The sequence below is a fragment of the Vanellus vanellus genome (assembly GCF_965231255.1).
Source record: "Vanellus vanellus genome assembly, chromosome: 2".
NCBI lineage: Eukaryota > Metazoa > Chordata > Aves > Charadriiformes > Charadriidae > Vanellus > Vanellus vanellus.
This window is the reverse complement of record NC_138906.1, coordinates 149,829,763-149,973,941: the sequence shown is the minus strand read 5'-3', so window position 1 is coordinate 149,973,941 and position 144,179 is coordinate 149,829,763. Positions and strand designations below refer to the sequence as shown.

Here is a 144,179-nt window from a genome sequence, read left to right as displayed (position 1 = left end):
CCTGGCTATGCAAAATTTTTTGCATTTCACATTTGTTTTAGCACACTAAATAAATAAGTGAGTCTGTTTCAGGCAAGGCAACAGAGAATTAGGTCTTTGCATAACTCAGGCTTCCTAGAGAACAAATATGGAATTTTATCAAGCCTTATGTCTGTCTGACCTTGCGTTGCACTGAGGGCCTCTGTCAGAAACCCTAAAGTGGATCTAACAATTAACAGTTCATAATTACCTGCCATAAATGATGCCAAATTGCCAGCACTACTAACTGTTTCATTTTGAAACGAATGATGAAGCGATTTAAACTGTACAGCTTCTGCTCTGTTGAAGCTGCTGGCTCCTTGGGTAGGTTGAGGGATGCTTCACTCTGCAGCGAGCCACCCCCCGGCTGGTGTTGAGGGCATGGATCTCTGCTCCATCCTCACCAGCATGGCCGGTCCCTCTTTAAGAAGAGCCTAGAAGAAACGCTGAAGCACCTAATGGTCATACTTAGGATCCTCCCAGGTGCTGAGGAGGGATACCCTGTACTCTCCCGCCATGCGCATGAAGCGATGTAGGCTTGGCCCAATATTTGTTCCAAAGAACATTCATGGCCTCTAAAGGTCCACCAAGCGGCGAGGCGCAGACTGCAAGGCGGCAGCAGCGGGCAGAGAGCAGGGCTCGCCCCCTGTCCCCACCGCCCCCCCCCGCAGCCCGAGCTCGGCGGGGCGGGCAGCCAGCAGGTGTCACCCAGAGCTTGGGAATGCCACCAGGAGGCCAGGAGAGGCCGAACCTGCCCACCGGCGGAAAAAAAACGGCTTGCTTACTGATGAAAAAAAATAAAAAAAAAAAAAAACAAACCCGAATTAAGGAGCCCTTTCCTCTGGCTGCCTTCAGCAAGCCGCGGGGCGAAGGCTGCGGAGGTGCGGGCAGCGCAGTGCCGCACCGCGCCGAGGGCGGCCCCGCTCTGCCCCGCGCCGGCACAGCGCCTCGGCCAGGCCGACCCCAGCTCCACGCTGAGGATCTCACCGGGAAGCTGTAGGGTTTTGACAAGGCAGGCTGGGTGCTGTGGGTTTGGGGACCGCTTGTGAGCGCGCTTTTAACCCAAGGACAGATCCAGTCGCGCTGTAAGTGCTGAGGATGCCAGGGGGGGAACAGGCAGCGACAAGGGGCGAGGGATGCTCATGCTGCTCTGCTGAACGCTGAAACTGCGATAACCCTCCTTTTTACCCCTCCCCCAGTCAATCCATCCCTGTGTACCTCATGGCAAATGTGAGCTAATTAATTGAAAGTAACTTACTTCTCAATTAAGGTGGAAATGAATTTTTTTTCATCTCTTGAAGAGTGCCCGAGAGCTGAAAAACACGCAAAGATAGTTACCATAGAGAAGCTAACGTGTGGTAACTTGTCCTTTGATAGCTTGTTTGTATATCAAAGTCTTTATTTAAATCTCTGTCTTCCAAAAGAAAACCCTGACAAGTGTGGCCAGAAAGACTTAGCAGTTACTGTGCTTGTAGAGTAACTGTCAATCATCAGCTCTCTGCATGGTCCTGCACCGCACCGCACTCTCCCTTCTGTAAACGCCGAAAGTAAAGAACACTTCAGAACAAAATCAACACTAAGACTACTTCAAAATTAATTCCTGCAACAGGAGCAGAAAGAGCCTTTTATAACAAACAAATTTCTCATTTGGAGTATTTGATTATCAATTACTAGAGATGGCCAAACAGACAAGGTCTGTAATTGAGAAGACACAGAAAGAACACCGTTTCTGATATTTTCAAGAGAAGACATGCAGTCTGGACATCCGAAACTCAATGTTTTACCTAGGCAAACTTTCAAGGCTAGAAATGACTAACAACAAGTAACAAAAGGGATCCCTTTTGTTCCAAATTACCCACCAGCAATTACAGCATATTAGCAGTGTACCAGACAGGTGAAAATCCATCATGTTATTCCCCAAAATGCTTATTCCAAATTCAGCGAGTCAGGCCTTTTGATTCTTAATGAGTTTTGATTTGCTTTCTCTTTTTTTTTTCTGTCTTCTATACAGAAATGAAGCAAAGGCAGCAGTATAGCCACTTTAAACAAACCCCATGAAATTTACTATTAATTTGGATCTCAGCCACTCAAAATATGTAAATTTAAGCACATAAGTACGTCTGATGTTACATCTTGAGGAAAAGGTGAGGAAAACAAAAGAACAACAAAACCATTTCAGTAACAAAAATCTCAGGTTATGAAGACAAATTAAAATGTTGCTTTTCTTGAAATATTTCGATCTGACATTTTCAGACAATTTTTTGTTTGTGTTAGAACCAGGTAGGTATAATAAGATTTCCCAGCAGCTCTTCTGGAATGCTAATTAGGGGTAGAGTGCAAGCGGTGTCACATCACTTCCCTTTAGGCTTTGCAGGGTGTTGGTGAGCGGACTCTGTGTATCCTGTAACCAGGCCACAGTGAAAACTGTCCCACAACTCATGTAATTGCATTGGGAAAGTAAAAATATTTCCTTATATTTGCTGCCTTACACCAACCCATAAGCTATTGACAGTCTATGCATGTGCATTTTTACCCTTATTCTCAATTTTACAGAAACATTTTTCATCACCAAATAGTAAAAATCCAACACATACGCAATTTAGTAACTCCACTAATTTCTAAGTGTGTAATGATTTTCATTGACAGTGTCCTGATGAAAAAAAAACCTCATGGAGTTAACATAAATACCATAAAGTACAAGAAGGTTCTTGTGGAAACCTGTGCGGGCTCTTTTCATTTTAAGGTCTGTCTCAGGGTATGTGTCCTGGTTTCAGCTGGGAAAAAGTTCATTTTCTTTCTAGTGATTGCTGTGAAAGGAATTTCAATAAAACTTACTGGATTTAGTTGTTGCTAAGTGATGTTTACACTGTTCAAGGACTTTTTACAGCTTCCCATAGAAGCATAGACAGAACAATGAAATGGCCAATTAAATATTCCATGCCACAGACATCATGCTCAGTATCTAAATGGGGGTTAGCTGGGGGCGGGGCGGGGGGGAATCCATGATCACTGCTCTGGACAGTGCCAATTCACCGGGTGGCAAGAGGGACCCAGGTCATTATTATTATTATTATTATTATGGTTATTATTGTTATTTTTCCTTTTCTGTTCTTGTTTCTATTAAACTGTCTTTATCTCAACCCACAAGTGTTTTTTTCTTCCTTCCCCCTGTTTTTTTTTCATCTCTTCTCCCCACCCTTCTTGGGGAGGGTTGGGAGGGGGGGGAAGGGGTGCAGTGAGCAACCGGCTGCATGGTCCTAACTGCTGACTGGGGTTAAACTGTGATGGTGTGTTAGGATCCTTTCCCCGAGATAGCTATATAAAGTGTAAGGTAATATTGATTTCAATTTTTTTTAGTGCTCGGCTTGAAGGCTCTATAGATAGCAACATGACAAACTGGAAACAACCTGCTGCTTCTGGACAAGGTTGTGCAGTCAGTATGGCAGAGTGCAGGCGCTTGACCACGAACTGAAAATACCCACTGACCTCATGGGGAGTTGTGCATTCCAGAAGAGTCTCGGGAACAACCCTGAGACATCACACAGGCTGCAGCTGACCTCGGTGGCAGCTTAACATGCCCACCCCTCTGTTTGCCTCCTACACCTACCTCATTTGAGTATTTCTGAGCTCTAAGATGATGTGGCCTGTCACCACACTAAGCAGAGAGAAGTTGTGTGCTCACACGGGCATCAGAGGATGAAGGAGAGGTCTCAGGACTGTCCACACAACGCATCTTCCAGTGCACACCTGTAGCCCAGCACCAGTGGAGCCCAATGCCTGCCTGCACTTCCACACTCCCTTCCGATGAGCAGAAGAAGGAAAGAAACCACCTAAAGGGACAGCTGCAGCTTTGCCAGGGAAAGGTGTTAGCCCAAATACGTGCCCAGACCCCAGGAGAGAAAATTGTCCCTCCCCTCCCTCCAAGCCTCTACCCCCGGGCTGTTTCTTCCCTGGAAAATTTCACCTTGCTGCACCAGAGTGGCAGCTCTACACACAGAGGAGACAGCTGTGAGAATTAGTTTAACACATCTAAAACATTTTGTGCTCTCTCTCTCTGCTTGGAAACAGCTTGGTCAGGTTTGCTAGGACTTTCCAAATAAAGCACCCCAAGGAAATGTCATGCTGCACAGCAGGAGTTACAATACATGGGGTTGCTACTGGAAGTGTTGAGTAATCTTACAAAAAAAGTGCTACCAACACTACCTTCAAAAAATATGTGATCATCTTTGATCCAAGTTTATAGAAATACTTCAAAAATAATTGCTCCTTCATTTGCTTGACAAGCCAGGTTCAAAATTCAGTTTCCTTGGCAACAGCCGAGGACATTAATGTGCAATGTGTCTAGGAAAGAAAATAAACGGGAATGGAAAATTACTCCTGAAAGTTAGTTAAACGGATTTGCAGAGAGAATGAAAATCAAGAATGGGCCAGCAGTCATACATCAATAACCTCAAAGATCATATATTTCATCCTTCTAAGTTATGCAAGAAATAAAAGGCTAAAGCTGGTAGTTGCTGCTGTTGCTTTTATCATCCAGTGGACTTGTTTGTTGCAGTTAGCGATACCTGCCAAAAACTGTTTTGGCTGCTTCCAGGAGACAAAAGATGGTGGACACCACATGCTTTCCTCCTTAAAACTGCTGGCTGGGGCAGCATTGCACCAGCTGTGCCAGGCAGCCATCTTCAGAACGGCCTTTTGTTAAAAGAAGGTGCCTAAATCTATGTGCAGGGACAAAAAAGCCCAGACAGGCATTCGTGGGACTCTGAAGCTAACGATCAGACAACATGGTGAGGATCTTTAGGGTCCCACCATGTGCCTCAGCGTGGCCTCCTGCACTGCCCAGAGACGCATGTGTGATGGATGGAGGGAAGGCGAGTCGTGCCCCGCGGCTCCCGCCGGCCACCGCGAGCTCCGGCGCCCAACCAATAGCTCTCTCTGTGACTGCAGAGCACGTCACGGGCAAGGTCCCAACAAAGCTCGTGCCAAGCACCCCACAGCCGGATGAAAAGCTTGGCAGCACAGTTAGCACAGAGTGGCACTGTTTGCAGCGTGGCCTTTTTCAGTTTTTCTTTCTTGGTATACACAGCCCCAAATTTATTAATCTTCCCCTTTACCCGAATTCTTGTCAGAGGACTGGCATAGTTCGCCAGCTAAAATATTTCTGGAAATATCAGAAGATCAACTGATTAAGAGCTTTCAGGAATTATTCTGAACTTTCCAAGACTGAACAATCTCAGACTTTCCAAGAGTGAACCATCTCAGGAGAAAATGAGCAGAACCCAAACTAGCCCCTGTTCAAATGATAGGAGGAAGTTCTTTCTACTCAGAATCACATTTATTACTGAATAAACCACTAGACCTTCCCCTACCATCTGAACCATACCAAGAGGAAAATTTACTGCAGAGCAATGCTACGACACCTACATATCCTCTCTACACCATGAATAATTACCTGAAAAGAAAACGCTGGGAGAATGTGAGCTGTTTAAGAATCAGACACCAGCTGGGGCATCTGAGACAATTCGCGTCCATCTGCCTCAGTGCTCAGCTCCACTAGCTGAATAAAACAGACAAAAAAATATCTGAAACTGCAATGAAGTACCAGGTATTCGTTGAGACATTTCTTGTGTTTCTAGCCTGTTTGTCTCTAGATTGATTCAGGAGCTCCTCTTTATCTTTTGTAAATTAAACTTCTTTTCTAGCCTCATTTCACATTAAGAGTGATTTTAGAGTGATCTGGCATATTTACTGCCCCTTTCCGAAGGGTACTGCGACTGTACTTAATGTGAACTCGATTACGCTCAGTGTCAGCCATCCCCCTCAGCCACGGGAGTCTCTCTCTGTCCGCGGGGCATCCTCCAGTAGCCTGGGTGAGGGCTGACAACATCAATTGTCAGATTTCTGGTGAAATACCTCCTCTGCAACTGCTAGCCACTGCCAGTTGATAAAATGCAGGAAAACAGAATGAAAACTGCCACAGCAAGGAACAAGTGGCTCTGTGTATTTTCACGTTAATAGTCTATAATTGATGATGCTGGGGGGGGCAGCTCATACCTCCTATGCAATAGTCTATGGCTGTGACACTTTATTGTCGCACGCTTTTTGATTATGTTTAGTGGGGGGGAGCCAGTCGGAAGGAATGAGCGCTGCAGAAGGTGCAAGATCCTCAGTGATCATAGTTTGAAGCTTCTTTCAAGACAAGTTTCTGTTCCTGCACATGCCCTCCCTCTGTGAAAATTAGAGGAAGGAGATCAAATCTGATCCCTGAAAAGAAAGATCACAGCCCCAGTTATGGGGGAAAATTGAAGCTAATGGAAAAGAAGTCTTTAAAAGAAATGAAAAGAGCAGTTCTAAGGATCGGTCTGTGGCTGAGAAGCAATTCAGGTGATGCCAACTAGGATTTGACATTACTGTTGATGTGAAACTCCCTTGTTCTTCAGTTCTGTAGCCTTAATATGATTTCAGGACATTAGGACAAGAAAGGCTGCATTTAGTGCTCTCAATGCTGAGTTATGGGCCACAGATAGAGAAGCAACAGCAGCTTGTTCCAGCCACCAGCTACGGTCCCTGATAATGGGAAAGCAGCAACAACTACCATTAAAGTAGCACAGCTGTGTCCACCTCTGCCCAGGGCCCAATTTCACAATCACTAGATGGTCTGAAGTTATCCTCTGCCTCCAGCAAAACAAACACTGATACCTTTTCTGGAAAGGATTGGAGAAGCTTTCCACTTTTGTTTTTGACAGCCCTGGGTGATTGCTCATCGGCCAAGTTCTGCCCTTAGTTGCAAATCAATATTGACTGAGACTGTTCCACCAAACTGATCATGCTTCCTTGACCTGTGGCTTTTAAACTTTAAAGGTTGCCCTGAGTTGCTTAGAGAAGCAGTTTAGGTAAGCAGGCGCTGTATGTGGAACAGCAATACAAGAACAGCCATTTGCGGAGGAAGGTGACATGGCTTATGCTTTGCTCTTGTGGAAGTTTATTTCACAGACAGAACAGCCCCAGGAAAGTCCTCTGCCTCCCACACATCGTTATTACAATAGAAGGTTTCCTTGTACCAGGATAATGATTTTTTCAGTGATTTTCTTCATCCTACAGCTTTACACAATTATTTAAAAAACATCTTAATGTGTCTAAGATAAGAACAAGGTCTCCAATTCAACTTCTTTTCTATGGAAAGCCACTGTGGAGAAAGAGGAGAGATTTGAGGTGCTTGTAAAAACACTTGGTGTTGGTAAGCTCTGCAGCAGTGCTTTCCGCTGTCTAAAGCTCCCTAAATATGCTTTTCTGTATGTCTGTTAATGTAATCTGGCTCCTAAGTAAGCATATAAGCTTAACTGAGGACAATTTTGTACCTATCAGATTGGAAGACAAGCAGTAGAATACTTGTTTCATTAAGGCTGAGGAAGGAGACTTGTATTATTTAAGGAGCCTTCATGTGCTGCCTTCCCCGGTAAATGGTGATAAACAGCTATGGGTGGAGAGAGGGAATGATAACATGACAGCTGATATCAGCCGTGGCTTTCACAGCCTTCAGCAGCTGACTTCCAGCCACAGCCTTCACCCATTCCCCTCACAGCTTTATACAAGTTTTGATAGACTTGTGGAGAAAAAAAGAGATTTACGGAATACAGCAGTAGGAAGAAGACAAGGTCTAGTGGCAGACATTCCTTTCTTAACCTTTTGGGGACCCCCAAGAAGAATCTATCAGCTTTTAGTACATTTCTCAAGGCCTTACTGTTTTTCTGTGGTCTGCAGAGAGGTTTAAGAACCGAGGATCAGTTCCTGCTCAGCATCTATTACCAACAGGGGACCATCCATCACTGACTCTAAAATTATTTCCATTCCTTGTCATGACCTGCATCCATGTTGTGACTGATCTAAAGTGTTACCTTCAATTAGAGAAACTTGTAACGATCTTAGCATTTCCTTTGTGTTTGCTGGGGAATGGGAGGTTGGAATGGCATTTTTTCAGTCTTGGCCCTGCTATGATGTATTAGCAATACGAATAGGAAAGTTCTCCTTGAATGAGGTGGTTCTTATTTTAACCAAATGTGGCAGCAGTTCTGCCTGATTCCACACCAGTTAAAAGATCATGAAAGAGAGTCACAAGGTTTGGGTCAAGATGCCATTAAGATAGTCTTTCATCACATCACATCACATCACACATGGTGTTTCTTTTTTTAAAATGTTTTGTGCATTTGGAAGACTTCAGGAACAGTTTCTTTTTGAAGTAAAATGAAAGTAAGAAATGTGTTGATGCTTAACGTTTGCAATCTAGTTTCAAGTATTTGATCAGAAATTTTAAGCTCAAGGCTCTATTTAAACAAACCAAAAGTAAAACCCCCTCATCTTTGATGTTGACTCTGTTTATAAACTTTTTAGGCTATCAGCTTTGTTGAAGTCTGGTAAAAAAACACTCTGTGCAGCCAATGAGACAGGAAAAATACAAGAGAAATCTTAATCCACAGAATTACCGACCAGCCGAATTTCAGTGTAACAAATGTTTGAGTTCACAGAGCTCTAATAGCCCAAGTCAGGATGAAAAAGGCCAGAGATGTGTGTGGACATGAAGTTCTACTACATGTCATCATAGGAACATATTAACAGGGTATTTCGAGAATGTCTGGGAGCCTACAGAACTGCTGAGGTCTCAAAGGGTCTGACAAGGGTTGACTGAAGGTACTGCAATTCTCATCAGTTTTGTTTTGGAAGGACGAAGTCTGGTCAGTGTGGCAATGACAGTCAAGAGGAGTCTGACAAGGACTGCAGTAACTTAGTTCAGCAGCTGGCAGCGCTCACACAGTACCCATGTGTGAGACATTGGGAGACAGAGGGAGAAAATAAGTGATTTCCCTTTTTAGATGTAGCAAAAAATAAAGCCTTCTGCTTTCCTTCCAAACTGAAAACCAACAGAGGAAGCAGAAGTATTTAATTATTAAAAAAAAAAAAAAGTTTGATTTTTGTTTCATTGCAGAAGTAAAATTTACAGTATGAGGTTGTATTTAATATTCCATATAGTAAATTCTGAAATAAACCACTGAAAAATGAAATGCAATATTTTTCATTTTCAAGCTCTGAAGGGGAAATGTTTTGAATTTTTAAAAATTATTTTCAGGTTTGCAAAATCTTTGGGCTTCAGGGGGGCAGGTGAAGGGTAGGGTCCTTCTTATGTGGCAGCAAAAGATGCAGTTTTGAAAATTCCTGATGTTCTGTCAGAACTTTGTTGAAACTGAACTATTTTCAAGAAACATTTGATCTTTATATAACTTTATATTTCAATAGAGAAAGTGCTCCATAGAGAATTTTCTAGTAAACTTCAAAAAATGTCTTGTGGCATGCAAAAAGCTGCTCTCGTCGAAGCACAGTATTAGGAGTACTACCTTACAAAAGTAAAAAAGCCTATGCTTCTCCAGTTCTGCTCCCCCTCTGCCCCAGGAATCTGTTGCGACCCAAGAACTTTGTCCACCTTTCACAGAAACCTCTCCTCATTCAGTGCACAGGGCATAAAGTGTTTTGTAACAAGCCATTATATTTTATTTTTGTTATCATACACTATCCTGAGAACATGACCAATAAAAAATATTCATAGTAGCTATCTATACGGGTACTGGTCAGCTCTTATAAAACATTCAGCAACAGGAGGCACAACATTCCCATTTTTCAGATAAGAGCTCTTGATTGTAAGAGCTTTTTCTACTTTGCAACCTAAAATATGGCATTTTACATAGTTCAAATAGACCTCATTGACAACTAAGTGGAAAGTTAATAAGAGTTATCAAACACTGTTTGCTACAATTTTGATAATCCTTTTGGATGGAATGTAGAGTCCATCCATATTTAAAAAGAAGCTCCATTAGTCACTCTTTCTCCTTAACAAACATGTTTACAAAAAACACAGAGCAAGATGGTCTAAGTGGTTTCACGTGCAGAGGAACATATGTCTTCTGACAGCGTCATGCCACAAGACGATGGCTCACGGAAGATGGTTTCAGGTTTCTGAACAGATTGTTGCTGGGATGGTATTGCTGTGAAGTGAACGTGCCGATCGGGATCAGAGCGGAGTCTTTCATGTTATAGTAAACCCAGACCGGACTCTGGCAGGAATGACCTCATTAACCTCATGACTCTTGATCTCTCAATTATGTCCAACTCTCCACTCACAGAAGAATTTGGGACAAGTCTGACTCCAACAGTAATTTACTTCTTTCCATAAATGATCTATTTACGTTGGCTTGGAGGTCAGCATCTTTTTTTAAAGACAGCCACACTGAGTAGGGATTATCTACTCTTTTGAGATGCTGTAATGGTCTAATAATACAGATGTAGGACAGATAGTGTTGTAACAAGAAATTTAACCATTTGCCATCAGGAATTTCATCAGGAAATCTGAAAACAATGAGAAGTGTTGAAAGTGACACTTGAGACTTACTGCAGCCATTCAATTATATGAAGTAGTCCTGACCTAGGCTATGAAAATCCTCTTGTTCAGCAGTCAGGTGAGGTTTAGAGAAGAGCTGAGCTGTACTGGGAACATCGAGCATGGGAATGAATAGGCAGTACCAGTGTGGGAAGAGAGGGAGGTCATAGCTACATGCGTACACAGAAGTTACTCACACATTAACGGAGAACACTTTTGACTGCTTCTGTCCAGTGAAAGGGCTCTGGATCAATGTTGGTATCTTAATTCTGTCATTATTTCTTCTGCAACCCCTGGTGTCATGGTTAAAATAAAAACAGGAGCAAGGAGCCTTGCTGCCTGTTCTGTCCTGGAGTCACAGAGGAGGAAAACCTTCCAAAGCAAAATCAGGGGTGAATTCGGCGGAGAAGCGTGCGGGCTATTGCTTCAAAGCTTCACCTGCTTCTTACAAATTCTGCCCAAATGAAGCCACTGCATTTTCATAAAGAAGTACCTGAGCAACCTTGGATCAAGAGCTTCATTTTGATGAAAAACTATATTCCTCCTAGAGTTAGGCATGTATTTAAATGTACTGTGGCAAATGCTCAGGATTATTCATGACAGTAAAGACAGACAAATTAAGTTTTTGTTAGAATGGAGTGGGCAGGAGCTAACTCATGTAACTTTCAAAGGTATCTGCAAAAGTAGCTCATGATACATTGATGTTCCTCTGATTTTCAGTGTCACTAAGGTACTTTTAAAACTGTTGCCACTGTTATCCTCAAACACGTTAAAGTTAGCAGTTTCCAAATGAACTGGAAGAGCACTTTCCTAAAATTGATATAGTAAGATGTACCATGTCCTCCACAGGGAAAATCCATCCAGCACTCAAAAAAACATTGATCATATATTTAGATTTATTTGGGTGGTTATGCAATGTTTATTTACCCTTCTGTTAGCATGTGATATGTGCATTCATCACTGCCACCATTTAGCTCTGCACCTGGGCTGCCACAAACCTTTCAGGGTGGTGAATTCCATTCTGTGCCCTTCATCCTGTGGTTTGTCCACACATGTTCATATTCTCCAGCCCTAGTAACATGGGCTGTGGTTGTCTCTACTGTCTATACAGACTGTTTTGTTCAACTGAAATACAAGTTTTTCCATCCTCTGATGGGCCACCAACCTTCATTATATCAGATAATGAACACTTATCTTGCCAGTATGCTCACTGATGTTGTTGGGAGTCCCCATATAACAAGCCTTAATCAGTAGCAACAGGTATCAGAATCTGACCCTTTCAGTTTTCCCTAGATTTGAATTGCTTTCTGTACTAAAACATTCAATATACATAACAATTCAATATACATAAAGTAAGACATCCAGTGTTGTCTGTATGTATAAAAAATATAATATCTTTTAAGTTAAGAGAGCTACAGCACTTTGATCTGTCTCTAATACTGAGATTGCCTAAAAGTACTGTTTCATAGCTGGACTTTAGTCTCTGGTCTATTTTTAATAAATATAAAGGAACCATCCCACACTACAGGCAATAGCACAAACCTGGAAGGTGCACCAACTCAGTACACTTATTTACTGAAAATCAGATAAAATTAGATAAAATTATGCTCGGCCATAGAAATCAAATCTTCTCTTAGATGTTCTCCTGTATTGTTAACCTACTTTATTTACTATTAAATATTATTCCTAGTAACTGGCTCAGAATCAAAAATTCTCACTAATAATCAACAGAAGAAGGTCTTCCTCCCTTTTACCTCCTCGGCCAGTCAGTTGTTGTGGACCTCTGCTGCAGGTACCTGACTCTTCCCATGACACTCTTGAAAGACCTTCAGTGCTCAGCACCATGAACTCTGCTCCCGGTGCTGAGCGCAGGCTCTCGCCAGCAGCAGGACTCAGCCGTGGTGGCCTCTGCACGGAGCTGGTCTCACCTGCACACCACAGCACAAGCAGGACTCGAGAGCAGCACCAGCCAGGAGGAGCTGCACAAGGAGCCAGAAGACTGTACGCTTCATGAGACAGCGATGTGGGGGGAACTGACAGCAGAGATGGAGGGGTGGGAGCTGCACTAAGCGTCCATCACAGCACAAGGTCTTCCTCACGTATCTCCATTGTGAATCTCATGAGAACGTGCCTTTGAAGGCTCATAACCAGCACCTCCAAATCAATGACAATGAGAAATGTTCTTCCTACATCCAACTATTTTTATTGTACTTTTAATGTACACACAGCAGATATATTCCCTGCTAAGGATTTTTCCTAAGCTGGTTGCCAAATGTGTGGAATATTGTAGCCCTGGGGCTCGACTAAACCTTGCCCTTTTTATTATTCAACTCACAAAATAGGAGAGCCCTTTAAAAAAGAGCTTGAGAGAAGGTATCCCAGCTCAGTGCATTGCCTGGTGAGAGCCTTTGCCTGTGGATTCCACTCACTGAAATGCCTCTCATGCGATTCCCAGTGGGTTTCAAAGTGTATGAGGAGAAGTCTTTTATCTTTATTACCTCTCTCCTACCATTCAAAATTTCCCAATCACTTTCTCTTTCTTTCCTGAGTAAAGTTGGAACTTTATAAATCACTATGTGAAGAGAAATACCAAGAGAGAAATAAAGACCAATATTGATATAGTGCAGCAATTTCAGAAAAAAAAAAAATATTGGCAATCATCTGGCTAAGAACAGAGCAAAAATAGATTACTTACGTCTGACTTAAGTTGCTGATTGTTATTATATTGGAAAACCTGTTAAGCCCTCAGGGACAGATCCATTGGCCTCTGCCACAAACCTTAACAGGCTGCACAGAGAAAACAAAGGCAAATGCAGTATCCCCAAAATTACCATACCTAGTCAAATGATGTGAGTACCATAATACTCTTCAAATGTAAACACGTGCTTCTCCTTTCTCTTTATTTTAGGAAAAGAGCTAAAAAAGCTGAGGCAGCATTCTGGGGCTGTTAAATAATACTGAACTTGTTATTGCTCAGTCAAATCCCACTCCTAACCATCTCCTGAGATGCACAACGTGAGAGTAAGTCAACAGCGACTAGTGATGTAGGGAATGAGCTAGAAAGGTCCAGGCCAGTGAGAACTAGAAAGAGTTTACCTGCCCAAAAAGCAAAACATCTCAAGCCGACCAGTCACGCATTTTCAAAAAGCAAAAGCCACTCTTGAAAATTCACCACCTCAAATTTTCTGTGCTCACTTGCAAGGGAATATAACTTGGTTTAGTCAAGAAAAGGAAGTGGGGAGTCGATTTTTGCCACCGGATCTCCGTGAATACACTGATCTATATTTTAAATCACTAAATCATTCACTGATTTAATAAGCATACTTGTCTGTGTGTTTAAGCAGAGCATGAGGAAACCACACAATTAGCATACCAAGCTGATGAGAAAATTGAGTTGATATACCCGTGAAGCCCTCCCAGAACAGTTTGGTCCCATTTGGGTGCTGCTACCAGCAATTAGGTATCCTTGTATCCAAGAGGAAAATAAAGGTTGCTCCCATACTGCAAATCAAACGACGGGTGGTTTTAAATAATGCCCGTGGGGTATAGACCTCAAGATCCCACTCCTCTGCTCTCATCTCCTTCTTGCAAAGAATTTTACATCTTAATCATGTGCCACTAATTACTCTTACGCAATGTAAGAAATAAGGCAGATGTCTGAAGAGTAGTTTAAAAATGAGGCAGCCACGTAACTTAATCTAACATGTTTTTGAAGTTTTTTATCAAAACTAACCCGGAAAGAGCCTTGGGAATCTCAGCTCTAATTTCACTGGCAATCGAAGTGCAGTCGTGAGCCATGGAAATACCCATACGACGGTGTAAATACCACCTGGTCTCCCGGCAATTCCCATCACTCACTTCTCGACACCTAATGTCAACCGGGCTCACGCAAGTGACTCCACAGAGCAGCGCTCCTCTCGTAGACTGGCCACGGGACTTTCACCCAGTTAAAGGCAAGCAAAGTTAGGGGTCTGCCTCCACTAACAATAACACAGCTGCATGCTGTTAAAGCAGTTGGCGGTTAAGTGAGAACTAATAAATAACAGTGTGTCCCGCCTGTTGCAGTGGAATGCGATAGCGGGCAGAGCCGACAGCACTCGGGAGACTTCGTTTGCATTACCCAAAGGTCAAGAATCACAGCCCCAGTTCGCAGCTTCAGTATACCAGTATCACTTTTAAAATGAGATTCCCTGTGCTAGGAGAAATATCGTGATGGACCAGGCAGGAGAATTTCCGCTTTCCACCACGGATGTCTCCAAATCAGGGCTATAACGTCACTTGTTTCAAACAAGTGACAGGACCTTTAAGGTCCTTTGTGTCAGGACCTTTAAGGATATGGAATAACAACAGAGCTCAGTATGATTCTGACTGAGGCATTGAAAATATACTAATTGCTTTAGCTAATTGATAGATTAAGAAAAAAAATAATCAGTATTTGCCTATTTTCAAGGTATTTCCCTCAGTGAATATTAAAAAAAAAAAAATCACAGTAAAATACTGAAAATATACTGAAATAAGCCTGTTTCCTCAGTTCTGAGCCTGGTCCTGAATTACAACACTTCAAAGCAAACAATTAAATATTGGATTTATTTTATATGCAGAATCTATTTTTCTGTATTTTTTTTCATCCTATGTGTAGGTTTTTCTGTGTTTGGACATGATTCCTAAAACTTCCAGTCTGTTTTCAACTCCCTTCTCAAATTATGATTTCAGAAACAAGATTTTTTTTTTTTTTTTATGTTGCAAGACTACAATATAATGACAGTAAATAGCACCTTTGTTAAGTAAATTTAAATTTTCAACAATCCTTCAAATACCTATGGTCGTTTGACTATATGCATCAAAGGAACAATTGTGTACGTTTTGTACTCTGTATTGTCAGATTTTAAACAAAAGTGGTACACTGTGAAGATAGTAAAGGAGAACAACGTGATGCACACCCAGTAACACCTGGAAGTAAATGCACTTTAAACAGACCAATGATAAAGCAAACACTTGTAAAGTTATTTATTCAGTTCTGCTCTGCACTGCTTTAATTAACCAGAAGACACAGCCTCTGAAAGGAAAAAAATTTGGAAAATTGTGAAAATTCTTTTTTCCTCTCACATTTGCCACCTTGGAATCTGAGGGACATCAATAAGTAGAAACATGCAGTTACTTTTAACAGAAAAAAATGAAAGTTATAACGCATGGGAATACTGCATTATTAATACCTGGAAGATGGTGATTTGATTATACCTCTTACCTCCGGTTTTGTAACGTCTTTTGTCTATATAGAACCGTGCTTTTTTTTTTTTTTTTCCAACTGTTATTTCTTTCTTGTAGATGTTTAAAATACATATATCACCTATCACATTTCATCTAGGTGTCTGATTTCAGGTTCTCCTATTCTGGTACGGCTCCTGTCCGTCTCGTATTGCAAAGTTATGTGAAGACTTTAAATTCCTTGTATCCAATGTTCTGTTCAGGGACAGGTTTCAATAGCAGCCAATAATATCATATTCTCAAAGCCATAAAACTATTTCTTGGTAAACTGTATGCTAAGATACGTCAGCAAGTTGGAACCATAAAATTAAATTGTTCATAATAATAAATAATTTTCTTATCAGAAAAAGATAAGCATTCACTGACAAAGAGATATGATCAAGATGAACTTGACTAGCAACGTACTCGCAGGTATCTTTTAAAGGCTATCTTGTTTTCATGATCTTCAGAAATGCCCTCATAATGCAAACAGAACTGAACGCCTAATGCAAATGATTTCCTGCAAATGTTTGCTTACATTTTTAAATGAAATTGGTTCATTACCGCTTGTTCCTCGTTTCTGTTCAATCCCTACAGATATCCAGATAAAAGCGGTATTTATGCTTGAAGGTACAATGGGACTAAAAGCATCTGAGGTTACCCCCGATTTCTTTTCCTGTATAAATTTGACCAAAATGCACAGATTCCTTGCACGCATCTAACTCTGGGAGAAAGCAGTGGGAACTACCTGCAAAAGTAGGAAGACGATACCAAAGTGCTTTAAGGCTCTACATCATAATTTTAGTTCTGTTCTTCTGTAAAGTGAAGACAACTTTAGAGGAGTAAGGTATTCAAGACAGCGAAGACTTTTGTCGCTTCAGTAGCAGGGCTTGCGTAGGGACGTGAAGACACAGAGATGCACCTCTGCATCCTGCGTTGGATTTCTCTCAGCTCTAACAGCCAGGTCTCTCTACCAGACTGTGGTGAAAAATCATGCTGAACTCTCATGTTCAGCCAGTTCAGGTTCTACAGGGCTGTTTTCTGCTATTTGGCTGGTGTGCGTTTAAGTCCATCTCACTGAGAGTGACAGGAGCTCTGGGGTTACGCTCTACAATTCATTAGCTCTAGTCGCTGCTACTGGATGGTGGGTCTGCCCTCTCCCCTCACCACCCTTCCACAACTAAGAGGCTTACAACCCTGGCTCTGACCAGGGTTTTCTTGGCAGTTTGTGGGGTATATTGTCTTCACGAAACACAGCTGTCATGATAGGTCATGGATAAGCCTCGATCTCTCATATAGTTGAATTCTGAAATGACATATAATCACATGCAGACTCAAGATTCCCTGTTAATTACACAGGGATAGTTTACTCAGTACAACAGAATTTCAGCAAAAAATGCTATGGCTATATATAGGAAGCAAACACAAGAAACGGCACCAATAAATGCACAGACTGCTTTCGGTTAACGCCGAGAGAGGACCCAGTCCAAAGGCTCAGGAGCGGTCCATTTTCTGGAACTCAGACACCTGGATTGTACACGAACCTGCACGCTGAATGAGACACAGTTGCTCATTACTAATGTTAGAAGTGATATGTTTGACGTGAACTCTAAAAATAAGGAAATCCAGAACTCTAGCCCTTTGCCCAGGTTTTCTGTGGTCACTGGCAACGTATAATGGTCTGACACAACGTACTTTAACAGTGTCTTGATGAAAAGAAAATTCAGTCTTGGGGTTCCTATTGATAATGGCAGCTGGTTATACTTTACCATGAAACACAGCTTGTTCTTGTTATTCACCGCTAACTCTGAGGAGGAAGAAAGCATCTTGCATACACTTACAATTGGTTGAAAATTAAATTCCTTGTTTTAAGGCATCAGAAACATTGAATAACTTATATCAATATCTGACAAGGTAAAGAAATAGATGAAGGATACAGTTCTACTTTTAAAACTAAGCATCCTAAAAAAAAATAAGAAAAAAAAGGACAAGCTGCTCTCTCAGAGACTGTTAATATTCCACAGCATGAGAGAGAAAATAAAAGGATTTTAAAATAGTATATAACTACACAGAGAACAATCCATCCAGGGGAAAAAAAAAAACACACACAACAAAAAAAATCCCAGCTTTTAACACTGACATTGGCAACCTCTCAGGTGGTCCTTCCTAACTTTGGATTCAGGAAATCAGAGGTATTAAGTGAAATGCAGCAATCCAAAAGCAGCATCAACATTCTAGGAACATGAGCAGACTTGTCTCAAGATGTCAAAGAGATTAAATCCCAGACCTGCACGCGGCCAGGGGCAAGGAAAAGGGAGTTTACAACTTTCACCATAAGTTTCAGGCCTGCTCGTCTATTTACTTCCTCCAATAGCTATTCCTCCTATATACCTTCTGCAATAAATTGTCCCTCAACTCTGACTTCAAGCAGAGGTTTTGAACTTCTGAAAGTCTGTGACAGTCAGCCACACCGAGCCTTGCTGTGCATTAGAGCATACCTTGTGACCTTGTGAGGTATCGAAGACACAAAAGAAAATGTGGTCCAGGCTCAGCCACCCTAAAACACACCCCTGCCCTAAGGACTGGCTACGGGTTTTTAGAAGTGCCAGTAGGGAGATCAGGCACAGAAATTTAGGTGTAGCCTTGGCCTGTTCTTCCACTAAGAATAAAAATTAAACCCCATGAAGTAATAAATTCTACTCTTACTGCAGTAAAACATGTAAAGTAAGCAACCCTCGAAGTATGAATCTGACTGGATGACTCAGACGTTATTTATATTTTTCTTATGATTAACTTCTTGCTGGCAACATCTCCATACAAAATAAGACACCATTCAACACTTTCAAGGCAACATCATTGTACACCCTAAAATTAAGCATCATAAATTTAGTTATCCTCAGAATAATTACATTAAAGTTTCACTGGCACTTTGGACAAGTCTGTGATGTTATAACTGCAGCTTAAAATAGTGACCAATTTAAACTAAACATTTGTTTAACATATTGTCCTGCAACATACATTTAATAGTAGTTTAGAACTGCAATCTTGGTGTTTTTCATTAGTCTGTAGCTTTTTGTCTTCATTTATCTAAATTATGTAAGCATTAAGTCTGTGGGACTATGACCAGTACACCAAGGTCAAGTCCATTAGAAAAAAAGAGTCTCTTTATTAAGAAGTTCTTTGAAATGTGCTGTAGTTCCCAAACATTCCTCAGGAATGTAATTCTTTTTTAGTACCACGGATTTCAATACAACTACTTGCAGAGACGGCAGGCGAGTAAAAGTGCCCAAGAACCTCAGAGTAATTACAGTAATAAACCTAGCAGAGGCCTTTGTAACAAGGACAGTTACAAGCAATTTTGATTTGACAAATTACATTAGATCAATCTTAATTCTTTTTACAGCAAAGTAGCAGCCTTTGGAAGATCACAGAATCACAGAATGGTTGAGGTTGGAAGGGACCTCCAGGGGTCATCTGGTCCAACCCCCACAGATGGGCAAGAGCAGCAGATGCTATGTATCATGATATTGGTCAAGATTTTTATTTTAATCTCCTATGCAAAATTCATCAGAATAGGATAAAAGTATCTGGAAAGCCACATGAAAATAAATAGCAATAGCTCTCCACAAAACTGAATGTGCTTCTTAACTGGGTCTACTTTATACTTACCTGCTATTTTCATTTGTGATTCCAAAAGTGGAATAAACAGTATATTCACAAAATATGAATCCAGTTGCAAGAACACTGGAAAGGGGATTAAAAATCAAATTATTCCCAAGAAATTGAAAAATTTATCTGAACAAATCAGAACACAATTTAATAACAACAAAGGTGATCACATAGGAAGGAACAGCCACCTCTGTGAACGCAGATAGCCATTTAGCAGGAAAGTCATTGGAAACTTTGGGGTTTACAAGTAGAATATGAACCAGGAGCCAATGTACAACTGTTCCTTTTAATTAGTTTGGGCAAGCTTAAACCAGAACACCATTGTCATTTTGTGCATCACACTTGATGAAAGATATGCACCTGGTGCAGGAAACCCAGAAGCTGGCAAAAGTGTGATCAGGGATCACAAAAACACAAGAAAAGTCGGGAAGAAGTGAAGTCATTTAGAAGGTTGAAGAGGAATACAGCAGCCTTTGCAAAGACAGGTTGCCTCAGAAAGGGTGGGATTTGTCTGTTCCCGACATTGATAGAGGCTTAAAATGCTGTGACAGAGGCGGAGGTAAGACCTCAGAAAAGGTTTTATTTAAGCCAGTTAACCCCTAGAATAGATACATTACCTAGGCAGAGTGGGGCGTATCTGCTGCTGGTAGTCTTTAGGAACAGGTAGAACAGGAACCTGAACAGATGCAGGTAGAGCTGATCCTACCTTAGAGGACAGGTGTCCCTATTGGTCTTACACTCCGTAATTGTCCTTCTACAGTCTTTTCACTCAAGTTTCACTGGAGTCCTTCCCTGGCCTCCCCCCTTACCTCTGTATTTAGCTTCCAGCTCATTCCTAAAGCCTTGGCCACCCTTATACTCAAAACCCATAGGGAATGATATAATGAGCTGGTATCATACTCTTACTCTTCATGAGCATGATTCTCTTCTTGCACTTGCATCTTCCTTGTATATTAGGGAATACATATCACCCTGTGCGCGTGCACGTGTGTGCATGTGCACTTTTTAAACACAAGAAGCTCCCATTCCTGTTTCGCTTTAAAAAGCCACCAAAATAAATGTTTGGTAACACATGCTTCTTAATCAAGTTGCATCAGTACACGTCACGATGCCATTTCACAGTTATGATGCAGCTGGTAATAGCTGAGATTTGTACAGTATAGAGAAGTGACACATTTCTTTCTAAAATAAAAGTATGAGTAAATATCAAATAGCAGCACTAACTTACATTATGTCATCAGTTTTGAAGAGGAAATGACTCCACCGATTAATGAGGAATTCTGCGTAGAAGTCAAAGGTATGATATAGTCTTATATTATTAAACGAGAGCTAGATATGCTCTAACCTACTTCAAACAGCCCGGCCTTTAATAGAGAGAAGAGAAACAGGCAGAGTACCAAGAGTCCATATTTATCTCTGGTGTAACACCAACAAAGCCAAGAGAATTCCTTGAAGCTCAGTGTGCCTCAGAGAGCCACACGGCAAGTGCCGTGGGTCATCCTGTAAGCTACAAGGTATGATGGATGGAAAAAGCAATGCCATTTTCCGCTCCTATTTAGGAAACATTATACTAAGAAATAAGATACCACGGGACTGTATCTCAGATAATGTCTGTTTATTGTTATGTAACAATTGATGTATCAATTCGCTAAACAGTTTACAAATCCAAATATGGACACCCTCCAGGAAGTCCTCTGGAACTTGATTTTTTCCTATACTGTACATACTAAACAAAATTATACCGTAAATAATATACAAGTAAACACTGAGTTTTATATACAACTTCCTTGAAAAAGCGGTACGGAATTAAACAGGCTATGCTTCAGTTTTTCAAAATCTTAAAGCTAGGAGATCATTCATCCATCTGATCAAGTCAGACTTATTATATTAATCCTCAGACCAGAGATAGTGATTCCCTTGTTCTTAGCACTGACACCAAACACTGTAGTGTTCCCACCCCCCCGAAGGTACATTCTAAATAGATGGACATTAATAGATAATGACTGGGAACAGAGCACATAAATACCTTTTAAAAAATTAACAAACCTGGATTTCCTTGGACATATGAGCAATAAGAAGAAATCACCTAGCATCTTTCAGGAAAATGGACCCCAAAATTCCTCATTCATAGCCTGCTTCTGGCTTTACACTCCATAACGAGGGCCACTATGTACTTGTGATGACGAGGGGTCTCTACTCGGCCCAAAGTTGTCAGCAACTGACAGCACTTCACATTTAGCAGTTTCAGACACTGTGTTCAGTATCCCTAACCCAAGTTCTGCACTTCCAGAAGAACAAGACCCTTGCCAACAAGTTGAGAACAGAGCAGTCCCAGGGAAGGGGGACTAGAGGAGCTGCTAATTTCCCACTATGTCCAGTGCAGGTCTGTGTCACCCTGTTTACATCATGCATCATTCATCTGCTGTGATGAAATGCAACCCCGTGTTTTAAAAAAAGACCTCTGTAACAGTGAGGATACTCTATCTTTGTGAGAAGTGTTTCACATATTTTCCATGTGCTCAAGCTGCTCCTGCTTCTATTTAAATCTCTGTAGCTCTCTTCGTGGGACATTATTCACTTCAGGAAGTTCATTCAGAAGGTGCTGAGCATAAGAAGTGGAAAAGCCAGCATGGCAGCAGACAGCAACATGGCTCCTGACGAAAAGCCGAGCACTACTCCTGCGAAAAGGGCCGTCCACAAGATCCGAATGGCCAGCCTAGTCTTCAGCTTGGCGCGAGGTTGGCAGCAGTGGGCATCTGACCACCACGTAAAGCAAGCCCAAGAGCCCTCTGGATGGGTCCCCCCTGAAGGAGACTCATCAGCTCAGCCTGTACAAGAAAGATCCTTTGAAAAATGGCCAATTCCATCTGTCAAGAGGGACCAAGGAAAAGATGACGAAAAATCCTCAGCAAAGGAATCCGTGACAATAAGAGACGCTGAAAAAAATTCAAGGGAATCAGAGGAAGCTCTCAAAAAGTTCAACATTAAAAGCAAAGAGGTGACCAAAACAGTCGTCAGCAAAGCCTACGAACGAGGAGGCGACGTTAGCCTCCTCAGTGAAAGATACGAGAGTAACAATAGTAGCTCAGAGATGCCCAAGCTCAAAGAAGAATCGAGTGCTATTGACAAAATTCTTAGTGGCAAATTATCTCCAACCATAAGGAGAAAGTGTTCTAATGTGGTATCAGAGCTGACCAAGGGCTGGAAACAGATGGAACAAGAGGACAAAGAGGGGACTAAGGAAGAACTGCTGCTGAAGTGTCATGATGACAGCCTGGATGCAGAAGACAGTGGCTATGGGGAAGCAGATGACAAACCCGAGCAAGAAGACAGTGACCGAGAGGTGACGGTTGTGCGGATTAAACGACCTGTGCCATCTTTGTAAGTAAAACATCTTTATTACATTATCACAAATAGTCAGCAGACCCTGGGAGGGGTACAGGTTTTCATGAGGAAGATGAGGGGGAAAAACGGTAGAAAATTGTCAAAGAAAAACTATTACACTTGAAGAAAATGAAAAAAAAAATCCAGGAAACCTTTTGCATATCTCTCTGTGCTTAACTAGTTAGTCAACAACATCTGACTATAGCCTTGGGGTTTATGTGCTATATACATAACAGACACAGGAAGTTATATTTGGGAAATGTTAATTACATTTAGTTTTCACACTGGATTTACTGGTTCATCAAAATCACTACTTACTTCTTAATACTTTAGTCCATATTTCAGAATAACAATTTTTACCTCATCAAAAGCCCACAGCTATTCATTTATTGCAACAAAATGTTATGTCCAAAGCAATATACTTGACAAATAATATTTCCAAATACTTATTCGTTATTTTGCTTAGTATATATTGTAAATATTCTCAGGAGTAGTTTGCAGAGAATGTCAAAAATAGACATTGCAGGAGTTACTTTTAAGTACATCTTAACAAAAGCTGGGTTCACTGCTTCTCCTCAGAAGCTTTCTATGGATTTGGAATTCATCAAGTCAAAGAATGGAAACCTTCACAGGAGTTGGGACCCCAAACATACATTAGAAAGTGTCCAGCCTGTCTCAGCATCTGCAGGATTAATTTGAATCGTGCTATATGTTATAAATAATTTGACAAAAGTGAACATTTGAATCATCAATAGATTCTTCAAATTCAAGGTCTCTCTTTGGGTACACTATCCTAAGGGGTGGGGAGGGGGAAGTAATTCCTGATGTACAGGCTTCCGTATGCCCATACAAGGTCTGAAAAAAAAAAAAGGAAGCAGTATCTGTTACCTACCCACGGAGTTATTGCAGGTTCTGCATAAAATTTTGAATTTAGTAACAAATTCATAGCATCAGACAATGTTGAGTATTACTTCTTTCGGTAAGAGGCTCATGCTTGAAGATTACTACAGAAGAGTGGGCACATATTAAATTTGGAGCCCAGGTAGTAAACAGGCAGAGTTCAGCCATAGCGACGTAGTCCTTTGGGAAGTCTCCCAGAAGAGCAGAGGAACAGCAGAGGCTGGTAGAAATTCTCTAGTTTCCTTTCCCAGAGATCTCCAGCAGAACCACCCTTCCAGAAGATGGCTACAAACAGCTGTGCTGTGGCCAGCCTTGCCAATGGGCAGATACCAAACCAATTCATCACTTTTTTGTCGGTAAAAGATTAAAAGATCCATATGCCCAACACTGCAAAATGGGAAACTGCAGCCAGCTCTTATGGACACAACATGCTGTTTGCTCCAGTCCTCTGTTTTACAAACTTGGTAATTCCCCGGAACAAAGACAGGAGAAAGGTTCAGGTTGAGCCTGAACCGTTTTGGCGTAAAACCTCACATCTAGCTGTAAAATTGCAATGAGGCCAGGGCGCCCCGAGCTGAGGCCAAGCACACATGCTGCCCGCTGGCTTCGCTGGGCAGGGAGGAGAGCTGGAGGCAAAACCTGAACCAAGGCAGGGTTTGGTAGAGCTCGTCTGGCCGAGCCCAAAGGGACGGAAGAGGCTGGCACCAGGGCATGGGTTCCTACCAGGAGCCATCCCATGGTGGGGCCCGAGTCTCCACTGCTTCTACTCTGCATCCACAACATGAGCTGAGCACGAAACAATTCAAGACGAGAAGGCAGGGTTTTCACCCACCCAATTAGCTTGTGAGTAAAGGATGAGCAAGGCAGCGGGAATTGGATCAGGGCCAGTATGTTCATAGCGTATCCTAATCGCCATTTCGGAAATGAAAAACTGGGACTAACACTGATGAAAATGCCAAAAGATCTCGTCACCCCTCTGCAGACAGGCAGGCAGGCTGCACCATTCCCACTGCTCAGGTTTGATACCTCTCTACTAACCACTGTTTAGACTATGACTAACACAGTAATGGATTTCAACCACATGGTACTTTTTAGCTCAGCCATCCGAACACACGCAGTCATTTTAACTATTCATATTGGGGATTAGAAGGATGCTTTTGCTGTACAGCTGACCAGTCATCTCCCACAGGGAGCGAAAGGTTAATAGCCAAACTGAAAAAAGCTCTCCAGTAACCTATAGCTTGAAAGTTTGAGGCCGCTGCTTTTGGGAGAGGCCACGCGCACTGTCCTTTGACAGAAGTTAGGACCTCAAAACAAAGATTTCATACATACAGTGGGGAAAAAGGATACATTTGCGGCAGATATTATCTGTAAATAACTTCAATTAAAACAAATTCCTCACTTAAAAATGGTACACTAGAAACAAAATAGCAATCTTTCTGTTACGCTTTACATATATTTTCCCCATATGCCTAATTTTAGTGCTGCTACCTAGGAAAAAAACAGTTTGCCCTATTTACTGAGGTGCAAATGATTGAAATAACACCCTCTATGTTACAGTTCTCTCTCCACTGAAATCTGATGCAAAAGTCATTTTCTGCACTTAGACTGCTGTTATCAGACTGGATTTTTTAACTACTCATAATTTTAATTTATTTAATATCCTCAGAATACATTATTTCAGCCAGCTACATTTATGAACCTGTCAGTGTGGCTTAATCTTCTCCAAAAAGGCCATAAATGCATGGTCGTTAAAGCAAATCTCCCATTTTCCTCTCTATATTCCAGGAAAAAAAGCATCAGTACCAATTCTTTTTTTTTCCTTGCATCAGCACTTTCATTATTTCCAGCTGCAATATTTACCGGACTAAGGTTGCTTCCTTAGCAGAAGGCCCATTAATGCCTACAGGCCTAGGAAATGCTATTTTGTTCCTGCTTAGGAGCCAAAGGGGTGCAGCAGTGACATGAGACTCAGAATATTAAAAAGGGATCCATACTCTTGCCCTACAGAAAGGATTGAGGGAACATGGACATTGTCCTCCTAGAAGTTCAGAATGCATTTAGGGTGATCAAGAGAGGCCCAACATGAGCCGGCAATGCACGATCGCAGCCCAGAAGGCCAACTGTATCCTGGGCTGCATCAGAAGAAGTGTGGCCAGCAGGTCAAAGGAGGGGATTCTGCCCCTCTATTCCACTCTCATGAGACACCACCTGGAGTACTGCATCCAGCTCTGGAGTCCCCAAAAGAAGAAGGACATGGACCTGCTGGACTGTGTCCAGAGGAGAGCCACGAGGATGATCCGAGGGCTGGAGCACCTCTCCTATGAGGACAGGCTGAGAGAGTTGGGGTTGTTCAGCCTGGGGAAGAGAAGGCTCCAGGGAGACCTTATAGCAGCCTTCCGGTACCTAAAGGGAGCCTACAGGAGAGCTGGGGAAGGACTTTTTACAAGGGCATGTAGTGATAGGATGAGAGGGAATGGCTTCAAACTGGAAGAGGGTAGATTTAGATTAGATATTAGGAATAATTTTTTTTACAATGACAGTGGAGAGGCACTGGCACAGGTTGCCCAGAGAAGTTCTTGAGGTCCCATCCCTGGAGGTGTTCAAGGCCAGGTTGTACGGGGCTTTGAGCAACCTGGTCTAGTGGGATGTGTCCCTGCCTATGGCAGGGGGTTTGGAACTCCTTGATCTTCAAGGTCCCCTCCAACCTAAACCATTCTATGATTTTGATTAACAGAATTTGATTGGAGATTGTTACAGGTAAAGCACTTCTTACAGTGGGTTAATGCTCACAACCTTCATTTCAGATCCACAATCCATTGTGTACATGCTGTACAAACATGAAAAAAAGCTTCTACGTGTATACGCTTTACAACGTTAACTTTTCATTAAGCTAAACAATGGGGAATATGGCACTTTGGCCACCAGAAATGGTTAAATTAGAAGATACATTAAAAAAAAAATGATAGTATCAGTAAGGTTTTCCCAAACCTGTGTGGGGCATGATAAAAACAAAACAAGAGATAAGATGGCGTTTTTCTCAACCACTGAGAAGACGATTCAGATAAGGAAGGTGATAATAGCATTCAGCTAGAGAAGAGAATTAAATGTTTCAGTAGGAAAAGGAGAGACTACTTACTAGACTGTTAAATAAAAAGAGGTAACAAAACCTTTATACAGTTACACTATCTCACTCACTGCCTTCTTTCCCCTCAACCTGGGGAACTGCAGCTCTAGGGCTTTCTCAGGGGTCATGGCCCATGGAGAGAAGGGGGAGCAGCTGCCTGTGGCTGAGGGACAAGCTCTCTGTGATGGGATGTGCTTGTCAGCTCCACTGAGACTGTTGGTATCGCTTCTCTAAGCAATTTTGATTCACTTAGGGTTCCCCTCCCTTCACTGATACCTTCCCACATGAAAAGCTGGGGAAGCAATCCATCTGAGCTTCAGCTGGAGTTCGGGCTGCGCTGGCAAAGGGTTTCCGTGGCTTTTGGGAGATCCGTAAGTTTCAGGAGAAAAATTGCTTGCATAACCAAACCCTGTGCCCACAGTTCCTCCAGGCAATGAAGCCACACTTCAGGGCAAGAGGCAAAGCATCACAGCTTTCCCTTCCTCTGTATGACAACAGCTTATGTACAGGAGGATTCGGTTTATCATTGACGAGGGGGAATAGCTTTGAACTGGAAGAGGGCAGGTTCAGATTGAACATTAGGAAGAAGCCTTTCACTTTGAGGGTGGTAAGGCACTGGCAGAGGTTGCCCAGAGAGGCTGTTGAGGCCCCATCCCTGGAGGTGTTCAAGGCCAGGCTGGACGTGGCCTTGGGCAACCTGGTCTAGTGGGAGGTGTCCCTGCCCATGGCAGGGGGGTTGGAACTCGATGATCTTTAAGGTCCTTTCCAACCTAAACCATTCTATGATTGGGAAACAAAATGGTCTAGCTCTACCCCACTGATATATTTTAATGCTTTCCTGCCAACACCTACCTGTTAATCACTTACATGCACAAAACCACAGGTACACATACACTGCCTACTCTCAGGATGCTCTGCAGTCACATCACAGAAGAAAAGTGCAACTTGGCAACACTATGCGCTCGACTCCTCTGATGCTTTTCACCATATTGATGGGGAAAAGTATTTTGGAGTTTTTTAATACAGTTTCTCAATATAGCTAAGCCAAGCTAATGGTAACTCCTCAGCTAAAAGAGCGGTCCTGCTCTCCTACTCCTTTTTCTATCCCCGGCACTGAGCGTCTGCCGTTCTTGCTCTCACACTAGAGTGCTGCCCAGTACTGGCATCCTTCTGGTGCACAGACCTGAACTGGGGACAACTCTATCGTTCCTATTCTCTCTTTCAACAAGCTTAACAGAAAAAAAAAAATGCCCAAACGGCAGGGAAACAAAATTTTCTGCAGGTTTGAAGTCCTCTGTACTGTTTTGCTAACTGTATTTTGGCTCTCTGGTGTTACTGTTAATATTCAGCCGACGTTAACGGGGAGGTTTCAGAGCAGCCTTCTGGGGAGTAAAAATATTAGAAAACAAATTACTTTGGCACAGCCACAGCACAACATACTCCCTAGACGAGCTCTGTACAGACACAATGACAGGATGTGGACAGCACAAAGACTAGCTCAGCCTATCTATAGCTCCCCCACAGCCTGCGAGATTGGCCGCTAGAGGAATGAACATCAACAATTTGTCTGCCTGGAGTCATCCAGCAATATGATGTTGCTATGCACACACACAGGTGCACTAAATCTTCTGAAGGTCTTTCCTCATCCTTTGACCTTGACGCAAAGTCTCTTTCAGGCTTGTACCCTGCCAGTGAGACGGTGAATCTGGGACTTCAATACTTGTTCAGAACTATACTCCAAACACATCAGCGTAGGCAGAGCTACTGCACTCTATTAGATTTTTTTGTTGTTGTTTTAAACATCGACATCTACGACGGGACAGATTTTTTACAGACACGACCTCCTGTTTTTCAGTCAAGAATAGCTGAGGACCCAGTCCGTACACTTATACACTTATTGCCATCTATAACATCAGGGCAGGCAGATTTCAGGCTCTAGAAATGGGGAGCTGCACGACTGACCAAAGGTATAGAACGTGCAGTTAATCTGTAACACGCCCTTTCGCCCCTCTATAGCATTAAGTCATTCTGAGCTAAAGTTTGTCAAAATAGGCTCTAATGTAGGGTGGAGGGTGGTAATGTAGATGAGATCAAGCTCTGATCAGCAAATCTGCTTTTGAGCGCAAACTGGAACGTGGACTAAAAGCCCCAAAGAACCAATTCAGAAGTAGTGAACTCATGCCACCTGCTGGTTAGCATCTCGTCTGGAAAAACACGGTAACCAAGTTAATAGAAGAGGTTAGTAGTAATTAAATGATGAAATGCAGAGCTCAAATGCCCTTTTTGTCTCCTGCAGCGCAAGCAGGTTCAGCGAAGAAGCGAGCACCAAAGCCCAGAGGAAATACAGCCCCGTTAACAGCCTGAAGGACAGGTGGCAAGAATGGGCCGACCAGCACATCATAACGCAGAAGCTGAATCCCTTCAGTGAGGAGTTTGACCACGAGCTGGCCATGTCCACACGCCTGCACAAAGGAGATGAAGGCTACGGTCGCCCAAAGGAAGGAACCAAAACTGCCGAAAGAGCCAAGAGAGCCGAAGCCCACATCCACCGGGAGATTAGGGACATGTGCTTCATCATTGAATCAATGGCTAAGCCACGGCCCGACGGCAAGATCCAAGTCACTTTTGGGGAACTCTTCGAGAGATACGTTCGTATTTCAGATAAGGTTGTTGGGATTCTCATGAGAGCCAGGAAACACGGGCTGGTGGACTTCGAGGGAGAAATGTTATGGCAAGGAAGGGATGATAATGTCATAATTACTTTATTAAAATAAGCACGCTATAACAAGAGCAGCTTGTTTTGGAAAACCTTTCTCCACTTCTCCCTTGCTATTAGCATTTGCACATTTTGAATACAAGATTCCCCCCATTCACCCACTCAGAAAAGACACTGAGCGCTTTTCTGAATATGTATTTTATAACTACTGCATGATAGCGTAAGCATCCAAATGGATTTTTCTCGTACCAGGAGGGCTTGCAGGACACTTCAGTTAATTATGACATAAAGAGAACAATCTATATTGAATATAAGCAGCTGAATATAAAAACCCATAGCAATATAAATAGCTACAGATGTATTCCAATTTTCATTTGTTCTTACAGTCAAGATCTTCCCAACTATTTAAACTGGGATATCAGGAATACAAACCATACCAGATGAGAAGTTGAATGACAAGATAAACTCAGACCAAGTTTTTGATCTGTGAAAGTGAACTTGTGCACGTATTTCCTAATTAATTTATTTAAATGCACGTAAAAATAGTTTTATTTGAACACAGAATCAAAGATACCACATTTGTTCCCTTTACAAACAGGATATGTGAATACTACTGCAGTATTATCTTGTGGGAACTACTGACGCAACTTTCTCTTACATATCATGTACGAACTAAGAAAAAATCCTTCTTTTTATAAGTGAGCTTTTATATTGAATGTATTTATAGAATTAATTTATTAGATAGTTTTATATTTAGAGTTATGGATGTTGAAAACACTCCACAGAATATGATGCACAGAAATGTTTTGAATAGATATCCACATAGAAAATACCTCCTGTGTAATGTTGTGCAATGTATCATCTGTTTATCTATGTAAATACGGTTCTTATAGATACAGGGGAAAATAACGTGTTAACATATAAAAACCAGTCAGGTACTTGTACTGTTGTGTATAGTAAATAAGTGGCTACAATCAGCATCTTCCGTTGAATTGTACCTCTGTGAGAAAAGATACAGAAACCTCATTCATACCAAAACCCAACAAACTTTAAGGAAAATGGTGTTTCATGTTACACAGAAACACTGGGCTAATTTTACAGCATTTGCCATTTGAACCATTCTGATATCACTGAAATAATCTATTTCAGTCCAGGTGTGATGCTGAAGAGGAGTAAATGCTAATGAACTGATACTTCTAGGTCTTAAAATTGTGTTTGTGTTGTACAAATCTGAGACCTCTCTAAGGTCTATAGTGTTTACTAGATTATATAGAACATCCTTTTTCTAAACTACTACTGTAAAAACAGCTATCCTAGTAAAAATGTGTTCCATGTGAAAAGCATTTGTTTTGGAGCAAGACGCCTGGGCAAGTAACTTGCATAACGAAAAAGAAATGTTTTTTTTCCCCCGTAAGATTCTTTCAAACTGAAAGAGCAAATATCTTCTTAAAGAAGAAAAGGCGTAGGAACATCTTGTCTCTGTGATAAAACAAGTATTGCTGTCTTACTGTGAGAGTACAAGTACGCCAGTTTGAAGCTCCAATGAACACATAAATCAAATATTTTATAAGTTAGTGATACAATAACTGATTATGCCTCTTGTAATCTATGTAAATTATTAATATTTTAGGCACAGTTATATGTTGTGAATCTAAGGAAGGAAAAAAAAATTGTAAGATGGCTTCAGTAGAACTTATTTAACAACATTTTCTTGAGATCTGACTACTCACACTGCCCTGCAAAACTGACGTCTAAGTGTAATACTTACGTATCAGAAAATTTACCCGCATATTCTTATCTTACCCTTTACATCTTTATATAATGACCTTTACAGCTGTCTAAGTTGTCTTGAGTAAATTTTGTTGTCAAAGGAATACATGAACTATAAATAAAACCTTTAATTGATTATTTTTTGATTTATTTCCCCCACACACTGGAAAAGAAATACCCATGCATATTCTGCAAAGTAAATAATCACAGAATCACACAGAATCACAGAATTTTCAGAGTTGGAAGGGACCTCTAGAGATCAACTAGTCCAACTCCCCTGCTTAATCAATAAGTTGTTTCAAAATACAAGTACATCCTCCCGTTCACAGGCAGTTAAAATATTTCCCTGCGAAGGCTTCCCTGTCCAAAGCACCAGAACAAGATTTCAGAGTACACGGAAATGAACCAGTTGTTACACAAAACACCTGTACAAAGAAAGCATACGGAAGGCACAGACGCATTAAGTGAATTACCTATTTCTGCTCACGAGAACTCTCATCCTACTACAGGACAACACAACAGAAATACAGTTCACCACAGCTTTTCCAGTGTTATGTTCATGTGCGACAAAGCCCAAGAGCACCTCACCATTGGATGAGAAATCACACGTCTACTTTCACTCAGTGACCTGAGACAGGAGGAGCGATATATTTTTGTACTGAAACACTTTACAGTATACCACCAAGAAGTGATTTCAGTATTATGTATGTTTACAGCATGTAATAAGAGCCCATGCTTTTGATATGAAGTCTATACCATCTACTACTTCACCTTCAAGGAAACATCTGGAAAAGAACTAGGCATGTATTGTTGAAGCAGGAATGAAAAAAACCTTCCTGGCTTAGGTCTTGCACCAGCAAATCACAGAATCACAGAATTTTCAGAGTTGGAAGGGACCTCTAGAGATCATCTAGTCCCACTCCCCTGCTAAAGCAGGATTGCCTAGAGCACATTACTCAGGACTGCATCCAGGCGGGTCTGGAAAATCTCCAGAGAAGGGGACTCCACAACCTCCCTGGGCAGCCTGTGCCAGTGCTCTGTCACCTGAACCGTAAAGAAGTGTTTCCGTGTATTTGAACGGAACTTCCTGTGTTCTAACTTGTGCCCATTACCCCTCGTCCTGTCACTGGGAACCATTGAAAAGAGCCTGGCTCCATCCTCCTTCAACCCACCCTTTAGATACTTGTACGCCATAATAAGGTCTCCCCTCAGCCTTCTCTTCTCCAGGCTAAAGAGTCCCAGCTCTCTCAGCCTTTCCTCATAAGGGAGATGCTCTGAACCTGTAGAAACTGCAGAGTTTTTCCACTTCTTCCTACCTGTTTGACAGGAACATGGAAGTTGTAGTGCCTCTTCTACTCTGTCTTCTACCCACTGAGCACTGCTTTGAATGAAGAAATCGTTACATGAAAGGAAGGCAGCAATTGTTGCCAACAATTTTCATTCACGAGTGCCATCTCTGCCTCATTACGTGCTTCCGACAAAAAAGGCCGGGCTGACTGGATCACAACCAGATTCAGCTCTGGCATCTTACTGCTCTTGCCCCGTACGGTGCAGGGAGGCAGACTCCTGACTTGGACTCAGTAAAGTACTGGCATTCTCAGACACAATCATTAGATTCATTAGAGCAAGTTAAACATTTAATTTGGAGGCAACAATTGCTCCTGACCCAGTCTCGATGTCTGAAACGTAGGCATATCTGCACCGAAGTTAATGCTGAGATTCATAAAAGTTTCATCCACTTAAACATTTGTGAGCAACAGATTATTGACATTTGACGTTTCTGCAGGCTCCTGTATGCCCACCAGAAGTCACTGTGGACAAGCCTATACTTTAACAGTTTCATAGAACGTATATGCTAATACTGGGGGCAAGAGAGACAAGGACAGACCCAGGCTGCCGGGCAAACTTCTCACCTGAACTGTAATTCAGTGAGATGGGACATGGGGAACCTTCCCCTTTTCTCCTTTATGGAATGTAGCAGAGACAACTGAATTTCTGTAAATTTTATTCAAACACATTCAGCAATAGAACAGACCAGAGGCACTCTACTGCTTGAAACTCAGCATTTCATTTAGCTGATGTCTTCCTGCATCTCAGACCACCCAGATACGTGTGCGTTTATACCTACCATAGAATAAAAATGAGATTATAGGTTTAGAGAAAGGTAACATTAGATCAATTGACATTTGAGGGGAAAGAAAGAGAGACCAGCCTTCAAGCTGACAAGCCCTCTTCAAATCTCTCCTTGCCATTAAATCCTTAGATTGGCTGTGGAACAATGCAATCACTGCACCATAGATCTACAGCTCACTGCAGGTAACTTCCTAAGCCTCCCATTCATAGCCATCCTAATGTAATGTTAAAGACTTTACGCAACAAAAAAACTCCCACTTTTCCCATTTTTCCACTCAAAATATTTTATTTCCAATTGAATAAGAAAACCACACATGATAAGACTAATGATTTGTCTCATACTGTCCTCCATCATTTACCTTTGAGTAGGCACCACCATAGAATCATAGAATGGTTTAGGTTGGTAAGGTCCTTGAAGACCATCGAGTTCCAACCCCCCTGCCGTAGGCAGGGACACCTCTCACCAGACCAGGTTGCCCAAGACCACATCCAGCCCGGCCTTGAACACCTCCAGGGATGGGGCCTCAACAACCTCCCTGGGCAACCTCTGCCAGTGCCTCACCACCCTCAAAGTGAAAAACTTCTTCCTAATGTTTAATCTGAACATGCCCTCTTCCAGTTTAAAGCCATTCCCCCTCATCCTATCGCTACATGCCCTAGTAAAAAGTCCTTCCCCAGCTCTCCTGTAGGCCCCCTTTAGGGACTGGAAGGCCGCAGTAAGATCTCCCCGGGGCCTTCTCTTCTCGAGGCTGAACAGCCCCAACTCTTTCAGCCTTTCCTCATAGGAGAAGTGTTCCATGCAAAGCCTTTTAATGTATGAGAATTATTTACAGGTTTGTGTAAGAGAAGTATTAAATACTGATGTCATTTATGATGCATGGAAGTGTTTCATGTAGGTTAAATGTTCTATAACTTTTTTACATAAAGATGTGACAAGATTATCCATGCAAAGTAAGTGGAGAAAATAAATCTGAATTCATTAAAAAACTGAACAAGAGTACTCCCATAAATTACCCAGTCTGACTCTCCCACTATACTCCAACTGTTACATTCCTGTGAAACTAGTTCAGACCTCTGCCAAATTTAAATGTTTGACTTTAATTCAAAGTAGTGAGATGATAAAGGTCAGAAACTGCGTGATTAAAGCAGTCTTTGTAGATTTTATCTAAGGCCTGCTTTCCCATTTCTGACTTGCTTCAAAAATAAACCCCTTAAACTTTCAGCTAAAGGGTGCGCAACTCTTAGTGACTCTCATGTGAGCTCAGCTTCTTAAATACTGTATTCACCCCCCCAAATGTTTTATTTGAAACAGATTTCCTTCTGATAAGTAACATTTCCCTCATTCTCCTGTCTGTGGCTTGTGGTTGTGTTGCAAGGGTTGTGTAGTTTGCTAAGAAAGCAGAACTCCTTCCTTGACTCCTCTTCTTCTGTAGGAACCAAGAGGTACATTTCCTGTATTCTGAATGTGCCTTTCATAGTTAAGTGGCAGCATCGAACTTGTGTGAGAAGAAACAAATCTGACTTTCACACATTTGTATTTTTTCAAGTCTCACAACAGTTGCTGCTGTGGCTTGAAGCGCGCGGATGGTTCACTGGATGCATATCCCACCCCCTGGAAATCAGCTCCCTCCTCCATGGCAGTAATTCCTTCTTTGAAATGTTTCTGTACAGTCAGGCTTCAGTATTACAGCTCATTTTTAAAACAAGGGAAGGCTACTGAAATACAATTGTCTGTAGCGGAAAGTATAACGTTTGCGGTAGTGTTCAATCGTCACTGACCACAGAACAAATGTTGGCAAGTCCTCTTGCCACAGCCACTTCAGCTGCTGTGTACACATTGCACTACACCAACATCTCAACTAAAGTCAGTCCTGCCACCACAGGGCACACCGAAAATAGTTTACTGTTCAACAGCAAGTGTATTACTAGCATCGTAACTGCCACAATAGAAACTCAACAAGGATTACAAAGCTTGTCAGATAAGCAGGACAGCAGAAAGCAGAGCTTAAAGAGACCTGACATTGGTGACACTGCAGCAGGACAGCAGGACAGCAGGACAGCCAGCAGGACCGCTTCGGTCTGTGCATACAACAGTAAAAGTAAGTGTACAACATTCACCCAGCTGAACTCTCTCTCTGCCCCAGTACCCCAGTGTAGCTCTATTTCATATTGCAGTAGCACGTACTCTTAAGGGGAGAAATAGTAGAGGTTTGTTCCATTAATTGATCCCCTATTGCTGTGACAATAGTAAAACACCCTGATGATGTGTTCATTTACAATGAAACAACATAAAAGTGAGATTTAAGATTCAAGTCCTGAATGAGGAATACTGGGGAGTATCCAAACCAATATTGATATTTTTTTTAATCTGAAGCTAAGTGAGTAGTAAATGTTTTTACTCTTCTTCAAAGACTAGATTTTTATGCAGACATGCTACCTCTCATACAAAAAAAGAATCTAATGTATTATTACATAGGTGAGCAGGAGGATGCAAGCACAAGCCATATGTGAGAAATCATGTCCTTCTGCAGATTATACAAAAGTAGTAATTAACAGAAGCAGGATTTAGAGCTGATAAATAATGTGGTAAGAATTTCAGGTACCTGCGCAAAACATCAAATTAATCAATGAATAAATCAAAGTACTCTATGCCAAGACAGAGTCTTCTGGCACCAAACTCCTTCAAAAGGGAGCTCAAAGCCTTCAGCATATGTCAAACTTCAACTCGTTACAATCATGGAAGCAAACCTGTCAGATGGAAAGGAATTATACTGCAGAACAGTTATATTGAATTGAAGACAGGAGGTAAATCACGATAGTGCCTTTGATCTCATCTTTACAGTCTTTTGTTTGTCATACAGAAGTTCCCTACACTTTTGGTTAACAAAATTCATGGTCTTCCATTAATAGATATTGATTCTATTCTCCTCTAGTGGGAGGTGCCCCTGCCCATGGCAGGGGGGTTGGAACTCTATGATCTTCAAGGTCCTTTCCATTCTATGATTCCATGATTACTCTCTGTAGATCCTTTACACAGCTAGGCACATCACCAAGTGTTACCACAGTCACTTATACTTCAACTTGAATGCCTTTCTGTTCCTTAACTAATTTAGTATTTACAAAAGTGTGATTGCTACTGTACTGCTCACCATACTGTTCTTGATTTCCACTTGTTTTTCCCCATGTGCTTTTCCCAGATTGGTCCAATACTCGTTGACATTCAGCTACTGAAGATTTTCTGTGCTTTTATATTATTCTTTAAAATATATTTCTTTACAAAATTATTCACAGTAGCATTTAAAATCTAAAATAGGCTTTATTTGCAATATGAACTTAGGATAGAAAATAAGCACTTGAATTAATGGGTTTTGTCAGCAAGGATCATCTGAGATGCTTTTTTTTTTTTCCCCTCTTGAAAACGGCTGAGGACAGCATATTTCACTCTCACCACTTCCCATCGCGCTTTGAAAAACCAAAAAGCCCCAAAAGGATGAACAAATGCATCCTATATATTTAATAAAGTTATTAAATGATCACCAATAATCTGCATTTGTGCTTCTAAGTAAACTCCAACTTCTAAATAAACTCCAACTCAAGTTTATTTTTACATATATTTAGATTTATTTGCTATACATCACTATGACCTTATAGTACTTAAAATCCGTTACAGGATTTTTTTGTTGTTGTTGTTGTAATAATCAGTCTTAACTCCACAAAGACAATAATACTGCTGTGGAAGACCAAAGGGGAGAAAAGCCATTTCAATTTATTTACAGTTCCTTATTTTGTAAACATTTAGTCTACACATTGTACTAAGTTCTAATAATGATAAAGAGCTATACATAGAGACAGGAAACAACGCCCTGTATTTCTATTCATATTGAGCATTAGCATATTATAGATGAAACATCTGCCCTTTCTCATTACCATAGCAGTAAACTGTCTTCAAATAAGTTTTTAAAACTTTCCAGAGATGTAAATATTTTGAATATACAACTACATCTACTTAAGCCAACCCACTTGGCTTTTATTCCGTTTCTAGAATAATTTAAAGTGCTATAAGCAACCCGTCAATCAACACTTTTCTATAATAACAAAACTACTTTAAACATTAATTTACAAGATAATATACAATGTTCATCTGAAATAGCTGAAATTTCAGCACAAAGTCAGTCACTGTCACACTTAACAGCAATTTTTTTTTGTTTTCTTTTGTTTGTTTGTTTTGTTTTCGCAGAACATAGAATAAAAGCTTTGAAACAAACGGTTTTGTTGAGCTGTTATTGCCACAACGGCTTATCAATTTTCCTACAAAAGTGGACAAGAGCTACTGGAACTGTATTCTAGCCTGTCATTTTTTTTGAGGTCACATGACAGTAAGTTTGCATATTCCACGAGTCTACTGAGTTACAATATTGTCTACCTATAGTACATTATCTCATTTTAATCAGAGCTGGTGCTAACTGTAAATTTACAACATAGACCCACTCAAAAACATCACAACTATTTTTTTTCTTTGGACAGGAATAAGCTATATTCTTGGAGTTGATGTGCTACACGGCTACAACAGTATAACAGTATATATCTGACACTTTATGTTGAAGAAAGATGCATCTGTTTCTGTACTTTTAATGCCCTACTATAGCTACAAATTTTTCACCGAGTTTTTCTTGCTTTAGCCTTTTAATTTTGTGGAACTGTCATATTCTTACATTCCCTTGCTCTTTTGTAAGTCCTTGCCACCTGGTTCAATATGGTCAGTATTTGTCCCAAACCTGCAGATCATTAACAGCATGTGCAAAACACTCTTTAATACAATCAGCATGCAGCTACAACATATATTAACTGACTTGTTTCTAAACATGAACAATGAACAAGACAAGTGGCACTGTTGACTTTGGATATCTTCTACCTTCCCCATGTGTGCACTGGTACGTGTCAAGAAGGAATGCTCGGCTTCTCAGCAATTTGTGGCACCATATGAATTAACTCATCATTGGTCCGGACCAATTTCTAAAGTACTGCTGCCAAATGCCCACACGCAGCTTTCTTCTTATATAGGTTCCCAGAGGGCAACTTCATTCATAGACATAATTTGAATACAAAAATAATAACCTATTATATTATAATAACCTATGAAGCAGCCCCCTAGCAGGATCGCAGAAAGGTGTGTGTGGGATACCTGGGAGGCAACTGTAAAAAGGCTAAGAAAATTTTGTAGGCTGCAAGGCTCAAAGTAACTGATGTTAATTTTTAGTCCACATGGTCTATATTTTGTAAGAGTGTCTACAGCTTAGAAAAAGTAGGACAGTATATTACAAATGTGAGAGCATAAAAAAAAAAAAAAGTCTGCTATTTAAAAATAATAACTAGATGGCCACACTGAAAACTTAGAAAAAATCAGAAAGGTAAAACGGTGCGTTATATTGCTCCTAGAGATTTTTGAGCTGCACTAATTCATGTCAGGTTTGGGACAATACCCTGTAGAAATAATTAAATACTCATTCAAAAGCCCATATTTCTATGTCTTGAATAATGAAGTCTTCTTGCTTAGAAAGTGTATGATTCCCAAATGTTTTACACGAATGACTTCTTCCATGGTAGAGATCACCATCGAGCCAAAGAGCAAACTCCCCTCTGCAAGACAGACAATGCATTAAAGCAAAAGACTGAGGGAGCAAGATTTAACTTATGAATGTATTTTTCATTCAGAATTCAGGAACAAAGAGGAACTATAGAATTCTTTTTCAACACAAGTACCTCATAGCTGTTGATAAATTTGAAGTGGCAAAGTTTTTTTTTTTTTTTTTTTTTAAACTATTTATTATTAATTTGGGAGTATTCCTCTGAGATATTCTGAAATAAAAAGCTAACCAGAATTCCTCAGTTTTCAGCCCCTTCCATTTGTATTAAGAAAAAGGCATAACAGTACTTTTATATGCGAGGAGAATGCTGATAACAAATAAGGGAAACATCCCAGAAGCTTACAGCCTTGCATGGGGGGAAAAAAGGGGGGAGATAACACACAGTTTCTGAAGACACTGGCATATCTTGGGATGGTTTGTTTTCAATTCAAGTTACACATAATTTCCACATTTACATACCTTCAGAATCAGAGTATCTTGTATCCATTCTGAATATACCAAGACACACATGCAAGCAGAGCACTGAAGGCATCATAACCTTGCAGGGCTGAAGTGTGATGTCACACTATACTGAAAGCAAACCTCCTCTTCAAGTTTCCTCAACATAGGACGCTAAACATCTGACATAATAAATCTTTCTTGGCTGGTAACTGTTGAGTCCTGGGCTATCAAACTGAAGTCAATTCCAAATTCTCTTGTCAAATGTGTGCAGACATACACACTTTTACCAGACTTTAATGACAAAAGGAAATTATAACTTACCCTCCTCCACCGAAAGCAAGGGAGTCCATGTCTCCTTTAATGAAGAACATGTTGTCTCCTGTCCATTTGAAAACCTAATAAAAAAAAAAAAAAAAAAAAAAAAACAACAACAGACCAAACCAAAACAGACTAGCAAGTTAAAATAACTGAACTTTTTGTTTGGGCAGAATGGAAACCAAATATTAGTAAAGAAAAACTGTGGGTGGCTAGAGGCTGATTTAATGAAGTTAAGCAAGTTTACATAGAAAATTCAGGGAATAGATATACGCAGGCTAAAAAAACCTCTTACGTTTTATTACACTATTTAAAATAAGACCGTTTCAAAATAGGTCTTCTTTGAGTACTAAAACTTCTACACAATGAAAAATAATAAGAAAATATGCTTAGGTCACATGATATGCCCTTTAAAAGAATGTAGTTTGTGAACTTTCAGATAGACATCTGGTAGAATTTAGAAGAGTGGAGAAATTTTCTGTACAATGAAACAGTCAGGCTGAATAAGTTTTTCACTATGCAAACACTACCCATTTACTGTGTGCTTACGGATTCTGTGGAAAAACTAGTATGATGACATTTTGGGGGCCAATTCCTAGATTTTTTCAGATTATTTACTGTTAGATTTATTCAGTAAATATTTTAAGATAATGCACACAGGGGAAAAAGCAAAAGCATACGAAGTTATTACTACTTACCTCAAAATCCGGAGAAAAAGTGAACATAAATGTCTCCCCAGTGCCGTAAAACCCATCACTCACTTTAAATGGTTCAGATGCTAGTGCACCAAACACCTGTAAGCAAAAATATGCAAGGGAAAATACTTAAGAAAAACTACACAGCATGCGAGAATGTCTAATGATAGTAACTGATAAACAAAACAGGATGCAAATGTTGCCAGATTTGGAAATAACTACAGGATAAACCTTATATGGTATCACCGTTCCAAGTGCATTGAATGAGATACGGCATAGTGCTTTGTGGTACAATAAAAAACCAAAACAACACAACCCAAAACACAACAAAAAAGGTAACAGAACTCTTTCTCAATAAAAAGTGAACACGGTAAAAAAAAAAAAATATCAAAGGTATAAAAAGCGAACTCAGGAAAATTCTCAGAAACAACATACGTATTTTTAAAATAGCATATTAAAAGGTTCTGCTCCTTCATATGTAGCTCCTCTTCCACTTCAACAAGGCTATTTTCAGCAAGTTCCTAGCTGTAACTGAGTTATTTTTCACATCATTTATTCATTCCAATCCAAATAACAGGTAAGCACTGGTTACCCTGCCTTACAACAGAGACAGATTTTAACTAAGACTTTGCTGGATAGTAAAAGTATAATATTCAGGAATAAGAACATCACAACAGTAGTTAAAAAGGTCTAAGGACTGATTATTGGATATTTAAGCCTGATTAAGTTAGTATCAATTTCTCAGGAACCAGAATAACTAGGAAAAAAACCAACCCTATACAATTGTGCAAATTCAACTATACCCCATGAAGTACAACCCTCCCCAAATCAGTGTTTCTGTTGCTAGTAGGAAGATGGTTTCAACACCTGCAAGAACAGCCTAGATGTAGGTACCAAAGCACCTCACTAGCATGCTCTCATTTGTCTACACGTGAAAGAAAAAATAAAAAAAACAAAATGAAGTTTCTGTGGTTTTGTTCACAGTAAACAGTGAGTTTGGGAAGTATGGGAGTGATAGGAGTGAGACATTAAAGCTAGCGTCTTGACTTGGATTATGCTCAGATATAAAGTAGAAACTCTTTTCTTCTGCCCACCCTAAGAAACTCCTTGGCTGTAGGTAGGTTGTCCAAGTATTCCTTTCCACGTTGAGCTCTACAGTAGCTGTTAACAAACACAAAACTAGGGAAGTGTGAACTTCAGATCAGGTACTCAAGGATCAGCTACAAAGTATCTAATCAAGACTTCCCTAGCTCAATTTTGAGTTACCAGTTCAGAGCAACCACTGTTAGAAAATTCCTTATTTCTCAAGAACTTTATGTGGTCCAGAAAGTTTATTGTTCAGAAACTTCTAATTGAAACAGGAGATAGCAAGCCTGAAAGAAGCCTCATGATTAAAAAAAAAAAAAAAAAAAAAAAAAAAAGTGCTCATTATGAAGCAAAACACCAGAGCTTGGTATCTTCACTAAAAGCAGCACATACCAGTAGACAGACAAGACAGTCCATAACAATAGTCATGTAGATATCTATAGATTTATTGGGCACCTTTATTAGAGGATCTTCTAGAATTGACTACAGCAAGCAATTTAAGTGGCTTCAGGTTCCAACTTTCAACTAGACAATGTTCACCATTCAGCTTCTACACAAATAAAGCTTTAGTTTGTGTTAGTTTGTGAAAGCTGAGTATTTTGGTGTTTGTTGTTTTTTTTTTTTTGGTTTTTTTTTTTTTTTTTTTAACAGCCCTTTAAGTAAAATTGCTAATTGATTTTAAAAAGAAATCAAAATTGGCAAAGATTTTGGGAAAAAAAAAAAGAAAACAACAGCGAGGCTTAGCAGCCCTTAATGAACCATATTATGAAAAGTTACAAGGTACACTTGCTCCTTACTCAACTTACTGTCAACATCAGAAAAAGGCTGTCTTCATAACGGGCAACAAAGAACAGGTTCTCAGAGGAAGTAGCCCAGGAAATAAATTAATTCTAGTTTGAAGGAAAAGTACGTGAACTGAGAATAAGACAAAGCCAGTATCTTTCATAAACAGAGAAGCTATAAAGTGGGCAGAACAAGGAATGCCAAAAAGGACTGAGAAGGTATGCTCAGCAAATGGCAAGAAACTATCTGGTCATAATTCTGTTTTCTTCAAAAAGGCTGAATCTCATTTGGGATCTTCTCTGAACTAGATAGCTTAGAAAACGGGCAGTGATCTTGGAGCATAAAATATGAAAACACTTGGTCTCTCTTAAAACACATTCTGGAAGGACATAAATAGTATTTATCTTAGCATATTGACAGTGAACCATTTCCGGATACGCTGTCCTATAAAAAAGTACTCAGATTCCTTTTCAGTCACGGAACGCAGCTTTATAGGACTACCTCCCAGGAAGGTATAAGGTATTAAAGATAAATTAACTTCTTTCAAAGACTCAGTAGCTTCTTTAAAAAATGTATGACCCCGATTAATTACTGTCAAAGAGCATACTAGGCTACCATTGTCTTATTTTTCATGATCGTAGATCCTTGCATCGAGAGGAGAAAGACTACACTGAATTTCCACAGGTTTTGAACAGAAAGATAGTATAAAATTAATTTTCTGCTGTCAAATGCAAAGGTGCCTCATTAATAGCCTGAGACACAGAATTACTGAAAATACCGTTTTCACTACACTGAAGAAGGACTGAGCATGTAAAATTTGTTTGAGCCTTTCCTTCTGTGGCATATGTTGCTCGTTGAATACACATGCATTTCAGTCACTCTTGTGTGTAACCTGGGTAAGATCTGGCGTACACTGTGAAGGATAAGTTCAGCGACTACTTGTCCCAAAAGTCCTAGGAACACTTTCACACATATTCCTGGTCATGAGCCTGTAAGTTGAGATTTGTTACAATTTGTTTCACACACACACACAAAAGACATGTCTAAGAATTCCCTGTTTTGACTTGGCAACCATGACACTTTTTGAACATGCGAGTTGAGATACTCATATATGGAAAGTAATCTGAATACTTTCAGCAACACAACAATACTGCTGGTGGCAAGACAGCCCCATCGGAAAAAGGACATTTTCTTACTGGGCCAGATAATCAGGTACTAGGAAGTAGACATCTTACAAATTAAGCTAATAAGGGAATCGGAGAAGGAAAGTTACCAAAGTACATTTGTACTGATGGGTCTGTTGAGACATCTCAAGTCTACTGAATAGTTTTTATCTTCAACATTAAAAAGTAAATGAAGAAAAAGTTCCCTTTTGAAGAACTTCTGGAAGAGAGCGGAGATTTAGAAGGGACTTTTCTTTTTAAAGGACCCCTGAGGCAGGAATCAGAAGGAAAAAAAAAAAAACCAAGTTGTGACTTGAATTAGAAAATATACCCTTCATTTACAGTTTTCAGCCCCCCTGCATGATATGAGGCGATATGAGCCCATGCTTCCTGAAAACAAAAACACTGGTTACCAAAGTGGAACAGGTAAGTGAAGTAAATGATAAAGATTTTGCAGTGGTTCTGTCAATTCTTCATGACAGCGGCAACTTGCTTCCACGAGAGAGCACTGAAGTTTCAGAAAGGAAGAAATGAAGTCTCATGCCTGTAATGTTCAACTGGTATTAGAATACTCAAGAGAGGATGTTTGCTATTCAAACGGTGAGATGTGTTCCACTTTCTTGAATTCATACCCCAGTCAAAGGAGAGTAGAAGACAACTACAGAGACTCAAGGAACAAAAATTAATTATGCAGCAAAGATCCCACAGCCCTTGAATGCAAGAGATATATCAGCTGCAGCCACAGAATGTACCAAGAAGCACTGGCCTCAGCTGGCAGTGACATTCCAACTCAACAAGATCTTCTGGCATCAGAAAGTTTTAGAGACTATATTTCTCATGCTTTAAGTGCATTAAAAAAAAAAAAGAGTATTAATACTCAATTACTGAATTTACTTTTATAAGACTCATACACTGTGACAGTGAACTTGTATCATTAAAGTATTTCCTAGAAATGTAGTACATCACAGGATTGCTTGACAGTGAAACACAGTTTTGAAAGCCTCTACATAACTACCAAGAAGAAAATCAGCTTGATACACACAATTTTATCTCCCTGAAGTGTCAGCTATTCCTTTATACTCAAACGTTTTTCTTGGGTCCCCTACCTTGACACAAACATTTTCCTACCTGTCCATCACTGTCCTTGATAACCAACAGCACAGGTGTGTCTAATCCCAGCATAGTTCGATACAAAGTCTTCAAGCTCATGCCATGCTTTGCAGTACTGTAGACAAGAGTCCATGGATATCCAATGGTCCGTGGTGGAAGAGACTTTGTGAGCTGTTAGAAAGACAATGACAACCCTTTTATTTAATAATTTTTTTACTATTTTTAAGAATATATTACATATAAATGAAAGCAGATTATTTTCTTCTGAACTACTACAAGTGGCCTTAAAACCTAGTTTAAAACTTCAGACCAACATAAAGTTCCATGTGTATTTTCTATCCCTGGTCTCTCAAGCAAGTTTCTTTTCTTACCTCTACCAGTGACCTGCAGGAGAAGAATGATTTACCCACTGCAGAACATGTATTTGTAAGGTCTCTAAAGGTTTATCTGAACACAGTAAACCCACACAGTTATTCTTGCGTAGCAATACTACGTCTCAGTACTGGGGAACTAGATCATTCAAGTCAACAGGTAACAAGCTGAAGGGTAAAGGATGTTTGCTCTCCTGTTCCTGTGGCTTTGAATAGAGTCAGCCTTAATCCAAACCTGCAATAAACAGATTTAATGAGATGACTTTGGACTGGACAGCAAGAACTGCAGTGAAAGCCAAGCTGTTTTCAAGGAAGAGTGAAATAAGGGCAGATACACAGACTAGTACTGTCATGGGGTATCTGAAGTTACGATAAGAAAAAAAGCAACATTTTAGTGATGAACTGCATTGTGCTTATGCCCTTAGACATACACAAGACTATGGGGCCAGATGGGATCCACCCAAGCGTACTGGGGGAACTGGCAGAAATGCTCGCCAAGCTACTTTCCATCATTTATGAGCAGCCCTAGCTAACTGGGGAGGTCCCAGTTGACTGGAGGTTACCAAAGGTGATGCTCATCCACAAGAAGGGACGGAAGGAGGATCGGGGGAACTACAGGCCCTTCAGTCTGACTTCAGTGCCAGGGAAGGGTATGAAGCAGATTATCCTGAGTGCCATCATGTGGCACATGCAGGACAACCAGGTGATCAGGCCCAGTCACCACAGGTTTATGAAAGGCAGGTCCTGCTTGACTAACCTGATCTCCTTCTGTGACAAGGTGACTTGCTTAGTGGATGAGGGAAAGGCTGCGGATGTTGTTTACTTAGACTTTAGTAAAGCTTTTGATACCGTTTCCCACAGCGTTCTCCTGGAGAAATTGGCTGCTTATGACTTGGATGGATGTACTCTTCACTGGGCAAAGAACTGGTTGGATGGCTGGGCCCAAAGAGTTGCAGTGAATGGAAATAAATCCAGTTGGTGGCCAGTCACAAGCAGTGTTCCCCAGGGCTCAGTGTTGTGGACAGTTCTCTAATATCTTTATCAATGACCTGGACAAGGGGATTGAGTGCACCCTCAGTAAGTTTGTGCATGACACCTAATTAGGTGGGAGTGTTGATCAGCTTGAGGATAGAAAGGCTCTACAGAAGGATCTGGACAGGCTGGATCAACCAGCCAGGGCCAATGGTATGAAGTTCAGCAAGGTTAAGTGCCAGGTCCTGCACTTGAGTCACAATCACCCCATGCAACACTACAGGCTTGGGGAAGAGTAGCTGGAAATCTGCCCAGCAGAAAAGGACCTGGGCATGTTGGTTGACAGCCAGCTAAATATGAGCCAGCAGTGTGCCCAGGTGGCCAAGAAGGCCAATAGCATCCTGGCTTGTATCAGAACTAGTGTGGCCAGCAGGACGAGGGAAGTGATTGTTCCCATGCACTCAGCACCAGTGAGGCCGCATCTCAAATACTGTGTTCAGTTTTGGACCCCTTACTACAAGGCAGACATTGAGTTGCTGGAACATATCAAAGAAGGGCAACGAAGCTGGTGAGGGGTCTAAAAAACAAGCCTTATGAGGAGCAGCTGAGGGAACTGGGGTTGTTTAGCCTAGCAAAAAGGAGGCTCGGGAGATCTTATTGTTCTCCACAACAACCTAAAAGGAGGTTGTAGTGAGGTGGGGGTTGGTCCCTTTTCCCAAGTAACAGGTGATAGGACAAGAGGAAATGGCGTCAAGTTGCACCAGGGGAGTTTTAGATTGCATATTAGGAAGAAATTCTTCACCGAAAGGTTTGTCAAGCATTGGAACAGTCTGCCCAGGGAAGTGGTGGAATCGCCATCCCTGGAGATATTTAAATGGTGTATAGATGTGGCCCTTAAGGACATGATTTAGCAGTGGACTTGGCAGCGTTATATTTACAGTTGGACTTGATGATCTTAAGGGTCTTTTTCCAACCTAAATGATTCTACTGTATTCTTTTTAATATCACCCAAGGTCTTCCTACTGGTGTGTTTTACAGTATCATCATAGCATTTGTGTTACATTAATGTAAAATACTAAAACATGACATATCAGTTAATACCTTTTCAATTTGTTCTGGCTGTAGTAATTCACTGGGATCGCTAAGATTTGGCCGGAATGCTTCAGGCTCCAGGTCTGTTTTGATATTTGTTGCCTGTTTTGAATTGATATCTTCTCTTGTTGTTATCTACAAAAAGAACAACAAGAAAATAAGTATTTGCAATTCTACTAGCAGGGAAGATAAACTTTGCAGGTTTAAAATCATGCAGTTACCGATTTAGTTATGCAACTCCTTCAAAAGTTAAGAATCTGTTAGATTTGATCTGACAAAGATTTCCACTGCTTCCAATAGCAAGCCGGTACTCAACTATATACTAACAATAAATTACACACCTACTCAGAAGAAAGCTATGGTTTTATGCTAAAACAACAAAACAAAGAGAGTCCTCATACACACCTGAAGGACTTCAAGTGCTGTTCAGAGGTCAGCTTACAAAGTTCTTGCATTTTAGAACTAACATATCATTTATATTAAATGTAATTAAAAAAAACTAGACAAAAAAGGAATTGAAACTTCAGCATGGACATTTCAGTAGTTTTTGAATTAATACTCTTTTAGAGTACTGGTGAAAGTTTTCAGATATGTAATAGACATGGGGAAAGACTGCTGTCAAGCATTTGGAGTAAACCACCTGAATGAAGCTTAGGAATATTGCTGCTCCATAAGCTGATCTGCTGGAGTATTTATGGGAATCGAAGAAAGAATTGAGGGTGTAGGGAGGGGAAAACATCAGTAATATTTATGCTGCATAGTGAGCTTTGAGGTCCGGCAAAGATGCATTACACACAAAGATCCTGTAGTAGTTTAAAATACCTGCCCCATACATCTACTCTATTGAGTTGCTGTAGATCACTGTTTAATGGAGGTGGGAAAAGGCCACAAAACTCCTCATCAGATATAGTTCAAGACAGCTTCTTACCCCAGTCCACATTCACTGGCACTTCAAGCTAAAGTGCCACGGGTTGAGAACTAGACTAGCTGAGACCCAAACAGGTCTCCTTCTCTAAGCCTTGCTGCAGCGGTATTTAAAATTTGCTGTGGGGATAGCGAAATCTGAGGAGCAGGACAAAGCGAAGGAACTCAGTAACTTAAACCACTGCAGCAACACTTACTACAACGTTGAGAGATTTGCTTAAGAAAACAAATCTTTACAAGAATGAGTGCACCTGAATAATTCATCAGCCTGAACCAAGTTTCATAAAGTTAGACTGTCCAAATTATTTAAAGCCTGAAACCTGAGAATTTCAAGAAAATACCTGCCAAAACCACCTGCCAACTCCAGAGTAATAACCAGTGTGTTTGCCACATACTTCATACTCTAAACATACTGGACACAACTAGGGTATTTCACAATATCACCATGATAAACTTTGTCAAGCTTTTGGGAAGAGAACTCTCTTAGTTAACAAAAGAAAAGCCAAATCAAAGACACCTCTGAAATACAGACAGGAATATTTAAACAAATACAGCCACCTGAGCCAAAAAAAAAAAAAAAAAAAAAAAAAGGATATCCCTTCCCTATTCGTCAAGAACTATGAAAAAGTTACTATCACAAACTCCTGTTACTTAAAAATAGGCTTATAAAGTCAAAGTCTGAAAGTATATTCATACAATAACTTAATTACGATACTAATTCTTAAGAAAAGGTGCGCTTAAAGAAACTACCAAGCAAGCAAAAAGCTCAAGCCTTTTAATTTTTCAACGAAGAGTAACAAGCATTTCCAACATTAACTATGCACTGATTTCCATATCACAAGAAAGTATATGCATTTATCCATACAGCTTCACGTACAAAAAGATGACCTACAGAATGCATTACAGAGTGCTATCTATAAAGCATGTTGTTTCATAGTCCAACCTTTTCCATCTTAAATGCCTTTCATCCATCATATAGTACTGCTTCGACTCTGTAGAAGCTCAGCATTGTTCAAGTGTACAGCTGAAAGCTTATTCTCCTTGTTATTCTTTAATGCTCATTAAAATGCACCACACAATACATGAATAATTTGGATTCAAGTGGTGGTGGGGGATTGTTTTTTTTTTTTTTTGTTTGGTTGATTTGGGTTTGGGTTTTTTTTGGGTTGCATTTTTTTGCCTTTTAAAATTATTATTACAGTAAAGCAACTTTCTTTTAGGAAGCACACTGCTTTGTAGAAGCGGACAAAGACATGTGTCTGTTCAAAGGTATCTGTTGGACAGAACACAGTGTAGTTTCAAAACTTGCTAATTTATTTCCCGCTAAACTTAGAGAGAGCAAACTGACCTGTAGTCAGATTCCAGGGGCTTCTGAGGTTAGTAACTGCCACACAGTCTACATCACAAACTCTCAAATGGCCTCAGAGCAGAGAGTTTATAGGCTCCAGCCCAGCACATCACATCAACTCAGCCTAAACCTCGAGTTTGGGGACTCCAGGCAAAAGGTATCTGGAAAGAGCTCTTGCGCTTCCAGGATGTTAATACTAGGATTCTCTACCACCACTTGCCAGAAACAGAATTGTTTCACTCTCAAGTGGGAATGAAAATTTTTTTGCAAATTTCCAATTTTCCTATAGTGCAGCTCATTATTGATTTATGTAACCATACTACTTACAAAACACGTTAAAGCAATAAATTACTGATTATTAAATAAACAGAAATAAAAGTTAAGAAAATGTTTTCTTATGTGTGATTATATAATCGGTGAAAAAAAGCCAACATCAAAGTAAAACAACAGAACTGAAACTTATTACAGTTTCAGCAGCCAATTACTACAGGAAAACAAAATACTCACTGCTTCTAAGGAGTTCTAAGCTATGCTTTCCATCAGCAAGTTACACATGATGTACACAGCAATTAATAATTTTATAATTGTCAAAGAACTAAGAAACACCTAAAGAGAATGCAAATATCAGTTTAAGTCCGTATCAGTAAACCTTCAAAAATCCAAACCGAAGTACTGTTTTCAAAGTACTGTTTTTTGGAACACAGTTCCATTACCAGCTCCGTGTATTTGAACTTTGCTGTGTTGAACTGCCTCCATTACCTGCTAGTATAACGGGAAAAATACTTACCTACTCCACAGAAGTTGTGATGCTTCATACTTGCCAAGTACTGTAAGATTCTTGATGAAAGATTCCTATATAAAATTAAACACCCATGCAACAAGGTTTTGGATTCTTCACCTGTTTTGCATTCTTTTTAGGAAAGCTGCTATCTAACACAACACACCAGTCTAAAGTGGAAGTTAAAACACATCACTCCAAGTCAAGCAGTACTGAGAACAAATTTTCAAGTTCTGACAGAAAATTCCTGTTTGAAAAAGGTGGAAGTAATAATTCCATGATATAATTACTGATCCCATCATACCATTTCACAATTAAATACATCCAAAACAAAGGAATTTTCTGCTGGATCCTTGTAGTGCTGTAGACAAGACAAACCCACTGAGTGCGGGACTTGCCCTGATCAAAGACACTACAAAGAAAGATGTTTTAGTATCTGGAGATGGGGTTTAAACTACTGAAGAGGGCACCTGGAGACGTCTGCAGAGTGTGCGCAGTTCTTCGCTATTTAGAGCATCGATCCTGCGGTGATACTCAGCCACTGACACTACCTGAATATGGAGACAGGAAGACAATAATTCCACTGACAGTTGAAGAAAAGTAAAAAGGTAAGAAAGAAAAAAAGGTGGAGGAGAGTAATGAAGGGAAAAATGTGCACTGACAACAAACAAACATAAAGTGCTAAATGATGTTTGTTTCTGCAAGGACAATGCACATGTAGGTGATTTTAGACATATGAATAGACACAGCAAAATTACAAATTAAACACTAATGGCACTAGCAGTCAGATATAGCTCACTGCTCTAGGTTGAACATAAAACTGATATAGGAGCGCATAAAGTTACCAGTATCAGGATGCTAAATAAGAAGTCAATCTGAGTTGCATGCCTTAACCCAAACTCTTCAGCCCAAAGTCCCTCAAGGACTCTTTATACCCAGATTAATGAATACTGTGAACCTGGTTTGCTCTCCTGGATAAAGACTAGAAGCAAACCTCAGGCTTCTCAGTAGGTTCTGACTCTTCTATCTGGCAGTGAAGATACAATTAAAGACAAGGTAGCAGAACTAAAGTTTAATAACTCCCCAATAACACCCCACAATACCTTTATCCTGGACTATCTATTCACCTTGAAAGCTGCAGGACCTGCTCATCTGTCAATACATTCACTCCAAATGGCACCTCCACTTTGGCAGGAGGTGTACAGCCAGAAAAAGCCTTTAGTCAGAAAGCTCTAGAACATGCTGCTCTGGTGCAACAAGCTGGCTAAAGGACTACAACAGTCATCTTGATGTAACTACAGCAAATAATGTGATTTTGAGAACAACTCAAAATCATCATTTGTATGAAAGCATCTTAAAACAGCTGGTGGAGAGATTAAATGAATGTCCCGTGTAGTAAGAGGTTATTAAAAACTTCTAGAGCCTACCACAGTGCAAAGGAAGATAACCACAAGTCCAGGAGCTCCCCATCTACCTGCCCCTACTACAAGGAGTTTGGCCAGATACTCGCCACTGTCCTGAGTACAGAGCCCACAGTCATGCATGACTGGCTCTTGAGCAGCGATGGTTCACTCTACCCCATGCAACTGCAAGGCAAGGAAAAAGGAATACTTGTGACATCCAGTTTTATTACTGAATGATCAATAATTACTAGCACTCCATTTATTTCCACCATTTTCTACTGTTCTCAAAAAAGTATCAAGAAAATTGTTCTAAATTGTATTGGTTTGTGCATTCTCAGAGCCAAGCAGCTATACGCAAAACTTTAACAGTATTCCACTCAAGCATATAAGTGATAGTATAGTTTTATCCTTTTATTTGCTTTGACAGTTCATTGCAAACTACATCGCTCACCCCAGCACCTTATGAATGTAATCCTGAAAAGCAATAGTGTGAGGACCCTTTAGCCTTATTGCTTCTTTAAGCTCAGCTGCTATCATGTGACAGGCAGTAATTAACTTACAATCAGCCATAAATATGTGGTTACTTAAGGAGACTCTTGCAAAAAAAAAAAAAAAACAAGAAAAAAAAACCAAGAAAAAACAACCAACCAAAAACCACCTAACACCACCCCGCCCAAACAAAAACACACCACAAAAAAAAAAAAACAAACCCACCACCAAAAAACACTCCACCCCAACAAAAACTCATCATCCCAACATGATTATATGCTTGCTGTTCCACATACTGGAATGTAGGCAGTTTTATAGGCAATGCCACCTCGCCTTCGACTTGTCAAACGCATACTCTATCACCATCCTGCACCCGGGTACTGCTTATCGACCCTTTTGCTCAGTGACACACCTTTTCATATGCCATGGGGGTGCCTGCATCCTCAGAACAGTGCGCCCAAGGTATTTTGATAAATTTCTTACCTGAGAGAAACATGAATACTTATCCAGGTATGTACACAATAATAGCTCCTTGGCATCCTGAACCTGTTGCACACCGTAAAATTACATCTTTACATCGGTTTTGTGAACAAAAGCCAGCATAGTGGCAGACCATTGGTATGCAATGACAAACATCATAAATAGCATGTCACAGAAGGTGAAACCGTCCACAGGAAAATTAAGGGCAAGAAATCTACCCTCTCAAACCCAGTGCTAAGTATACATATTAAATTCTGTGAGTAAACCACAAGACAAACTGTATCAGGGTTATCCACTCATCACTGAACTAGACTTTAAATAAGTATCTTAATATACTTCAACAGTTCAGCTACAGTACCTGCCCTTCTATAACATGCTTACAGTTTAGGTCAACATGCTTTATTTTTGCTTTGCAGTGGACTAGATTATGTACTTCAGGATTCTGTAGCTCATTTAATCATGAAGTCATGTATGTCTAAGCCTACTGGCAAGTACCTTGAGGAACTTCATTGAGGAATTGATCAAGATATATCTGGAAAACAGCTACCATTTTGACCCTGAAAAGTTTGAGAGGGCTGTTTTGAAATGTCAATAGTATTGTTAGTTAGAAGTTTATTCTGTTTTATAACCTGGTTTAATTCATAGTCTGCTTATGCTCTTTCCTCTTCCATCAATATTTCTTCATTTTCCTTACTTATAGTCACATTAACCCTCCATTTTATTTCACCAAGCTAAATAAACCAGTGATTTTCTTCCCTTCTCCTCTGCCCCTACACCGTCTGTTCTCCTGATCATTCCAGGAGCTACTTTCTACCTCATTCCACTTTTAACTTTCATTCTTAAACTTGGTTAGTTTTTCACATGCCATTAGAAATACCTGGAAAGCAAGGTCTTTCATTCATGAAAAACAAACATAGTTTTGCATGCATCATATTGGACTGTGGTTGTCAGTACAGAATATTTCTGTGTAATAAAATTCTTTCTTTTTGGGGCAGGTAGCAGTGGATGTCATTTATCTGTATTTCACCAAGGCTTTTGATTCCTTCCTGTAACAACCTTGCAACCAAATCAGTTATGTATCAAATGCGTGAAGAACAAGGCTGAAGAACTGGCTGGACCACTGGGCTCAAAGCATTGGAGTTATTGATGGATAAGCAACAGGCTTCCCAGGGAGGCTGCAGAACTTCCATCCTTGGAGGCTTTCAAAGTTTGACTGAGCAAGGTCCTGAGCCAACCTGGACAAGTTCTTATATTTAAGTCCTGAAGGTACAGGACAAGGCTTTCAAATTCCAATACAGTCCATATCCTTACACAGAAATTGCCAAATGGCCCAAAATTGCAGCAATCTAAGTATTCTGCCAAGGATTAAAGCGCAGGCCTACCTGCATGAGTTTGATATGTGTTTTATTTACTGCGCTCTCTTCACTATGCCATATCAGCATCCAGTCTCCTTGACACCCAAAGCTACTTTTTGAGGATCAGGAAGTGTTCCTGAAGGACCCTATGTTCTTTTTCTAGTTATAGTCTGCTTCAAAAAGAATGCAGGAGGAGAGAAGAATAGCTAAACAAGCCTCTTAGGGTTAATCTGGGTACCGGTTGCAACAGAACAAAACAAACAATGTATATAGCCAGGAGATTAGTGTGCTTCAGGGCAAAACCAATTCCGCTTAGGGACTCAAAACAGTACCGCTGGACAATTCCAACCGAGTTTGAAATGACATGGGATATATCCTTAGAGATCTAATGCTATCTGCTCTACTCATAATAGCAACACTAATGAGAAAACATGGCATGAGTCGTATGACTCTTGTAGCGTGAATGACTTCCAGCTTGATTCTCCACACCACGTATATTTGAGTTAACCGCTCAGCAGAACATACAACAGTTTTAATATTTAATGCAGTAAGTCACATTGAAGGTTTGCATACTAATCATTCAACCTGTCAAGAGGCTTAGGATTCTCCTTTTGGAGTAACTCGTGTTTCTAAACTTCTAAACCTTGTTTTTCTGAAAGTGTATCAGAGTACCTACTCTTGCAAGCTATGCCGGCATATGCAGTGAGCAAAACAGAAATCGAAACTCCTAATATGGAACTTACTTGTCCTTCAACAATACACGTGAAAACAGTTACAATTGTTCGAATGTCCAAGGACAGTTTGCCATGCAGGCGGTGACATATCAGCCCTTTCAGCCACTGGTCATATCAATCTGCTGTACGCAGCTGTAAACAGGAGAACTGCTTACACCAACGCAGCATTCCTCTGCCAGCTTCACAAAGCCAGAAGTGACCAGCACACAGGCACCTAATGCACCTAATGCTGTTAACAGGGCAGTGAAACTGCTGCCCTCAAGTCAAGAACAGCTGAAACTGTCTCCTTAGGGAAAGGGAGGGTCTTATCAGAGCTGAACAGTGCTTCTGAAAGATAAGAATGAAAAAACGTAACGGTGTAAGTGGTTCTCTTCAACACAAGTTATCTATACCCTCGGGACTAACTGAATATGAAATAAAAAACAAGTATAAGAAAGAGAATGAAAGCTAGACAATTTCACTTTGAATCTAAATACATGTGTGTAAAATCAGTTGAATTGCAAGCTTCATGAACATTATTTCTTGAGAGTCAAAAAAAGTTTCACCTTTAAAGTTCCAGGATACTTATTTGAAAAAATAAATGCCAATGTAATTTTATCAGGGCATTTACAAAGTTAGTCCAAAATATCAGTCCATCTCTAATTCAGCAGTAAATGGGGGAGGGAGGAGAAAGGATCAAACCCTTTCTAAAGGCTGTCAATATCTTCCAATGAAAATGAAAGGTGCATTTGTGAACTGAATGCTGTTATGAATATTTTAAGAGAAAACACTAACTTGGTTCCTCCCAAAATGTTAGAACTGCTTGAGAGATAGCAATATTGAAGAAGCAGTCTTCTCCATCATAAATATAATTATTTAGAGCATCCTGATTACATTATAATAATGCATTAATACATGGGGTTTACCACATCAGATAAACAGTTATAAGGTATCATTCTGAAAAAAGCTAAGACTAATTTAATTTGATTCATTTTTAACGAGGGTGGCGGCAAAGCTAACCAGTTTCTATCTTGTGTGGTTTTCAGACAATTCAGCTTGCTGTCACTCCACTGGTGACAAGACAGGGAAAGTACAAGAGTTAGCCATTATAAACAGAGAAGAGAGACCAGAGAATCTCAGCAGTCCCCTGAATTGGCTGGTGCTACAGATCATTCGATCTTTCAATACTTTTAGAACTGGCCATCTCAGAATTGTTCTGCACACCAAGGTACTTCCCACAGCAGAGACAGAAGAGCTGAGCACACTGCATGACAGCAACATTCTCCCTGTGATCAGTATTGTCCCCACAGCTTTGCAGGACGAACCTTTAAGTATCTGCCTCAAAGTGCTCTAAACCCATAGCAACTGTACCAAGCTGTAATTAACATATACTGAAGATAAATTAAAATATCTGCAATAACCAGAATTAATAAATGAACTTGAGAAGAAAGCAATCAAAGCCTGCAGCACACAAAGTTTTATACTGAGTCTGGAAACCTTCGTAACAAGCTATTTTTTCAAGATATGAGAAGTCACTAATTAGAGAGAGATGATAATGCCAGCAAGAGATCTAAATTTAACATGGACTAACATTAAACAAAGTTTAGGATGTTTGTGCAAAGAACTAAGAATTAGATTTATGAAAAATCACTCTCTTAAAGAGGCAGATTAGCCAACATGACTCATTTTGTCCAAAGAAAAAAAATAAAGATATCTATAGCAGGATTACCAATAAACCCCACTCTTGCAGCACAGTTTAAGGCAGGTTCAGCACTAGCAAGCACAGAAACCGGAGGTTCAGTTGCTGAAACCTCAGGACCTGATGCCTGACCTCAGGCTGTTGCTCCAGGAGAAGGCAGGCCAAGCAAGGTTACGTCTCCGTTCCAATAGTGCCATGCAGAGATCCTCTCAGGTATGAGAAGTGCTACACATGCTTAGAAGTAGGTAACAGAATCACAGCCCCGTATGGAAATGTTTGTCTCTTATTTTGATCCTTAGTTGGTCCTTTTTCTGATTAACTTCAGATTGCACAGACCATTGAAAGCATACAGAGAAAATATAAGCCACTACTACTCATTTGTTTTCTTTCAACTTATAATCGTTTTCAAGTGTTCATCTGTTGCTGTACTTAGTCTGCATTTGTAGTGAAGCCTAGTATTTCATAATTATTAAAAATGTAAAGAAATAACACTTAATAATTAAATGGAAGATCTAGTCAAGATATGATGCATACCCCCCCCTCCCCCCCCGATTATTTAGGACAGCGGGTATGGCAAATATCTGTCATCAAGGAAAGGTTCCAGGCTTAGTGATCAGTGTAAGAAAGTACTGGATTGCACTCTGCTTTTTTATTTTTAAAAAGAGACTCAGATCGCCAGTTCACTCTATTGTTCTAAACCAAAACTTAGTATAGAAAGCTGACTTTAAAAAGATCTTTGTAGCAGTATTATTGGATTGGTGCAACCTTCTGACATCCACTGAGATGAAGTACTAAATTCCCATCTTTCACATGTAAGCCCTAAAAGCCGAAGAACTACAGCCATTAGCTTACCAACTACAGTTAACCAATAAACCAAGAACCTCAGAAGTTCTGCGAGTCTTAAATCATTCAAGATATTAAAAAGAACACCACTTTAATTCCCTAATATCCTAAGAATATAAAAGTCAAAGGTAAGTTTTTGGTGGTTTTTGTCCCCTTTGACTACGCTGCCTGTTGAAGCTCTGCAGAGCATTTGGAGGAGCATTCCTAAAGAAGGCAATCCACCTTTTGTTCTCTTGCATTGTCTGATGTCTTTTGTCTAAAGTGCTTTGACAGAAAGAATTGTTGCCTGCATTTTTGACATTCTAGGAACATACTGGCATCTTTTGTGTCACAGTGCAATAAAGAGACACAGTAAATACCAAACTGACTTACTAAAAAAGCGGGAAGCCAATATCACTGGCTTTTTGAAGGAGGAGCATAATGCATTGGTTAGTCACCAAGATTTTGATGTATTACCCTGAGAAAGTATCAAACCCCTATAATGCTCAGCCCAAATTTGCTCTATCACCATGAAAGTAAGAAAGGCCTTTCAGGTAAATAATTCAGGCTGACTTAGCTGCTTCAAGCAAGCATTCTTGTTTTATTATATCACTCCATTTGGTCCAGCAATTATGTGGTTTCATGTCAGATGAGTTTTCATCCAAATTTCAGAACAGCCACCACTAATGAAACATTTAGTCAAAAACCTGTACTTCATATACGCTGCCAGTCTCTCTAATATGCTTCCCACTTTGTCTTGCGTAACACAGAAGCAGTGGTACCACTGCTCCTTCCTTCTTTTCTGTAAGAGGGTTACACTTGCACATTAGCTTTATAATCATTCATTAAAGGAAAAAAAAAAAATAATTCAAGAACAGAGCATGTCTTGCTGACACAGCAACATTTTAAAAATATTCCCATCTTCAGATAATTCTATACCCTTTTTTCTGATTTGACTTGTTTTACACATTAAAATAACCTCTTCTTTACCTCTCTCACAGCAAAGAAGGTTCTCATACAGCCTACTTTAGTTCAACCTCTCCTTAAGAGCTGATTATTGCTTTTATTAGCGTAGACGGAATTTGGCTAAAATGAAGTGTTGGGCCTAAGGGAAATAACTATAACACGGGATACTACTACTTTAATTAGCTGGGAAAGAAATATCTATATATGTAAATATATAATATATATTGAAGAATACTTTCACAGTAAAGTTCAGCTGCCTTTTACACTGCTAACTAGGTACGCTCAGACTACATTTGACTGAATTTAGGAATTACATCTCCATTCTACATTCCATTGCCACAGACAAAATTACAAGCCTATTATTGCAAAAATATTTTGTTAGTTAGGAACACATGTTTACAGAACCAGTTGTTGCCATGTGACAATTTCATATACCTCGAGTAACCTGGCTACAAATAAAGATCAAAATAAAAACAAAAGTCAACAGCACCTGTGAAAGAAGTGTGCACAAGAACCCAGAGATCTGTCACTCGTAAAAAGACTGTAAAAAGCCCGTCACAGGAAGTGTCTGAATGGAAAATATCTTCTAGATCTACCAGCTGGTAAAAGCATAACAAGAATACTGTCAAGATCACTTCCTCCCTATCCCCAAGATGTTACTGTTTTGCACGTCTCACTGAGAACCATTTCCTTTACATACTACTATGTTTAAGTCTTTTTGGGGAAAACAACACTGAAAGAGCACCACAGTTACTTTCATAAAACTAATAAACTGTAGAAACAGTGGTATTGGTGTCCCCCCTTTCATTGTAAGTGTGAGAGCGGGACTACAGCATATTTGCTCCATCAACTCAGAAGTATTATCATATCTTCCTATGACTGAATGACTTCTGAGAAGGTATAATCACATGGTAACTCGGGAGATGTACACTTTTCTAATTAAATGCCAATGCAAATTACTGTTCACAGTATTTAGCTATAAATCACATTTTTGTCAAAAAAATGCATTACTCCAAAGGTGGAGAGGGGGAAGCCACCCTAAAACTGATCAACCCCTTAACGCTCAAAGTGGTTTCTCTCATCTAACGCCAATGGAATACCAGCAATTAGGTTGAGCACCTAAAAGTAATGGAAATCTGTGACTTAGCATCCTGTTTACACACTCAAAATTTAAGTTTCCAGAAACCCTCTCTGCACCGTAACATTACAAGAATGCAATAACAGAAATGAACATACTACACTGAAAATTACCAGAGCGTATTTATGATTAACTGGCTGGTGCTTTCTTCCCTTCTTCCCATACCACAGACGAGACATTTCCCTTCTAAAAATAAAACGAAACTAAAAAAAATAAAATAAATAAAAATAAAAATCATTCAAGGCTGTTTGAAAGCATTCTCTGTACCTGCTGTCAGTTCCAGGCGCGGGCAGAGCCCCAGGACAGCGACAGGATAGTTTGCTAGACGCACACATTTGACTGACACCGCCGGGAACAAATGAACCGAGTGTGCAGCAGGGGGATGTATCGCAAAATGATGACGGTACAGAAGAAGAAAGGCTTCCTGTATTCAAGTGTGGTTGCACAGCACTAGTTTGTTAAAACGGCTGAGATATTTAAAGATATAGAGCAACTTAATTTTTCTTATACAATACAATTTTTCTTATACAATACTGAAAAACGTGGAAAAAATCCCCAAGAGCTGCTTGCATCGCCCTGTTTCACTAGAATTGTTCATAAACAAGTTCTAATGGTAACAAACTTGCACTCAACATTAAAACAATAGTTTGTCTTACTTATGTTGACAACTGTACATAAACCCTGTCAGTTATTTCTCAGTCTAGAACCAGTTAAAAAAGTGGTCAGTGAAGTTTTTTTAAAAATACTTGTTTTAAAAAAAGGTTTTAAAGCATTCAGGGACTGTCAGCCTCACAGCATTTTCAGTTTGGTAAGCTAGAAGAAGAAAGTTAATCCTTTTGTCTATAAGCTAAACTTGCTGTATGGGTTAAATGCTAGTGCCAGTTGTTTTTTTTTTTTTCTTAAGGAAGGATGTTTATTTAAACAGGCATATGCAATGGTAACAACCACAGCAACCCTTTGAGAATTTCCTTGTAGTAGCACTTGGAGGCTTCCCCCCCGCCCCTTCCCTCCTCCAAAAACACCTAGTGCTCAGAGCCCTGGGTAAAAGTATTAAATAGGCCAGGGCAGCGGCAGGCAGCATCAAAACAACATTAAAACATTGTTCACTCCTGCTGTTGCGCTGTGCTCTAAAAGCCAAGGTGCCCGAGCAGAGAGTCAGTACCAGAACTCGTACTTAACTATACTGCAGGCTGTGCGCTGGAACGCCTCACCTTGCATTAGTACCTAACTCGATAGAATGCGGACGGATAAAATGTTTTTCTTTGCACTAAAACCTCTCTCAGGAGGTGGTAACTCTGAAAATCCATTTGTTCCAACTTACAAGAATTATTGAGGTGATGAGTAAGAACATTTTTACCACTGGGACACTGAACACTAAGGAAACTCAAATATACAATAATACACTAGATACACCATCCAATGGTGTAAGATTCAAAGACTACACCGTATGGCCATTTATTTGCTTTTTTTAAAAAACAGTAACTGAGCTAATACTGAGGTAATACAAGAACAAAAAGTGGACTGCCTTAAAACTGTTTTAATGAGACAATTACAGTCAATACAAAAAAAATGTAAAATACAAATTACAGCCCCCCCCCAAAAAGTCTGGCAAATCTTAAAACAATGGAGTGTATGCAGAAAAACTATTTCAAATTATCTCTGGACAAGCAACTACTAAGCCAACAAGCAAAAGCTAGCCACACAACTAACCCCTCCACAGCCTATATTAGCACTCTACCCCCCTCCGCTGCCATTCCCCCCCCCCCCAAATAAAATGAACTCCTCCCTAACACTAACCTACTACACACTGTTTCTCCAAACTGGGGGAGGAAGAAAAGAATCTGAGCCATCACACAATTTTTCATTCTGGAACATTTAATCTTAAACAATTCAAACAACGTCCTTGGAAGCTTTTAGCTTCTCTCTAAATAAAACTGGCTCCTCCCAGAGCTTCTCAAAAGATTTTAAAAACTTGCTCAAAAGAAAAGACAGCAATGAACTTCTTTGTTAGATCTGACAACTCACTTTTTCACTGAATTACAGCTGCAAAGTTTAAAAGGAATAAATGCACCATGAGACCTCCTGCCAGCCGGTTCTGCTGTTCGCCCCCAGCAGCCACAGGTGCCCCAGTCGGGAGTGGTGCTGGCAGTGGGACGTGGATCTGGAGAGACTGAGCACCATCATGAAACACTGCTGTCCCTCCCAAAAGCAGCAAAAGCTTTCTCCTGTGACTCACCTCCACCCCAGCCCTTTAACTGTCTGGTTTGGTTTTGTTCCCCCCCCAAACTGGTGGAAGATATATTTCTATTAGCCAGAGCAAGAAGCCCATACAAGAAGCTTGACCCCAGGAGCATCCCATATAAAAGATAAATAAACTAAACTGTTCTTTTATTCTTCAGTGCATTTGTAGGTTATACTACTGATCTGTTAATTTGAATCAGAACCTCATATCTTGCTGCTAATTAATCACAGAATCACGGAATTTTCAGAGTTGGAAGGGACGTCTAGAGATCATCTAGCCCAACTCCCCTGCCAAAGCAGGATTGCCCAGAGCACATTACTCAGGACTGCATCCAGGTGGGTCTGGAAAATCTCCAGAGAAGGGGACTCCACAACCTCCCTGGGCAGCCTGTGCCAGTGCTCTGTCACCTGAACCATAAAGAAGTTCTTCCGTGTATTTGAACGGAACTTCCTGTGTTACAACTTGTGCCCATTACCCCCCGTCCTGTTACTCGGAACCAGTAATATATGTCTTGCTATAAAAGTTTTTAATTAACAAGACTCTAGAGAGGAGTACCGGCTCAGACCTGACCTAAGTGTAGAACCGCAGCAAACACTTAAAAGTATCCACCTATTTGCTACCTAGACAACAGAGCAACACAACATGCTTCTAATTACACTGAATGATAGTCTTGTTATTGTTAGTTTGTAGCCAAGCTAAATATCTCTACACAATCAATGTTCAAGGCAGACGCACATAGTCCTTTCAGCAACTGTTATTCATGACGTCGTTTTTTCTAATAAATCACAGTATCACAGAATCACAGAATTATCAGAGTTGGAAGGGACCTCTAGAGATCATCTAGTCCAACTCCCCTGCTCAAGCAGGATTGCCTAGAGCACATTACTCAGGACTGCATCCAGGTGGGTCTGGAAAATCTCCAGAGAAGGGGACTCCACAACCTCCCTGGGCAGCCTGTGCCAGTGCTCTGTCACCTGAACCGTAAAGAACTGTTTCCATGTATTTGAATGGAACTTCCTGTGTTCTAACTTGTGCCCATTGCCCCTCGTCCTGTCACTGGGAACCATTGAAAAGAGCCTGGCTCCATCCTCCTTCAAGCCACCCTTTAGATACTTGTACGCCATAATAAGGTCTCCCCTCAGCCTTCTCTTCTCCAGGCTAAAGAGTCCCAGCTCTCTCAGCCTTTCCTCATAAGGCAGATGCTCCAAGCCCTTAATCATCTTAGTTGCCCTTCACTGGACTCGCTCCAGCAGTTCCCTGTCCCTCTTGAACTGGGGAGCCCAAAATTGGACACAGTATTCCAGTTGTGGCCTCACCAGTGCAGAGTAGAGGGGGAGAATGACCTCCCTCGACCTACTGGCCACACTCTTCCCTATGCAGCCCAGGATTCCATTGGCCTTTTTGGCGACAAGGGCACATTGCTGGGCCATGGATAATTTACTGTCTACCACAACCCCCAGATCCTTCTCCTCAGAACTGCCTCCCAGCAGGTCCGCCCCTAACCTATACTGGTGCCTAGCATTCTTCCTCCCCAGGTGCAGGACCTTGCACTTGGTTTTGTTGAACCTCATTAGGTTCTTCTCTGCCCAGCTCTCCAGTCTGTCCAGGTCACACTGGATGGCAGCACGGCCCTCTGGGGTGTCAGCCACCCCACCCAGTTTGGTATCATCAGCAAACTTGCTGAGGATACACTCTGTCCCCTCATCCAGGTCATTAATGAATATATTGAACAAAATTGGACCAAGTATTGCCCCCAGGGGGACACCACTGGTTACAGGCCTCCAACTAGACTCTGTGCCGCTGATCACAACCCTCTGAGTTCTGTCCCGCAGCCAACTCTCAATCCACCTCACTGTCACCTCATCTAGCCCATACTTCCTCAGCTTCCTAATGAGGATGTCATGGGAGACAGTGTCAAAAGCCTTGCTGAAGTCAAGGTAGATGACATCCACGACTCTCCCCTCATCCAGCCAACCAGTTATAACATCATAGAAAGCTATCAGATTGGTCAAGCATGATTTACCCTTGGTAAATCCATGTTGACCACTTCCAATAACTTCCTGTTCCTCAACGTGTTTGGAGATGACATCCAGAATGAGTCGCTCCATTACCCTCCCAGGGACAGAGGTGAGACTAACTGGTCTGTAGTTCCCTGGGTCCTCCTTCTTGCCTTTTTTGAAGATCGGAGTGATGTCAGCCTTCCTCCAGTCCTCAGGCACCTCTCCTGTTCTCCATGACCGTTCAAAGACGATGGAGAGTGGTCTAGCAATAACATCCGCCAGCTCTCTCAGCACTCGCGGGTGCATGCCATCAGGGCCCATGGACTTGTGAATGTCCAGCTTGTCCAAGTGGTCTCTGACACGGTCCTCCTCAACTGAACGAAAATCTTCCTCTCTCCAGACCTTCCCCTTTGCCTTCAGAGTGTGGGATTCATGAGGGACAGCTTTAGCAGTGAAGACCGAAGAAAAGAAGGCATTCAGTAACTCTGCCTTCTCTGCGTCCTCCACCACTAGGGCACCTGTCTCATTTACCAGTGGGCCCACATTTTCCCTAGTCTTCCTTTTTCTATTGATATACTCAAAGAATCTCACCTTATTGTCTTTAACTGCAGTGGCCAAGCTGAGTTCTGATTGAGCTTTGGCCCTTCTCATTTTCCCCCTACATAGCTTTGTTTTACCTTGATAGTCCTCTTGGACTATGGACTTAAAGAATAAAGTAGCAGACCAAGAAATATAGGTAAAGCTTATGAAATGGCTTATTTCCATTCTAAATCAATTATCACCTTATCAATTATTACACCTTTTGCTATACCACATTTCAAGTTACCAGCTGACAAGATCTCATAACCTATAGACAGGACAGTAACTCTCTCTAAACCTGAGCAGGAAGACTGGATGCCGGGCGTGAAAACATCTTTGCCGTTTGATTAGATAGCATTATTCTGTTATTCTCCACATAGTTAACACATTGTCCTGACACCACAGAAACAGAATAGTTGTGATGTTGAATTCTACAACCCCTATATTTAACATGCATGCTTTTTGAGCAATATTACATAAGTAAGAAGTAATTCTTTCCCCTGCTCGTTTCGTCTTAAGGGAGGGAGGTTACCCCAGAGAGACCCTGGGGGGGTGGGGGGGGATGGCAGGGGGAGCAGCATAATTACTCAGTTTATTTAGAACTTGCTGTTTATTCCACATGAATTGACCATGTAGGTGACTGGGTTTTGTGATGAAGAGTCACAAATGTGGTGCACTGAAGATAAGCATCCCCAAGCATCTCCTGAGGAGATTATGTGAGGCATATGTATAAAATAAGATTATTCTCAGAATTTAATACTGTAGTTTCAGAAAGCAGCTTTCAAAATTGAGAAAAACATAAATCACAGGAACCAGACTGTATAACTCGAGCACCTCAGTGCAATTCATAAGTCAGTTGCATTTGTGACTGACAAGAAGAAAGCTTGTTTTTATGCTGTTGTATTGGTTTGCCTGGGAACAAACAGATCAATAAGCAATGACATTCAGTAGCCTATCTACTCATTAAAATGTATTTTTAAAGAGATGAGATTTCTATTTAATTACATCTAACAGGTATGTTTCACAGATTATAATAAAAACTCCCACCACCAAAGAGCCTAAAAAACTGAAAACTACCTCAAGTAGTGTTTAAAATAGCATAGTTTCAATACACATTAGTGTAGTATGACAGAAAACAAATCTAGAATTATAAACTCTGTTACAGTTTTACAATATTTTTAAATTTAGAATAGCATTTTACAGATCTGTAAGAGATGTACATTCTGTATGTTTACTCCTTTTATTATAGTTTTAGGATATAAATTGCCAAGAACTTCAAAATTAAGATGACACCTAATTGAGATGCTCAGGCCATCTAAATTGTCATCTTTGGAAGGAATCCACTAGGTGAAAGAAAGGAAGTTTTGTATTTTGATGACATAAGGCATACAAGAGGCAGCTGGATTAAGGTCTGGTTTATCTTTAATAGGAAGCAGACATGTTCTCTTTGGTACAAAAAGCCTTTCAGACGACTAAGAAAAGAGTGCCAAGTTCAGGAGTAATGAAGTTAGAATGCAGTTAAAAATAAAAATTAAAAAAAAAAAAAAAAACAAACCAAAACCAAACAAACAACTGGTACTGGCTCCGATGCAAAACTACTACTTTGTCTTCTAGAACAACTGGATCTTTGTAAGAGTTGTTGCAGGTGAAGCTAGCATGGGATTACAGCTAACTGAGGTCTGATCCCTTCCCCCTTTACCACTACAAGAAACCCACTGAACAGTACAAAAGCCACCTCCTGTGGTATCCAGTACAACACGACTGGCACAGTTTCTTAGTTGGCTGATAATGTTTCCATAAAAAAAGGAAGTCTCATTTGAGAAGTCATCCTTTGTTTCCTTTCAACAGCCTAGGGGAAGGGGAAAAAAAAACAACCAAAAAAACCCACACAACCACAACCAAACAGTATTTTTCCATCCAAAAAGTTTTCCTCAGTATTTTCAAAGGTACTCTGAGAGTCTCAAATGCACCAGCTTTTTTAGTTGAATGATTCCTGCTTCAACTCTTAGCAGAGGGACTGCCCCAGTTCTCTCTATTAGATACATGAAATAACCATCAGTCACAATTCCACATTCATGATTTCAACTCCAGGACGGCTCCAAGTAATGAAAACATCTGAATTCTCACTTACAAGTTATAAATAGATTCCAAATAGATTAAGTAGAGAAAATAGAGCAAAGTAAGAAATATCCCATGCACGAAATTGAGAGCGTACAGTATTTGCTTAACTTAGTTGCAAAAGCAAGAATGAAAATTACCAGTCTCTGCATAGGGCATTGCATAATGTCAATGGGCACCAGAGTCTCTCTCTCCAGTCACACAACATAACTTCACAGAAGCATTTCTAAGAATTGCACATAACTGCTGAAGTTGAAGAGACTTCCACCCTCTGGTACAAGAGCAAAGCCTACTAAACATGCTAACATTTGAATGCACAGCAACACATGCATAATGACAGATCCAAGTTCTTAACAGGCAACGCACAACGTAAAACCAAAACAAAGATCTAGCTTGTATACCTGATACACTATCCATAAAGAGACGACCTTTTAAGAAACGTTTTGGAAAAATATTTTGAGGACTGCTAATGTGACGCATCTTTATACACTGTGTGCAGTGTTTCATTCAAGAAGCCTACGACTTCCAGACTTCCTCTTCTCTCTGCTGATCCAGTATCATCCAGCTTTGTCATACAGCATTATGATCATACCGCGTTTTAAAATGTAAGACACAACAAGCAGCTGTTTCACTAGCAACCAAGCACTGAGGTGTAGGGTAAAGAATGGAAGCAAATTGATAAACAAAATACAATTAAGAATACAGTAACTTAAGACAGCAGTGCATTCTGAAATCGAAACGCCCATTTTAATATAGAACTGTTGTAGGTTACAGTCCAGATCCAATAAAGAACTTAAGCACCTACATCCAATACTCCAATCCTGAAAAACCTTCAAGTGTTATCTCACCAGGACACACAACCACTGTTTGTGACCTTCATGTTTCTACAAATACACAGGAAGAGAATTGAGACACTCCAGAAGTTACAGTTAATACTGAACTGTTGAATGTCTAACTCAAATACTGTATCAGGAGGGCAGAACTTAATTTGCAAGTAATGGCTTGATCTAGTAAACATTTTTAAACCATGTCTAAAGTTCCAACTGAAATTCAGAGTACTGCTTTCCAGAAGTATTGTATCTACGTTTTTTACAGAAATTGAATATGCAAAAGCAAAGGTAATGATTATGAAATGCAAGTCCAGAACATGACCCAGTGAATCTGGGAAAAATCATTTGCAAATATCAACTCATGCTTTGTTTTGGAAGTTAACATCTAGATAGCTTTAAATCAAAATTATTTTCTGTATTTTCCAAACAATGGAAACAATAAAACAGACAAGCTTTCAACTACATTAAGACCAGCTTGCAGGTCCTAGGACAAGAAATTTCCTGTTTTCAAATATCTTGATTAGTATTTAGATTTATGTGGACCTGCAGTATGACTCAATGCTGAATAAATAGGATCAAATGACAGGGGCAAGGGGGGGCAGGGGGAGGAGGAAGAATCAACACTTCAAATAATTATTCTAGTACAGAACCATTCTTCAGTTTACTTAACAGATTTCAGGTTTAAATAGGAACTGATGTCCTTAACCTATTTTTTCACAAGTGCTCAAGACAAAATTTCTTTAACACCTTTGAAACATTTAGCTGTGGCCATACTCAGAAATTATATATATATGGGTTTTTTGCATCAATACTCTGCCTGATGAACACAGATCTGATCCATCAGCATAAATCCTCTATTTCCAATACTGCATGATGATAAAGACACTTAACAGCTGTAGTACCTTACACAGATATTGTTTTGATTGTTCTAGACTCAAATCTAGAATCTAAAGACACATCGGCAGTCTATGTCAGTAAGTCATTATTGCATAAGAAATAAAAAGTGCATTTCTACACATACAGCCAATATAATGGTGCACTCCAGTTTTCCAGCTCCCTATCAGAGAAGTTTACTAAAGAATACAGCAGACCAAGTCCTTCTATTGTTCCTGGAATGTCATGAACTTTGAGAATTAGCTTCACAGACCAACAGATGAAGCATTAAATAAGCAAATTAAGGTATTCTGATCTCTATAATCCCCCCTTCCCCCCACAAGAGACCAACTAGACCTTTAGTTAGATACAAATAGAAGGTGCAAAAATGTTACAATAAAACTCACATGGGAAAACACAAATTGTGTCATTTCTCCTTTATGCGCTAATGTTTCTTAAGCAAGTAGTCATTTCCATTGTTTCCCCTCTAATGCCCTCCTCCCTGCGCTAAATTGTTAGAGCACAGTGATTTCCTTTGTATCTAGTTATTAAAACAGTAAAAACCTTGCTTGGAAATTAGTTTCAGTTGTTCTTACTTCCCAGATATGATAAACTGATTCTCTAAAGATTTTAATGGATCATTTACATGTGCATGCCAACTTCTGTAGAAAAGTATTTGAGCTTCTCAGCATACTTTATGTGCACACAAGCTTAGTGGAAAGTTGATTTACCTAACCATCTGATATGGTTAATGACATTTTACACAAGTACTTGTTTTCCATGTCTTTTTCCTTCAATGGTCAATTTCAGAATGCCACTTGCCACTTCATATAGCATCAGCAGTAGAAACAAGGTTCTACAATCCATTTTAGGAAAACAGTAGTAGAATAACCAGATAACTGAATTTTCTGGAATTGATGAATCAGATATCACTCCCCTGCCCCCCCCTTTTTTTTTTTTATTTAAGAGTGCAGATTTTTTTCCTGAATTGAAAAAGTTAGAGTCTGCAAGAAAGGTTATAGAAAATAATGTACAGCAGGCATCACTTATTATAGTCTTTCTTCAAGCTGATCTATGACCAAGCATGGTTCATAATTATTTTTTTTTTAATATTCAATGTATATGCAATGCAATATCATTTATCCTTTACAGGGAATGTCAACAACACTTCTTTTAGAAAAGCAATCTTTTATGCAGCCATAAGAAACTATTCACAGCTGTTTTATAGAAATAGGGAATAGTTGTGTTTCTTAAAACCTCATTTCTCAACCAGGGTGTAGAGACTGTAGGAGAATTCAAGCAGTTTTTCCTTTTCACTCATTTTAAACTTCTTTAGGCATAAGACCAATCCTGTCAGCAGCGCTTGAGGACCCTGCTTTCAAATACTGTGGTACCATGCCTTTACTAGCACCAGGTGACAACTCCGTAATGCTTTCAGTCTGTAGTACTAATTGGCATCAAAATTACGTTAATGCATCGGCAGCTATCTAACAGCAAGTACCTTAACGCTGCATCATTAATGTCTACACACATTATTATATACACAACTTGAACTTGAAAAGGAAACAAAATTAGACCTTAAAGTAGGGATGGAAATTGTTTCCGAGGCACTGCACAACAGAAACAGTCAGCTTGCTGTCAAACCTTGCCATGTTTAGATGCAAGTACAGGACATGCTATGGAAAAGGCATTTGTTTATCAACACATAGGTTTCTAAACAGTATTAAGTGTTTGCGCTAACAGAAAAAGAAAGCCATTAGCACTTAAACATATACAAACTAAATAAAAAGAGAATACCGTGATAAAAATACCTTTATATCCCCAAGTCTCAGTGCAGATGATAAAAAACCCTATCCAAACAAAAAACCTCACACAACCCAGAACAGCCTGTTCCTTGGTGTATGTCCACTCACTTAAGTACAAGAAGGTAAAAGAGATATTTGAGGAAAACGGATGGGGATAACACCGCCAAGAAACAAGCAGCATGGTTTCTTTTCTTACGTAATATATAAAATAAAATTCTTGCCTATTCATGCCTAGTGGACACCAGAGACAAGTCTTTACCATGGACTGATCTTAAGTGAAAAATTATCTCTCTAACAAGAGAGAGCTTTGCCAATGGGACAGGCAGAGGCCTCTCAGGAAGGCAGATACTGAGGAACATCATCAGCAACTGGAGCTACAAGGTACTCCACACAGAGCTTGTTTTAAACTCCAAGCAACTGAATTTGGCACTAACTACAAATTAGTCACCTTTACATATGGTAACAATAGCTATTTGAAATAACCATGAACCTACTGATAAGTCAGTTATCTATTAAGTGTGTAGCATATAATACAGAAAGTCAGTTAAAGGATTCTCTGAATTTTACTTTTTTTGGACACTTCATACAGTGCAGCATTTGGTCAAACTAGCATTTAATATGACAGCAGGAGATTTGACCTCTTTGCCACTAGATCACATGAGGTTACATCTACTGGACTACTTCAGGGAAAAGGCTGATAGGAAATAGACTACCCTGTAGAAGAAGAAAGCATAAGCAGATGGTAAGTGGAGTGAGTTCAGAGTAAGAGTTAAGTCCTATTAACTGATCCATTTCATAAACTTATAAACCTACCCCTACTACTTCTTTCATATGTTACTGATCTTTGCTTTTGCTTGTTCTTTCTTCTCATAATTCCTTTTCCACTAAAGAAAAAGCACAGTATTTCCTTGAAGTCTCTTGACAAAAAGCTGCAGCTGAATGTGATCATAGAACTATCAAAGAAGCAAAAGTGCCTCAGAGCACCACACCCTGGGTTACCCATTAATCCTCTTCCCTCTTTCTCCAGTTTTACGATATAGTACAATAGCAGAGGGAACATTTTTTGGTAAAGAACACTACTCCATGAGCTTCCTCTTTCAGTAGATCAACAATACACTGTGATGCATTTGGACATCAAGAGTTTGCTCTCCATTTCCTTTCCACCCCAAGTTGTCCCATCACTGTTCTGACGAAGGCAGCCTGTTTTTCATCCCAATACCCACAAAAAGGTTTCAATGACACTGTTCACTTGCTATCTTAGATTATACCCGGGTCCAGAGCTCACAGAGAAAAAGCTCGTTGGGTTAAAGGAAGGAAGTATATTGATTGAAAATAATGACTGAAATTCAATGGGAATAATGGGTATGACAACAGCAGCTACAACTCCCTGTATGCACTGACATTTTCTGGCACGTATATTAAAAGCCACTAAAATGCAATTGTATGCAATGACAGGTTGAACCATCTGGTACTGTCAAACATTTCTGATGAAAAAGTTAAGTTTTTAACAGCTTTCAGATTTGTGCTAGAAGTCAGTCATAAGAAATCACATTACTCAATTTAAATGCACAGAAGACCACATTAGCATATTTCTTGCACTTGCATAACTTTTTTTTTAAAAAAAGTTTTCCATCTCACTAATCACACTAACGTCTAAATCCAGAAAATTATTACTTGGTAACCTTAAAAGAACCAAACTTGACATAATTTTCACATAACACATATGGAAATAGCAATACTTTGGAAATATGACTTCTACAATTATTTCCAGAGGTGACCTAAATAAAGGCTTAAGGCATGACCTCACCCTGTAGTAAATAACTTAGGCTTTAATAATGTAGGAGAAGTACTGCCTCTACTATCTTTAGAAATAACTCCCAAGAAGTTACAACATTTAATCCTGAAGAAAAAATTGTGCTATTTTCTGTGGAAATTATTCTGTAATTATATTAAGGTGCAAATTTACTGAAGAGCTCATTAGAAGAGAGACATACTGTGCATAAAACTATAATATTGATCACTTGGCCACTGGTCCCCATGTTCCAAAAGGCCAATTTTTAAAAATATCAAATACTTACAAAGGCTCTGAGCAATAGTCAACACCAAAAATATATTGCTGGTAAGAATACTTGAGAAATACATATGCTGAAAATGTGAATATTCAAAAGACATGCTTTTATGATACTAATTTCAATGTCTCAAAGCAAAAATGCTCAACACAAAAATCACTGAGCTGCACATAGTGTTTTGTAACCCCAGCCTAATACTTCAGCTATGTAAGTGAGAAGTTTGAAGTCGGAGTTCTACTATGATTCTAAGTTTTGGAGCTAAGAAGAAAACTATTACCCATAGTTAGACTATTTTTAACATTTCTTTTACATGCCACATACAACACAGGCTTAGACTTCCTTAGTTTCAACATGCTCTGTTGCGGGGCAGGGCAGGGGGAGGGGGAAGAAAAAGAAGGAAAAAAAAATTAAAAAAAATAATTCTTACAGTCAGAGATTGCAATTACTGTCCCTGAGTCTCAAGTTAAACACTGCTGATGGGATACTTCTACAATATATACGACAAGAATCATCAAACTTTTGACTGACACTCGAACGCACAAGACTACAATTGCTTTAACTGTATGTACACTACAAAGCAAAGCCATGTAGACATGTAAAGATGTGTCCATAGAAACACAGTGGACACAGATTCACATGGAAGAAATGTCTTTGTAATAAAAAATAGAGATAGTTCCAGTTACAGCATATTACTAAAATCCATGCAACAGCATCTTAATGTACGAAGAAGTTATAACTGAGAAGTTAATTACTGGATTATTGGAAAAACATGTCATTGATATATTAATTTGCCTTTTTTGTTGTTGCTTCATCCATCTTTTGAGACCTACCAATAAGTATTCAACATTCTAGATAGAGGAATAATAAATATCAGAAAACTGTCAGTTTACTTGTCTGAAAACAAGTCTGCTTCACTAAAGTTGCAACTTCTTTTCTGCTCTCGCATTCCTTTCAACTCCGAGTTTTAAGTTACAATTTGCTCCATACAGAAATGACTTGTAGCTGTGAAATGTTGTCCTGAACTGATGTTAGAGCAAAGCATTAGGATGGCACAAACTAAACAGTCATGATCATAGTAAGCAGACTAATAAAGCACATTGCTTTGTTTTTCTTACTGAAAAGTATTTAACACTATTATAACTATATTCCTATGAAAGTATTAAAAAAAAAAAAAAACACAAAAAACATCTTTGACACTGTTATTCCTTACCTCCCACTCTTTAGCAGCATCTTCAGTAGTAGATTCTTCACTAGTTTCAGGCTCTTCCTTCTTTTTTACCACTATAAATCCAGGTTCCCGAAGAGATTCCCCACTTTCTTCTGCATATATCTCTGGACTCCACTGGATAAAGAAGACATACAAGTGATCTGTCCTAGAGAAGTCAAGTAACAATACAGAAAAGAAAAATAAGGTAAATTTATGATCTTTTAGGTCCTGTCTAATAATTGCGAAGTATTTAAGCTTAAAACGAAAATACTTACTATTTCATGTTTTAATAGATATTAGAGACACATTGAAAAAAACAAATACTAGTCTGTATTTTTTTCTTTTCTTTTTAAGTATATGAAGCTGACACTGCAGGAAAAACAGGAAACAAGTTGGCAATTGACTAGCGGTGTTTTCATACACGAGTACAGTCCTTCAACCACTTCTATCCTGTTGGAAACCTCTGTTTACAATTGAAATAACTCCCAAAATAAAACACTAAGATTTTTTTATTTAAAGAGTTCCGTAAAAACATAAACAAAATTGGAATTCAAGAGTGTCTGCATGCCTGTTTTCCCCATCCCTGAAGAAGAGCTGAACATTCCCAAAATTATACAGACTGAGAGAATTACTACAGATATGAGGAAGTAGGGCTGAATGCGTGCATATATATATATAGCTAGATCATAAACTACAGACTACTCTAACTGAAATACTGCAGTAGGTACCAAGATTCAAAGTTACTTCCTTGTAAGTTATCTGCCACAAATGGCATGGTTCTCCAGTTTGGAAGAACAAAAAAAAAAAAAACCCACCCGAATTCCCAGAAGAAAGTTATTTACAGCCTTAATAGATGTCAATCTATACTCTCTGAGCATTTTCTGTAGGTGCACAGACGGAGCATTTGGAAAAATGCAATGAATCCACCAGTATCTCTTTATCATGGAAAAGACAGCTTCTGAGCTAGAGCTTTATGGCTCTGGTTACCCAGAGTGTGAATATTCCTTATGTGCCTCTTCAGAGATATTTGCTACAGTGAATGTGTATACTGGATTATCATGAAGAACAGTATTTGGATTCCTGCCCTGCCGCCCCCTTAAATTCCTGCAAAACTGAATACTAGAAGAACTGCAAGAGATACAGAGCAGCAAAGTCTCTCAAAACTACAGCTGTAATTTTTCGTGCCTCTGTCTAATAGGATGCAGCACACAGGTATGTAATAATAGTCTCTCAACAGGGTCTGTTATTCAAAGTTACCCTTCTTAAAATTAAGGTTCCTGGACAACACTGATGAAAGGAAAAAAAAAAAAAAAAAAACCACAAAGAAAAAAAAAAAAAGGACAAATCTTTCCCTGACAGTAAGAAAGAATAAAACATTTCAGATGCATAAGGTTAGATAAGTTCTATGACAAAGTCAGAACAAGAAGCTGCAGACTCCTCACGTAATGAACGAGGCATCAATTTTAAAAAGTCTTACAAGCAGGAAATTTTTTTAAAAAATAAAATCCTGATTTTAACTTTGTAGAACTTGAAACATAGGACAAACATTGCATGGATAAAGAACAGATTACTAATTCCCCATGCAGTTAGAGAGAGAAACCCTTCATAAGTGAAGTAATATCCAAGGAGATCAGAAACAAACTGTAAACTAAGAATTATTTCTTAGTGACAAATTTTGCTTTATGTTGAGGAAAAGTACTTGCTCTGCTACATTAGAAAATAAACCAAAGAGACAGTAAACATTTTAATCAGCTGACCTAGACATCACTGCCATATGTGAAACATTTATCTGTTTTCAAATGAAATACGATATGAATAGAACAAGAACATTGGAGTTGAATGTAACCACAAGAGGTCACCTGCCCCAGACAGGATTAGCTATACCAGAATCAGTGTGACAGACATTTGTCTCAAGAAACTGTATAATCTCCACCACTAAGGGCTCACGGGGGTGATGTTTAAGAGCAGGTTAGTGATGTGCTAGCATAGACTCAATTCTCCCTGTTGGAAAACTCAAATATTTTTGATGTATTTTCAGTCCATTACACATCTCCATTCACAGTGGACATGAGAAAAAAAACACAACCCTACTGCCTTTCTTATTGCAGCCAACTTTTAAGTATGGAATGATTTTATGTTTGTAATCAACCTTTTCTCCTTTAGATTAAAGAACCCACTTACTTCTAATTTTCTTTAAATGTTACACTTTCTAGGCATTAATTAGTCTTGCTGTTTTCCTCTGGACTCTCTCCAATTGATCCATATCTGTCCTCAACTGCAGTGCCCCAACTGGACATTCTATGCCATTCAGCTCAAAAGAAAAGATGGAAAAGTGACGTGATCATTGTGTGTAGGTATTTATACAAGATGATAGCTGATAGTTTTTTGTTGTTGTTTCTTTCTTTTTACCCCCCCCACTTCTGACAAGGATACCAAAACTCCCAAAAATCACATTCAACTTGAACATAACTCAGAGTTTCCTAGCAGTAGAGATCATTTAAGAATTCAAGACTTTACCAGTGAGCGAGCATGTCACATCTTTGAATCATTGCAACAAATTTAGATTTTTCCAGTAGATATGATTAAGTTGCTCCATAGAAAAATTTTATGTTCCATATACAAAGATAAGACAAAAGAACCCCAGCTAGCTCTTCTGAACTCAGAGCTTTAAGAAGTAGAGAGAATTTTTAGAAAGTTTCCAAATAATGGAAAGCATCCATAACGACAATAAAAACTCTGTTGCAGAACTCACTTCCTTCACTAGATACCACTTACTTGAATCTTTCTTTCATTATTCACTTACTACAAACACAAGCTTAAATAATACCATAAGAAACTATTGGCTGAACCTGCAAGTAACCCAACTAAATCAGTAAAACTTCAGTATTTCAGTATTAAGTACACGCCATTTATCAATATCCTCAGCTGTCGACCCTTTTTTGTGTTGCTTTACAGACACAGTCACTAAAAAATTTTGCAGGGTGCACAAAAAAATTAAAGCTGAAAGATCTATTGGAAAGTGCTGTTTTTTAGAGTCTACCTCCTTCTTACCTTTCTTGTGGAACAGCAAACCAGTACTCATGTTTTTTATCCCTCTGTGCATACTGTTGCATTGATGCACTTGCTTGCGAAACAAATGTTTTTCTCATGGGTTTTCCAACCCTGAGGCGCAAAAACTTGTGAGAGCGATGTCGTCTTTTTTCTTTTGTAAGAGAAGAACCTATTAGTAAAGAAAAAGTAAGCTATCCACAATAGCTTAACTTAATTATTAGTCAATTTTGTATTCGGCAATAAAGGTATACAGGACGTATATATACGTAAGTAATAGGACATTAGGTAACATAGGTAGTAATAATTACCTGTCCTTTTTTTGTTACATAAATTGCATAAGCAGAATTAACTTCAGAGTACAACACATTCGAATAATTCTAACATTAATTTCAGCTTCCAACCTAAGCTCACATTTTGACAGTTTCACCCATGCTTGAAAGCATTTCAGAAAGCATTCTCAATGCACATCCCTCAATACCGAATCAGACGTCCTTCCCACTGTTAAAAAGATATTCCATACACATACAAACAATACAGTGTTAAATAAGTATTTAGGCCTGATTCACATATGGCAAACCTGTTCATTAGTTACTTCTAAATTAAAAAAAGAAGAGTTCTGGCACTAGTAATAGAAGATTAAGATGAATTTTAATTTGTTAGCTATATCAAACACTTCAAAGGTATGAACACCACTTCAGGATGAAGTACGCTGGATGTTGTGGTATGGGATTTTTCCCCCAGTAGTATATTTAATTGAACTAATAGAATTCATATGATTACCCTCAAGGTCTGGATTGTCAAGTCAGCAGAAAGTAAAGGAAGAAGCCCTCTCAAAATTGTTTCTTTGCTAGATTAATTGCCCAAATCCTACAACAAGAGCTCCAGCCACAAGAATCTTATTAAAGCAAGGAAGGAAAACTTAAGTTTGAGAGTTCTTATGATCAGCTATGACAACAAAAGATTTAGCCTACCTCTGGTGTTACGGGTACATACAGGTATGTTCCTATTTTCTAGGACACTTTTCTTTACAGCTGAAGTTCTTCTTCAGTGTCTATGCAGACTACAGATACACTAAGAAAACATCGACTTCTGGATCTATAAACATCTCTACTGTATGTGTTCTCTATCAGATTATCACCACAAAGTTGAGAATAGTATTGTTCCACAAAAGAATTCTTTTTTCAGTAAATATTTAAGTGTCCGCCTCCTAATTTTCAGTTACAATGTTAGATTTATACCTGCAGTACACAGTATGGTAAACAGTCATAATGTGCATGATTTGGAAGTATTTTCCAAATCTGTAAGCTCAAAGGTAAATTGTCAGATAAAACCACCCAAAACAAATCCAAAATAAACAAAAAGACCTGTTTCATAGGACTGGCACATGAATTTTGTGGCAGTGTTAGAGAAGTAGTCTTAAAATTATCTGATATTTGGGATTTTAGTCCTTCAGTTGCAGCAGTTTAGCACTTCTCTGACATAGAACTCAGAGAAGTAGGATTCGTATCATACCTTAGAAAAGTAAAACAAGTAGGATTTAGTTCCAGCCAGCTAGGAATGAAAACAAACAATTTGAGATTTGGGGGCAGGGCTAAAAGGGCTATTTCAGATGCTCTTTTTTTTGGTGCGTTCTCCAATATATTTTTGTACAGTTGATACAGAATTCATCAGAAAAAAATATTTTAGTAATTGCTGTTGTGTGTCATGCTTTTTTCCCCTTTCAATCTTGCCCAATATCCAGCTAACTAAGCAGCAAACAGATGTGTTATCTTTAATGAGATTTCAGCTTGTTTACACACACAAAACTAGAGACCAGTATAATTTCTCAAAGTATCAACTACACGTAGCATCTATTTCAGTCCAGTGGTTAACATAAGTGTCTGTAAAAATAGAAGAGCATGAGTCCTGTGTAATTAAAAAAAAAAAAATATCCAATGGAGGCCTTTTTAGCTATTTAGACTACTCATAGCTAACAACTTGCATTGCATCATCTGTTCAACATTCTGAACAAACAGATCATCAATTCAAAACTCAGAAACATTTGACCTCTGTGAAGATCAACAAACGGTGGCTCCCAAAAGCCTAGATGCTCAAGACTCAGGAGAAAGAAAAAATTCAACTAAGTCCTTGCTCTATGCAGGAGAAAGAGACCTATCTAGGCATTTTAATGATACAAAGCTCATAGTATGACTACTTTGGAGTTTTAGTCTGATAGAGAGGATTATCAGTGTTTGCAGTGTTTCAATTTTTTCATGACCTAATAGACCTGTCATATTTAGTCTTTGGTGACCTTCAAGAGTTAAGCAATAGATCTATGCGTTTACCTTGGCTCTACTTAAACTTGCCTGTAGATAGAGCCAGGAGAAGCTTCACCAAATCTATTTAGATTGAGAAATATTAATTCCTAATTCACTGTTTTATTTGCATTCTGCTAATACAACATGCAAGAATAAGAAACATACAATAATTCCAACTGAACTTGGACTAAAGTCATTGGCATAAATCTCCAAAAAGTAACCTGTGCTTCCTTTTTTTTGGGGGGGGTTAATTATTTTTCTGTCTATTTTATCACTACAACTTTCAGTGAGGCTGGAACACCATGTGCAGAAGGTTTCTAGCCAGCACCCCTCTGTCTGACTGTATGCAGATGCTTTTTTGATTATATATGTATATACTGTCACTGTACAGATCATCCTGCATGAAAAATCTGCAGCGTCACATGATACAATCATGATACAATCTTTTAAAAAAAACAACAAAACTAAGTATCTAATGCAAGTGAATTACAAATAATATGCAATTGTAATTCAATTGTAATTTATCCTTTACTTTGAGGGTGGCAGAGCACTGGCACAGGCTGCCCAGAGAGGCTGTGGAATCTCCTCTGGAGGTATTCAAAACCCACCTGGACGCCGTCCTGTGCAACCCACTGTGGGTGACCCTGCTATGGTGTACCTCTCTATTCAGCACAATCTCAACTTTTATTTATTAATGTAAACAATTTGACCTTCAAATGCACTTCACATATAAGCTTGTGACAGGCACTATAGATATGTTTTCTCTCTAGCCCCCAAAATCTTGCACAATTAAAACTAGTTTATCTCCATTAGGAAGATGGTAAGCCACCAGAAAGTAACCTATGAATTTTTTCAAAAGCAAAATCAAATACATACAGAAACATCTTTAAGTTACTTTAAAAAGACATGACTTTTTTTTTTTTAATATTAATTGAGTAACTTCAATAGACAAGATAACTTCCAACTAGTAATCCCAGGGCCTGATCTTTGCAGAGGAGCAAAGGTACTCAAGAAATAAGCCTGGTTGTTCCCCATATTCATAGCATTAGTTTCTTACAACCTAACTCTTATCCTCAGATATGCTTTTTGTATACTCAGCCTTGTTCCAGTTGGCATGAAAGTATGGTAAGATGCAAGTGAAACAAAGTTCTGGAAGTATCAAACAGTGTTAAGCCTCCAGTGTTTGCTGTTTACACCATAAACCTTAACCACAAGGTAGACATGCTATAAATAAGATGAAATTCATTCCCTGAAATTCATTCATACACATGTGCACTGGGATCAAAATTTAAGTGACAGCTAGCTGATTGCTGAGGAACATTTTTAATTTTGAGTTCATTGGTCGCTACCAACACATCATGGATCTAATTTTACAGGCTCACTTAAATCTTCCCTACAAAGATACTGTGTTTTGATGCGATCATAAATATAATTTCAGTGAAAAAAAAATGACAGTAACAAAAGTATCCATGTTTTCAGTTTCCTCACCAATTTTTCCCCAGTTGGTTTATATAAGGTGCAACTTAAGCATATCTTCAAACCAATGAGAAACATAAGCAATATATGGGGAGATTGGTTCTACAGAATAAAAACCAGTAAAAATTCTGATAAGCTGGAAGGAGATACATTGTAAATCTGAAGGTTGGCACATACATGCTGACTCACCTTCTGATTGCCCATCTCCTGCAGTCACAATTTTCTGACTGACTTCTGTCTGCGCATCCTGTTGCATGTTTTCTCTTTGTTGTTTCGTTTGTTGCATAGTGTGGGTCTTCCAGAGTTTGCGGAGTTCCTCAACTTCTGTCTCCGAGTCTCGCGTTCGCTCTCTCACTACTTTTCCTTTGCTAGTTGTCTCTTTCTTTTGAGATTCTATGGTATCTTCACAAGATGGACGTTCCTCTCCTGCCTTACTCTCTCCTTCTAGTTCTTTTCCTAGTGAGGAATCTTGATTGCCACCCACTTCTGCCTCTTTGTCATGCTCTTGACTACCATGGGATCCTTGCAAAGACTGCTGGAGGACATCTGCAATATTTTCACTAGGTTTTTGTCCCCCCTTTATAGACATTTCAGCACTTTCTGAACCTAAGCTGTGGGTACCAAAGTGTTTAACATTTACAACCATATCGGCACTGTGTTTTAAGTCACTGGCAGCTTCATTTGAGTCTGAAATGACTGTTAAACATTCAGCACTAGTCTGGTTTATTGTTTGGACAGATTCTGATGATGCTCCAGAAGATTTGTCTTGTCGAAGCTCATCTGAGGAAACAAGTTCCTCACGTATTGGAGAGAGTTCTGATTCTGTGAAGACATCTTCTGAAAGAGACTCCTCTGTGCTCCTCGGGGCAGTACTAGCACTGTCATTTCCTGTATCCTGAATCCTGGAATCCGTTTCATTTGTATTGCTCTTTGCAGCTTTCTTGGAATGGCAAAGTTCCCTTACAGACAGTGGTTCTACATCTCTGTTGAGCAAATAAGAATGTTATTATAGCAGGTGCCTTTTCCGTCAAGCTCTTTTCTTTAGTAAGCTTTGTTTAATGCTGAAAAAAAATGAAGGGTTCTTTTTAAAAAAGAAGCAAACTAAAAACACTTAATCCAGAGCATCAGTAATAAGAAACAACCATAAAATATGTTCTTATAACAGTAAGCTTACAGCAGACGTTTTGCCAGCATGACATAGATAGGACTTCCCAACTTCAGAACATGACTTTCACAAGTACAAGCTCTCCTATGAAACCAACAAGATTATCTCAGATGCTTAAAGGGTAAAAATAAAATAAAAAACAGGGGAAAACAAAAAGCTACACACAACCACAATCGCTAAAGGTAGAAATCCTCCAAAATTATTTCAGCTTTGCCTAGCAGAGAGGCCAGTCCAGTTGTACAGACCTATACCACCCTATTATAAAGTTGACACCTAGCTCACTGGTAAGAAATGAACAGCAGAAATCCTCTGGTCTAACCTTAACTATCTAAGCTAGTCAATGCAGAGCAATAGGAACCATCAAGTTAAGTCTTACCATTCTGCCCACAGGAAATACACAACAGTGATTAGTGTCTTCACCAGTTAGGCAAAATAAAAATGAAACTACTTGGTACAACTGAACAATTAAACAACAGACATCAAATGTTCATAAATAGTGTAAGAAAAAAAAAAAAAAAAAAAAAAAAAAAAGGAAGCACAGCAGAAGAACTTATTTTCCCCAAAGGAATTAATCTTATACAAAAAAAGAGGACTACAAGGGGACTATGAACATACTCAACTATATCTACCTGACTCAAGCTTTTCCAGTGTTGTCAAAAAAACTGAGCAGTACAGAACCTTCATAAAAAGATTTCTCATGTTTAGACATACTTCTGACTGGAGTTCTCAATACTAACTCCCTCGCTACCACAAGCGCATTACATCTTCCATTACTTAGTATCAAACGCTTCTAAGAAGCTCGCAACTTAATTTCCCATCTTGAGGAAGGATAAATCCACTCCACTTTTCTACAAAACCTTTTATTCAGTTAGGTCATATTACCGACATTACTGAGACACTGCTAAAATTCAGGATGTTTGCAAAGTATATGCACCCTCTTATCCAAATGTTATCAAGAACCTGATGTTAAGCTTGTGCCGATGTAGTAATTTTGCTTACCAAGCATGTGGATTAGAGTTTAAGATTTATCACTTACTAGACTGGGCCGTTTCCTTAATTTTTCATGATTATGCTGGTAATAGGTGCTTTTTGACAAGTGCAACCTAAGGTTCATGAAATCCATAGAAAATCTGTTTGTTTTCAGACACATTTTTTCCAGTTTCAGCATAGACTGTGGCTTCTATGTAGAAATGATACAACGTGAAATTGCAGTTTTAAGAAAGAAAGAATCCATCAGTTTTGTCATCAATTCCCATTATGTCAATAATCTTATTTTCAGTATTCAGATTATTTTTCCAAGCTTAAAAAGGCATGACAGTTGGCAAAATTGGGAGACGAAGAGGTTTAATAGTAACAGTGGAATATTTAGAAAAAAACAAATAGTGAGAAAACATGATTTAAGTCTCAAATACATTCAGACACACAGGTCTTGTCAGATCTAGCTCTAGCTGTTGGGATTTCTGGTTACAGACTTAAGAAATCTGAATTTTATTTTCCCCAAAATTTACAAACATACCTCAAATTTTGATGAGGTTAAGGTACAAAAGTGCTGGGACTGAAGCAACACTATAAGCTAGTGTTCCATGTAGCAGTTGACAAAAAAGATAATTCAATTTGGACATACAGGGCTCTGAACACAGTGTGACCTTCTAGTATTACATATTTTCATTCCATATGGATTTTTATTATGAAAAAAACAGAAAATTTATGTGCTACAAGAACACAAAAATCAACAGGGCATTGAAGGTAAATTTGTAAGTCAACATTAGGAAACTAAACATGCTAGGAAAAAGACTTGGCTTGCAACAGCAATACTATGATTCAAACAGGTAGAATAAAAAGAGTCATCTGATTTTCATCATCTCATTACTTGCACTATACATCAGTTGAGGTAGGAACCATGAGCAACTTTTAAAAACTCAAGAAAGCAATCACGCTGAAGTCGTCATCATTCTACATCAAAAGCCCCAGAACTACTACTATAGTAATATATAAATAAATTGCTCTTTCAACAAACACATGACTTCAGGCAGCAAACAAGACCATGCCATGATAACAGTTTACTACCAGGTCTCTGCTGAAACTGAGCTTAAAAATGGTAGAAGACAGTTATTTCTTCTGGGCATCCAGATATTTAAGATTATCAAGAAAGATGTGCTTAGCATATTACCTGCAAGAACTGTAAAAGGCCATTTTTCAAAGTTACTGAGTATCTTTATACCTTAGTTAAAATGGTTGCCTTTTTTTAAAAAAAAAAAAAAAAAAAATTACACGTCAGGCAAACAGCTTTACTCTCTCATACAGACAACTCTACCTTGGTTAAAGGAATCTACTTCCCTGCAGTTAGATGGTCAAGGTAGTCGGCAAATGTTTGTGCTTTATGGGCTCTGATAGGTAAAGGTGGCATGATTATTTTTCTTTTTTTAATATCCTTTTTGGCTTTAATGACAGAATTTATCCTCTTTCTGAGGACAGTATAAAAATCAGGCAGGCACACTGAACCAAAGTTTTTTCACAATGCTGCTTAAACTCAGTATTAAATGACTACCATGCTGAACACCAGGAATTAAAGCTCACAGATCCAAATTCACTCTCTTCACCCCAAACAAGGTTGCACCCAAAGGCGAATATGCAGTTCCTCCCCTAGCCATAAAAAGGGATAAAATACACTCCTAATGTGATAAAAATATGCACAAATCTCAGAAAATTAGTCTTATAACAATTAATCAGAGCAATAAGAGTTTGAGAAGCAAGTGGAAAGTGGTAAACAATAAAGATTTGCACCTAAAAGTTGGACTTTTCTATTCTTACAGCAGTTTTTAAATTACCAAAGAATCAAATGTATCTGTTACTGTTCTCACAGCAGGGAAGGGGCAGAGGAAGCGGTGTGGTACCTATTGCTACACACAGATTTTTAAAAGAGACTATTGGAGGAAATTAGAATCCATGTATATAGAAGAGGATTTATTCTATACAGTATACAGAATGTGAGAACTTAAGGTAAAGCTAGTTTTCTCAAGGGTTTTTCCAAGTCAATCTTTGATGGTCTTCTTAAAAAGGAAAACGAAAGAAAATGTGGTTTTGCTAGTTTTGTATGGTCAGCACTATGGTTAGTGTTCATATTTACTCAAAGCTTTATAAATATTATTCTATCTTACATGGTTAATGAATCCTTAATTTTGCTGTCCACAATTTCCTTATACAGAGCAGCTGACATCACTTCTTCCATTGGACACATGATGCCATACTCTTCACAGCCGTTCTCTTGGACCAGAGGATCCATTTTATGAGGATCAAACATTATATTATTTGGCGTCACTAGCAGCACACCATTGACCGTACCCTAAAATGAGAGGGAAAAGAAGTGGTAAATTTTGTCCTTCATATTTCAGCTTACTTTCTGTTTGTGTTTTTTTTTTTTTTTGTAGGAAAAAGGGTTTTCCTTTTTTTTTTTTTTTTTAAGCATAACTTCATACAGTTTCTTCTGTTTTGCAGCCATCTAGAAGTATAACTGTTTTCTGGGGAAGCAAATTAATGTCACTTACTTTCCCAAAACAGTTTTGTTCCTCACAACTACTTAATAGCTGGGTAAAGTGGGATGAAAAAAAAAAAAAAAAAAAGAAAAAAGATAAACCCTTGAACCCTAGAGGATAGGCTAGGCAGCCCCTCTGAGGCAAGGATACATCCTTCCCTGATAACCATGGGACTTATTGCTAGTCTTACAAGAAACTTCAAGCATTGTCTAAAAATCTCCCTCTTAACTCCTCTCACTTTCTACTACTTAATTACGAACAAAAAAAGAAAGATCTTAAAAAACTGTCATTTATCTTCATTTTATTTACACAAAAGTAACTGCAATAAGTGATACAAGTCATTCTAACTTAAAGGACCCATTGACTGATTGGACAAATACATTTATAGATTTAAACTAGGTTGAAAATATTAAAGATTCCTAAAGATGCAGTCACATCAAGATGCAGCTTTGGATAGATTTAATCACTACGATACTGCTGCAGTACATGAAAACAAATAGATTTTAAACTTCTAGTATTACAAAATTTGAAGAAAGTTGATACTCATGGGATGAGCTGTCGGGTTCTTACACAATGCAGGTATCAAGCTAATTTACAACACATTGAACTGTCTTTTTTTTTTTTTTTTTCCTCCTCTTTCTTAAGTGCTAGCAAAACATGAAAACACCAACACCAGTTGCCGAGTAAGGAAATTTGTTAAACTGTTAGAATGGCAGAATTTGAGCTAAAACTATGAATCAGAGGAAATCTAGCTTTAAGCAGGATGATAGTGAACCTTCACTTACAGATCCTGAATCCCAAGGACTTTACAAATTTAGAAAGGCATTCAAAGCTTTTGTGCAAGAATCACTAAAGAGTTGCTTCATACGTTGCTGAAGTTTATGAGGAATTGAGTAAATATCCAACTCTGATAAAATGTTCACAGTGATTACAAACACTGTTTACTGGGAGGGATAGTTTGTTTTCAACGTTGTTTTAAGAAGACAGAGCAGCACAGCATGAAATACAACTACAATCCTTCCCAATTCCAGAAATTTGTTCCCAGCACTGTGATAGTTGATGAATTTCACAGCAGAAAAACAAAAGGTGCCATATAGTGAGCAGAAAATTGCAAGTTACAAAAAACAAACCAAAGATACTATTAAAGTCTATAGCAATGACTAATGGCATCACTATTACAGAAAAAATGAAAACAGTCTCAAAAACAGCTCAAGCATCTGTACTTAAAGCCTCTTAGTTGTTCAGTGCCTAGTGAGGATTTGTATGTGCCTTTTAGAGTACAAAGCATATGCTAAAGACTTTAAAGTCAGCAGAACATATTTACAGAATTCCAAGGTGTTTTAGACACTGAAATAGAACTGTCACTGGCATTTGAAGTTGAACAAGGCCAAGTGCAAGGTCCTGCACATGGGTCAGGGGAATCCCAAGCACAAATACAGGCTGGGTGGAGAATGGCTTGAGAGCAGCCCTGAGAAGGGCCTGGGGGTGCTGATTAATGAGAAGCTTAACGTGAGACAGCAATGTGCACTTGCAGCCCAGAAGGCCAACAGTATCCTGGGCTGCATCAAAAGAAGTGTGGCCAGCAGGTCAAGGGAGGTGATTCTCCCTCTCTACTCCACTCTCCTGAGACCCCACCTGGAGTACTGCATCCAGCTCTGGAGTCCCCAACATAAGAAGGGCACGGACCTGATGGAGCAAGTCCAGAGGAGGGCCAAAGATGACCAAAGGGCTGGAGCACCTCTCTCTCCTACGAAGACAGGCTGAGCGAGTTTGGGGTTTTTCAGCCTAGAGAAGAGAAGGCTCTGGAAGACCTTACAGCAGCCTTCCAGTACCTAAAGGGGGCCTACAGGAGAGCTGGGGAGGGGCTCTTTATCAGGGAGTGTAGTGATAGGACAAGGAGTAACAGTTTTAAACCGAAAGAGGGTAGATTTAGATTAGATATTAGGAAGAAATTCTTTACTGTGAGGGTGGTGAGACACTGGAACAGGTTGTCCAGGCAAGGTGTGGATGCCCCATGCTGGGAACTAGATGATCTTTAAGGTCCCTTCTAACCCAAACCATTCTATAATTCTATGATTTCTTTCCCAGTACTGTATTGTGGAAATAGACTTTCAAAGTACAAAAAGAAACTCCAAGAGGATGACTGTCAAGAGAAGTCTACATTTGGTTATATCCACTGTAGTCTAGAGAACAAATTTAACATGACTGCAGAAGTCAGCAAGTCTGCTCAGAAGAGTAATTGCTTCTCTTTAAACTACTTTTGTAAATTCAGCACATAATGCAAAAACCAGCATAATTTCTGAATCTGTGCTCTTCCCTTAATGACCACACATGAAAGTGGAATTTTATTAATATTCTCCAGATCTGACCCAGAAAAGTCAAGGCTGTAGCCTTGATGGCAGTTGGACTAGAAGATCATTGCAGGTCCCTTCCAAATGAAATATTCTATTCTATTCTTTCACTACCCACATGTTGCACGTGGATCTTCAAAACAGTCAGGCTGGGGTGGGGGTGGGGGGGGAAGGTAAGGTTGCATGACAGCTTTAGCCAAATGATTTAAAAGTTCGACACCAACTTCTAGAATTATGTATTACTCAGTAGAAGCAATCAGTAATCAAGTTCATTGGAGAACGCATTTCCAGACTAAGGTTTTTGTCTTCACTTCTTCACTATTTCATGAACCTTCCTTGATAAATTAAGTACACAGGAAGTGCTAAAGCTTTTGAGGCAATGAGATGACATTTTTTCTATCAAGGGGTGAGCTGTCACAACTGACCTATCAGCCACGTCAACAAGGTCCCTGGTTTTATTAAACAAACAAAATCCAATGCTTTATCTGTACTCTTGAAAGCAAGTTAAAGGACTTCTTCAGTTGGCAGTCCAGGTCAAAAATTGAGTAAAGAATATTTTATTGCAAAATAATTTTAGAAGTTTCATAAGTCAACTTTACATTGCTTATCTGAACATTAGAGAGTCCAACATTAGAATAACATGTATGAAGAACGAGTTGCACATCTTCTCATTTCAGTTATCTTGCTTCAGCCTCAATTTAACAGTTGAGAAAATACCAACTTATCTCTCCCAAATCCCATAGACCAGGCTTGTCAATATCTTAAAGAAATGCTATCATATCAAGGACAAAAGTCTGTTTCCAGGGCAAATCTGAATGTGTTTAAAGAAATTGCATAGTACTTTGTGGCATTTAAACTCAGACACTAAGAAACAGTAGATATAATCTTTCTGCAGGCAAACGTTCAGCCAAAGAAGTGTGCAAGACAACTGACTACATAAGGAAAACAAGTTTAAGAGACCTTCTGTTGTAAATGGAAGCTTCCTAGAACAGTGTGACAACCACCTGTCTGACAACAGAAAAAACAGAAAAACCCCAAACCTGTACAACAGGCAGTTGTCCTTGACACATACAGAAGCCTACCTCTGCAGCCTCAATCAAAAACGGAGCTAGAAACCACTTATCTTTGTCTTAGAAGAAACCGTCAACACCAATAGGTAAACACTCAGCATAAAAAATAATCTGAAAGTGTAATTCCATTTAAAATTTATTACACTGATAGAGAATTAAACCTTTGGAACTATCAGGCCTTTATGTGTATTTGATTAAGAAGCTGATCAAACACTTCATTTGCAATGACTATAAGCAGTTGAAAGATTTTACAGCTATCTTGAAAACACTGGCTTTACAGCTCCTCAACAGAAACGACCTATTTCATTGTTATCTATTTAGAAGATGACAGGAGGCAGACCAATGCAACATTTCTGGCTCAGAAGTTATTTGATATTGTCCACAGTTACTATATGAACACTTCAGGGTACTTCTCTAGAGAAGAATTGCCGCTCCAAATTTACAGGCTAGAAATTAGATTCTTAATAATACACTAAACATTATTCATATTTCTGTCATGTTTTATTATTATTAACCAAGGATCACTGAATGTTAACCCAGGTAGCTAGGTAAAGCTCAGGTAACAGCCAGATAAAGAAATATTTTGTTTGATCACAAGTTTTAATTATTCTTTTTCAGACATGCCTGTGTTTCTGCCACTTCCTCTAACAATTTCTGTGACTCCTTTATAAGACAAATAGCTTCTGTCTTTACTATCTTCTAACTTGTTTGCAAGAGAAAAGCTCCCTTAAAAACCTGTGGAACACCTATTACTTAACAGATGGAATTTCTAGCACAGACAGAAACCAAGTATTATTGATTCTATGAGGAAAACAAAAACAGGATAACATCAGAACAAAACATGTAAGTGGGAGCACATGTACCATCTAGCCAACCACTGGTCAAGAATTGCTCATTACATTATGCTGGTCTTCCCTGAAAGATGGAAACTGAAGCAGTTCTAGGCTTTGAGAGCTAACACCACAGTTCTCAATAAGTAAAGACAAAAATTACATATCCTCTTTAAAGGGGAGTACCTGAAACTTCATTCCCTTGTTGGTTTACCATTATAGATCAGACAGATTTCTATGTTAGCATTCCTACAATACATATATTTCAGCACTATTGTTGGAGTAAACCAGCGATGAACCCTTCAGCATTTTAGTATCCTACGCTTATTTTAGATTCTGAACAGACTTTGCTGGTTACTCATACACATTTATGTACTATGGCTGCAGATCTCACAGTTGTCCTACAAAATACCTAGAAACAGGTAACACTGATGCCAGGAAAAAACCCTACTGCATGTTGTTCTGTAGTGACTTACTTCTGATAACCTCACCTCCCCTGCTATCTTACAAGCCATGAAGACAACTGAGAGCCTAAGTCTAACATTTTCAGTGTCAATATATTCTTCAGAGTAAAGAATAGCATGGGGGCTTCTTAAGTAAATCCCTTCCTATGCCCCCACCTACTCATAGCAACACAGGGATACGAGCCCAGCTTCTCCTTTGTGGCCACGCTCTGTCATGCTGTGTCTTCAGCACAGATCCTTTTGATGGCAAACAAGTATTTCTTGAACATTTTAGAAACAGCTCTTTCACTTGATTTTATACAAATTCCATTTTCAAAATATTTTCACAAGATTGTTTGTACCAATAAAGTGGCTAGAAAGAGACAGATCAGCAAAACAGAGCACAGGCATAAGCAAAAAGATTGGGCAATGGCATGCATACTACAAACTCCTACATGACTCCAGTACACTCCCAGCATTTGCTCTAATATCGTACTTCTCTAGTCCTGGGGGCGGGGGGGCAGGAATCAGCTCAGTTGCTGATAGAGGACCATGGGAAACAGTTTTTAGGACATCCTCCACCAAATAACCAATGACTGGTTTCTCTTGGACCATACTTCTAACTAGTTGTTGAGGAAAAAAGTATCAAACTCTGACAACGAAACTGAAGTAGAAATTAGACTGCATACAGCTACCAAGTAGTTCAACATGATACTGTTACAGGGAGTTGCGGCTCTTAAACAAAACTCCCCCAAATTCCACTTGTAGAAGTCAAATTTCCTATAAGATGCATTCTAAAGACACAAAGAGAATTTCTATTCAGGTAAAGTTCAGATTTAACAGCCTCAAGGAGAAATGCTGAGACACTTTATTACTGAAAATCCTGCAGGCACTAGGTTATTAAAAATAGATCCCTTCAGTCTTAAAGCTGGTCCAGAAAATATTAATCCAGGTAAGTAAAACCAAGCATACTGAAAGTAGATTAAACTGCACCTGCATGCAGATTTTCAATTCTGAATCAATTTTAACTTCTTTCCATTAAAGTTCCTTAAACCTCAGGAAGTGGGAGATCTACAATACCTGATACAGAAATCCGACAATCATTATAAAGGGAGGATTAGAGCCAAATTTTATTACACTGGTGACCCCAAATATTAAGATTAGGCAGTTCAATAAAACACACTTTTACAAAGGTCTGAAAAGACTTCTGACAAGCAAGTTTCAAACAGAAGTTACCTCTAAATAATTCCATTACGTTCTTGAACACACAAGGTAGAACAAAACCCGTAATTCACAATTTATGAAGCTTTTATCATAAAGATAATAATTTAGTTTTATTCTGTTTCTTGTAGAAGTTTGAACCTCGTCAGTGTCCTCCTTTTCACTTCATGAACAATGCATTTGTATTTTCTGTGCCCATATTTCCAGGTTGGTGTTTTTTCTTTTTAAGCCTTAGTATTATTAATTTTCCTTTACCTACTACTTTTCAAAACAAGCAAGCATAAGAAATAACGAAGAATTTCAAAGCTCCTCTATTAATTTTGGTTTCAGTCAAGCAGACTGGTTAAGATAGCTTTTTCTGCCTCCGACAAACAGTGCAAAGAATGAAAAACCAGAGCAGCTTACCCTTCTACAAAAGAAGCAGCATGGCTGCAAGAAAGGGCATGCCTACAAATGCAAGGAACAGTGAGTAAAGGCGTGACTCTGCAGCACCTGGTTACACTGATTTGTTGTCTGACCAGGATGTGGCATATTCACACCACCCTGTTTCTAACTGTGGCCAACACCCTGACTCTAACAGTATCCATAACCAGATAACAGAGAGCAAATATTAAGGCAGTCTTGCCTTAATGCAAGCTCTTTCACATACGTGAAATTAAACACATTGAAAAATAGGCTTTCACTAGATTTTAGTTTACGAGCATCAGTCACAGTGATGACTGAGACTTCACATCTGAACCCCTATAAACAGTTACCTATGACCTTCAAAATCCCTTCCAGAGTGGGAAGCAGAAGATGAGTCTTTTAAGCTTTCTCCAGAAAACCTTTGAAGATTTATCAACCTGCATCATCAAAAAATGCAAGGAGAGGACAAGATGACGTGCCAGAGGACATTCCTACCCCATGTGACACAAAGGCTAAATTACATGCTAAACTTATGAAATCTGGCACTCAAATCTGAGCAAGTTAGCATTCATTTCTCTCCCCACCCACCTCTCCAAGTATGGACTGATACTGCAGTGGATTATACAACTCCTTAGAAACAGAATTATCCTTGAAGCTCTCAGAAAATAGGCTGTAAAAATCCAAGTCAAAGACAGATGCTGTGAATGCTCCCCATAATATTCTGATGAGGAATTACAGCATGTAAATAATATGCTATAAGTTTTAACACTAGACTATATTTTTCTAGCACAGCCAATTTCTAACAGAGGCTCAGAGTTCTCAATTCCTCTACAACAGAGCACTTAAAACTGAGAAGTAATGAGTTGTCCAGGATCAACCTAAAAAAAGTCACCCAGGGACAGAATGCCAAGGAGTGAAGCAAATTAACTGCAAAGTAGAGCAAAATAACTAACAAAGCTTTTCCAGCACTCGTCTCATCAACTTCTAACACTTCACTTTTGCCAATATATGTGTACTGTCAAAAGGCTTCAAGTCTAGACATACATAGATCCGCAATCCTTTCCATCAGCAAGAAAAAAAAAAAAAAAAAAGATAATTAAATGCAGTTTTAGGAGATTTTTATGAATATGTTTATCATTAGTGTAATTTATCTACAAATCTATTGCTGAGCAACACAGAATCAGCAGTATTTCACAGAATGGTCAGGGTTGGAAGGGCCCTCAGGAGATCATCTAGTCCAACTCCCCTGCCAGAGCAGGGTCACCTACAGCAGGTTGCACAGGACGGTGTCCAGGCAGGTTTTGAATGTCTCCAGAGAGGGAGACTCCACAACCTCTCTGGGCAGCCTGTGCCAGTACTCTGCCACCCTCAAAGTAAAGAAGTTACTCCTCATGTTAAGATGGACCTTCCTATATTCAAGTTTGTGCCCATTATCTCTTGTCCTATCACTGGGCACCACTGAAATATATTTGTGTATGTATACAAATATATATATTTTTGTATATATATCCAAACTTTAGACAGAGAAAGTACTATAAGTACTTTGAGTTTCTTTATATTCATTCAGCTTCAGTGAAGGGAAGATTTTTCATGATTAAAGCGTCTACTCGTTTTTCTGTGGGGTGGTAGAGCAATACATTTTAGGTTTTTTTTCCTAAAGTATTGTGAGGTAAAGTCTTTTGACATCATCTCAGTCCTTAAAAATCTGTGCAAGACTTGTACACCTATGACCTGAATGGAAGTTAAGTGCCACTAACCTGAAGGCATTTGTGTGGTGACACTACTGAGAGAACTGCAATTAGTGCTTCAAAGAAGAAAAAAAAAATCAAAAAAAAAAAATAATCAAGATTTCTACCATACTATACCAAATAAAGAACTGTTTGTTTACAGAATCAGAGATCAATTCTGTTCACACCGTTCTGCTTTAGGAAAACGAAAATGAAGCTACCCAACTACATGTTCCCTCATAGTTTAAGGCATGTTCTTCTTCACTGTAAGTAAAGAGAACTACTTATGAGAGATAATCACAGAAGGAACACACCTCATGGCCTCAACACAAGGGAATCACTTAACAGTATGGCTACAGGGAAGTTTGTCACAGGTCCTGCATTTGGGTCACTTGCTGGAAAGCCACCCAGCAGAAAAGGACCTAGAGGTGTTGGTGGACAGCTGGTTGAATATGTGGCAGCAGTGTGCCCAGCTGGCCAAAGAAGGCCAACAGCATACTGGCTTGTATCAGGAATACTGTGGTGAGCAGGAACAGGGAAGCCCCGTACTTGGTACTGGTGAGGCCGCACCTCAAATACTATGTTCAGTTTTGGGCCCCTCACTACAAGAAAGACATTGAAGTGCTGGAGCATGCCTAAAGAAGGGCAACAAACCTAGTGAGGAGTCTAGAAAACAAGTCTTATGAGGAGCGGCTGAAGGAACCGGGGTTGTTTAGCCTATCAAAAAGGAGGCTGAGGGGAGACCTTATTGGTCTCTACAACTACGTGAAAGGATGTTGTAGAGAGGTGGGAGTTGGTCTCTTCTCCCAAGTAATATGCGATAGGACAGGAGGAAACAGCCTCAAGTTGCACCAGGGGACATTTAGATTGGATATTAGGAAAAATTTCTTCACTGAAAGGGTTGTCAAGCATTGGAACAGGATGCCCAGGGAAGTGGTTGAATCACCATCCCTGGAGGTATTTAAAAGACAGGTAGACGTGGTGCTGAGGGACATGGTTTAGTGTAACTTGACAGTGTTAGGTTAACAGTTGGACTTGATGACCTTAAAGGTAACTTACAACCAAAATGATTTTATGATTCTGTTCTATAATTCTGTTGTACTTTATTTTTACATCCTGTACAGTAACAGTAAAACCTGAACATTTAAGTACCTTGCCATTAGTGATGTACTTGCAATTAATTTTTAGAAATTTCTCTGTAAATGCTTCTTCCTCTTCAGAGGTGGAAGATACCACTCTTGCAGGACGAACACATGCATGTGCTGGTGAAGCAGCTGACTCTTTCCGTTGGACTCCATCTGGATCCTAAAAGGGAATAAAAAAAAAAAAAAAAGAAAAAAAACACCACAAACTTAGCAACCTGCCTTTTTCAGTATTTTCTTTTGTGTAACTTTTCTTCTTTTTCTTTGACATGAAAGTAAATGTAAAAATAGGGTTCCAAATTCCCTGCAGTTTACAGGACTGCTGTGACCTGACAGTCTATTTAACTAACGAAGCACAGCTTAACCGGCCCATGATAAGAAGTGCAAGTGGGCAAAGATATTTAAAATCAACCTGGGAATAAACAACCAAATAATGATCAGAAGTCACATAAGGAAATCATTCAATATACTGTCACATGCAAAATTTGAGCAGAAGTTAGCAGAAAGGATTATTTTCCAACTTCAACAAAAGTCCTATTAAATGTCTTCTGTAATATTATACACTACCTTATGTTGGGAGGTCTGCTAGTCCAACTCTGTGTTCAAAGTAGGCCTAAGCATCAAATTGCTCATGTCTTTCCAGTTGAGTTTAAGTTTTCAAGGCTGGTGATTCCACAGCCCCTCCAAGAAACCTGCTCCAGTGTTTATTCTGAAAAATATTTTCCTGTTTTTTTTTAACCAGGACCTTCTTGTGCCTCATTTGCTTCCACTCCCTGATCATCTTAATGGCTCTCCACTGGAGTTTCTGCAGCATGTTAATCTTTGTCTTGTACTGGAGATGCCAGAAGTGGACACAATGCTGTAAACTGCAGCTTCACAAGCCTCCTAGACAGGTGAATAACCGCTTTCCCTAACCTGTTGGTATTCCCCTGTTATCTGCCACCTGGCACGTGATTAGCCTTCACCATCACAAGTGGACATTGTTCAATATGTCCACCAGTACACTAGCCTCAACCCCTCCTTGGCCCTTAGTCTTTTTCAGCAAAGCTGCTATGAAGCCAGCCAACCCTCATCCTGTACTGCCGCATGGGGCTCTTTCAGTCCCAGGCAGGTCTTAGTTGTTGTTGAACTCCATGAGATTTCTGCTACTTCATTTCTCCAGACCCTTGATCTCCCTGATGAGTAGCCCTGGTCTTTCTCTCCAGTGTATTTTCACTTTTCCTAATTTTTGCTGCCCCACTGCCCCAAGCTTGCTAACAGTGCATTCTGTCCTCTGTCCCACCATTCAGGTCACTGATGGGCAGATTATAAACAATATTAGCCCCAACAGGAACCTTCAAGGATTTGTAACAGTCCACCACCACAGAAAACAAACAACACCAAAAAACCAACAACACACACAAATGCTTTGAACCCAAAGATTCTAGCAATTTTTCCAGCCCATCTTGTAGTCCACCCCAGTACTGTAACAAGACTGCTTTAGGACAGTGGTTCTAGTCAAGGTAAGTAACACGCACTGCTCTTCCCTCATTTGCTCAGCCAGTCATCTCATTACAGAAAGCAATCACTTTGGTCAGGCATATAAATTCACTCTGGCTGTTCCCAACCATCTTGGTCTTTCACATGCCTGGATACAGCTTCCAGACAATTTCTTTCATGACCTTCCCAGGCAGGTAATAGGAAGAATTTCCTATCTTGCTGTCTCACAGTACATCTAACAAAGTAGCGAACATGGAATCATACCAGGGACAGGACAGACAGTAAAGAAATTGTTTTCAAATAAAAGCTACATGTATAGACTTTGGTCTAGTCTGTCTACTATTTTATAGTCACAGCAATCCTGGTTTTGAGCTTAACCAACATTTAAAGGCTTCCATTTCATATATAATTGCTATTTTTAGTTACTAATAAAATATTACTATTTATAAAAACTGTGAACTTCTATGTTCCCTTTAGTTTTCTGCTTTTCTGTTCAGTTCTATTCACTAGAACAGATTGCAGCTAAATGCCTTTAATCATATCCAGGAACATTATGCACAATTGTTTTCAGTTCATCATCTCTCTGGCACTACTTTAGCCCGCATCTTTCAATTTTAGTTAGAAAGCAAACAAAACCCCCAAAACTACTTATAGAACACTGAACTAAACTTTGCTGAAAAAGCTAATGAAGATATAATTAGAAAGCAAACTTCCTCGAGGTAAGTTTTCCTTCTACATACGCCTTTCTCCTAAAAATTATGTGGTCCCCTTTGTGATGGGGGGTTGCAAGAGTCCTCAGCTGATATCCAACCACTCTTGCAAGTGGTTGCAAGAGTTCTCAGCTGATATCCAACTCCATTGTGAGTAGGCCAGCTATTTCTCCTTCACACTGCCATGCGGCACAGCAGCAGGAATAACACTGGTGGCAGACTTTCAAATTTAATGATGACACCCTTGTCAGTACATATTATTTTGAAGTGGATTTTAAGTTTTATAGGCAGTAATGTTTATTGGATCTTCTCAAATGTGTGCAGGCTACTGTATGAAGAAACCCTTCACAAAACCCAGCAGCATAAGAAAGGCTGAGTTCTTACATACACACTGACACTAGCAAACTTATTGAAATACTCACCGAAATCTTAACTTAAGTGTAGCAACATAAAAAAAAAAAAAAACTTAACAGGGTTATGCAGGTCTTATATTAGCCACCTGCTGGTTTGTAGGTAGACACATGGTTGTGTTAAGCTACTCCAATGTTTGGTAAAACAGAAACAAAAGAACAGAGCATATCATAAGTTTATATTTTGCCTCAACACAGGTTCAGATGCTGGTTAGTCATCTTATTCAATTTCTAGCAGGAATTCATCAATTTCGATTACCATAGCACAGAGAGAAGACCCCTTTACATTATACAGGCAGAATAAAATATCCTCTTTACCTTGAAATGTGCTTAAATTTAGACTGCAAATCTGGAGTCAAAATAGGAGGAGACTCAATAAGACACATCAATACAGAGCATTACAGAATGTATGCGAGTATTTCTCTTGTTTATAAGGATAACAATCAGCAAAGAGAGCAAAGAAATACATGAAAAACAGGTGCTATGATGAAGAACAAAACCCTCCAGCCTTAACTGCTCAAATAGAAGTTGAGTGCTTTTTGTGTTGCTGGAGAGACTGGAAAACAAAACCACACACACACAGACACAGAGTCCGCACTGACAAGCACAAGTGATTTCTGTTCTTTGCTTTCTTTTGACAAACTGTATCTATTAATATCCCTTCCCTCCTTACATGTCCTTTGAAAGACCTGAGAAACAGGAGCTTCCATAAACACTTTACTATATATTGTCACATTGCTCTTTTGTTTGACTTTCCCCAAAGCATTTAAGAACTGCTTGTAGTGATCCATGACATGTCATGAGATGCACAAAATAGTTCTGCAACAATACAGTGTCAGTTAAATTAAATCTAACACTTAAATCTAACACTCAAATTGTTTTAACATTAAACTGCCTACACTAAACAAAACAACTGTTTGCATAAGAGGATGTTATCTTTTAAAATATTTTAATCTACTTTGTTTCTTCTACACTTTCAAGCTTTTCTCTCTGCTATGTGCATATAGTCAATAAAAAAAGTTTCAAATAAATTACAGGTATGGTCACTCCATTAAGCCTCCTTATCTACTATATGCAAACAGGCTTATAGAAAATAATCCATAAAGGGAAGAATACGGTATTTTTCTGACATGGGATCTAGTGCATCGTAGGAAGAGCTCCGATTTCTAGTAGTAAAACTAAGACATTTCCCTTGAGTAACTTCTCACAACATATGCTATACGGGTAGGCCTATGGTAGCATTTACAGTTATTCTGAGACCAATACCGAAGAATATATCCTTGCAGACTAGTCTAATGTGCTACAACAGCTTAAGTTTGCCATAAAACATAAAATAAATTATTCAGTACAAGTGACAGTAGACATGTCATGAGAACAGGTATACTAGGTCAGATCAAAGGTACAACCGCAAAACCAAATAGTATTTTTCATTAGAAGGGTCATCACAGCTTTTGTAATGCAACTTAGGAAACTACTCAGCAACAATAAAATAGCTTTAGATTTAAACTTCTCTGGACCCAGGTCATGCAAGCAAATAAATAAATGCTTAAAGTCTCAAACCTTCCTAAACTTTGAGCACACAGAATCCTGGAGTAGACATTTGACAGCTTGACTGAGCACTACCAAGAAGTGCTGTCAAAAATACTTGTTATTTGAAAGAAAAGATAGTAACAACTGGGAAAAAAATAGTAATGACATTAAGAAACATCTTAATAAGGTCATAATTGCATAAATTGCACAGAAGCTCAGGCTCCAATACTGCTTCTTCCTGGTTGGAGTTCTCCCATGGAATTCTGTTGACAGCAAACCAGCGTCCCTGGAAAGACAAAGCTAGCTCCTAGCCAAAAAACTAGGTTTGAGCTGAATTACAGAGCAGCTTTGATGCCTAAATAATTGTAGTATTTGAAGGTCTACAAAGGTAGACCTACTGAGTAGAAGTCAGATATAATCAACTCTGTATTAGCCTCTCACTGAAACAGACTTGGTTGTGTTTTTTTTTGTTGTTGTTGGGTTTTGTTGTTTTTTTTTTGGGGGGGGGGGGTGTTTTGGTTTTGTTTTTTTTTTTTTACTTTGTTTTTCTAAATGAAACCAGAGAATCCCCTCCTGCACTTCTGCAGGGAGTGGGGGGAGCCCTTACCTTTTGGCTACTTGAGCATTCTTGCCAATGTGTCATTGCTACAAAAACTATCAATAAAATTAGAGACAAATGTTTAACTAGTTCTGAAAGGTAACATGCAGAAAAGCAATAGAAACTAGTATTTAAGATTTCAGTGTGCAAAGATAGCATTTTGCTACCAATAACTTGCCTTCAAATCAGTTTTCATATAGAAAACTGTCATTTACAGATTAAAAGCTTGTATTTACTTTTAAAAAGGTACTATTTTACTTTTCAACTCCCAAGTGTTGTAGCGTACTTTCTCCCCAAAATGAAAGAATAGTTTAAGAAGAAAGCATAGCATCTGCGACATTTATCTTGTAAGGGAAAATTAATGTCAAGGACAACAGGTATACCTACATTTACTGTAGCCTTGTCAAGCTCTGCTTCGGAAGATGTAGGTGATAGGGGACTTATAGGACTTAGAGAGGGGGAGCTGTCCACACTAGAAATGTAGTCTGGGTCAGGAACATACAAAATCTATAAAGAAGATATAATGTAGTTAGAAGTTATGTTTTCCGGTTTACTTCGGATTTCCCACCAGTTCAGGTATATTTGCTACGCTTTCTCAAAATGAGCTATACAAAACCCATTCCTTCTCCCGTTAATTTTAACAGAAAATATGAGTTGAGGGAATAAATAATACCACACAAAGTGCTTCTTAATTTTAGCTTTTAAAGTTTCTTAAATGCTATCTTGAGGTAAGATTGATATTTAGTCATAGTAATTGTGGAAAAAGTTCAGTTATAAAGCATTAAAAGTATACAGAATACCAGAAACACTGAATACAGTGTTTGAGAAAGACGTGCCTGATTATTTCTCTTGCTATTACTCTACTATTTGAGCAATGAAGAAACAGGCTGTGGAACAAGTTCATAGACACGGCTCGGAACAAGTTCATAGACACGACTCTTAGCACCAAACGTACAAAACAAAACAAAAAAAACCTGGAAGTTATTCACTCCTTAAATACATTACTTTGGCCATGGTAGGCATTCAAGCTACCAAGATGAAGTTTTGCAGCAATCAGAAATAAACACAGGATTTTTTTCAACCAGAGGGCTAATACCAAATGGCCAATGGTTAATACCATAGCTGACCTATCACTTGTTTCCAGGCCTGGCTTTCAAAGAGAAGTGAAAAGCAAAGGAAAAAAGGGAAAGAAAAATATGTAAGCAACAGTGACGTATAAGGGAATGATAGTTCCTATACTGCTGGTAAAGACAGCAAGTTTTCAGAGTGGAATAGAAACATTATTCAATTTATTAAAATAGAATCGCAGGCAGTAATATGCAGTCAGGAATGTTGTTTGTAAGCTGTACCCTGAATTTGTCTTCTCAGCTAGAGTTGGTAAACAGCCTGCTATGTTTGTAAAGTAACAATGTAGCTTGTACCCTAGTCTTATTATACCATTAAATATATTTAGTTTTAAAAGTTCTCTGATCTTATTTAAGAGAGACAGGTAGCTTTATTACATGTGCCCTTTTTAGGCAGTTAATTAATAGGCACAAGGAATTCACAAGCTAGAGAAAAATGAAAAACTCTTTTACAAAGCCAATAGGAAAATCAGTAAAAGAATTACTTTAACACTTTCTCTGGTAGAGGTGAGAAACATAGGGAAAGAGGTCTTTGTTGGATAAGTAACATATATAGTGTAATAGTACCTGTCCAGGAACGACTGCTCTGGAGAAAAGCTTATTTAATTGAACCAGTTCATTGGGTGTTGTATCAAATTTCAAGGCAATACTGTTTAAAGTATCTCTTGATTCCACCTGTATCAATTGGGGAAAAAAAGAAAAAGAAAAACAAACCTGTAAGCAGTTAGTTCAAATAGTGGCTTACAAATTGTATCACATGTAGATTTACAGAGATTTTGATGAACTTTAAGTCTTCGTATCTTATGATTACCAAAAATACCCTCCAAACAACCAAACCTCCACATACCTACCACCTAAATATTAGTCTATTCAACCCCATATAAGGGCAACTGCCTCCCCACTATGTTTCCAGGTGGCCATAAGGGTCAGCTGCACACTGAGCTGTAGGCTCAGCTATTGCACCAGAACATGATTGACTGGTTTCACAGAACCCTTCGTTCTCCCTTTTCAACTCCTCAGCTCTTCACTTACAGAAAAGTTGAAGCAATCTCTATAAATGTGAACACACTCTCTTCCTATTGAAATAAGCTTCTGTTAACCTGACTTTCAAGTAAAATCCATCATTGAGATAAAAAGCAGAAATACTGAAGCAAAACAGGTCAACCAGTATGACAACAGAAGGAATATAAGCACTTTGAGTAGGTGATTCCTGAGTAAGGAAAGGATTTTTTCCAAGCTCTTATTTTCACCTCTGTCTCCCAAAATCTATTCAATATGAATCAACAGAAGAAAGCAAATGGAAAAAAAAAATATTCACAGAGAGTATTTCAGAATAAAGGATATATAGCAAGCGTTTAAGAACGGTGAAGATGATATGCCATGGGAACATACAACCAAAAGAAGTTTATTGCCTAACGGCACAGGGCTTCTTGACAATTACAGAAAAGAATGCTGTCTTTTTTAAATTCCCTTCTCTTTACCTAATTTTCAAGGAAAAAGTATGGGAGGGGGGAAGTGAAAAACAAACCCACATTTTTCTTCATTGGGTATGTTCTACAAACAACTGTTTTGAGAAAGCCAATGGATATCATTAGCTGACTGCATACCCACTCAGTATCTTCTGCTCTTCACTCACTTCCTTAACAAAAATGTGGGAGCATCATGTCTCTCATGCCTTGTCAACTGTTGCTAGACTTAAAGGTAGATATCCTTTATTTCTGCTTGAATGATTGAACCAGGGGAGAAAAAAACCAAAACAAACCTGAGGGTAGGGTGAGGGGAAGGAAGGAAAAGTCTCAGAGCATACATCTTTTAATAGCTTTTGGTACTGCTTGCTCTGAGAGTAGACCTTGACCTTACACAGTCACACAGAAGATGACAGTGTTTGGAACCAAAAGACTAAAATGGTCTTTTTTTTTTCCATAATCGCACTGCAGTGGAGGTAAGTAATAAAACATACGTTGGGCTAGCCTGCTTCCAACCATACTCCATCATGTGCCGTTCCAGTTGAATCAGTATATTCCACATAACTAGAAAGCATTATAAGTTTTGTTGTCCATAGAATGTAATGAGGCACATTCATTTTTCCCAGAAGCAGAAAACATTTTGCCAGAGTGGAAGAATACGCATCCACATGTTATAGTATTAGTTAATATTGGGTGATTAAATATTTAATATTTTAATACTTTTTATTTGCATTGCGAGACTAGCTGGCAGAGTTTGTATTAGCAGCAAAGCAAAAGTAGTATACAAAAAATTAAATAATTGCTCCTCAAAACAAATTCGCACTTAAATGTTCGAAATCTTAACGCTGAACAGCACACTATGCCCAAAAGAATTTAGGAAAATAAATTCTTTCTCTTTATTCACTTTTTTCAAAGTTTTGTCATGTTAGGGCACACACGTTGACAGTACAGCAATAAAAGTAGTATAACTGACAGATATAAAGCAGCAAACTGTATCCTTTAACTAGAGAAGCAGGTTGTCCTGCAAGAAAGTGTGCTACAAATATAATCTACTTCGAAGGCTGTTATAGTTCGACAGATAAAAACAGAGTGTGGTTTGGGCTACTAACTTTATTAAGGTTCACAAGGAAGAGTTAAAGAATTCCTTTCCATACAGAATTCATTATCATTTTCTAAAGGTACCTTTGTCAGCCTAGATTCATTAAAGAAAAAAAAAAAAAGATAGGTATTGCCGAAGAAATGGCAATTAGCTTTAAGATAAATTTCTAATTCTATTGTGACAATTCTTTATATAGGAAGCCATTAAGCTAAACAAAGCCAGAAACATCTCTCTACTGTATTTCAGGTATGAAAGTCTGTATCGTAGCACCTCTTAGTAATTCAGTACTGTATGATCAGTATATTTGCATGTATAAACGTGCAAAAGACGGGAATATTTTCATATGCCACTTTTAATTGGTACTAAAGCAGAAACCAAAACAGGATCCTAACTTGACCAGATATGTACTACTTGTTCCATAGATAGTAACAATGATATAAAATGATATAAAATAAAATTAATTAAAAGCATTCAAACAGAAAAGACCTTTAAGAATGCATTCACTCTTTTCAGAAATAAAACCATCTAGTGAGATCTGATGGCAACTAAAGGGTTTATCTTGCAAATCATGAGCATGAGAAACGCAAATATAAGCTTCCTTTTATTATTTGGCTGTAAAGTTTGCACAGGCAAATATACACACTATATGGGATTTCAGAGACCAGCACTGATACCTTCTTAAAACAAAGAAACTGTTAATGTAATAAAGACTTCCTGAAGTATCTCCCTAAATTCAAAGGCCGATTTACCAATTCTCGGGCTTTCTGTAATTTAAAAAAAAAAAAAAAAAAAAAAAAAAAAGAATCTGAACTTCCAAAAGCTGAAAGAATAACTTTGTGGAAAAGCATAAATTCAGAATTCAGAAGTAACAAAGAAAAAACGTGCCACCACATACCACAGCCACCCCCCAGCTTATCCAATCATTTTTTCCCCATCAATTTAATACTGAGAGGACAAAAAGTAAATCCTTCTCTCCCAGGAAACAAACTTTCTATACATTATTCACAAAGCTATTTCAATGCTATTCTGAATGTTAAGAATTTTATATAAATATTTGTATATTAAAGCACTATACTGAATCTTCATGGGACAATTTCCCCTTTTGAGAAGGGAGAGGGATGATGAACAGTCATTACATTGTTTCATGACTAACAGAACGGCAAGATTTGTTAAAATACAAGTAACCTCTGAAAAACAACCACCAGACACATGAAAACACTGTTTTATTCCCTGAAACAATCTGAAATGGACTTGATCGGGCTAGCCAGTGCTTTGAAGTGGCTCAATACAGAACATACGTTGGCTTTGCTTCCTTCAGTCTATTGACCTGAGTATAAAGATTGAAAGATACTGATTAACAGAAACGTAAAAAGAAAACAAGAATCAGTCAGGACTGCATTAAACTTCTAAACAATGCACAAACTCTGCTTTGTACAATAAATTCTGTTGAAAAAGAGCTTCTTAAAATACAAGTAGCTTTCCCATACTCAGTAGCAAGAGCTTCTAGTTATCAACTCTTATGTAGAGATAAGACACATAAGGCCTTACTACCTAGTTACTTCGACCTTATGCTGAAGGGCAACAAAGCTGGTGAAGGGACTAGAGCACAAGTCTTATGAGGAGAAGTTGAGGGAACCGGGGTTGTTTAGTCTAGAGAAAAGGAGGCTGAGGGGGACCTTATTGCTCTCTACAACTACCCAAAAGGAGGTTATGGCAAGGTGGTTGGTCTCTTCTCCCAAGTAACAGGCGAGAGGACAAGAGGAAACAGCCTCAAGTTGCACTATGGGAGGTTTAGATTGGGTATTAGGAAAAAAAATTTTCACCAAAAGGGTTATCAAGTATTGGAACAGGCTGCCCAGGGAAGTGGCAGAATCACCATCTCTGGAGGTATTTAAAAGACAGGTCCACATGGTGCCTGGGGACATGTTTTAGTGGTGGTTTTAGCAGTGCTAGGTTAACAGTTGGACTCGATGATCTTAAAGGTCCCTTCCAATCTAGATGATTCTATGTAGTCACATATGTATATGAATAAATCTAAAATTGTAAGTTAGCTACAATGTTTTTACAGATATGACTAGATGCAGAAAGAGCCACACCTTCCATGTTCCTTTTCCAATAAAATTCCAAATCAAACACTCTCTTCAAATCATTGTGTCACTATTCGAGCAGAGGTACATCCCATTACCCCTCTTCCACTTCTAGAGCAGTACTTAAACACCCATGTTTGCCAGATATGCTTCTGTGCACGAGCAGACAAAGAGCTTCTGAGTCACCACTGTCTATGGTTCAAACTGCCTTCATTTCTGTCAGTTTAGCAGCTGACAAAATTCTCTACTGATATTTTAATGAACTTTACTGTCATTGCTCCTCAACAACTGGACTTCAGGCATTCTTCCATTAAAAATTATACACTGAATACATATGAATCAGAACACAAAGATTTTTTTTTTTTTTAATTATTTCAAGACTAGTTGTCCAAGAACTAGAAAACAACAAAACAATGCTTTAATAGTATTAAAAGGAAGTAACAAAATTAAAGAGATGGGAAGACTAGAAGGAGGGGTGAGGACACAACTTTGGTATTGTATCCAAGCCTTTAGAAATATTGGATTGTGACTATATTAACTAATTGTTAATAGGTCTAATTTCTATAATATGCCACATCAGGAAAACGGAACTTGTAAATATCATAAAAGCAATTCCAAAAATAATTTAAAAATTAGTCAAAAGATACAACAGATAAAGTAGTATGCCATCATTATAATCCACATATTCTAAATTACCCAAAACTGGGAAAAAGACTATGACAGTGGCGTACACCAGAAGAGAGAACCTTTAGCACTCTCTATCCAAGCTCTCCTAGGATTGAAATTGAAATCCAGTTATTCTAGAAAGATATTAGTAGATACTCACCATTTCTCTACTCTCAAAATAAAAATGTTCAGCAAGTCATTACAACAAGAAATTCCAAGTATTGATGTGGGTTTGAAGTCTAGTGAACTTTCACCCGTTTGATGGTCTCCACAAAAATACTTGTCACCCACATCCCTTCAGCAAAGAAAGGATCAAAAATTCCACCTTGTTTTACCTTAAGAAGCTGACTTCAGAAGCCCCTGTAGTTTTGTTCTCAGTATACATATCTAACTGGTTTCTAACTACAACAAAAGAGTCCAGACGCAGTTTCCAGATCTTGGACTTACCACTACGTAACTGTGAAAAGATCACATGCAGGAAGACCAATAGTTCAACACAGAGGACTCTGTCTTAAAACTCAGTCTTAAGACTCTGGTGTACTATAGGCTTGTGCGACATTCATTAACTGATACCAGGCTCTTCTCATGATCTCGACAACATAGTCTGTGTTAGGTGCTTATCTGCTATTGCAGGAGAAAAGCACAGCCTTCAGTCCCCAGAGAGTTAAAAAGGTGGGAGTGGGGCAGGGGAAGGGAAGTCTTCCATTGGAGGCTCCAACACTGACAAACTAGATAAAAAAAGTGAGCAATAGTAGCAGATTTTTTTTAAACAAGAAATGCTTTTCCAGTATAGCCTATTGCACTTGAGAAAAGTCTGTAAATAGCCAATTGTTTCCTTTTTCTCATCAAAAGGAAGACGGGGTTAGAAGGGTTCTGTTGAAGTCATGCAACTGTTAGTATGCTGTTATCATTGGTGATCAGCAGACAACACAGTCTGCTTACACTCCTTCATTTATCTGTAGGTGGCTCTGCTAACACCTGCAGGCAGACACTGGTTATGTTTGTACAATACGTAACACAAAAGACTTCTAATGCAGTGTTAATATAATGAAATTATGTCAAATAAGCAACGTAAAAATGTTATTTTCACAACACAAAAAGGACTAAAGAAAGTTCTAGCTAGTAACAGTAATTCACCTAAACTATCTGCTCTCTTGATCCTTAGAGCCTGCTCGCAGACATCAGCTGTCTACACAAGGGGAAAGCACTTGGCTTGGAGCACCAACTGTGAATACTGAAAAAACAGATAACAATTTGTATCTAATCTGCTGAATGACATTCAGAAAAGGAGAAACTATAATATCTTAAAAAAATATCTGTTCACTGTCTAAGCAATAACAGTGAAAACAAACTAGAGTCTTCTGTATCCTTTAGAGGCAATCACTGAAAATTAACTTAGTGGCATTCTTTTAAACCTGCTAGCCTGGACTTACTTCCTTCACTTAGAAGCACATCTGTTGATATGTTCTTGCTGGTGCTACATATAAAACAGTAGTTTCAAGTTTTTAATGGTTTGGGAATTTTAGATTAAAATCTTTAACATTAACTGCTTTTTTGGTTTTAGCTTTAAAGAGGAAATAATTTTTTATTGTTTATTTGTCTCCAAAGTAATGACTTAAAAACAAAACAAAAACAAACCAAACCTGACGGAAAGTGTATTTCACCTTAAAAACCTGTAGTTTGCCCCAGTGAGATTCTATCTCACTCCAAACTTCCGGAATACAAATAAGCCCTTCCCTCCTAAAAGCATGCAGTCACTGGAAAAGCTAATACTTTAAACTATTACTAAAAAAAACACAAAGCAAAACACTCCACTAGCTTTTCAACAATACTGGGGGAGAGGCTGGTTTCAGCTTTCGTCCTTCCACTACTTCTCAAAGCAGCAATGCACGCAGACATATAAATACACGTGTGTGAGTGCATGTGCATTGTTGCTTGAGAGGTAATGGAATGAAGGCAGAAACCAGACATTATTCCATGTGAAGAGATGAACTTAAGTCATAAATAACAATAGTAAATTATCACAATAGTTACCAGACCTCTCTTATACATGTAGTGAATATAACCTTGGTTCCTAAAGGTTAGATAGTTTTTTTATAAAACATATGTGCATGACACAACCAAAAGCTCTGAAAACTTTGTGTCAATTAAGTACTTTGCAAGTGAGATGTACAGCAAAACCAGACAGAATATGGCGTTTGTGAAGCTGAAATATAGCATGTTCCATACACACAACAGGTTCCTTAAGAAGCTGTACTAAGTTTAAAGACAGAAAGCCCTATATTCTTATGAATCGTCTTTTTGACTCACAAGGAAGTGATGCATACTTCAGTACATATTAAGAAAGTTATTTTTGCAAATAAAACTCCACCTGCTAGAATGCAAAAACCTGCAGAAGTACATGACAACTTGACACAAGCATACTAATTTAAAGAAGAAAAGCTTGGTGCTTTAGCTTTGACTGGAATTTTACAAACCAAGGTAAATGCATGCACGTAGTTTCAAGAGACAAGTTATGTGATTTACTGACTGAAGAGGAACTCCATTTTTACAGAATTGTACCAGAGCATTTTTTTTCCCAATTATTTCAGACAAAATGGGGTTAATGTAATAGAAACAACAGTTACATTTACCTTACCATTCTTCAGCTGCTAGAACCTAAGAAATTTCTTTTTTGAATTTCAACTTCAAGGAAGTCTTTGGTATAGGCTAGAATAATATTGAAATTCCCAATATAAGTCACACTAATGAAGTGCTTCTCACTCCAATACACACATCCTCTGCCTCTCTCCAAATGACCATTACAGCCTTCTCAGCAGTCAAGCCAAGCCATATCAAAGCTTGGCTTAATGTAACATAAAGAGTTAAGCCTCCCCCATATCTCTTATTCTTGGAATAACAGAACACCAAGAGGTCAAGTAAAGACTTTTTATAAAGAAGTTCTCATTTTTATTTTATCATGTCCAGCTTCAAAATCATTCAAAGATAACTGTGACAGACTTTCCCTATTTTAATGTCAACCCTATAAGCATTATTTATAGGCTTAATTATATTTCCAGTATATAACACAAGACAGATACTTCTCACTTCAGTTTCCCTTAGTAACCACAAATGTGAAAAGCTGACTGCAGCACAGTTTGAGGGTCATTTCAAGAACAGAACAGGCAGAGAAAGGCTCCATTTTCAGATACTGCTGTGGAAACAGATCTGTACAGTAAAAGGCATAGATCTATGAAAATTATTAGAAGAATGCCAGAAGGTCAGTATCAAGATATGGCTCTTCCACCCCCCCCTCTCCCCCCCCCGCCAATTTCATTCTGTTATTTCTCCTGAAGTCTACAGTTTATTAATAATGCTGAAAGCAGGGAACTTGTACATGATTTTATAATTAATGTTATTTACCATGTCTAAGTAGTTACCTAAAAGTGAATCAGACTGATTAGCTTAGGATTTTTGAAGGAAAAAAACAATAAAGAAAAAAAATAAAGTAAAAAAGCATTACTTAAGTACTCCTAGCTAATTCCCGATTTAATTCCTGTCAAAATAAGCTATCAGATACACAGAATTCTAAGATTAAAGGTAATGCACATTATCGTTTTGCTAAGAAACTTTAAGTCTGTACTTGCCATGCAATGACATTCTAACAATAAAGCAGTAACTTACAGAATATTCAATAGTCCCTTTAGGCTTTTGAAAAGACATTCGTCGCCCATCTTTCTTGTCTGGGGTCTTCTTCTGGCCGGTGTCTGAAAAAAATTGAGGCAACGTGCGTGTTAAATTCATTTTGTTCTCTCAGTACTGTCACAGGCTGCTGATTACAGCCCCGTGGGCAGACATCTAATTCACCAGTTACACAGCTCGCTCCCAGTGACTCTGCCTAACAGACAACCAGCTGCTAGAATAGGAACTTCATTCCTCTGCAGTGTTTTAAGAATTTGACCAATATAAACCACTGATAACTGGGAATCAACTAACTGCATAAGTACTCACTGCTATCCAGGAAGCTATTAATGAAGGAAGACTAAATAGGAGTTTGAGCCCATCAGGCAAGCAACATTTCTGGAACCACTGTGTTTAATTGGTTTTCTATCATTCCCAGTCTGCTTTCGTCTAGAGGGGAGATGATCTACAGTTCCTGCATGTTCGATCTAATCAGAACAGGTTTTTTTGTCACTGATTGACAAGTACAGCGTATTTAAAGCTTTTTTTATAAGACAAAGAGCATTAGTGTTTAACTTCACAATTATTCTGTCTTTAGCAAACACATACAGCCTATACATAAACAATAAAGGTTCTAAATAAATAAAGTTAACTGTTCTTTTTATTGTGGCGTTAGTGTTTTGATTATTCAGTTTCGTAGACCAAATCAACGATAATCTGTACCTGAAGTATACTCTATTTTTTTAATACTAATTGGCTTGATATTTGATAAACACAATGCAACAGTGTACTTAGATGATTCAACAGAAAGTGTTTAATTCTATGTCTCTAGAAAAGTGTTTGTTTGTTTGTTTTTTAACTTATCCATTTATACATACCCATGCATTTTTTTGAGATGCGTCTGTTAAGTTAGGTCTCTGTCACAAGGCCTCCACCTTCAACAGTTAAATATTTGCTAAGGAGCCCAAAACACTTACATGAATGAAATATTTTAAGTTTTCGTGCTACAGCGGGATTAGTTATACTCCCATTTTGATACATTCAAATGTCTCTTACCATAACTAAATATATTTAGGCGAATATGTCAAACCAAATTGAATAGAAGAAACAAACCTTACAAAATACATTCTTTTTTAAATATTGTAGCATGGCTAGACTGAGAATAGAAAACAATGTACCTCTGTGTAAGCCTCACCTGAGGTACTAGAGAAACTTGCTATAAATTGACAGTAACTTCTGTGCATTGTTATTTTTAATTAGCATCGTGCCTTCAACACTGGAAAAGAGACTAGACAAACATTTACACAATTTTCATAGACTCCCTCCCAAATTTCTATGCAGATACTTGAAAAAATAGGATATGAGAGGGGGGAAAAACAACACGAGTTACACAGGGAGTTCTGCAGTGCCAAAAAATAAGAATCAAAATACAAAAAAAAAAAAAAAGAAAAAAGAAAAGAAGAAAGCCTCAGCAAGTATCTTACATTTGCTATGTAGGACAAGCTGCAGACAACAATAAATGTGATTTCTAGCAGATTCAACGTAAGTACTCTCCTGGGGTGTTCTTTATATAATAAGGAAATAAACATTGCACCAATTCTACTTTTTTTAGATAGTGAAAAAAGTCTGAGGAAGAATGTCCCCATACCTACAAGATAAAAATTGATCTATAGATGGTATTAATTATTGTAAGTTTTTATAGCTATGAACGTCTCAAGACTTTAAACCTACTTTTAAAAACTTTCTAGACATTCTGAAAGTCTATAGACACTGTAATTTTGCATCCTGCTGTATTCATTCAATACATTAAAAGGTATTTCTTCTCTTATTTACTAACTGCAGTTTTAAAAATATTACCTAAAAGAAACCATTATTTCTCATTACATTAATAGTTTTTAAAGACACTACAAATGTCTCTAGGGGAAATCAAGCCAGCTTAGTAAGGAATAAAATACACTAAAAGTTTTTGTGTAGACTAACAGTAGCCAACATTCTCCCCTTCCAGGCCAAATATTTTATTACCAAAGTTTCTACCTGACCTTGCAACCCAACAGGTGCCCCCTCGGCAAGCTACTGAAAAACTGCAACAGCTGTTTGACCATAGCTGTTCCAAATTTTTCAGCCTGTATCAAAGCTTTGTCAGCAGCTTAATCTTTTTCTTTCAACAGCAATCTGGTTCAAATACTCTTAAGCAAAAGTCAAAGGATGAAGCCAAAAAAAATGACTGATCTCATCCAGGATCTCATACATGCCTTAATAACCTATGCGTGGAGCACTCTTGTAGAACAAGCATCTTCATCTTCCCCTCGCCCCCCTCCCCCCCCCCCGCTATTAGACAGAAATAAAGAAGCCCCATACTACAAATGTATATATAACACTTGATTTGTACGCAGCCCAGTGTTGTTTGTGTTTTTTTTCCCTAACCCAAATTAAAGTTTCCTTTTTCTTACTAGTTTGTGTGTAAGTGTCCAAAGAGTGCACAGACGGGTGCCACTCAGGTTATCTTCTCCCTCTCCAGCAATTGAAAGGTAGAATAGAGTCTTGCACAAATAACCACTTCTGTTTCTGATGCCAGAAATAAAAAAGGAAAGTTATTTGTTCCTCAGTGCAGGACCTACAGCGCTTTAGACTTCAGAGCGCTCTGGTAACTTTAGGAAAGTAAGAGCAACCAGGGGTTAGACATGGGGAAGGAAGATCCCTGTTGGAAGCACGATGGAGGAAAGCAGATGCCAGGAGAACTCCTACCACAAATTCCCCAGGAGCTTATAATCTGCAGTTTTTCATGGGTTTTTTTAATGTCGTGTCCTCCCATACCCAAGAGAGTAATTCCTAACCGTTTCCATCATTCCTTCTGTGATAGCTTTATTTCCCCCTCACTATATTGATATAGCATTCAAGTGTTTCATAACCTACTGTGACCCAAGTCAAGAAGAGATGAAAGCAGGCAGCGCTGAGCTACATGCGTGCTGACTACCCAGCTGGCCAAGCACCGGGCACAGCTATCAAACACCCACAGCCCCAGTGCTTGAACTGTCTGTTCATACAGAACCCATCCATTTCACCTAACATCTCAGAAACAAAACTAGGAGGCATCTCAATTGCAAAACCAGGTCAGAGTAGCAGAGACATGAATACAACCTCCCTCATGGCATACTGCAATGACTCCAACTATCTGTCGCTGAATGAGCGGACTATTTATTTTTGAAAGTAAATCTTTCATCCATCCTTGTGCCCCTAGTATTCTAGGAAACGTGAAAGTGGAAACAACTGCCAGCGTAGTGGTCTGAAAAGATCTCAGCACCAATGGGAATCAGTCTCATCCTTCATTTTACTTATTTTCATGATAACTCTGTTGCACACGAGTTCACCTTGTTAGGTTACACACAATCGTTACCTCATCGGCCAGCAGTAAGCCAGTGAGCCCACCAAAGGCTGATGTTCTCGGATCACAGGTATAAGAAAAACCTGACACCACCGACCACACTGTGCACAACCTCAAGAGTCAACAGTAACTTGCGTAACAAGGGAATCCATAGGACTAGCTTATCAGATCTCTAGCAGTGCTGTCTTACACAAAAACAAAACCAGAACTTCTGTAACATCAAGGTTGATGCTTTAATTCTGAACTACTGTTCAGGATCCTGTTTTGCAGGACCAGGCCTCCACAACAGCTTGAAACACTGAAGTGAAAAAGTACATGTCAGATCCACAAGTTATGAGAAAATATTACAACTGCCTAGGTTTTAAAAGACAAGAACTAGAAAAATACAGAAGGCAGTGTTCAAAGCTCAAAGGAATTGGCTAGATGGACACACTCAAAGAGTTGTAGTCAATGGCGCTATGTCCAAGTGGCAAGCAGTGGCAAGCGGTGTTCCTCAGGGGTCAGTGCCGGGACCAGTGCTGTTTACCATCTTTGTCTGCAACATGGATGTTGGGATTGAGTGCACCTTCAGGAAGTTTGCTGACAACACCAAGCTTTGCAGTGCGGTCAACATGCCAGAGGCAAGGGATCCCATCCAGAGGGACCTGGACAGGCTGGAGAGGTGGGCCTGTGTGAACCTCATGAAGTTCAACTAGGCCAAGTGCAAGGTTGTGCATGTGGGTCAGGAGAATTCCAAGTACAAACACAGGCTCAGCAGTAAATGCATTCAGAACAGCCCTGAGGAGGACTGAGGGGTACTGGTGGATGAGAGCCAGCAACATGCACTTGCAGCCCAGAAGGCCAACGGTATCCTGGGCTGCATCAAAAGAACCATGGCCAGCAGGTTGAGGGAGGTGATTCTGCCCCTCTACTCTGCTCTTGTGAAACCCCACCTGGAGTACAGTGTCCAGCCCTGGAGCCCCCAACATAAGAAGGGCATGGACCTGATGGAGCAAGTCCAGAGGAGGGCCACAAAGATGACCAGAGGGCTGGAGCACCTCTCCTATGAGGACAGGCTGAGAGAGTTGGGGTTGTTCAGCCTGGAGAACAAAAAGCTCCAGGGAGACCTTACAGCAGCCTTCCAGTACTTAAAGGGGGCCTATCGGAAATCTGGGGAGGGACTCTTTATCAGGGAGCGTAGTGATAGGACAAGGGCTAACGGTTTTAAATTGAAAGAGGGTAGATTTAGATTAGATATAAGGAAGACATTCTTTACTGGGAGGGTGGTGAGACACTGGCACAGGTTGCACAGGAAAGCTATGGATGTCCCATCCCTGGAAGCGTTCAAGGCCACGTTGGATGGGGTTTTGAGCAACCTGGTCTAGTGGAAAGTGTCCTTGCCCATGGCAGGGGGATTGGAACTAGATGATCTTTAAGGTCCCTTCCAACTCTTACCACTCTACAATTCTATGAAAATGACACCAGACCAATATTTAGTCTGAATGCTGGACAAATGCATACAGAAACTTTAACAGAAAGATTAAATGACTGTAGCATAAGAATGGTTACATATGATCATCAACATAACAGAGAGAAGGACTTAATGTTCCAACATATTTATACAAGACAGGAAAAGGGTTTTTAGGAACATTTTGTTTTAGGAACATACAGCTTTCAATGAGGCAGCTTTGACCTTAAAAATATGTGATCGTCAGTGTCATTATCCAACTGGAATTCAAAGACAACTGAAGTTAAATTCCAACATTTATAGGTGAATTCCACTAACTGCCTCTCTATGGCCCTGTGCCACTGAATTTTGCTTAACTGAAAATATTCCTGTGGCACTGCTTGTTCAAACTGATATGACAAGAGTGACATTTCTCATTTCTTAGTGTGCCATCTGAGCTGAATTGTAGACCTTCAATTTTCTGTTTGCCGATGCTTCTAGCACATCCTTTGGACTTCTGGCAATAAAAGCTGATAGAGAACTCAAGATTTGTACCAACAATGCCACAATACATATTAAGAACTGCTTAGGAGTATCTTCAAGTTCTGCACAATGCAAAATGTATTAAGTTTTCCTTTACCCTACTATTTTTCTGCATAAGCTTAAACTTCAAATAACTTGCAATATTTCTCAGCTGCTATTCATTTCAAAGCTGACAGAAATTACAAAGATCACTTTTTCCAGAGGAATATACTGATAAACCAAGCAGGTATCCTTTGAGATAAAGCAAGTAAGCTGGACAAGTCAACAATTAATGCAAATGGCTTACAATTAATAACTGAGCTTATTATGGTTAAGAAGATGAGAAGAAGAAGATTTATTCCCATCTCCTCTCCCACCCCCCCTCCCCTAAATGAGTACTGCAAGTTATGCATTAGATTTACATGTGTTTAGGAAAAAGGCAGAGGCGGCAGTCTTGTTAAATGCTTGTCTAGGACACAATTTTTCACAGTTCTTAAAAAAAAAAAAAAACATGCAGCGCATATGGGGTAAAGATTTTTAAAAACTGAATCACAAGAAGGTAAGGAAAGAAAATTAGCCTTTCTTTGAAATATTCTCCAGTATGTTGTTACTTAGCAGCACATGAAACAATTTTCTAATTGATAAAACAGAGGAAGCATAAGATACTACATCTTTATTTGACTAGTTCTGCCCAATAACAATTAGATCTTCACAATCTATTCATAAAGAAACAAAAAACATTAAAGAAGGAAATCTTTATATTCCATAAGGTTTGGTGACTTGAGCTTCCTAACAGCAGGGGCTACATCTCAGTAGAGCAACTGTCTCATTGACCCTTCTCCCCCTCCTGCAGTTAGATACGCTTATGCTAAATACTGGAATATTATTTTCTGTTATCTTCCAATGTCTTAGGAACCAAAACCGAAGAGGCCCTAATAGTAACCTACACGATGCTAGTAGCCAGCAGTTTTCTAGCCAAAATGATAGGTTTTGAGATTACAGCAGTGTCATAAACAATGCTCCCTTTAGTCTCCTCTTGCTAAGCAACTGCTACTTATTCTGTGATTCAGTCCTTCCTAGAAAGTCACGCTCTCAAAACTCTGGATCCTTATCACTGCTCTCCACATGATTCTTTTGTTCAGATTTTTCTCAAGCAAAACCCCAAACTAAATGCATTCAAGTCCTTGTTAATGCTGCATCATCAAAATATCTTGTTCCTGCAACATAGATTCATCAGTGATTCAAGTTCATTTTGTGATCCCCCTAACATGTGACCCTCTTTTCTGCTATCCAGTCAGCTGCATAGCACGTAGGCAGAAATAATTAAATGTATGATTTCAGGATGAAAAACAACAGAAACAAGTTTAAGGCAGGCCACTTCTCCAAATGGCTAGGAGAGAGAAAGCCAGCTCCATGCATGACCCTTGTAGTATGTGCATCACACAGGCTTTCTTCTAAAATAACATTTCACATTCAGGGTAAACAGAAATGCTTCGCCAAATTTTCAAATGTAACTATGCATTAACAGTAAGCTTCCTTCCCTGTTCCATCTAAGATATGTATGTATACAGTTTAATACATTACAGACTACTTAACTGCAATTTCCACCTCTCTGCAGACCATGTGTATGTATTAATGAAAACTTGCAAAAAACATGACTGCTCTCCTGAGACCAAGGAAGTCAACTTTTCCAATTAGTAATTACTGTCTACCTCTTTCAGATATTTTAAGCCCCTTTAGTTGTACATCTTCAGTTCTATACAATACCACATAAGCAGTTTGACCATCACGCAGCAATATCAAGTTATCCTTTGATATCTTTAAGAATTTATACTTTGCCTTATCACACTTAAGCCAATAGTACCCAGTTTTCCTAAGAGCTCAAGTCAGTCAGCTTATCCTGGTAATGCACAAGTCTGGTGCATCATACGTGCCCTGCCAACATGCAAACACATCTACTGTGTACGTGAAGTTATACCCAATGCTTCAGTAAACAACTTACTGCGTAAGTTTATTGCATTAGGTTTGCAGATGATGTCAAACTGGGGGGACCAGTCAACATACTTGAGGGTAGGGTTGCCATTCAGAGGGACCTGGACAGGCTGGAGGAACAAGCTGACAGGAACCTTATGAAATTCAACAGGACAACAGTCCTCTGCATGGTAAGGAAGAGTCCCTTGTGTAGTAGAGGGTGACATTGCCCAGCCAGAGAGCAGCTCTGCTGAAAAAGCCCTGAGGGTCTTGGTAGGCAGCAAGCTGAACAGGAGCCAGCAGTGTGCCCTGGCAGCAAAGAGGGACAACAGCATCCTCAGTTGTATTAATGGGAATGTAGCCAGGAGATTGAGAGCGCCAGAGAGAAGCAACTGTTCTCCTTAGCCTGGCACTCAGACTGCTTTTAGAATACCGGTTCTAGTGTCCCCAGCCCCCTCCTCCCCAGTCCCTTTCCATATAAGACAGACATCAATAAATGGAAACTATTTCGGTGAAGGGCCACCAAGGTAGTTGGGGGCTGTGAGAAGAGGCTAAGAGAACAGAGCTGCTCCCACCTGAGTAAGAGATGGCTTTGAAGGACTGTAACAGCAGCCTCCCTGTACCTTCTAGATAACTTCCCCACAGATGTCAGGCTCTTCAGCGGTGTATAGTGGGAGAACAAAAGACAACAGACATAATGGAGAAACAGGAGAGCTTCTGACTGGATAAAAAGATAAAACTGCCCAGAGCAGTTGTGCAGTTTCCATCCTTGGACATTTTCAAGGCCCAACTGGACAAGGCAGTGGGAAACTCAGCCTGAAGTCAGTCTTCCCTACTTTAAGCAGGACTAAACAGTCTCACTTGCAATTCAAGTCATCAGTAACCATGACTCCTCTCATATTTTTCTGGCAGGCAATGCAGATGTATGAGGCTACCACCAAACCAAGCCAGAGGGAGAGCCACACATAACAAGACTTGTGCCTGCTGCCCTTTCTTTTATCACCTCTTAGTATTGCAACAGTGAGATGTGTTGCTTACTGATGAACAGAAAGGTATTATTCGTACAAGTCACAAGTCAAAAGGCAACAATGAGCATGCAGGTTCTCAATAAAACATCAGCTTCAAAACTGGTTTAATGTTAGAAATGGGAATTAACCAGAAAAATTAAGATAAAAATGCAACATAACACATTAAAACAAGAATGCAATACAGTCAAAGGATACCAGATTACTAGAATAAACCATACTTAGATTATAAACTAATCTAATAGATGACTGAAACAGATCTAAACTGAACTTCAGTAAAACATCTGATGCATCAGGATCCTACTGAACAGTAAAAAACAGACTAGGAATTGTAAACTATGCCAAAAATTCACTAAAGGGGAGAGTGAAATAGAAACAAGCAAGGAGGAGTATATTAATAAGTTCCCAATGGACTAGTTTTAAAAACAGTTCAATTGCACATCAGCAAACAAACTCAAAAGCACAATCAATGGCAAAAGCTGGGAAAAAGGGCACACAATGAATTCTGTAGCCCCAAAGCTTGGAGAAAAAAACAACAAAACAAAACAGGGCAAGATGTAGTAGTACAAAGCATAACATGAAGTAAAAGATTGTTTAACATCACATACACTCAGGGAATAGTCAAGAGTTTCTATATACTAGTAGCGCACAACTCGGAAGAAGAGATTGTGCATACATTAACATATCACAAGATGACTGAGTCACCAGCCTGATAGATTCCAAGATCACATTTGCTTCTTATGCCTGTACCAACTGAAGTATTTTCAGACATGAAAGCGAAGCATTAGCGTCTTGGTAAAGGGTGCTGGTACATTTCACATGTGCTTCATCCAGAACAGTGTGTACAAGAAAACTTGCAGAACTGTGTCTCCCCAGTTTGAAGCCTCTCTCATCTTTATTGTACACCTGTTGATTTCTTAAAAGCGAAGTACTGAATAAGGATGAAGTAAAGAAATAATCTACCCTATTCTTATGTCTGCTTTATTCTGAGACAAATTTTTAGAAAGGAAGATACTAACTTTTACAGCAGCACTTGACAAATGTACTATAACTTGGCGCTGCACTTTTGTCTTTCTAATGAACTGCTGCTACCTTCACCATAGTAGAGAGGACTGACAGGCCACATGGCTTCCTGGATATACCGTGTATGGTTACCTTACCAATCAAGACTCGAAAGTTGATAAGAAAAAAATGTAAACAAACCCACAAGCCACATTGTTCAGAACTGAACAATCAAGTTGAGCCTGAGGCAGAAAAAAAAAATAAGTTTTTTCATAGAAGGCAGCTAGAACAATTTCCCTGACAGACTGGTTAAGAGGATTCTCTGAACAAGGAGTTCTGAATGACTGATTTTAATTTCTTTAACTTCTGTACTTAATGAGACATATACTGCAGGAAGTCAAGACTGCCTGAGCAGCATATCTTCTCCCTCCATGAAGTTACATCAGACAGAAGTGAGGTGAAAATGTCTAGGAGGGAAGAAGCATGAGACTTCAAGTATGGAAATACATCCTCACAGAATCAAAGTGTTATCTGGAAGAAACCTCTTGAGTACATCTACTCCAGCCTTCAGTTTAAAGTGGGAATATTGTCAACATCAAATTAGGTCAGCTTAAAATTGTAACCTGTCCCAGTGATGGACCACCCTCCTTGTGCACTTTTTTATTCCATTGTCCAATTTGAACCTCCCAAGCCAAAACTTGTGCCTGCTGCCCTTTCTTTTATCATCTCTTAGTATTGCAACGAGCGTGCCCCTTTAGATAGATATAGGTCACTATTAGATTCCCTCTAAGTTGCCTTGGTCTCCTCTTTGCCAGAGTAAATCTTAGCTCCCTCGATCCCTCCTTACAGGTCATATGCCCTATGCCCCTAAACATGCTGGCTGGACCTTCTACAGTTTCACAGCAGCCTTCTTTAACAGTGGTGCACTAAACCAAAGAGCATATTCAAAGTACAGTCTCACCAGTGCCAAAGAAAAGAAGCAAAACCACGCCCCTCACTCTGCTGGCCACACTCCCCCTTACACAGCAGACAGAGCAAACAGCATACTACACTATGAGACATGCTGTTGGCTCATTTAAGTAAGAGGTTTGTATAGATGAGACTCAAATTAAACTGAACGTCCAAGTTAATTCTGCAGTAAAGATAATCCTTAATCACACATTCCCTAAAGCCTTGAGTTGCATCTTAAAGCAAACAAAACTGCATGCAGCTTCGACACACTAACACCTACAACATATACCAATAAACAAGAAAGCTACATTCTGTTCTGGCTAAAGTTTCTAGGTAAATCCAGGCCTTGAATACATACATACATACTAGCTCTTTCTGGAAATTATCAATAGACTAACTTTAGAAGTTAAATTCCAAAGCTTACAAGGCTTTTTTTATTATTTTTTTATTTTTTTTTTTTTTTTACAAAAAGGAATTTTACACTCTGGAACTATTGGTAGGAAGCCAGATGCTTCCTCTAGAATTTCTGGTTCTCCTTGCATTTTTTTCCTCCACAATCATTAAAAGACAAAATACCTTTCCAAAGTTACTTCATGGACTTGGCTGCTGACACAAACAATGTAAACTGGTTAAACAGGTTTACAGCTTCCCATGGCACTACTCAGTCTCTCAGTGCCTCCTGTCTCCCTACTAAGAAATACTATAAACTGTTCTGCACGTACCCAAACAAGTACACTGGCTCAGAACAGTGATTAAAGGTACAGCATTTGACCAGACTTGACTCCCTGAACTTGGAAACCTTATAGAGCAGCTGTTCAACTGTTTAGAAAGACAGGTAAGAAAACAGTAAACATAAATTTACTAATATTACATGCATGAAATTGAGATACTTTATTGTAGAAGTGAAACCAAAAATAAATAAGAATCAAAAAGGTCGGGTTTGTTTCAGAAACATGGAAATAGGGTTTTAAGGTATTTATGAAGAGCTATTCTTTTAAGAAGTAATGCGGTCACAACTGAACCACGCAAAGAAAATGAACACTGAAAAGATCTTTCTGGAAGTCCTAAGTGGGAAACAAAGCTAGAGTAATAGGTAGGCCTGGATCCAGAACACTGCATACAGAGATCAAACATTTGGAATAGTTAGAATTTTCCATTAAGGTTTAAGTTAATGTCAGGGGACCCACCTCTAATTAAAACAGAGGCTGGATTTCAACTGAAGTATTGTAATAATTGTTACAGCTTCCACAGCCACCAGGGCATAGGCAGTATGTGAAATTCAGCAAAATGCTTGCCAGAAAAAGAATTCTACAATCACAAGAATTTGTTTCTGCCCATAACTGACAGAAACCCCATGAAGGAGAAGACATCATGGGAGGGCCAGGATCTAACTGCCTTGCTCAACATGCTTTGCCTAGGTTAGGAAAACCCCAAAGTATGGTTCTGTCAAAAAGGCACATCAAATTCTATACACACAGAACCCCACCTTGCATTCCAGAACTGCAATCACATTTCATTAACACAAATTTAAAGTATTACATTATGAAAGTATCTGAGGAAATATACTTCCTGCTCAAAGCTAGAGAAACCCCAAAACATTATAGTGCAGTCTATGTTAATCCTTTGTCCCAGAGCAAGAGGGGAAGAATAGTCATAGAGAGCTTCTCCCTCCAACAAATCACACATATTGTAGGGAACAACGCTTTGGACTAACAGCTGAACACATGGCTTTGTAACTGATCTAAAAAACAGAAGTTGCTAAGGAGTTTTACTTCCATTTTGCTTCTGCAAAAGAGTATAAATAATCTTTGTCAACAAGCCTTTAACAGTTTGTAGAGGTCTTTTTGAAGGTACTTCATCTCACTGCTGAAACACAAGTTGCTATCTCTTTCTATCCCTGTATGTCCTGGGGGAGAGGGACACAGAATAAAGAAAGAAAGAGTGCCACTGTAAATATAGCTGGTTACCCATTATCCTTTCTGTGCAAGGAGTGTGATTCAAGGCACAGAAGGAGACATCAGCTACATCTGACCGACTGCACGGGCATTCCTATTGCCTTGTATACTACAGTGAGCACCAGCTCTTGTTTCTCTTAGTAAAGAACAACTATTTTACACTTCCAAAATAACCTAAAGTAACGAAAAAACTTAATGGTCTTTAACACTACCTTTCAGTAGAGACCCGACTTCAGCCTTACCTACAGACAATGACAAACATGCAATCCTTCACTTTGCACAGAGCTTCTTCAAACAGTAAAAAAGGGAAATTTTTATTATTCATTGTATACTGCTCCTCCTTAGAAAGGATTTTCACAAACTTAATTTCTTATGTCTTTTTATTTCCAAGCAGTTGTCAGACCATGCTGCTTTTACAAGCTATGTCGTGGTTTGTTTTTAACCTCCAATCAATAGCATTACCTCCCTGGACTCCTTATCGCCCCGTCCTCTTCTGCATAGTCTGTGTACATTCACTGTCCACTCCTCCAGTTTCCGCAGCATTTCTTGCCAGTCTGAGCACTCACTTCAGATGAGTAAGTTACAATACCCATACTTACAGCCCAACGGCACTATGGAGCCAGGGGGTGACAACAGCAACCCTCTTGCTCCCAGGCACGGGACAGAAAGAGTCACTCACTGTCTCCCGACTGACCTGTTTGACTACTAGAAAGCAGACGTACTACTTCTGCCCTTACCATCACCAAAACTACTTCCAAAGTACTACCGCCTGTTCTTCAGGAGCACACGCGGCAGAAAACACCTTGTACACAAAGGACCAGCTTGTGCTCCAGTCGCTTTCCCTCACCCCGCTCAATAAAAGCGCCAGGAAAAGGGAGCGGAGGGTGGCAATGAAAGCAGATGTAGTAGTACTGTCACTGAAACCGGGCAGACGTGCAGCAAGAGCAAAGTTGGGCTTTTTTTGTTATTAGACCCGTCCCCTGGTGCAACCCCTTCCGGGCGCAGCCTGCGCTCCGCCGAGCGCCCCGGCACGGCGGCGGGGCAGGCCTCGGCCCGCGGCCCGGCCCTCCCACGCCCTCCCTCCGCCGTCCTACACCGCCGCCTCCTCCCTCAGCTGCCGCTCGGGGTCGCCCCGGTGCGGGGAGCCGAGGCGAGCAGCCCGCTACAGGTCTCCCTGCCGCGGCCCGGCAAGGCTGCCGGCCAGGGGCACGGCGAGGGGACGGCGGGCGGCTCCGCGCCGGGGAAGGGACCCTCTCCCCCTCCTGCTCCCGCACGCTCTCGCTTCCCCCGGAGCTCGCTCCCCTGCGGGGAGGCTCACAGGGGGGCGAGAAGCCCAGCCCGGTGCCCAGGGAGGTCCCCGACCGAGCGCTGCCCCTGCCACCCCCCGGCCCCTTCCCCGCCGGTACCTGGCGCCGGCTCGGCGGGGCCCGCTGCCCCGCGGCTCCGGCCGTCCTGGACGCGGACCTGGCGGAGGCCGCCGGGCACGGCCCCCCAGAGGCGGCTGGCGGTGCCGCGCAGGAGACGGCCGCCCTTGCCGGTGAAGGTGGTGAGGTAATCCATGGCGGGGGGCTCCTAACGGCCGGGGGGCCCCATGGCCGAGCCGGACACGCAGCTCCACCGGCCCCGCTCCACAACTTGGGCAAACTTTGGGGCTCCGCCCCGCCTCCATTTAAAGGGGCCGCGCCACCGCCGCCGGCGCTGGGCGCGGACGGGCGCGACCCGGCGGCCGTGCGGGGCCCTGACAGCCGGAGCCGCGGGGGTCCGCGGCCGCCGCTCCCCACCCTCCTCAGGCGAGCTCACGGCCGGGTCAGCGCCTCCTCAGCGGGTCGCTCCTCCCGCAGCTGCCCCAGCGCTCCGCATCTTCCAGAGGTTCCCTGGTTTTACACACGGAGCGCGGGGGGGGGGGGGGGGAGCGGACCGTCCAAACTTCTCCCCGCCGCAAGGACATGGGCCGCGCGCCGCCGGGGAAGGCTTTTGGGGGGGGCTGTAGGCCCGACGGCGGTTTCATGAGGGCCGTGACCAGAGGCGGTGGACGCCTGGGTCTCCTCACTGCCTCTGTCACCGGGACGCTCGGGACATTGCTGCCTTTTAGTCTCAGGCAGGCTCACAGCCACATGCACATCGTCATGAACTTATCTGCAGTTTGGGGTTTTAGTTAAGTTTTGTGAAAGCTCATGGGTTTACAATGATGTGCTGCGAAGCTTTCTATTAACTTTCAGCTTTGCATCTCTGCTTCGCTTTACTAAGAAGCATGAAAACCATGAATCACGGCAGTCCCTTGCTCTCAAATCTTCTCGCAGTTGTGGATATTAAGATGTTTTACCACCACACCTGTACAACAACACTAGGCTGTGTGGTTTCGCCATTTGGCTTTTGATCCCTCACACTCTCAGACTTTCCTGCCATCTGGATGCCACTGTCCCTGCCGTGCTAGCCCAGCCGTGTCCCCTGGTTGTCCTTTGTGTGTTTGCCAACTTTGCTACCTGACTCAGCCTTTGAACTCGCCACGTCACTTCAGTCTTCCAGCGGAACTTTCTAGGTATACAAATGTTTGTTTCTTTGTGAAAAAGGCATTTGATTTGTGGTGTTCATTTGTACCCTCTCATTCTTTGTCCTCACAATTGTTGGAACTTTTAAGTTTTGAAGAAATGCAACCAGTTAGAACATGATCCAACACTTCAACAGAGAAAGAAATATCTCAGGCATTGAATCTCATGATTAAGATCTGCCTTATGATGTGTGTTCTGCACGTACTGAGGCTGGAAGAACAGGCATATCATTAGATTTACAACCTGTGCCATAGACCTTAAGAATGCCGAACTATAAGCTAATGTGCTTACATTCTAATCAGGGTATGATGCAATTATATGCTGCATCTAGCTGCAAATGAAAGCATTGTTTAATAAAAAAATACTCTTGTTGAGCCAAATCTATTGTGTACATGCAGAACAGAGGAACAAAATGCTGAGCTATCTCAACTCCTATTCACTTGTAGCAGCTGCTCAATTAAATCAGCGTTTAACGTCAGCATTTTGGAGTGCTGATTTCTGAGGGTTACTTGATGTAAACAGTACACTCAAATCAACCTTTCTACTACTTAAATCAGTTCCTGCTCAGGAGATAATGATGTTCAAGACTTTTTTTCAAATAAAACCTTTTCATGGAAACAGAACAAGAAATTTTCAGCAGAATTAGCTCTCCCTCCCTCCTCCCACCAGTAGAAATGGATGTGTAAACTGTCTGTTCCAGGACTAATGAATAAATCAGGAACTGCAGAGTCACTGCATGGTCTAAGTACCACTAGATGTTTAGTATATAAACTATTGTGCCTACCAGATCTGTCTTGCCCTAAACACTGTAATTAGTTTTCATTTCATTACAGTGTTTCTGCTGTGAAGAAGTTATGGTTGGTCTTTTGCCCTGTTGATTGTATTTTAGGCAAAATCTACCTATGTCTTTGCACCAGGAATGAGTTTACAACTGTGGTGGAGCTGGCTTGTCCACCAGTATTCTAGCCACATATGCACCTCTGTTATTGTACGGATTTGTATGTAATTCCTCTGTGGTTTGAAATAGTTCTTTTTTTCCTCTTTCAAGCCCATATTGTGCAGCATTTATCATTATACTGCAGTGATAGGAGCTGCAGATTCAGATTCAGCCAACATTTTGCTAAAGTATTCAAGGTAAATGTCTTGATAATATGAATTTGTTACGTTTTATCTGCTTTCATCTGCTTTGTTCACAAATAGTCTAACAACTGAAGTATAAAATGATCACCTGTTACTGCAATGCGATTTTCATAGTATTGAAAATTATTGCTCATATTCAAAAGTATACATTTAGCAACGTTTTTACTTAGGGAGAACAAATTCTTCAATTCAGCTGTCAACTATAAAACCAAGATTTAGGTATCTGTGCTCATAAAAGGTAATAGAACTCTTTTTAAGATGTGTGACACTCATGGACTAGTGATAAAACTTCAAGGCATTGAAGGTAATACAATTATTACTACTACATTGTGAAGAATATAGTCAGAGCTATACTACTTCAGTAGTACTATTATGAGTTTTAAGATGCTTTTTCTACTTATTTGTGCCACACCTACAATAGCAAGATTTTTGACAAAGATCTCCGCTGTGAAAACTGACCAAGCTTAATCCTGTCATTTATAAAGTCTAATATACTGGGACTTAAGATTGTAGCCTATGTTTCTGTCTGAAAATCTTTGCAGCATTCCTCAACTTTTTAATTGGTAGGAACAATGTAAATGCTACATACATAAGCAATGTGTGTCCCTTTTGCCATAAAACTAAACCAAACATAATTACATTCTACAATATTTATATTAATTTTTTACACTTAGATTGATTCTGAACAGCTTTACAGAGGCTTGATCGTTCTGCCTTTATGTCCTCAATATCTAGGAGCAACCAGGATTTCGCTGAGGGGGAGGGCTAATAAGTTTGTATTTGTTCTCTGAATGTACAACAAGGATCTCTCCTAGGGTTATTCTCTGCCCTGTGGCATCCGTGCAGAAAGTATATCTCTCTAACTCTACAATCTCTTAAAACTGGCCTTCCAAAAGAAGGAGCTGCTCCTACCTGCTTGTGCCTGTTCCCTTGCTACCAGCACGAGCACCAGCATTCACCAGCATTCACTTGGCAGGTGAATGAACTGTGCAGTAAAGCTGATCCATTTAAAAGTATTTTTTTAGTTTAGTCAAAACTAACTAAGCATATTTATTTTTTGTGGGGTTAATATCCTCAGTTAGATCTCTAGATCTGATCGAGTTGTGTGTAAACACCCATGGAACCACGGGTTGCAAAGCAACAGAAGAGCGAGTAGAAGTGGCTGGAAGAGAGGAAAGGGAAGGAGGAAGTTGCAGACCAGCCTCTGTCTTCAGTGCCGGTGTACATCAGCTCAAAGCGATAGTGCAACTGTGGCACAAGTGGGGATGCCTTCATACCGGTATTACACACAAAACCACCTTCAGTAGCTACAGAATTGTCTGACAGAGTCTGCCTGCATTTATGATGCAACACTTAATAACACATTATGCTAATCTGTCGCTGTAAATAAAGGCAAAGAGCTACTTGAGCTGCATCCTAGCAGAACTGGTGGTATAGAGAAGAGAGAACAGGGATCAGTTTTGATCAAATAGAAAAGGATACAATGAGGAAAGAATATTTCCAGGGTCTGAACTATATATAAAATATATAGCTCTGACTTATATATAAAAATATTTCAAAGGAGAAAAAGAGATAGAAACCACAGCAAGTGGTAGTTACCTGTAATTTGTCTGGGGACAGATCTGTTGCTTGTGAAAATAACTGCAAATTGCAGCAACTAATTCCAGGCAAAATGCCAGCAGATGCTGTGCAAGCTTCCTTAGGTCTTAGCCAGTTGGCACACCAGGTGTATAGAATATGGGCCTCTTGCAGTTCATGTTGCCAAACCTCCAGTGCTACCAAACTGCAGGCAAAGTACACTAGGCACTAACACAACCCCCTCATTTTATTTTGTGAGAAAGGATGTTTGTACATGCTTTCCAAGGTGAAAATCTTGACTTTAGTCATTTGCCAATCAGCCAGAATTAATGCTCATTTGTATATAAGCAACCTATATGCAAGTATGTAATTTTGACAGTTTGAACCAAATGCCTCATTTAAGCTTCCTTACTCATTCTGGAGGCACTGACTCTCATGTGATGCTATAAGGACGCTGTATGCCTTTGTTAAGTATTATAAATTACCATGTCTGGTCAAGACCCTACCATTTACGTGGTTGCAAAACCTATAATGAGTGGCTAAAATAGGGATCTGAATTAGAACATGCATAATCTCTCTTAATTTTTAATGAAACCTATTTTTAGTAATGTCAAATAATTCAGGAATTGTTGTCTTCTAGTGAAAAAGCTAAACTCTTAAGCCACAGGAAAACAGACTGTAGTCTGTTTCCAGTGCTGTTTCAGTAAAAATTACATACAATGCAGAATGCACATGCAGTCCCTGAAGGAGGAACTCAGTTCTAACTGAGGCATGCAGAACTCCCACATTCTCAGGCATATTTCCTTATAAACCCACTCATTTGAATGATGAAGTATGGAAGTACACAGTTCTAGCAGTAAAAATGGTTGCACAAATCTATTTTTGTGATTAAGAAGGTCCAAATAGTTCCAAAGGACAATTCAGTGTCACTATAAATTTGGGAGAAGTTGAAAAGAGATAACCAGTAGGTGACACTAAGTAAACAGGTGTGTTTAAAAGAGGTTCTTTACAGAGAACTGTGGGTTAGGTGTGTCTGTCCATACAGGTTTCGCAATACCACATCCTCTTTTCATATTAGACACTTGTCAAGAAGGAAGCTGTCATCTGCATACTAGCCTCAGACATGGTAAACCGGGAATTTCAGACTTCAGCAGGCAGGGATGTAATTCTGTTTTTCCTAACCAGTTCCCTGTAAGATTAGAATGAAATGGGGGCCAGCGTCCACCTTGACCATTGATGCTGATCACTGTTCACCAGAAAATGCCACACTGAAGGGACAAGACAGAACAAACATGGCAAACAAGGGAATTTGGGAGTCCTTGGTTCTGGACTGGGATACTTAAAGTATAGCTTACGGTTTGTATCTGATTATTCTTGAAATAACACTAACAAAGACAGGAAGCCATTACAGCCTCTCTTTTAGGGGAGTTGCTTTCTCAGTAGAAAAATGAGTCAAACTCCTACTGTATTAGCATTTCAAGTCTGGCTCAATAAGTCTTTCATTTCCTTTTTTAGAAGCTGTATAAAATAAAGGTACCACAATGAGACATGAGGTTTTGCTAGGCTGAGAACATCAGGACCTTGGGTACCTCAGCCTCCCCCTACAATGCATTTAAGCACCAAAACATGCAGTCCTGAGCACCACTTCTTAGGTTTAATTTCATAACACTTAAGTACTGTGACATTCACTGTGGTTAGTTTTTGTCTTATCAAACCTAAAAAGTTTCAGGAGGACAAGTCATTCCTGTCAGATGTCACTGCAACATCTGACCTGTTTGTGCTTTGTCTGTTCTGATACAGGTTATAGTTACATCAATGTAACGTTTTTGTTTCTTAGGTTGGTATCTAACCTAGTCCAAGTCAGACTATTTATACTTAGGACAGACCAACAAATCCTTTTCACTTTTTATAGGAACCTCTGAGGAGAAAGCAATTTTTGCTTTTCTAACCAGATTTCAAAAATCTTCATACTAGATTTTATATTAGATAGTAAAGGTAGAAACACCATACAAATAAAACATACAATCAAATCTAGGGCATTACTAAAACTGGAAGAAAATGTTAATTGATTCACAATTGTCCTGTACTGGCATACATAGCATAGTTACAAAAATGCATACTAAGCATATGAAACTCAATAGAAGTGAGTGTATTTTACTCCATAAACTATGCTTAACCTCATCCTGCAAAATAATTTGATCAGATTTCAAAAGCATGCTGCAATTTTTTGACACTTTTGGAAGCACTAAATTTCAGCTGCATGTGGCCTGAATTTTCAGAGATTCCGGTAAATAACAACCTTTGTTGCCTGCAGTTACCCATCTTCTCTGAAAAATTGTATCACATAGTCACTATCCAACTCTCATTTATGCTATGTTTTTCAAAAAACAGTGACAGAATTAGCATTACAAAAATGTATTTTCTAAAACTAAATCTATATTGTTCTTATTTTCCCAAAGTATAATAGTTATGCTTAGATGTTGAAATGGTCCATTCTACAGTAACATTTCATATCAGCATTTGTTAGAATACCAAAGATATCAACACAGAAGTTTTCAAATACGGCCTTGAGGACAAATGCATATCATGCTGGGACTTTTCCATGTTTATGGAAGAACTCTGGTTTTAACTGCAATTACACAGCTCTCTATATAGAGTACCTTATCAAATAAACATGAAATGACCTCTAGGTCTTCAGTTCATACTTATTTGGTCAATAGTGGCTAACTATAAACAGAACATTCTGTTCTTTTCAGGGAATTTCATGAAAAATAATTTGGACTCTGAGGGCTATGCGTGCATGTGCACGCCTATACAGACACCCGTGCACTTTAAGGATGCTCACTATGTATAACACTAGCTGAACAAAGTTAATTTTCAGTAGACACAGATGTCTCCCTGTCTTCATGTCATCATCTCATTGACATTTTTGTTCTTTCATCATGTGTTTTGAAACTGAATGTGGAAAACACTGACAATATAATTGATGACTCCGTAGTATTTACTAGCTAATCCCATCCTCCACAGAGGCACATGATAGACAATGACTTATGAAATGATAAACAATGGCTTATGAAAGTTGATCAGAAAATTGATTATTCATCAGGTATTTGACCCTTAGGCAAACATTCTTGTCTTAATCTTTTTTTCCTTTTTGAAGTATAACTGCAACTATTCTTTCCTTAACAGTCATTAAACACTTATCATGGTGTTAATGTACTATATCCATATAAGGAGGTTGCTGATACTTGCTCAGAAACAACAGAACCACATTCCAGTTCACAACAGATTTTTGTACATTGCCAGATTTGTTCATAATAACACAAAATATCCCTCTGGTAGGATACTTAGAGTTGTTAAAGTTCACTTCTGTCAGAGACCATTTCTGAAGACCAAGCGATCATAATACAACTGAGATTTCAAATCAAAGCATTGATTCAGATCATTAACACAAAAAAATGTCTGCTTTGTGATCAGTATTTTGCCACTTTATGACCAGCTGTATTCCACATATTTATAGCAAGAACCACATACTTTAGAAAGCCATAGTCCTGCCTTGGGGGGAAAAGCTCGCGTTAATAATCACTGAAGGGACTCTATATAATGAACAGGTTCTGTCTGTCACATGCCCCCATTACATTCAGTTGGCACCAGAGCGGTTTCCAATTCAGAAAACATCATGGCTGTTTCTTATAGGTTATGGTTTTAGTTGCAACCTTTAGACATGGAGATACCGAAGATACAAGTGTCCTTTTAATGGATCTGAACAAAATGATTTTTCTCAGACACCTGGAAAAAGCAGACTTAAGGACAGCTGATGAGCAGCCACATAATGCCAGTTCTAAGTAGGAATGCTGCCTGAAGTACAGTGATATTTTTTAGATAAATGGGTGAAAAACCATCATCAGCATTTATCAGGAGCCAGAATAAGGCTAATGGCAACAGCCGAACCTTCTGGTTGCAATTTTATTCTTGTAGTAAGAATTACTGATTTTCTATTTTACTTGCTCCTGCTTAGGCAGTTTATTCTAGGATTAAGGATTAGTTAAAAAAGAGGGAATTCTGCTCTATTCTGTGCTAGCTGTTTTTGTGGTTGTTTTCCTTAAGTAAAGTAAGTGTATGAAAGCCTTTTGTACATACCTTTTCCTGAGCCATCTAAATCTGTGCAGGACATTCCTGAAATTTTCTTTTGAATGAAAACCAAGGAGGAGTATGTTGATCTTCTTAGGAGGAAGTTCTGCTTTTTCTTTCTTGTAAAATCTTGCTTCTTAAGGAACATCTGGTCTCTCTCTCCTTCCCTCCCCCACTGGCACCACATCACAAGCATATGCCTGATTCATTTGCTCCAATAATATGATGTAGAAAACTTGTGGATGGTTACTCACTCTGTCCTTTTGGGGATAATTACTACAATTTATCCTCAAAAATCAAATACATTGCTTCTAGCTAGCTAAATCATTTGAAGGCTGCCCATTACTGAATTATTTCTGAATTAAGAGACTGTATCCTATACACATTAGTTTTCTCCCTAAGATTTAGCAGCTTTACCCCTCTCTCTCACATCTTAGTATCCTGTCTCTGATTACTGTCACAGTTTTCCCCAGAAATTATTTGCAGTATGGTGTCTCTCTTGCATTCAGCTACATTTAGCTGCAATGCTGTATGCACCATTGAGAACCTATGCACATACACAGCTTTACAGATCCTCTGTAAAGCCTCTGATTAATTTTCTTCTATTTGTTTAGATGGGCTCTTCTGTAGGCTTCAGAATGGCACATCTCACTGCCATTCATCTTGAATTTCATCTGAGGATGAAATAGTGTGTACATATATTGTGTACAAAATCCCAAAGAAACGCAATTGTTTTGATAGGTAATTAATGGTTATCTGTCTAGGTTTTATATTCCAGTGCCTCAGGATCAAGACTCAGAATTGGTAAGTGATTTAGCTGACAGTGGTTAAGTTTGAAGCACTAATCACATGCTTCTCATCAAGGAAACTGGTTACTGTGTTTTGCAGAAGTCAAAAGCTTATTTTGCCCAACTATAGGTCCTAATGTTAATGAATTATACTAGATTCAGTTCTTCTTAAATATAGAGCATTAAATAAACTGTTATGGTCTTTCTTATCTGTCTCTTCAAGCACCGAAATTACAGCTGTTCATTTTGAAGTTCAGTAGTGCTGACAGTTTCTTAATTGCTGTAATTAAATATCATCTTTATTAGAATCATGAAAACAATTCTGAAAAAAAAAATAATAATATTTTAGACTTGTTGTAGATCCCAAGTAATTTTCCTTTTTTTTTTTGTCACAGAAAACTTTGATGGACTCTGTGGTATTAAAGGACCTCTGGTGTTACTCAAGACTTCATGAAGAAATTAAATTGTAATAATAGAATTAGAAGACATCTGGATAAGTAAAACCAAAATATCAAAAAAAAATTTAAGTCTTGGTTTGTAAATCTATAGTTTTTCTCTGAAGGAGTCAATAAGCACGTGGGTAAGAATAATCAAGTTGACAGCAGTGTACTTAAATTTTCAGAAAGCTTTTTACAAAGTCCCTCACCAAGGAAATGAAGCTGTTGTAGGATGAGAGGGCTCATCATTTACTATCCTTTAGACTACAGTAAGCAAGAGGTCAGATTTCACAACAGAGGAAGAATGATTATCAGTGCAGCGCAACAGAGATCCATGCTTTTCAAATTACTGGATTATTAGGCTAAGAGGAGAGAGTTGGGGCTGTTCAGCCTGGAGAAGAGAAGGCTCCGGGGAGATCTTATTCCGGCCTTCCAGTCCCTAAAGGGGGCCTACAGGAGAGCTGGGGAAGGACTTTTTACTAGGGCAAGTAGCGATTGGACGAGGGGGAATGGCTTTAAACTGGAAGAGGGCAGGTTCAGATTGAACATTAGGAAGAAGTTTTTCACTCTGAGGGTGGTAAGGCACTGGCACAGGTTGCCCAGAGAGATTGTTGAGGCCCCATCCCTGGAGGTGTTCAAGGCCAGGCTGGACGTGTCCTTGGGCAACCTGGTCTAGTGGGAGGTGTCCCTGCCCATGGCAGTGGGGTTGGAACTTGATGATCTTCAAGGTCCCTTCCAACCTAAACCATTCTATGATTCTATGATGGAGTTTGCTGATGATACAAAATTATGTGGGAAAGTCAAATCTACTGAAAAAAAAAAAAAAGTTACAAATTATTTCATAATACAGATCATAAAAAAATGGCAGGTGAAATTCACTGTTGGTAAATGCAGAGTAAAGACAAGTTTTGCTCCAAGTGCATAACTATGTTTATACATACACATAGTGATGAGCTTTAAATGAACTATTACCATCCAGTAAAGAGATATATGAAAATGTCAGTCTACAAGGCAAAATAAATATGAATTATTAGAAAAATATAGTTACACTACTCTTTAAATTCTATTAATTTATATAGATTGTACTGCCGGTCACCCTGTCTCAAAAAAAGATGCAATGTACCCAGAAAATGTAGTAAGAAGAGCAACAAAGGTGTCAAGTTGCTTCTCTCTAGGAAAGTAGAGAAAAAAATGCAATGTAGATAAGTAGAAAATAGATCAGAGAAAAACTATTCACTGTTTCTCATAATAAGAGAAGTAGGGGCACCTAATGAAATTTCTAAGCAGAAGATTGAAAGAAAAGGAAACATTTTTTACAAAACATAACTGAATCACAGAATTCATTACAACAGGATGTTGCCTATGCCAAAACTATGAATGGTTCAGAAACTAGTTAGAAAAATTCACAGAAAGTCCATCAAGACCCATTTAGCACAAGAATGCAGATACAAACTCTGGTTTCTGGAAGTCCCTATTTCACAGACTGCCTGAAGCTCAGAGGAAATACCAGCAAAGCTTCTTTCCATACTTGTCCTCTTCTGTATTCATTCCATAATTACCACCTGCTGCTCGATACTGTGGGAAATAGGACACTAAGCTGGACGTGAGCAAAAACATTACCTCTATCTCATCCTGCCCTGCCGTTCTGACATTAGGACTTGCCGTGACAGTGTCCTGGTACCTTTGCTCTGGAACCAGAAGTCCTCCACAAATTCTTTCCTTGGGTCATCTGCTTCCTCTACAGACTGAGGAAGCTCAGAAGAACAAGTCCGGGGGCTCAGAATGATGCGAGACACCTCAATTGCTACAAATCTTGAAGCACAAAGGGAGAAAAGCTATTTCTCTGCTTTCATTTTTCTCCCTGTTTTAACCTCCTGAAGTGAACAGAAGTTGGTGTGGCTTCTCCATGTCAGTTGCCTTATCCAGAAAATTGGAAATTCCACCAACTGCCAGTGTTGATAACTTTGTTTAAAGAGGAGTCATAAACACAAAGTGTATGGAGTAGCAAAGTCAGGAACCCGTATGGAAAAGAATCCAAACGGACTGTCAGGCAATGGTCAAGTGTCTAAGCATTACGGGCTCTGAAGTTGTGCTCTATAAAGGAAAGCAAATGTGGGAAAAGGAAAGAACTGAAGGCCAACGACCAGATTTTGCCAAACACCCTGGGTATAGTACAGCGGCTGTAAACTGGCCTGAGAAGCAAACTGTGACTCTGAAAGGGCAGAGAATGTATCCTACAGCAGCTTCGGATTTAGCATAACAAATATCCCTCTGTGCTGGCGCAGCTGCACTGCCAAGCTTGCTGGCAGCCAGGGAGAGGAGCCTGCCCACGCCCTGACTCCGCAGATGCTGCTTCACACTCCGTAATACAAATAGCTGGCACAGGAGTTTCCCAGCACGTTTCCTCCATGTGCAGACATAAGATAGGTGACTCTTTGGTTTTCAAAAATCAAAATGAATCTTCAGCATTCAGGGCTTTTAGGAAGCTAGATCCTATTTTAAATTTTTTGTAATCCAAAATAACATTTTACTGTCATGCAAAGTTACTGTCAATGGAAGAACTGTTACAATTCAGAGATTAAATGGTCTACAGAAGAGAACGTTACTGAGAAAAGCCTGTAACCCAGTGTGAATATTTCATCTTTTTTTTTTTTTTTTTAAAGTAACCTGGAAACAGTCTATCATCAAGTGTGATAGTCTAACTTCTCATATATGATTTACCAAACAGAATGTTATGATACTTTATGAAAAGACAAGAGCAGCAATACCTGAGATTTGCATGCCAAAGTCTTACAGGTGTGTCAGAGGTCATAACATTCCTACCCGCAAAATGTACATAATTGAGCTAAAATAAATTTAAAACACAGCCAGAGGGAAAAGATATTCTTACTGTTGATGCACAGCCCAAAGCACTAGGAGCTGTTACTTCATTTTCCTTGGCCAAGCACAGAGGCTGTGAGCACGATCACAATTTTTCCCAAAAAGACTCTGTTCTGTGCCCAAATGGAGAGACATCTGAGGATTGTGCCAAACAGCTATGATCACTTCTGACTTAAGCTACCAAGCACTCAGGTGCTCCGATTGCTCAGCACTTTGAGAAATTACCTAGGAACTGTGGTTTACTTTCCTTCTATCAGTTTGGTTCAACTAACAGCTATATCGACTGGTGGAAGGCTACATTTTACCTTACCTCTCCTACTGCTACTACATTTTCTGTTTTGACACACTTGTTCCTGATGGGACAGTATGCGATAATGTGGAGTGTGCTGGCATTTTTAGAACTTCCTTCTGATAGCTCAGCAGCATTGTGCAGCTGGAGTGACAGCACAGAACTGGCCCTTGCAGATCCTACAGGAAACCACAGGAATCAGCTATTGAATGATCAGAATGAATAAAGTATTTTAATAAATACCATCATTATTTTGACTTCTGTTTTCAACACTTCTAGGAAAAACAAAGGGAGGCAGATAATTTGGATTTGTTTGGCATTGGGATTGTACTCAGCTCTTTAGAATATACAGAAAAAACAAATTAGTGGCCACTAACAATTCATAATCTAAACAGATTCTTGCAAACTGAAGTCATCCTGGCTTTCCAGTGCTGAAATCCATTCTGATTAAATTATTTTTCTTCAAAGGTGAACACAGACATCACAGGTGTGATTTAGTAGATACATTACATCCACTCACCTACAAATATTTTAAATTCTTAGTATCCTTCATACCTCCCATGTCCTCTGGATTAAGAATATTCTACATGTTTATTCTGTTTTATATGCATTTCTTTATTTGACTGTTTGACTTTGTATTTTCTAAGGAAACTGTATGTTCTCTGGTTTTATAAAATTAACTGTCAGAAGCCTTAATAAATATATCTATAATTTTATATAATATAAGTGCACCACTTGTTTTCATATGATGCACATTTTCAATTTATATGTAATGAGCAGTTCTTAAATTAAGGTGTGCTCCGCTAAAAAATTCCCTTAACCTCAGTACCAGAAAGTTGCCAGGCTTTTTATGATGTAATTTGTATTCCACATTCTCTGCATAAGGACATCAAACTTAACACTACTTCTGGCAGTAAATATTGCATTTCAAGCTATTACTCTTTTAGTATCGGATGCATTTCATTTTATAAATCACAGAAAACTGGTATTCTTTCAAATGAAACGTATGGTAAGTTTAACAATGAATTCTATTGGCGTTTCTTTAATTTCTGTGAAGACTAGTGTTTTACCTTTACATTTTCAAGTCAGCAGGTAGAAGATAGCAAAAAGTCTCATTTTATAAAGCATGCTTTATGCGTTTTTATGCATGCAGTGTTTACTTCCGTGATCAAAAACGTTGAGGTCAATTACAACTTCTAGACAGCATATAACAATTCACTATTTCTCAACAGACGTAACATTTAATATTACTTTTAATAGGCATGATGACATCAGGGAGCACAAGCTATAGCATTCACTTTCCGAGGTTATTCAGACTGGATGACACAAGGTCTTGCTGGTACCATAAACATTCCCCACCCCTCCTACGTGGACTGCACCTAAGCCTGCAAAACAAGCTTGCAAGTGCTGCAGGGCCCTGGGTGAGCGGTTCGGCAGATGCATACAAAAGATTTTTACTGAATGAAATAGCAGAAGGGAGTAAGTCTCTAATGGTGATATAAACAGGGATTTCAGGAGCAAGGTAATGTTCTGCGTTCACCATAACTAAGTGCTACCCATGACACAGTATGACCAAAACGGTCTGGGTGCAGAAACTGTCTTTCCATTTTGTAAACTGGTCTGACTCAGGACAACGGTGTCTCACTCAACAAACCAGCATCACTGAGTGGTTAGCCTAGATGATATTCTGTGCTGGGAAACACGATTTATTACACAAGTTTGATATCCACAGCAGTGTTTTCACTGTTTAAATGCTTTTCCATTTGTTTGCATAGCAAAATATTTCTTCAAGTATCAGCATTATTGCCCCAAAGAAAAAGAATTAGGAACAGAAATTGTGCGCAGCTTGCACAATCGCACAAGTCTTTTGAAAGAGGTAATTAGACCTTAAGAGGGCAGATTGCCATGGCGTATTGCAGATAGGAAAATCTTGCTCAATTTTGTGGTCTGCCATGACTCTTGCATTTTACGAAGGCATTTTGCATCATACGAGGGTAAAAATTCTTATAAATATTAAAAAGAAGGACAGTTATGGTTTGTTTTATTGCAAAGCAATATTGTCCTTTCCTCCCCCAAAATTAATTTTTCCCTTGTCTTAACAAAAGCATTCATGTAAGTAGATGTTAGTGCCACTACATTCTCTGTCACTACCCTTTAAATGATCTACTCTTCTAACACTTTTTTAGACTTAGTGTCAAACAGAATCTTGCAGAAGTTGTGAGGCAATGGAAGTGTAACCATGCTGGCCAGCCAGCCCTCCACAAAAAAATACTTTATTGCCATCTACACATATAATGCAGAGATGGATTTCTTCACTGTCAGGATCTTCAGACTGATGTCCAGTGTTTGAAAGTGCTTTGTTTGTAAGGTCTTTGCCTTTTGTTTTCCAGAAATCATGCTTCAAGAAGAAAATCTAAATATTAGTCTAAGGTTAAGTGCAAATAGATCCATAGGGATGATCTCCAGAACATTTTCAGATGATGCTCTTCCTCCTTTCTTTCATACTGACAGACACTCAACCAGACCCAAATTTACTTGAGATACTGCTCTCTATATTTACTCCCTGTTACAGATAGCGATAATGTTTTTAGGAGGGGAAAAAAGAAGTGAGTTTCAGCAAACACTTATCAGTAAGTGCAATAAATTATCCTACCATTAGTTAGCAGTTGAATGATCCTGTGAGCCACTTCATGACTTACAGCAAAGTAGCATGTGACTGATTCTGTTGTACTTTAGTAATTTTCATTCCTCAGAAGTCTTGTTGTTTTTTTTTTTTTTTTTCTCTTTCATGGTTTCACTTACATAAAACATATGAAATATTTTAACTAATGCCGTTGTACTTTTCAAAATTAAATTTGCAGCTGTTCAGTGGGATGGTTCTGCCATGAAAATGTGGTGCACTCAGTGAAACGAGAGCATTGCACAAGTTGAGACTGAGCTCTTGCAGTGCCAGGGAAAGAACATTTGATTTCTCTAATAACTGATCAAACTATCACAGCAAGGAGTCAGCAGACAACTATAAGTGGCAAAGTATTTTCACATATGACAATAAATAAATTGCAGACTGCCTACTTGGGAATCTTATCCTTCACATAACCAGTGCACAAAATATTAAAAAGAAAGTTTACAAAGAATCCCAAAAGAGCAAATTTTCCCTTTCAAAATACGGCTGTCAATTTAAACAGCTTTACTAGAAACCAGTAATAAACTGCCTGACTCACCCAGTTTTCTCAAGGAGATGGTGTTACCTGCCGTGAACAAAGTACAGCTGTTTTTCACAGTTACAATGCTAAATGCTTCATTTTTTCCCTCCCTTATCTTTGATATTGGTGTTGATGAGAACAGTCTCTTTTCCCACATAACCACTGACTGAGCTAATAATAATAGTTTTATACAGCTGATGCTAGAGATATGCATAAAGTGCCTGAAGCTGCATTGAGGAGACACTAACTGAAGTGTGTGTTAGCTTAGTATCAAATAGCATCTTTAAAGGCTGCCTTTCTTAAACATTTGGCCTCACTTCATCCCTTTTAATATGAAGGACTGTGTACTGGATCGTTCAGTGGGGATACTGGGGCGAAGAAGCTAAGAACTGTTCTGCTCACAAGAAATGGAGTTCTGTGGCCTTCTGTTTTTATTGTTAAAAAGGTTTGACAAAGCGCATGAACATATCTTCGATTACAACTCAAGTCTACTGTTCTGCAGGACAAAATCTACGAGTGAAGGAAGCAGTTATTTACCCTATCTGACATGATTTTCCAAAGAAAGGGCGCAGTACCATGATTCACATACTCTGGATGATTTCCTTATATGTACAGGAACAAATCTTGCATTGCTGGCCTCTAAGAAGGTACAATCTCTGGCGTTAGCTTTACAAATCATATTCTTGAAACTTCTCTAAAGGGAGTCTCATGCTGGTATATTCCTCCACTGCAGAAGTACTTGATCGGAGGTGGCACTGGTGTAATGGCGTAACCCCAAGGCACATGTATCTAGTGAACAGGCATGGTCAAAAATGAAGATGATGCTCTGGGCCAAGTTGTTCTGGCTTCTGGGGTCACACTCAACTCAGCTTTGCTTTTGGGTCAAGAGGGAGGGAGGTTGAAGAGCAGAGTGGTATGTATGGAAAGCACAGAGTGGGGATCAATGAGATTATACAGCAGAACCCCTCTGGTGCTGCTACAAGTCCTGCACTTTGCTTCTCTATTCCACTACAAAATCTTATTTCAAAATGTTAATAAACTGGCTAGTACTCTGGGCAGAAGAGGTTTAATCATGAGAAAAGTGAAGGGCAACATTCTCCTCCTGTTAACTGTTTTCAGAGAAACCACACATGCAGAAGAAGAATGAAAGTAAAGCATTTGACCAATATTTGTTCATGCCAGACACACCTTTTCTTGCCTCCTTACTAAATACAGAAATGTGTATCTCCCTAAGGGCATTCTGCAGAGTTTTGAGATGTAACGTTTTGACAGTGGAAAAGTACAACTCTAAATGTAGTTCATTTTGTCAAACTTTGTTTAAAAGAATGTTCCAATAGGTATCTGTTCAAAATTATACCTTGCTATTGGTTCCTATGCAAAACCCTTTATTAATGGAGATACTGCAAGCCAATAATACCAGTTTGTGGCCATTAGGCAGGACGGATTGTTTTGGCAAGCATTCAGGCCACACAATGGACCCTAGGTTCACATTTATCTTTGTCATAGTCTGTAGTGCAGTAGGTCTTACTATTTTGTTTCTTCCCTTTTGTTTACTCACTGGTTCCTCTTCTATAGCATATAAGAAACTATGTCCTTGAAAGCACAAAAAGTACAGTTAGCTACTTTATTTCCAGAGCATTTCCATGATGGATTCTAACCCACAGCTCACAAACTTGTATTTCTATGGAAGAATGAGAATCTAGCAGTGAACAAGCAAAAAGGACACTACAAGTCTTTGAGGCACGGAAATTGTTGTGGTTTAGGCCGAACTGGCCACTGGGCGAATGACAGATGCTCCCCCCACCTCTCTTCAAAGAGAGAGGCAGAGGAGGAAAAAAAGAGTACTTATGAGTTTAGAAGGAACTAAACTACTTTAATGAAATAATAATAATAATATAAAAAAAAAAAAAAACAAAAAGAAAATAATTAAATATATACAAAACCGTATCAAGCTCCCAGGATGACAATCATGACACCAGCTGGCACTGGGGAAGTCCCAGACTGGACTCAGTGATGGACGGGGACTGGATTACGGATCTAGATTTAGGATTGTGATGAAAGGCAGACTAACAGACAGAGTCCTCAGATGTTGGCTACTGAAGAAAAAGAAGTTGACCCTTTGATCCCTCAGCTTTTATACTGAGCATGAGGCAGATGGGATGGAATATCCTGTTGGTCAGTTTTGGGTCACCTGTCCTGTCCACTCCTCCCCGCAGGTGGGACCCCACTGCGCTTTTCCGCTTCCGACCCTCCAATGGGGCAAATAACCAAGTTAGCTGCCCTTGGGGGTTATAGCAATAAGTATAAGCAAGAGCCTCTCTGCATACCGTGCCTGGGCATCAGCTATAAACATTGGTCTGATCACTCTGAGAGAGCCAACATTGTCTGCACAATATGTTGTTAATTTGACTAGTTAGAAGAGGCCTAGCTAAAAAGTAAAGTTACTGAACAAAATTGGTCCTGTTTTACCTCAAACCAGGACAGAAATTCAGAATCCGAAAATCCACACAGCACTGAAATCACAAATATCAGAGACTGAGAGTTTTAAGGAAAAACAGTAGATCTAGTAAAAAGACTACCTTCTCTAGCAGTCTATCCTTCCAGCATTAAGACTTCCCTCCTTACACACGAAATTCCATGATACCACACATTTCATATGTAATCCTGTAAGGGGGTAGTGGAGGCATGGGCACGGTTACTGGAAGAGAAGGGAGGAAGCACATCCATGCAATTTGTATTGCTCTCTTGAAAGGTTTTTCTTAGTGCAAATGAAGGATTCGCAGAGAGCACTTCATTCTCTCCCCAACTTCTGTTTTTGATGGAACCTCCTGAGCAGGAGAAGGTGACCTCTGGGAACCAGCATGCAGGGAGTACCAAGAAGGTCAGGATCTCCTCACAAATAACATCACCTACTGTGGAAAGCCTAAGAGGTGTGATTCTTCATACTTCACTGGAGCTCTAAGTCCGACCTTTCACTCCTCTTCTATGACCACAGGTGTGTATTCTGCCTCATCTGAGTACCCAGAAAATACTTTATTTTTCCCCTCTGTTTTCTGATTTACTTTTTACATATTCCTTGAAGTAGGTTTTTGCTCACATTGTATAAACAACTCTTCAGGCAGTGCTGTGATACAGTACGTGCCTACTGGAAGAAGGAGAGAATAATAAGAAAACAAAAATGATAAAGAGACAAGGAAAAACAGAGAAGAAAAATCTCAGCAGTGCTGAAACAATGTGGTACAATTTTGCAGCATTTTAAGTTATAAGATGAGATTTTAGATTTTAAAAATACTTTGGAGCAGAAATGACATCTTCTGTTCACTCTTTGATGTGATCTTTCTTTCTACTACCTCTCTGTGCAACAGCCAAGCTGTGCTGGAAGACACAACACCGCTTTCAATGTCGGAAGGACAAAATTATATATTAATAGCTATAACCTGGTGAGGGAAAACCCTCCTCCCGCTTTCCACCAGCACTTGGTAATAGCAGGTGAAGACCCAGCAGGACACACGTCCTGCTGTTTTGTTCAGCTGAGCTGTTTTTTTCAGCTCTTCTCCCTCCCTGCCAAGAAATGCTTAGAAAAGAAAACCCCTGATTTGGCCCTTTGCACCAGCCTATTGTTTTCCCGCTGAGGAAGCATGAACCTTTCAGTGTTCCCTATTCCTCTTTGGGAAATCCTGTGCACTGTGAGGGGCTGACCTCTGTGGAGTGGCTCACAGCCTCCATCCTCACAGGTTACAAGAAACCGATGGCAACATGGCAACAACAATGGCACGACCTGAAAAGAAATATCCAAATGCTCATACATAACTTAGTACATAATGTAACTCAGCAAAGCTGCAAGTCAGTCACCCCGTGGCTCAGGCTCTTCTCAGTGTCAACTGTGAAAACTCAAGCTATATTTAGTCAAGGATCACCCTCAATTTTTATTCTTTTGTCATCAAACTCAAACCGACTGCAGTGCCTTCTCCTGGGCAACTCTTCAACCTACAGGCAGTACAGCTCTGCCCCTGGCCACTTGGAGGGCAGGATGGGATTGGGAAAGATTGCCTGGATAAATAAACACTTAGAGGAAGGGTGATCATTTATATGATCATTTATGAGAAAGAACTGGAAAAATACAAAGGATCCTGGGTGTTCTAGACATTTTTCCTCTGAGTCATATCCATATCTGGGAATCTCTCCTTGCAGCCACATCACAGCCAGATCAGATCTTCCTCTGAACTCGAAATGAGGAACCCCTCAGGAAGAACTGTCCAGAATTTTGTATTTCCAAGCAGCTCACACATGAAGCTCTCCCTTTGAAACAGACCTTCCAGAGGATTTTTTTTAATAAAAAACATGTTTATTTCTTTCCTTGTGATCTTTAAAAATGCTGAACACGTATTTTAACCTTCAGAAGGGATGTTCTTTTATCCCCTCAGAAATGGACTGACAAAGAGTAGAGCCTCCAGTATGCAAGCCCTAAGGAAAACAGTGGCCAGCGGCCATGCTGAGATGTGTTTTGAGAAGTCTTCTGTCACATTAAGTCCCAGCCAGCACGTAGCTGAGGTCCCTGCCCAGCTGTGAAGGGCGGGGATCACAGAAGCCCAGCTAGAAGCTTCTTTTAGTTAGAGGCATGAAATCTGAAGTCATTTCTTAGAAATCCCTAGGACCCTAAGCCACCTGGAGACTGCCAGTCCATGGCTTTTAGAACAGAAAATAAAAAAAAAAAAAAGAAGAAAATATCTGAAACCTCCGGAATCTCAGTGGGAAGGAAAAGTCCTCTGTCCCTTCCAATTGCAATGAAGGAAGTTCCAGACATATTACAGGGGAAAGTCCATACTCAAGCGGTTGAGAAAAATCATAGAGCCATACAACTTCCACGATTCTTTTTATGAAAAACCTTCAAAGGCACCAACCAACTAATGAAACTATGCTGATGAAGTGAACTATTTACCGTCCCACATAATATTCTTGCTGCTAAATTGGAAAGATAAGGGTTTGACGGATGGACTGTTAGATGGATGAGGAATTGGCTGGATCCAAAAAGTTATAGTCAATGGCTCAATGTCCAAGTGGAAACCAAGTGGGAACAACTGGTGTCCCTCAAGGGTCCATACTGGGACCAATACTATTTAATATCTTCATTAACAACATAGACAGTGGGATTGAGTGGACCCTCAGGGATTTTGCAAATGATACCAAGCTGAGTGGTGCAGTTGATTCACTTGAGGGAAGGGATGTCATCCAGAGGGACCTTGACAAGCATGAGGAGTGGACCCATGCAAACCTCATGAAGTTCAACAAGGCCAAGTGCAAAGTCCCGCACCTGGGTCTGGGCAATCACCAGTATCAGTACAGACTAGGGGATGAATGGATTGAGAGCAGGCCTGTGGAAAAGGACTTGAGGACAGAATCATAGAATCATAGAATCAGTGAGGTTGGAAGGGACCTTTAAGATCATCAAGTCCAACCATTAACCTACCCTGATAAAAACACCACCACTCCTAAACCATGTCCCTAAGCAGCTCATCTACCCTTTTCTTAAACACCTCCAGGGATGGTGAATCCACCACCTCTCTGGGCAGCTTATTCCAATGTTTAATAACCCTTTCAGTGAAAAAATGCTTCCTAATATCCAATCTAAACCTGCCCTGACATAACTTGAACCCATTTCCTCTTGTCCTATCACTTGTCACCAGGGAGAAGAGGTCAGCTCCCATCTCTCTAAAACCTCCTTTCAGGTAGTTGTAGAGGGTGATAAGGTCTCCCCTCAGCCTCCTCTTCTCCAGGCTAAACAACCCCAGATCCCTCAGTCGTTCCTCATAAGGTTTGTCCTCCAGACCCTTCACCAGCTTTGTAGCCCTTCTCTGGACACGCTCCAACACCTCAATGTCCTTCTTGTAGTGAGGGGCCCAAAACTGAACACAGTACTCGAGGTGAGGCCTCACCAGTGCCGAGTACAGGGGGATGATTACTTCCCTAGTCCGGCTCACCACACTATTCCTGATGCAGGCCAGGATGGTGTTGGCCGCCTTGGCTGCCTGGGCACACTGCTGGCTCATGCTCAGCCGGCTGTCCACCAGCACCACCAGGTCCTCTTCTGCCAGGCAGCTTTCGAGCCACTCCGCCCCCAGTCTGTAGCGCTGCATGGGGTTGTTGTGACCCAAGTGCAGGACCCGACACTTGGCCTTGTTGAACCTCATACCATTGGCCTCAGCCCATCTGTCCAGCCTGTCCAGATCCCTCTGCAGAGCCAATCTACCCTCAAGCAGATCAACACGCCCCCCTAGTTTAGTGTCGTCTGCGAACTTACTGAGGGTGCATTCGATCCCCTCATCCAGATCGTTGATAAAGATATTAAAGAGAACGGGCCCCAGCACCGATCCCTGGGGGACACCACTCGTGACTGGACACCAACTGGATTTAACTCCATTTACCACCACTCTCTGGACACGGCCATCCAGCCAGTTTTTTACCCAACAAAGAGTATACCTGTCCAGGCCATGAGCAGCCAGTTTCTCCAGGAGAAT

General features: G+C 39.6%; 2 protein-coding genes across 3 annotated transcripts; one reads left to right on the top strand and one right to left on the bottom strand.

The window, feature by feature from the left end:
* Positions 1 to 21,907: 21,907 nt before the first annotated feature.
* Positions 21,908 to 31,387, top strand: ABRA (actin binding Rho activating protein). The gene is made up of 2 exons (XM_082480004.1): positions 21,908 to 22,735; positions 29,062 to 31,387. The coding sequence occupies exons 1-2, from the start codon at positions 21,984 to 21,986 to the stop codon at positions 29,537 to 29,539; spliced, it is 1,230 nt and encodes a 409-aa protein (XP_082336130.1). The 5' UTR covers positions 21,908 to 21,983; the 3' UTR covers positions 29,540 to 31,387.
* Positions 31,388 to 36,981: 5,594 nt separating this feature from the next.
* On the bottom strand, positions 36,982 to 122,296 carry OXR1 (oxidation resistance 1). 2 transcript variants are annotated; one of them, XM_082499412.1, is made up of 15 exons: positions 122,076 to 122,296; positions 108,439 to 108,521; positions 100,025 to 100,132; positions 98,721 to 98,840; positions 93,617 to 93,769; positions 84,043 to 84,227; positions 79,909 to 80,702; positions 75,947 to 76,115; positions 72,899 to 73,061; positions 50,578 to 50,658; positions 47,067 to 47,192; positions 44,641 to 44,793; positions 40,484 to 40,579; positions 39,792 to 39,865; positions 36,982 to 39,021 (listed from the first exon to the last, which is right to left on the bottom strand). In XM_082499412.1, exons 1-15 carry the CDS (start codon positions 122,227 to 122,229, stop codon positions 38,886 to 38,888), a joined length of 2,595 nt encoding a protein of 864 aa, XP_082355538.1. In that variant the 5' UTR covers positions 122,230 to 122,296; the 3' UTR covers positions 36,982 to 38,885. The 2 variants fall into 2 exon arrangements, with proteins under 2 accessions (XP_082355538.1, XP_082355539.1); XM_082499413.1 differs by lacking the exons at positions 72,899 to 73,061; positions 75,947 to 76,115; positions 79,909 to 80,702; ... (4 more) ...; positions 108,439 to 108,521; positions 122,076 to 122,296 and adding an exon at positions 59,286 to 59,449.
* Between the last annotated feature and the right edge of the window lie 21,883 nt (positions 122,297 to 144,179).

Coding starts and splice junctions, on each gene's coding strand:
- ABRA (XM_082480004.1), top strand. CDS start 21,984: ATGGCAGCAGACAGCAACATGGCTCCTGACGAAAAGCCGAGCACTACT. Junction 22,736..29,061: donor AAACGACCTGTGCCATCTTT/GTAAGTAAAACA, acceptor TGTCTCCTGCAG/CGCAAGCAGGTTCAGCGAAG.
- OXR1 (XM_082499412.1), bottom strand. CDS start 122,229: ATGGATTACCTCACCACCTTCACCGGCAAGGGCGGCCGTCTCCTGCGC. Junction 93,770..98,720: donor TTGACAAGGCTACAGTAAAT/GTAGGTATACCT, acceptor ATTCCCTTTTAG/GATCCAGATGGAGTCCAACG. Junction 47,193..50,577: donor CACTCTGCAGACGTCTCCAG/GTGCCCTCTTCA, acceptor TTCTTTTTGTAG/ATAACAACAAGAGAAGATAT.